This window comes from Dermacentor albipictus, chromosome 10 (genome assembly GCF_038994185.2).
Source record: "Dermacentor albipictus isolate Rhodes 1998 colony chromosome 10, USDA_Dalb.pri_finalv2, whole genome shotgun sequence".
NCBI classification, from domain to species: domain Eukaryota; kingdom Metazoa; phylum Arthropoda; class Arachnida; order Ixodida; family Ixodidae; genus Dermacentor; species Dermacentor albipictus.
The window spans coordinates 94,427,674-94,571,852 of record NC_091830.1 but is presented as its reverse complement, the minus strand read 5'-3'; the positions used below and the strand labels follow the sequence as shown (position 1 = coordinate 94,571,852).

The 144,179-nt window shown below is 46.6% G+C and overlaps 1 protein-coding gene and 2 long non-coding RNA genes across 9 annotated transcripts; all 3 read right to left on the bottom strand.

Moving 5' to 3' along the window:
• Positions 1-4,682: 4,682 nt before the first annotated feature.
• LOC139050707 (uncharacterized) lies at positions 4,683-26,028 on the bottom strand. Of its 3 annotated transcripts, none has more exons than XR_011509036.1 (6): positions 25,657-26,028; positions 23,462-23,693; positions 19,704-19,866; positions 16,353-16,704; positions 16,083-16,160; positions 4,683-6,165 (listed from the first exon to the last, which is right to left on the bottom strand). It is a non-coding gene; the product is annotated as an uncharacterized lncRNA (long non-coding RNA). The 3 variants fall into 3 exon arrangements; XR_011509038.1 differs by having other exon boundaries at positions 23,462-23,690; XR_011509037.1 differs by lacking the exon at positions 16,083-16,160 and having other exon boundaries at positions 25,657-26,027.
• A 27,297-nt stretch (positions 26,029-53,325) lies between these two features.
• Positions 53,326-112,698, bottom strand: LOC139050791 (uncharacterized). Of its 5 annotated transcripts, none has more exons than XM_070527545.1 (8): positions 112,472-112,698; positions 110,412-110,743; positions 80,123-80,306; positions 77,091-77,205; positions 73,831-74,092; positions 70,871-71,183; positions 63,047-63,398; positions 53,326-54,873 (listed from the first exon to the last, which is right to left on the bottom strand). In XM_070527545.1, exons 2-8 carry the CDS (start codon positions 110,439-110,441, stop codon positions 54,474-54,476), a joined length of 1,656 nt encoding a protein of 551 aa, XP_070383646.1. In that variant the 5' UTR covers positions 110,442-110,743; positions 112,472-112,698; the 3' UTR covers positions 53,326-54,473. The 5 variants fall into 5 exon arrangements, 4 of the variants coding, with proteins under 4 accessions (XP_070383646.1, XP_070383645.1, XP_070383643.1 ...); XM_070527544.1 differs by having other exon boundaries at positions 110,412-110,718; XR_011509080.1 differs by lacking the exons at positions 110,412-110,743; positions 112,472-112,698 and adding an exon at positions 84,281-84,479 and having other exon boundaries at positions 73,831-74,049.
• LOC139050792 (uncharacterized) lies at positions 95,918-101,950 on the bottom strand. The gene is made up of 2 exons (XR_011509081.1): positions 101,840-101,950; positions 95,918-97,400 (listed from the first exon to the last, which is right to left on the bottom strand). It is a non-coding gene; the product is annotated as an uncharacterized lncRNA (long non-coding RNA).
• Positions 112,699-144,179: the final 31,481 nt, after the last annotated feature.

Genomic DNA, 144,179 nt, shown 5'->3' with positions numbered 1-144,179 from the left:
GAACAAAAAGGGGAAGAAGGACCTAAAAGATGCCGCTCTTAAACGTACCAGGACACTTTTAACGAGTGAAAGCGTGGAAAAGATGGAATCCCATCATTCCCGTAATTCATATTGATTTTCCATATGGGGACGTCCTACAACAGTCAGTCAACTTTCCTGGAGCGCTGTTAGTATCACATTATTTGTTCGGCAGTGGCCAAAGTGAGAAATAAAATGGTCCGCTACAGCCACTATGATAGCAATTCTGAATTGCAGAATATCATCTGCTCCCGCAACGAAGAGGACAACGTTCTGACGCAGATACATAGGGCGTAGCGCTTGCCCCTGACAGCCAATTCTGCAACTGGAACATTAACAAGGGCGCTTCTCAACGTGAGCTGTTTTGTGCCCACAGAATCACGTGCACAGTCACTTTCTGTTGCCGCTCATTACTTAAGGTTTCGGACTGAAATTTTTATGTAACGCTCTGACTGGTCATAATTAACAATTACATCCTGAATCATTCAACACTTTGAATCACTACAGCTTTCTATTTCGGATTATCAGACACAAACACTCGGAGCATAAAAGTGGAAATAAAAGAAGTTTGCCTTCAGTGGCCCTTTCTGCTGACGCCCCTTTGCCCATGCGAAACTGACATTACTTAAAAACTAGCCGCAGGAACATATGTTAGTGCTTTATAGTAAAGCGATACAAAAACATTCAAGCGATGTTTATTAGGGAGTCGAGCATGTAAGAAACTAAGCTGGCCCGCAACTTTCGTTTTTGATACATGGAAAACAGAACTGAAAAAAAATTTCACAGAGAACACCGCCACACACTCAGAAGTGGAGCAGCCTCATACGCGTGCAGCAAGTAAATACAGTCCGAGTGAGTTCAGAAGTGCGTCAGCTATAACGCAACTGTCCTGCGCAAGCTGTGCTACGTTGTGCAAGCTGTGCTACGTCTTCCACAATACGCATTACAACATCATATGAAAATGAAGTTACGCCCATTATAAATTAATAGCAAAACTGCTCTATTCTTTCTGTACAACCACGCGTTTATAGTTACCAGCGGACTGTTATACCATTTGCTTTTTCATTTCTACATTTTTAAATATTAGACTTGACATAATTGCATCTTTCCCCCACACAAATTGGCCTATACCCGCTGGGTTTATGCCCGCTGGGTTTTCGCGCACCTCCATGTTGCAAGTGAACGCTGTTATGGGACGGAGAAGAATGCTACTAAAACTAAGCAAGAAATAAGATGCTAGAATTCAGTGGGGAAGAATGTTGTGCTCAGAGTGAATTAGTTCAGTTTCGAAGAAAGAAGTTGAAGTCTGCTTCGTTTTAGAGTTTTCTTAAAGTCGTCGAAAAAAATTAATCGTCTAGTTCCGAGCACTCCCTTCCTTGCTATATCTGTCTCTTTTATATTACTTCTTCACAATACTGGTTACCGGTGTTCCTCCGTGAGTCGCATGTATAATCAAATATGACTAGGCATGGAGACTTTCTTCTTCTCTGCCAACTAGCTTCTCTCTCACCCATGCCGGGGATAGGCGTTGGAAAGCTGAACGCAGATACAAACTTGTATCTCCAGCAAGTGTCGGTCATATCAGGCGCTGCCACTTAAGCCCTTGGTGAGGCTTTGGTAGGCCCGATTTCGATGTACGAAATGGACGAACGATTTGTCCGTCCGTCCGTCCGTCCGTCTATCTATCTATCTATCTATCTATCTATCTATCTATCTATCTATCTATCTATCTATCTATCTATCTATCTATCTATCTATCTATCTATCTATCTATCTATCTATCTATCTATCTATCTATCTATCTATCTATCTATCTATCTATCTATCTATCTATCTATCTATCTATCTATCTATCTATCTATCTATCTATCTATCTATCTATCTATCTATCTATCTGTCCGTCCGTTTGTCCGTCCGTCCGTCCGTCCGTCCGTCCGTTTGTCTCTGTGTGTCTGTCAGACGGTGTCTGTCCAAAGCAGTAGGGTTCGCTATACCTCGTCGAGCCTCAAGAAAAAAAGCAAAAATACTCCTTCTGCTGCATCGATGTTGAAGTCTGAATACTCAACACATAAGGCATTCAAGAGCTGTTCGCGACCACCAAAAATTACGCGGCCATATAATGTCGCTTGTCGTGCACTCCCGATTGCCGGCTAACGGCTGCCACTGTCTGCAAATATTCATATCGCTTTTGCTGTTTGACAAAGAGCTGAGGATCGTCGCTTTCAAACGCTCTCCATCTACATCATACGGCTATTACATCAAGGCTTTGGGGAAATGAGATACGTAAAGTAACCTTTCATTCATTAACACTTGCGTTGGGGCTAGTTGGAATATAACAAGTGTCTAAAAAAACAGGGCTGCCAAGTTCAACACAGAGACGATAGCACGCACAAAGCTTCTAACGTGCTGTCGTCATCACCGTGTTCAACTTCACAGGGCTGCTTTTAAAAAAATGATGGGGTTTTACGTGCCAAAACCACTTTCTGATTATGAGGCACGCCGTAGTGGAGGACTCCGGAAATTTCGACAACCTGGGGTTCTTTAACGCGCACCTAAATCTAAGTACACGGGTGTTTTCGCATTTCGCCCCCATCGAAATGCGGCCGCCGAGGCCGGGATTCGATCCCGCGACCTCGTGCTCAGCCGCCTAACACCATAGCCACTGAGCAACCACGGCAGGTAGCTGCTTTTAAAACATACTCTTTCACGCTCGCATTATTTTTTGGAGTACCTTGCCTGATCAATCCTGCTGAGGTTAAGTATGCCTTCAGAGCTAGCGAGCCGAACAGCTCCTTCGTAGTCCGTTTCCTAAACCACTTGCTCTGAACTGCCGCAATCATAAGCTCGAGCGTAGGCGGGTTGATGTGCTTCCATTTTTGATGATAGCCATCCTCTTTATTTATATAGGCGATGACTTGCTATTGTGAATCTTTAATATGACACATTAGTGCTGTTTACTTTCTACTAATGTAACCTTATCAGGTGTGTAACTTCCAAGGCAAGACGATCACCAAATTTATGTGCTCGGATTGCCAATGATGGCTTTTATTCTGAAACACTCGTTTTAGGCACAGAGCCAACAATTGTGACTTGATTGATACCGGAACCTCCTTGAGCAGCTCCAAACGTTGTCAACACTGCGAGCCAAGCAAACTTACAAAGAGTAATCAATTGAGAAAGACGGAGAAGGACTAGATCTGCGCTTTCTTTTCGTACTTTATTCGACAAAGTCAAAGCGAGATTTTACGGCGGGAACAGGAAAATGAAAATTTCAAGACCACTCAGAATGCATACAAGCATTGTACCATACATGACCAGGTTCCACCAGAATCTGACAACAGCACTTGTCGAGCGTTGCCATTTGGGAAAAGTGCAACCCAATACAATGCTGTCCGAAAGTTATAGTCAAGGTCGTATGAAGTTCAGGCCATTATCGGGGCAAACTTGTTCGGAGCGAAAGGCCCAGTGCGAGACCATATAATTGCCATTTTCAATGCCAGCTTCGGCCGATGCCTGCTGTATGACGAATACACTATATTCGCTGGCTGTAGAGCACGCAGTCATTATTTCCGCGAACCATTTCTCACTGGCATATTCATAGAATTTGACCTACCCTATCTCCACCGGTAAGTATCTAAGAAAACGTGCGATATTTACTAGTCTGAAAAGAAAACGTTGTAAAGAATGGCAAGTAATAACGGAGAAGAGCACAGAATTTATTTTGTAACAGTTTGTTTTCAAATGAATAAGTACAAAACAAGCATATTCAGTCGGAGAAATTGTCTGACTGGATGCCATGAAAAGCTTACTTAATCTTTCGTGAAGCTGGTGGAAGACGGTGAGTGTGGAAGGGTCGAGAGGAGAGAAATTGGGCAAAATACTGAGGACACTGCGCTGATCACGTCTATGGTGGCAAAGAGCTGCCTTGAGGCGGGGGGGGGGGGGAGGGGGGCTGGTGAGGCCTCTGAGGAGACCGATTGAGCAAAGGTTTTATGAGTGACTTCCTTCTTTATCATTTGCCCTTATTGGAGCGTGTGCTTGCGGTGGGCGCTAAGAACAAATATCAGCAGAGATCTGGGAGGGCAAACTTTATCTAGCAATTCTTGCGCGCTGAGAAATCTCCATGCTTCGAGAATAAAACCTTCATCCGAGAGCGTGAAGCTCCTAATCAATAAAAATTGGTGAAATAATTTCGTGAGGCAACGCTTTTATTTGCGAAAACATAAAGCACAAATTTTTGGAAGGTGTTCCAGAACACATTTACAACATCACGAGATGCACAGGATTCATTCGTCTTGTTTGCATTAAAGTTTTACATTCTACAATATAGCCAACATAAGCACTTCGCATTTAAATGTCATCTGCAATAAATTGTTGGCACAGCACAAGAATACTGGTTTCAATAGTTGAGGAGGAAAACGAGAACAGGGTAAAAGCAATAACCAACGTTTGTGCAAATTTACTTGTGTTTTTCAAGGCCCTTGGTGTTTTACGTGCCAAACCTACGATCTCATGATGAGGCACGCCTTAGTGGAGGACTGGCGAACTTTTGACCAGCTGGGGTTGTTTAGCGTACACCTAAATCTAAGTACACGGGAGTTTTCGCATTTCGCCCCTATCGAAATACGGCCAACGTGACCGCGATTCCAACCCGCGAGGTGCTGCTTAGCACCCAAGAGAGCAGCCACTAAGCAACCGCGGTGGTTAGACCTATTCTAACCTTATCAGTGTTGCATGCCCAAGCGAAAGAGCAGCAAACAAACCAATTATTACAATGTTCCCGTAATCGGTCATTTATCTAGAGCTCTTGGGTATCTTTAAAATGTCGGTCCCAGTTAGCTGGGACACCCTGTTTATGCGTATATGCAAACCGGCTGGAGCGCTCAATGACTTGATTCAAATGTCCGTGTAGCTGCTTTGGTTAAGCGTCAGTCAGAGGAGAAACATTGTGACGTCAAGCTCGCATAATGGATGTATTTTAGCCTAATACCATTACGAGTAAGGTTTTGGATAATGGCCATTGTCTTTCGTGTCAATCGCCCATTTTCTATGTCATAGGGCAACACCAGCGACCCTTCGTTACAGCGTAGTCTCTTCACTATACGGTCCAAATGCGGCCTCATTGAGGTGGCAATCGCAGCCATGCGAGTGTTGAAATACGACTACTTTCTCGTCGTCTATAAAGAAGCCTTCGGCACTCTTCACATGAAAGGAACTTAATTGCTACTCCAAAGACACTTCTGTGTTTAGATTTCATAATTTTACATCAGCTCTTACAGCATTTCAAAACATTCTGACTTTCGTGGACGCAGTTTCGCTTCAAACAAACCCGTCGCTGCATGAACGGACCTGCGGAAATACACTTACACATAACCCGACGGCATAAATTTGCAAGTGTTTTCGTTTCGTATCCAATGATTATTGTCTGTTGCCTTAGGCTCACCTTTGCTTCACATAAGCGGCGTCACTTATTTCGATAACATTGTTAGCTCTAGGACAAAGTAAAATGTATTTCAAGATGTGGATAGTGTCCCTACAATTTCTCATGCCTTTTCCGCAAGAGAAACGTACGTTTGTCAGTGTATAAAAAATGCCCACTAGCAACAAACATCAGGTTGCCGAGATTCTTAGATCAGGTGTCAGTGTCATACAACGGCGAGAATGGCGTGCTTTACGCTTGTCAGAAATTGCCGATAATCTTGCAATACTTTTTGCAGTCCGCCTAAACCCTCTTCTTATTCTCAAATATACTGACGCTAATCTTCGTCACGCATGCAAACTGTGGAACGCACATAAATAACATAAGTACCGTACATTGCAGGATGCGTAACACTAACTATGCACGGCACCAAGTCACCTGTGGAACATGTCAGCTCACGACGGGCGCAGAGTGTCGGTATTATGCCTGTCTCAAGACAGGCCGTTGTGCACGCGCCGCGATTGTGGGCGCACTGGTAGCGCAGGAAGTGGGCGTAGGTTGCGTCGACCTCGTACCTCAGTCTCCGACCGTCAGTGCCAAAGTGGTGCGTCAGGTTCAGCGAGATTTCTTGAGGCTCGCAAGGTCCAGTGCCAGTGTTGCTGAGGCACAACATGAGCTGGCGCAGAAAGGGCATGTCTCTGATAGCGTCCAACATTCGTGCGAGGTTTCTAAAATTGAGATAAGAGAAGCAATTTTCCTCTGCGCCTAATGTGATGACTAAAATGGAGCTAGAAGATGGTTTGCCACCAATTAAGCAGGAAACAATTGATACAGAACTTCTTTTGCAACAAGCATCACTATAAAAAAAATCACGGTTAGCTTTGTTTTCTTTCAAGTACGTAAGCCCTTCAAACAAACTTCCTGATACAACCGCAAAAACCAGACACGCGCTATCATTAGGCATTGAACATATTTCCTTGCACACATAATTTGTTACGAGATGGTAAAATAAACGGACAAAAAATTTGTATAGTCACTAAAAGCAATAATATTGTGCAGCACCTGAAGAGCGAACAAGTGCAACGGCGATTGCAAACAATAGCTCAAAACCATTCAATTGTTAGCCAAGTCCAACTCTTTTCTACATATAGCGACCCGATGTGTGGGTGTATGTTGCTTTGGCAGTCTTGCTAAGTGGGTCTGTTTGTTTTGCTCAAAAAACCCACAGAATACATGAAACGAATAACGTCGACAATGATGTCATTATTAGTGAATCAATGCAGCGATGCTCCGTATTGCCACCATGGAAATCCATGTACGGCATGCGCTGCCAGCAGGACACCACTCTTACGCTACCATAAAGAAATACGTCGCTACCAAGCAGCACCGCCCAAAGTCCTCACAAATGTGTTGGCGCGGCCTCCAAATCAATCCTTGACCTTAGGGAGGTTAAACGCACTCAGAACACGATTGAGCGAGTAGTTAATTCCAGGCCCGTCACCACAAATTACTATGGGAATTCCCGGATCAACGCAAGCGGCTTTCGCAAGTCTCGATCTGTGTACAAGATATCGGACGCCTCCTGCGTAGTGCAGTGTGACCAGTTTAGGACCCTTCCTATTCAACCGCGACGTCGCGAAATCGATGCTGCTGTAGGTTTTTGGGCAAGGCTACAAGGCACAGAATTCTGCTCTGCTACACTTTGTTCGCGACACGTACACATAAATATTCTCCAGTTTCTGTGAGATTTGGACGTTTCGCGAGCTGCGTACCAACGCTTGTCATGTCCAGAACTCGATGGAGTCACATATTTTACACTTGGTAAACTGCGCACAAATTCTCGCGGTAGCATTCTCAATTTTAAAGAAAACATGGCAAGGAGGGTCAGTCCGTCAAAATGAAAGTAAGGCCACCTCCTTCTATATTAAACGTCTGCTAGTTTCCATTGAGTTCCAGGTTGTGCCGAACAGCTGCACTTTCCAGCTACGTTGGGAAAGTTATGAAGAGGAGAGCAGTGAAGCGCCGTCAATGGTGCCCTCAACGAAGCTATGCCTGTCTTCCAGCGTGGTGGATAAAGAGGGATTGTGATGCATCTCGTGACGTAGTTGCAACGCCAGATACACCTTAACGACCTTCCGCGGTGGTATTTCTAGACCTCTGGAAGCATACGATAGTGTGACTCATGAGGACAGAATGGGTGCCTTCGAAACTTTTGTTATTGGTGGTCACATGTACAATTCAATATGCACATATACGTTTGCAAGTTTTTTTGTGGTGTCTCAAATGGAGGAACATTTTAACAGAGCAGCTGCTTAAGTTTTCGTTCTGCCGTGAAGCGTTACCAGAAAATTCAGCTCAGCATTGGGCTGCCTCGCTTTGCGTACCAACCACCAGCGAAGACACCTCACTACGTAACCTCTTCGCGCCCCATGCGTGTAGACGTAGAGTCGTGACGTCACAGGTGACTAAAGGATCGGAACAGCTGGCAGTGGCTCACCACTCGTGTCCTCTACTCCGTCGATACATGCTGCTGCTGTGGGAAGTCTGAACAAACTCCGGACGGCTGAAGAAGACGCGGCTTACATGGAAGAGCACCATATTGCCCAGCGAATAGCGAAGCGTCGCCGCCGACCAGAGCCGGAGCACCCCGCCGAAGCTGCGGCCGATAAGAGGCGACGCCGAGTCGAGGATTGCGGATTTCAATCCGGGGAACGCGAGTGTCGGCGCCAGAGTAGTCGATGTCGCCGAGAAAGCGATCCTGCACTCCGACTACTCGAAAACTTCCAGGGTGAAGCCAGTCTAAAAACTAGGGCTGCGAACGGCCAATGCGAATTCCAGCGCGAATTTCTGGGCCTAGAATCGCCGCGCTGAGGATCCCGAGTTTCGGGCCGGACTACGAACGCTGCCGACAGAAAGCTCGGCGCCGCCGGGAATCGTTTCAGGACCCGCTCCCTGAATTCTAGCCCGAATTCCTCAGTACAGAGTTTGGGCACAGCTTCCGCGTCTGTGACAGCCTCTGATTCGATGTGAATCTCTCCACTGTGAGCTCGGTGCGGAACGCTGAACAGAAGAGCTCTGCCTAGCAAGCGCTTCGATAGGCCTTCTGTGACGCCGCTTATCACCCCGACAACCATGACGATGGTCGCACGTTGAGGATGAGGACACTATCGAAGATAATCAAGAATGATACTGAAGCACTGCACATAATAAATTGTCGTGCACGTACTGTGGTTTGTATGCGTTTGACTTGGCTGGGGTTTCCATTGCTTACCGGCCTGGCCATGTACGACCCCGCAAAAGCTTGGCGAAATTTAGCAACGTTTAGTATGAACCTACCCGAACCATGTATATCTTCCCAAATCTTAGGAAAACTTCGCAATACTTAGCGGAAGCTGGCACTAGCTCAGCTGGGACCCAGATGTGCACCCGTAGTGAAAAATGCCCATGTTTTTTTCTACCGCGTTATTGTTGTTACGCCCGGTGGGGTGCTAAGCGTTACACATTCAAATGCTTTCCAACAGATGTTTGGCAGTCAATCTTAAGAAATATATGGCTACCTAGTATACTGAGGCATCTACAGACGATCTCCGGAGTAACACACCAATATCTTCGGGTGAGACTGCAAAAGGCCGTGTCGAAGGTACCCAAGTAACTACAAAATAATGCATACTGCTTTGACCAGAAAAGTGCTCTGTGGTTGCCCTTATGCACAAAACCGATGATACAGTAAGCCGTTCATATTGTCACGAAAGGAAAAGCCAGTCAGACAGTTCTAAGCGAACGGCCGTTTACAGTTTGTTTTCGCAGCAGCTACCACGCACACTTCTTCTTCCTCGACAGCTCGCGTAACTAGCGCGTGCCATTACCCCTCCCTCCAAAAAAAAACAAAAAAAACAAATAAATAAATAAATAAAGTTGGGGAGATGTTAAATGCCACAAGGAAAAAATAAAAGAAATGAGAAAGACAACGGACGAGACGACAGGGGCCGAATCACAAAGTTTGTGGATGAGAGTCAGCGCGAATGGTAGGGCTTCATCCTGGTAACGTGAACAATGTCAGAGGAACGTGGTCTACGGGAGTGGTGCGAACTGTCGGCTGGAATAACTTCGTAGTTGACAGGACTTAGACGACGCAAAACAATGTAGGGTCCAAAGTATCGGCGCAATAATTTTTCTGACCGACCTCTTTGACGTATAGGGGTCCAAACCCATACAAGATCTCCCGGGTTGTATGTGACGTCTCGATGACATAGGTTGTATCGACGAGCATCTTGACGTTGTCGGGATAGAATTCGTTGCCGCGCAAGGTGCCGCGCTGCTTCGGCACGCTGAACAAAGGCGTCTGTATCTGGTGCGGTATGGTGCGACGAAGTTGGTAGGAGCATCACGTCGAGCATAGTGGTGACGTCGCGTCCGTAGACCAGACGAAAAGGAGGAAACCCGGTGGTTTCTTGTAGGGCAGTGTTGTACGCGAATGTCACATACGGGAGCAGTTCGTCCCAATTTTTATGGTCCGTGGCAACATACATGGAAAGCATATCCGCGATCGTTTTGTTGAGACGCTCAGTTAAACCGTTAGTCTGCGGGTGATACGCAGTTGCCGTACGGTGCGTTGTCCCGCTCAGCTGCAGGATATTTCGGACCAACTGGGCAGTGAAGGCCGTACCACGGTCTGTGATGACGACAGCGGGAGCACCATGTCGAAGGACGATATTTTTGATGAAGAAGTTAGCAACATCAGAAGCAGTAGCTCGCTGAACGGCTTGTGTTTCGCAGTATCGAGTGAGGTAATCGGTGGCGACGATGATCCAGCGGTTATCAGCCGAAGACTTGGGAAATGGGCCGAGTAAATCCATCCCAACTTGTTCAAAAGGTGAGCAAGGAGGTCGGACAGGCTGAAGCAGACCGGCTGGTTTCAGAGGTGGAACTTTGCGACGCTGGCAATCTCGACAACTTCTGACGTACTGCTTCACGGTTTTTGTGAGTTTTTGCCAATAGTACTTCTGCTTGATCCTCGCGAGAGTACGCGTGAAACCAAGATGCCCAGACGTTGGTTCGTCGTGGCATGCACGTATAACGTCGTCGCGGAGAGTAGCGGGAACAACGAGCAGGAAAGCGGTTGCCGTAGGGTGAAAGTTCTGCTTGTATAGGATGTCGCCACGTAGGCAGAAAGATGACAAGTGACGCGCGAACTGCCGTGGGGGTTGTGGGCGGCTTCCTTCAAGGTATTCAATCAAGGGCTGGAGCTCGGAATCTTGGCGTTGCTGTTGAGCAAGGTTTAAAGACGGAAGAGTACAAAGAAAACCCGAATCGTCGTCAGTATCTAGTGGTGCGGGTTCGACGGGGGCGCGAGAGAGACAGTCGGCGTCAGTGTGTTTCTGGCCAGACTTATAGACGATGGTCACATCAAATTCCTGCAACCGAAGGCTCCATCTTGCGAGACGGCCTGAAGGATCTTTGAGATTCGCCAGCCAGCAGAGAGAGTGGTGGTCGCTGACGACACGGAAGGGGCGTCCGTACAGGTATGGGCGGAACTTCTGGAGAGACCATATGACTGCCAGACATTCTTTTTCAGTTGCTGAGTAGTTTTTTTCAGCAGCAGACAAGGTTCGGCTGGCATACGCAATAACGCGCTCAACACCAGCTTGAAACTGTACGAGTGTCGCTCCGAGACCAACGTTACTAGCATCAGTATGCACTTCTGTGTCAGCATCGGTGTCAAAGTGACCAAGGATCGGTGGTGTCTGTAGACGTTGCTGAAGGTCGTGGAAGGCGTCGGATTGTGCCGGGCCCCAAACAAATGTGACGTCGTTCTTGATGAGTCGTTGCAAAGGTTCGGCAATTTCACAAAAATTGGGTACAAAACGCCGGTAATACGCGCAAAGCCCTAAAAATCGGCGGACATCGTGTTTTGTCTTCGGTATCGGGAACAGAGCGACTGCCATGGCTTTGTCAGGGTCAGGGCGCACACCGGTGCTGCTGACAATATGACCTAGAAATTTGAGCTCCTCGTAGCCAAAGTGACATTTTTCGGGCTTCAGGGAGAGGCCGGCGGTGCGGATAGCTTGAAGAACCGCCTCAAGCCGCTGGATGTGTTGTTCAAACGTGGTGGAAAAAACAACTACATCGTCTAAGTAGACTAAACACGAGTTCCACTTGAGGTCATATAAAACTGTGTCCATCATGCGTTGAAATGTGGCCGGAGCGGAACACAATCCAAAAGGGAGGACCTTAAATTGATAGAGACCGTCGGGTGTTATAAACGCCGTTTTTTCCTGGTCCCGTTCGTCAACTTCAATTTGCCAGTACCCAATACGCAGATCCATTGAAGAAAAGTAACGGGCATGTCGCAGGCGATCCAAGGAGTCGCCAATTCGAGGAAGTGGGTAAACGTCTTTTTTCGTGACCTTGTTCAGTTTGCGGTAATCGACACAGAAGCGTAGTGAACCATCTTTCTTTTTAACTAATACAACAGGTGAAGACCAAGGACTTGTCGATGGTTGAATGACGTCATCGTCGAGCATTTGTTTAACTTGATGACGAATAGCATCCTGTTCTCTTTGCGACACGCGATAAGCGTGTTGGCGAACAGGTTGGACGGTCGGTTCAGTGATGATTCTGTGTTTGATTAAAGGAGTCTGTTTGACCTTCGACGTGGTGGCGAAACAGTCGCTAAATGACGATAGCAGAGTGAGGAGCCTCTTCTTCTCATTTTGGTCTAGCTGTGGGTTGACGTTGATGTGACTGGTCAAGTCCACATCGCTGGGTTCCGGAATCGAGATTGTCGTTACCGAAGCACAGGCGTTGGAATCGGCCACCGTTTCAAAGTAGGCCATGGTGGTATGCCTCGCAAAGTGCTTGTATTCGCCACTGAAGTTGGTAACTAGAATCGTGGTTTGCCTATGTTGGAGCTCTACGAGACCTCGTGCGACGCCGACTTCGCGATCCAGCAATATGGCGAGGTTACCTTCGGCAATGCCTATTCCTAGTTGTTCTTGGGGGCATTCAACGAGGACGAAGATGCTACTTCGAGGCGGTAACGTCACGCAGTCATCGACCACGCGTAAAGCCGCGCGGTGATGTTCATCCTCCACACTCGAATCCGAAGAAACGTAGTTAGAAAAAGTCACGAACAAGTCACGAAGGTTAATGATCGCCCCATACTCCTGGAAAAAATCCATGCCCAGTATAACTAGTCGAGAACACTTGGGCAGCACAAGGAAAGACGCTACGAAAGTCGAAGTAGAAATTGCAAGTCGGGCGGTGCATCGTCCAATGGGTGACACGAGGTGTCCTCCGGCCGTAATCAGATGTGGGCCGTCCCACGCTGTCAGCACCTTGCGTAGCCGAGTGGCCAGTGAGGCACTCATAACCGAGTAGTCAGCTCCCGTATCGACAAGTGCAGTTACCGGATAACCGTCGATTGAAGCAGTAATAACAGCAGAAGTTCTTTTTGCAGTTTCGAATGAAGGCGTCAGCGGTACGTCGCGAGGGGATGGCGTCGGCGGAGGATATTTGACGGTTCGCATGACAGTGGCCTCACCCCCGGAGGTCGCCGTTTTCAGTTTCCCCGGCGCGGGCTTCCACCGTTGACTCCAGCGGAATCAAAGGCGGGTCGAGCACGGTTTGGTGACGCGTACCGACGACGTGAAGGCGACCGTGACTGTCTTCGCTGTTGGGCAGGAGGAAGCCGGTTACTTTCTAGGTATTGCTCGATGTCGTGCGGGCGTTCGCCATAGCGCGGGCAACGGGTGTCCGGATGGTATCCCCGCAGACCAATCCGTCGGTACTGGCAGTCGCGATACATGTGACCAGCCTCCCCGCAGTGATAGCACAACGGACTGTTGTCGGGGGCGCGCCATACTGTAGATTTGCGCGGACCAGGATGAAAAGGTGCTTGCGGGTTCGTGCGGTGGATCGGACTTGGGGAGCGTCGAGAAATCCCAGCAGGCGGCTGCGAAAAACGGCCCGTCGACGGCGCGGAAGCCCGAAGAGCATCCGCGTACGAGAACGTGGGAGGTTCGGGTCGTGTTGGTGGCGAGGGATGAACCACTTTGCCGATTTCTTCCCGAATGACATCCGTAAGAACCGCGGCACTGGGAGGTGCCGGAGCTGATGAATAGGACTTCTGCAGTTCTTCTCGAACGATTTGTCGTATTAGCTCGGTAAGGGACTCCCTGTCATCATTTGCAGGTACGAGAGAGCATGCAGCAGTCATGGTGGTCTGGCGTTCATACTGCGAGAGCCGCTGCCGAAGCATACGTTCCATGACTGTTGCCTCACGAACGAACTGAGAGACTGTTGTAGGAGGATTGCGCACGAGGCCCGCGAAAAGCTGTTCCTTTACGCCTCGCATTAACAGACGCACCTTCTTGTCTTCTGGCATTAGTGAATCGGCCCGACGGAACAATCGCGTCATGTCTTCGACGAACATGGCGACGGTTTCGTTTGGCATTTGGAACCTCGAAGACAGTGCCTGTTCGGCTCTTTCTTTCCTTTCGGGAGTGCAGAAGGCTTCGCAAAGCAGTCGGTAAAACTCCTGCCAGCTGGTAAATGAGGCTTCGTGGTTCTCGTACCATACTCTCGCCGCGTCTAAAAGGGAAAAGTAGACGTTCTTCAACTTACGGCGATCGTCCCAGTCGTTAAAGGCGGCGACCCGGTTGAAATGGTCCAACCAGTCTTCAACGTCCTCAAAGGCGTCGCCATGGAACGGGTTAGGCGTGCGAGGCGCGTTGAGAATGCATGGTACGGCAGCATTTGGCATCCGCTCGGTTTGGCTTGCGGTAGTTGTTGACATCTTCCTCACGGAGCTTGCCAGGGGGCTGTATTGCGGTGGAAGACCTTGGAGGCGACGGCTGCTTCGATAGATTTCTGCCGTCCCCGAGGTACTGGCGTCGGTAGCTTCTGGTTGAGGACCCGTAGGCATACGATGGATGCGTACCCAGCACGTCCACCAGTTTGTCACGAGAGGAAAAGCCAGTCAGACAGTTCTAAGCGAACGGCCGTTTACAATATCAATAAGCAAACAGTCCAAAACAAAAGAACAATCAATTTCGGTGGACCATCATCAATAGGGAGCTATATTTGGCCACTACCAATCATATGTTAAAAAGACGTTCGCATGAATTGTCGCCTAACCGCACCTCATCGGGAGAAATCGTGGGATCCTCCATTGCAATCAATGCTGCTACTGTACTACAATGTTCCTGGGCTTCCTACAATATAGCACAGTTGAGCAGGAACGCTTCTGCGCAAGCCACATTTACAACACTTCAAAGCCTCCAAACTCAAGCATTCCATACCTATCTTGAACTTTCGATGCATATATCTATAGCGGCTACCCAAGCCATCATGCATGGTCACCTGATCATGACACATATATTATTTGGTGTGCTGAAGAAACATAAGATACGCACCTGATCTTCCGTGGCACCATCTGGCTTGCCGCCCTACAATGAGGACGTATACAACGCACGCAAACATCGTTACACTGCACCCCGGCTCTGCCATTAGCTTGTGCACATCCTAGAAACAACCGTCAAATTTTGATGTATACGCCATTCGAAGGTACACCTCACTATTGCTGAATTATAAAGCAAAGTTGTGGTGGCATCAAAAGTGTTAGGAGAAGTTACCCTACAATTTCCATACGAGGGGCACTACGCCCCACTCCGCGGTCATACTGACGGTTCTCTCTAGTCTGCGTGCTCGACACGAGCAGTTCACATGCGAGAAAAGCTTGTTTTAATCCAGATTAAGACACCTTGTCTGGCGAATTCTACGGCAGGACAGCGTCCAGCGCTTCCGTTGGCAGCCAAAATTATTACTGAACTAGCAATTATATGAACATTCTAAGCGGAATGCAACCTTCGTTGTCGCCATGGCGTACAGTATGAAGGACAAGTGGGATAACATCGTGGCTGCGGGGCGTACGCTTTAGTTTCAAGTGAAACAATGCGAGGATGGTTGCTTCCACCTGCGGGGCGTACGCTTTAGTTTCAAGTGAAACAACGCGAGGATGCCGAGGATGGTTGCTTCCACCTGAAGCGTGGAAGTGGTGGCAGGGAGTGCGTTCTGCTCTGGTGGCCTGTGCGTATCGTGCAGCAGAGTGCGGCCGTGCGGGCCCGATTTAGAAAACAATCTTGTGGGTACAGAGTCTTGCTGCGCGGAGGGCTGGTACCTTTGTGTGCGCTGTATTATTGCCGCTTACTTCGTACTGTAGTGAGACGTAGCAAGATGGTTGATTCGCTCGCTGAGGCTGCCACTGTTCCCCGCGCAACCCTTTCGATAGCAAGTGTCTGCGATCATCGAGTGACATCTGTTTATGCTTGCCTGTGCACGCGTCACACCTTGCTTGCCAGTTAGGGAGTAAGCAACTACTATCCTCACCTTGTACAGCTTACCTTACCATGTTAGGGATACTGAACAGACGGTCACTATCAGGGCAAAAATGCTTGGACAGTGGTTAGAACGAACGTGCGCGATGAGGACTAGTTCGCAGCCCGATGTCTGCAGTCCGGTGAAGTCTACTTTACTAGAAGCAGGTCCTACTTTAATTTTGCCGCCAACTATGGTTTCGGGACTCTCCTCGCGCTTTTACCATTAGGGAAATCATATTAAGTTCCTTTGTACTTAATATATTTACCCTTTTCTTCGTACAGCGCATCGAACCCAACTTTCTTGGTTGCCCTCTCAGCCTTCCTTTATGTGTGCGTGTCTCTCTCTGTCAATGAAAAAAGAAGCCACAAAAATTGCACAATAGGTAGTGTAGTGGCGGACTTGGTAAACGCGTAGGAAACATTCAACAATTCGCAGTTAACATTCCTTCGTTAAATTCAGCATGCAATCACTTGCCGAAAACGTGGTTATTTAGGGCCCTACTTTTCTGAAGAGAAAGGAAGAAAGAAAAACGTACCTGTTGGTAACGTTCAAATCGAGACGAGCATCCATCCGGAGCAATTCACGGAACACCTCCTCTTCTCGGAGGTCACAATTTAGCAGCGATATGTCTTGAAAGCATTAATCAGCTTGTTGAACCATTCTTAGTCGACATAGATTCCGAAAATACGGCAACACAAAGTCTGTGCACGGGTCGCGAAACGCAGAGACTTCAACGTCGATCACTGCGATCCCGTCTCGCAAACTGAAGCCCCGGTAGAAGTGTCTGGGTGACCCGGAGACTGCCGAGATGAACAGGCACAAACGGTAAATACAAATGTCACTGGCCAGGAGTGCCCTTGTGAATGTTTCCCATTCGGCAAGATGATCTGCGAATAACAACGGTGGCAATCTGTTTCGTATGTCAAAACTATCATTGTTTCGAATGTGCGCGTGTAATGAAAAACTCGTGTGAAAACATGGACAACATTTAAGAATGCCAGCGCGCAATCAAATGTCTTTTTTGGAATGCTCTGCACAAATCTTGACGTCATTTATTCAAAGACAACAGCAGCATACAGTGCGTATGGCGGTCTCATCATGGTCATCATTCTTGAAATATATTGCTTTGGTTTTAAACACTAAACCTATGCACAAGCGGTTTGCCATAACAAAAAATGCATGTTTGGTTGGCTGGATATCGGACTTTCTTTCCCAGCGTTTGTAATATGTATATTTCAACTCTAACTCACCCTTGATGCCTGTTTCGTCAGGTGTTCTCGAAGGCTCAGTACTGGGTCCTCTTTTATACCTGCTTTTTATTAATGATCTGCCCCTACACACCTCAGTTAAAATACGCCTTTTTACTGGTCATCGCATTTGATATCATACAAAATCTCCTACTGATCATCTTGCCTTTAGCAATTGTTTTGCCGACTTCTGTAACTGAGCCAAAGCATGGCAAATGAATATCAACTTTTCCAAAACTGTCTTCATGTCCTATACACCACGCTCATCCCCTTCCTTCTTAGCCTATGTCTTTAACAATATTACTTTAAATTGTAAAGCCTCTTGCAGACCCTCGCAAAATTGAGTGCCTAAAATTCCTTCACACGTTAATCAATTCCGCTCCTCTCTCCTCTCTAGGTATTTCTTAGACTCTCTCCAAACCCTTGAAGCCGACGACGAAGTGTTTCTTGATACAGCGCTGCTTTTTCTAGCTCCGGTTTATTTCTGTGAAAATCTAAGTTTATCCGCTTGTCCTCGCTCCCTGGTCGGTCGTGATGAAAGTGGACGACCCCGCACGTCTGCCGGCGACGGCGGCCTCAGCGGCGGCCGCCTCCATGGAGTGGATCGGTCAGCAGAGCGGCAGCGAGGACACCCATGTCTACTCTCTCAGCAGTGAGCACACTTCCGATGACGACTTTCAGCGGGTGCAGAGCCGCAGAGCGAAGAGAAGAAACACCAGGACGTCCTCATCGTCAAGCACGCAAACAGTAGGACACACGCAGAGGCCGGACGCCAATAGCATCATATTTATGCCCTTGCTTCCCACCGTCAACATGAAGCTACTCAACAGGCAATCTGCGTCGATGTCACTGGAAGCTCTGGTACCAAATGAAATATCAGACATTCGAGTCCACACCCTAAAAAATCTACTGGCGGTTGATGTCCTGCATGCGGCTGCTCCGAGCACTCTACGCAGCGTAGCGGACATCGATGGCATTCAGGTTCGCTCTGACATCCGTCTGAGATCGGACGTAGTCGCACGACGACGCTACGACGTAGACGTCGCCATCCTTAATAACGACTTCCCGATTCTTATCAAGCCAGCCAATGATGAGGTCATTGCTGATGTTAAGCGGCTGGGCAGTTCACGCTGCGGGAAGATTGCATTCAAGGGTAAAATATACCCTCGCATGTTAAGGTGGGACACTTCAAACATGCAGTGCGGCCTTTCATTGCGAAACCTCTTCAGTGCCCCAAATGCATGAAACTGGGACACGTGAGCAGCGTCTGCAAAATTCAGGGAGCATGCCTCCGTTGCGCCGAGCCCCACGCTGCAGATAAATGTGGCGCGACTGTAATGAAGTGTGCAAACTACGGAGGGTCACACGAACCTTCATCGATGAAATGCCCGCATATTAAGAAGGGAATGGCTATCTTGAAAGAGATGGCGAGAGATCATTCGTCTCATTGCCAAGCCGCTGATAAAAACAGGAAGCGACGTTCCCGTCGCCGGCGATCCTCAAGGAAGGGTGTTGTCTCTGCGACGCGCATGCCACTTCCTGCAACACCACCTCCTCTTCTGCCACCCAGGCCAGACACTGTGGAAAGCACCGCGAAGAACAAGGCGACTGAGAAGACCACACCTGTGGAATCTTGGCCGGCTCTGCCGAAACGACAGCATCCACCGACAGAATCACAGGAAAGTTTTTTTTGACAACCCCCAACGTGTACTCTCAGTGATTTCTGCGAGCAAGTCAGGCAGGTGACTTATATGCTGCAATCGCTAATTAAAACAATGCGCATCAAACTGAACAAGCTGCAAACCCCTGCAGCTTGAAGTGCTCTGCAAATACTGGATGCACTAAATCGAGTGCTTGCTAGCATCGTTTAGGCATCATGGCTCGACCAATGTTCCCCTTCCGCACTGAAGTTATAAGTGCATCGATCTTTCAGTGGAATGCTACGGCTCTAAGGACCCGTATAGCAGACTTTCGCCAATTTGTTTTTCCAAATCGCTTTCTCATACCGGTAATTTGCGAACCAAATACAGTACTTCCACTCAGACTATCCGGTTACGAATCTTTCGTCTCGTCCACATGCGGCGCGAGCACGAAAGTAATCATCTACATCTGCACGGACTTTACATTGGTCGCTAACGCGGTACAGCCTCATGACGACAACCAATATGTCCGCCTGCATATCCAAAAGAAGGATGTGTCATTTACACTAATGGGGCCTACAATGGCCCCATGATATACCCTGGATACCTTTAGTGCTGCTCAGCATGGCTAAATTATATTACCTGGGAAGGTTATGCAAACTTTCGCCTAAATACTTATCTCTTCTTAAAATCCGATAACATTTAAATGCACTTTCGTGAAATATCAGCAACAACGCTGTGGATCCGTAGCTTTTCCGCAAGCAGCCAACACGGGGCAGCCAATAGAAATATTTTGGTAGAGAGACCGATAATGACTGTGAGGGTCAAACCAGAAGAAACATTTTTGAAATGTTGAGTCTCACTGTTTAGCGCACACCATGATGATGGCGACCAGAATACACATTGGAAGCTTCGTGCGCATGAGTGGACCTAAATAAGTCCCCTACATTACCATTTAATTACAGAAGGCGAAAGCAAACTAACGACTCGACCCCTTACCAGGTGCTTGAAATTCCAATCTTGATGTTCGAGATCCTGTCATGGGCCCTGTTTGTTCGTCGCTTGTCGGCATCTTCTCGTCTTTTGTTGTCACAAGTTCGATTGTCATCACAATGTTGTAGTGAAGCAAGAATCTGGCAGAACAATCAGGCCATCCGAATCCCTACATGAAGTTGCAAGGTGGTGTATAAGGGCTCATTGGTCAAGACGTGTAAACCGGGCGTGTTGGTATTAAATACTCATGAAAATAGGCCAAAAGAACGCAATTATTAACGAAAACGAGCCGTTCGTCCCGTCCTGCCTTTTTCATTCGTTGTTGTATCAGTCTGTTTTCGCAAATATTATTTGTTCATCTGGCTATTCCAAAAATTTATGTACTACGTGACGCCCTTCGTCAGACTGATGTTCCACAGTCAGCGCCATGCTCATGACTGCTGCTGGCTAATGCTCCTCTGACTAGATCTCGTACCCATCAACAAATTCCCAGGAGTGTAAACGTGTGAGTAGCCGTCGCCCTAGCTCAATTATTAGAGCAACGCATGTGCTGTGCAGAGTGAGTTTCCCCACCATCCGCGGGCAAATTAATTGCATTATTGTCCTTTTTCGTTTAATTCGTTCTTATCGTTTGCATATTCTATATTATAAATAAGACATGCTACCAATATTCTTTCTTTGACTTGAGGAGCTGTTTGCTTCGTAAGGTCGCAATGTAGGGAAGCCCATGAGAAATAATTTTTGAAGATGAAGGAATGACTGCAGCATGGCGGGATTATTTAAATAGACTGCTGTGCAGAATGAGCTTATTTGCTCAATTAAATTATTGACCGATAGCAGAGCAAGTGACCTGATTACCAATACAAAATACTCTTGACTTAGATGCTCATATGAATTGATGGTTGTTTACGCCGGAGCAACAACTGTATGAAGGCATATAAAATTTGGATATAGATATGAGACACCTCCGATTGGCAAGGGGTATTTCATTGCAGTGTTTACCATATGAACATCCGTCAAATAGAAAACGAACAAGGAGTGCCAAGCAGTACATTATTTGGCAATCAACCTGTGTACTGCCTCCCTGCTTTGGCTTTGTCCGGTTTGTTTCAAAGTCATTTACTGCTAGCTACGAAGAGAACCGCAATAATGCCAAAAGGACGTAGTAGCTAAAATCTTCATTAGCAGGGTTCCGGACAGTGCCAAAATATGTTAACGTTATGCTCTTGGTTTCAATAATAGGAAATAACTAACAGCTATACTGCCTGGATAAAGGCCTGCCTATTAACTTCAAATGCTATTTATATATATGCTACAATACTGAGCTTTCAGTGATATCCTATGTGTGCTATATGCCATACAATACAGTCCGCGTCAGCTGTAATCACTTTTCAAGTGCCACGTGGCGATGCCACGGGTTTATACTAGAAATTCGTTTTAATTGGCAATCAAACATGTTGGTTTTGTAAACCTTGCACTCGCAAGCAATTTACTCGAGTGTAAACTTGGCAAGACTAACATTCTAAAGATCTGCTTTAGTTGGGATTTAAAAATCGTGCAAATATCTAGTCAACATAGATTTCAGGCAACATGCCATACGTCTGTTACGCAGCTTGTCCAAACCATATCACTGAATAGGTGGGGAAACGAGTGCTAAAGCAAATTCCCCGAAAATGAGACACGTTAGCGAGCCAAAATGCCGAGTAGAAAATCGGCAATTAATCCATACATTCATCAAGTTCATGAAAATATATTTGCAGAACGTAGTGATATTACTGTTGCGTTCTCAAGCCAAAATAAATTAACAAGCCTTGGCGGGAAGAGCGGATCAGGCTCACAATCTCGTTCTCTTTGATGCTTTCAGATTTACTCTGCTTGGGCGGCTCTAATGGCTGGACAGGCGCGCCCACGGCGAGCCATTTCACGTATGAGTTGTCGCCGTCGCTCGTCGAAGGCTGCCAGTTACTCGAGGGAACACACAGTGCGTTGCCGTCCCATCTGTTTTCTGAGTATGTACTGAACCCAAACGAAGTCGGCGTACCTCTCGCGCAAAACTTCCCTGTGCTTTTCCACCCCGACGGAAGCAAAATGGCTCTGATTGGTTGCGCGCGTTATGTGAGCGCGCGCCTATGCAATAGTAATCCTTGCTAGAAGAAGAAAAGGGGGGTTAACCAAGGGACCGATTTTACTAACCATAAAAAAGCCAACAAACACACCAAGTTCAACTCAAGGAGAATTATTTTTACATAGTTTCACTAAATAATTTCATAACTTTTATATTTAGTTCTACTTGTGTGTACAAGTATTCTCTCCTGTCTTCTTCTTGGTATATTAGCTTGTTAGCTACTCATGATATGGAATCCTTGATAATGAGTGACGCTCCAGCGCCGGCACAGCTGTCAACTAATCAAGCCACTGTTTACTGCAACTGCTCTCCGTGTTTTTTTCTTCGCGTGACGAGCAAGACAATGTCACCGAAACTTCTCAGCCAATACAAGCATACAAACGTCGCTTGAAAGAGGAGCATTTCAATGGTTTTCGTGCAATTTACTGCAAAACATGTGACTGTCGACCTATGTAACGATAGTGTGTTTCTGGATTTGCCAAACTAATCATTTACGCAAAACACAACCATCTGTGGAAAAACATTTATCAGGAAATCATCCATCTTATTTCGAAAGAATATTGTGGAAATGGTTGCACATGAGATAAACGTTATTCATGAGCAAGGTCCCCTAAACGTTGTGATATTGTTGTTGGTATGCTTCCCGGCACATCTTTTATTACGCATCCATTAGGCGAAGGTATATGTAGGTTTTGATCCCGCAAATCAAGGTTTCACTGATAGTTTGTATGATGTGCGCGTGTGTGCTTGGCGTCGCTCTTTTATCCAGTATCGGCTCGGCTATGCTTAAGACCTTTACTTAAAAGTCGCAATTACGTTTTCTTGGAACTGCCAGCACAAGTGCAGCTCTTTGAGAACGTGTTCTGTAACGCTATATTTGTGACTGAACGGCGGATTCGTCAGCGAGAATATTCACACTAGATGAATTGTTTGTGCTATAAAAGGAAGCACTTTAGAAACTACTAAATAAGGTAATTAGAATATGTTCTATTTCGTTTGAGCGGGTATTTCAACCACTCGCATTGCCTCTATTCCATATATCGTAAAATTTGCGCATTGCTGAAATACTGTGGGGTGTTTGAGGAACTTATGTGGCATACACTAGAATATTTATTAATTTATTTATTTATTCAGTTTACCCTACAGGCTCGCAGGAGCATTCGGTAGTCGGGGAGGGGGGGTTACCAAAGTATGACACTGTACTGTAGGTAGACGTATTTTATACAATTCTGCCTTACGTTTTGCATCGTTTGATGACAATACGCGCACAACGCAAATATATTGGTGTGTTATATACACTCATCATTTTTAAATGTGTGCCTGTTGTTTAATATGCTGAAATAGGCATTCATGCAGATAGCCAACGATGAGACGTAGGAAAAGGTCTCAAAATATGTTCTCATATATATCGATGGCTTGCCATTATTATAGAACTAGGAACGTAGAATTAGGCATGAATCATGCACAATGGCAGCTTAGTTCTCTTTATTTCCTCTCGGAGGTGCGTGTAGCACATGCGAATGAAACAAAGAAGTACGCAAACATCCCAATTAACGGCACTCTAACTTTGTAAAGTCGTTCAACATTGCTAGATTTCTGGCGCATTGTTAATGCAATTGGTTGGTTTTCCACTACTTACGTGTTCCTTCCGGCACTACGGCTTCATCATCGGCAAGCATTAGCTTAAGGCGGCAGGTCCTTTGATCCAAGACTTTGAGGTCTGGAAGAACGCGTACCCTTACGATTGCTTCGTTTTGCTGGCCGAGCATCATCCTTCGTGTATGTGCGCCAACCAAGCGTTCCAAACTCAGGCCTGCGATATGCATTCGTCCATTCGCAACAGCGTCTGAGGCGTCATCCTCTGTCGCCTGCTGCGGAGATAGCGTACCGTCATCCGGTGCATTTTATTTATTTTATTTATTTATTTATTTCAAGTACCTGCAGCGCCCGAAGGCATTATTGCAGGGGGGGGGAATATACAGTGTACATAAGCTCGACAAAATACAGAACTGGTCAAACAAAAATAACACAACAATAGAAAAAATTGGAGGCGCCGCTTATGTTTCTCTCCTGTGTACTGTCTGAGCCCTGGAGAGGAAACATATGCGCTGTTCTGGAGCAACAAAAGGAAATTGGTGAACAAAGTGCAGCAGGCATTACATGGCTTCAAGCATTTCCAGTGCCTCCATTACTAGTTTATTTTATTCTGCAGAAACGGCTGTGAAGCTGAAAGTTGGAAGCCACCTGTTGGTGAATTCTTCATCGCCCTGCAGTAACAGTTTGGTTGAGGGACGATGTAAAGACTGAAACAATGTTGACCACTGCAGGTTCTTTAAGAAGCCCGTAAATGGTAAAAGCAGGCATATTTTATTATTTTATTAGAATTTGTTTAACAGCACAAAAAATGTCACCGTGCATAGACGGCGGCAGTTCTCTGGAAGAAATAGTCGCTGCGCTAATTCCTATCCGGTGGCGTCGTTCTCACACTAAGTGGGAGCCGTATTGCCCAGCAACCGGTGCTACCAACACAGGAATATTTCCCTACATCTAGAGATGTGTAGTCCGCTTTAGCTAAAGGGGCAATTTCTCGTAAATAAAAGGTGTAGTAAGGAGAAACCAATGCTTCGATGCTGCGACGATAGATATGTTGAACTGCTACCACGAAGGCATGTTTGCGTTCCTATGGGCACAAGCTATCCCTACGTGAACATACTATGTATGACTAATGATCGCGGTGCAGCGTAGGGAGGAAATATCGCTAAGTAAACTATGAGGTAAAGGTGCCTTTTGATCGTTAATAAACTACTGCTGCGGCCAATTGTGGTGTTTATTTCTGCCTGTTGTGAACCAAATATTGACGTGTAAAAGGCGAAAAAGAAAACTTTTGCTGTAACATCAGAAAGCATAAGAGAACATCGCGCCGTCAGCACACAGACACCCAGCACCAGGTACGATAAGCCGGTGGCTGTGCTGAGAGTCTATACATGCCTATACTAAAATATAACACGAAGTGGCAAATGACACAGCAACCTCGACAGAAATAGCAGTTGTGACGTGTAGGGCCAGTTTTCGCATGCAGGAAAGTTAAAGAAAACGGCCATGTATATTCGTACTGTAAAACACATCCTCTAAGTGACCTTAAGCACGTAATTGCGGGTGTGCTTCACCGGTACACTGCAAATGAGAAAACCCATTGCACATGCTTGACAGCTTTACAAAGGTGTCGTAAAGTCGCACACTGCATGGCCACGCGTATTCCTTTATTGAAGGCCGGGCACCCTTTTTCTGTCCAATTTCAGGAAAGGTTCCACGTAATCAGTCTTTTGTGTTTAGAGCAAAGTATAGCCTAAGTGGCCCAAATTGCCGGGCTCCCCCGCCATGGCGTTCCCGGTAATCAGCTCCTGGTTTTGGCACGCAAAACCCCATAATTATTATAATTCTAATTTAATGAGAATTTCAATTGGCGGTTTACTAATACAGCGGCCATCGTGCTTAGGAACTTTTGCCTGGAGGACAGTATTCCACACTAGAAAAAAAGGAAGATTGCGAAGACATCGCCCTGCATTTTTAAGTACGTGGTGCAACTTTCATAGAAACGCTATGACATATTGCAGGCTTGAGATCTCAGGCGCTACAGTTACGGGGACGATGTATTGGTTATTAGTAGTCAAAATAAGCAATGTTCATGGGACGCACTCCCTGAACACAGGAAATTATGCATGTCAGGAAAGCCGGCACAACACTGCTAGCCTACCGACCCCAAAAAGTGGTCCTGACAAGAAAACTAGTCAACGTCGCCGAGAAAGCTACAGACAGCAAAGTACCGGCACTTGCCTGCGTCCTTGACAATGATTTCGCTTGTATGGGTGCATCATCTTCTAAGACTGCGTGTACTTGATCACCATCTCCTTGCATATTGATATGTCGTTCCCACCGTGGATTTGTGGTTCCGAGCGTTCGAGCAGATCGTTGGTGCCACCGTACCCTTCCTTGCTCGGTCTGTTCTAGACATGGCGCTAGAACAACTATTTCGAAGCGCATGTATGAAAAGTCACGTGTCTCAACAGAAGTTACGGCACATAAGCAGGCGATGCTTACGTTGCTCGTGAGACGGTGAGATAATATTATTTCGCTTTTCATGCACCTTCAATTCGGATAGCGTAAAGATGATATCAGTCGTTTCCCATATATTCGTTGAGACACGCAGTGGTATTCTAGCCGTCGGCTTTGTGTGGAATCATATTTGTTTGCTTGATATATCCCCTCGCCACTGCGTTTTGCAAAATGTACTTGCAAGATTGGTTAACTTTAAATAATATATAAAAGAATATGGTATAGCATAGTAAGCTGCTGGGCTTGTTGCTTTCCAATCATTTTTCCAAAGGGGAGCGAAGGAGCGTAGACGAAAAAGGGCACGTGGACTGGAAACCAGCTCACTAGCAACTAAATATATTTTCAGGACAAACCACCAGGAACGCTATAGCGCGTGCGCCGCCTACGAAAATAGTGAAAAGGATAACTTTTTTTTTGTATATAAAAGTCGCCGAACAACGGAGCATGCATCACTAGATCAATAATGATGGTTTTTGTGGGTGATAGCCGCAACGGCACGTGCAAGTGGCCTCACATCAAACATTCCAAAAAACATAAGAACATAAGAAGGCATAAGAAGAACAAGCCCTGTGAAAAGAAACACCTGAAATCCCTCGTCTCCTGTGCCGCTGAAGTCGTACGTGCAGGTTGTCTACCAAGCGCGAAAAGCGGCAATTCTCAGGGATTTTGAATAGTCTGGAAAAACTAAGCGAAAACTCAGGGAAATTGTGCTTCAATCTAGGCAAATTAGCTATCAGTTCATTGAAAGGGAATAAAATTCGCCCTACTGCTGGCTCGAGTAACAGACAGGAATCGTAACAAATTGTCTTACGCCGTCTCGTCAGCTGGAGCAGTTGCCGGTGTACAATCGCCCAATTTTTTAACCTGAACGCGCGGGCATCGACCGGCCAGTCGATAAGCGCCGTATAACGGAGTACAGCGGCGAAGTGTGCGAGAATACGCGCGTGCGCGCAATGCACAGTCCAATGCAGCTTCCCTCTGCCAGGCGTATTCTCGCACACTTCGCCGCTGTACTCCGTTATACGGCGCTTATCGACTGGCCGGTCGATGCTCGCGCGTTCAGGTTAAAAAATTGGGCGATTGTACAGTGAACGACCGATTTTCCGGACGCCCGATTTTTGTGAAATGTCCGATAAAGCTGGCGGCTTCGTGGCACCACCACGTGCCCCATAGAGTCAATGTATCACAACGTCTGTAATTTCAGACCCGAGAAACCTCCGCTGCCCAATTTTCCGGACCTTTGAAACGGCCGCAGGTCCGAAACGGCATTAATCAAATGCAAGACCGCTGTTCTGCTTATCTCGCCACCTTGAACCAGCGTTCACGCCCGCAGATCCGCTGGCAGCCGAAGCAACCAACGCGGCAATGTTAGGCTTAGCTGCTCCAACGTTCGCTATTATGGTTCTTGCCGTTCGATGCCGTGTTTTTCATTGAAAGAATTCGCCGCTGTCAGTTGTGGCACAGACTCAGCCTATGTAATCATCGCGATTGCCTTCGAAGCATCGAAAGCATGCGCATTGCGAGCATTAAAAACAGCACTAAACAACAGGACGAGTGAAGGGACACAGAGAACAAGTGTTTAAATTAAATTAAATTATGGGGTTTTACGTGCCAAAACCACTTTCTGATTATGAGGCACGCCGTAGTGGGGGACTCCGGAAATTTCGACCACCTGGGGTTGTTTAACGTGCACCTAAATCTAAGTACACGGGTGTTTTCGCATTTCGCCCCCATCGAAATGCGGCCGCCGTGGCCGGGATCAAGTGTTTGACGTAGTAGTTCTGGGGAAACCCGCAAAGTGAAGTAATGAATAAAGGGAAAATCAGACATCCACCCGTTCGTAACAATTGCTACAAAGGAAACCCACACGGGTTCCTCGAAAGAAAGGCCTCAGAGTTGAAGAAAAATTCGTCCAAGTCCGGGACTCAAATCCGGGACCACCGCCTTTCCGGGGCAGCCGCTCTACCATCCGAGCTAACCAGGCGGCTAGCAGATGGCAGGGCGCAGTCGAATTTGTCGACAACACGAAGCAAATGCAAGTGTTTGACGTAGTAGTTCTGCGGAAACCCGCGAGGTGGAGAGAAGTAATGAATAAAGGGAAAATCAGACATCCACCCGTTCGTAGCAATTGCTACGAGCGGATGGATGTCTGATTTTCCCTTTATTCGCACAGAGAACAGCGCTGACTAGCAACCAAAGTATCTTTATTTTTTTCGATCAGCATATATCTACTTCGTCGCTATCTCAACCCACAAAATCAACAGAATTGAGCATGCGCAGGGGGTATTGCAATTAATGCGATAGGAAGGCAATCTCCTTCGGAAGGAGATAAATATAGGGAAGGCTTAGATATGCTTCGCCACTAACATGAATGCGGAAAGCTTCGGAAATAAGGCGTGCGCGGTCATCGCGGTATTTTGACAGGTAGGTCACATCTTTTAAAGACGGCTTGCAGCCGCATTCATTGCAATGCAGTGATAACTGAGTATCTTTAGCTCGTTTTTGAAGTTTGAGTGCTCACGCATGCGGTCATTCATGCACCGCCCCGTTTGGCCGATATAGGAACGCTTGCATGACTGGGGAATCTTATACACCACACAGTCACAACAGTCAGTAACAAACCTGGGGCTGCGCTGTTTTTTTAAAACTTTTTTTGTTGTTCTTAGTTATCCGATTGACTGCACCCAAGCGTTTTTATATCAGCTGCATTTATAGGAAGCAGTGCTGAAAGGTTTTGGGCAAGGTAAAGGGGAATAACGGAATGCTGGTTCTGGAACAGCGAGAGAGAACGGCGTTTTCTCTCCTCGAGATCATATCTCAACGCCATGGTCTCGGTACCGTTCTAACTCCTTAAAGGCCAACTTTAACAAAATTATCAACCACGTAAAAAGCCCCATTTCAGATAATCTAGACATCCAGTAGCCTGGGGGCAAAATTTTACGCTTAAAATACAGGTCAATGCGCCACAATGAACTCTCAAAAACTAAAGTTTTTCATACCGAAACTGCAAACTAACGCCGCCATCACCGCCCGGCGGAAGTGAAGCACAGCGAAGAATGCAGAAAAACAGCACCCGTGCTGTCTGGTTTCCTTCCTTGTATGCAGTTCCGGTGTATCAGCGAACAGGTGTCGCACGTCGTCTTGCCACAGAGTTAGTATACTTTGATAGCTGCTTCGTCAGCGGGGATAGCCTAGTTGTGCGCCCGCGAATTTCTTTTCTTTCGAAGTATTCTCTGAGTGCAACCTTTTTTCTCCAGTAAAACTCTTGCTTGGCCTCGTTGGTTCATGCTTGAATGAGTGAAGAGCAAGGCGCAATAGACCAGGACAGAAGAACACAAGCGACAGGACCGGCGCCTCTTTCCTCTATCTGGTTGTCGACGTTCATTATCAAGGCCTCGGTGCGTTCTACCTCCGCTCGAAGAAGAGCGCATTGGAACCTGGCCAAGCTAGAGGTTCGGTATAGTAAGGCTTAACGCAGATGCGATCAACGCGTGGCGCAGTTATACTACATTGGCGAAAATTGGATGCTCTACGTTCTTTTGTGTATGGCGCAGGAATAGAACATGTCCTAATACAAACCACAGCAGCTGGAACAAGGTGCATCGCGTGTTAGCTTGGCCGACCAGCAGCAGGCTGTTCGAGTTCATTGAAGCGAGCTTGCTGTGTTTGCCCCTTCGGCATAAAATGGAGCGCTCGCTCGCCCCGCACTTGCCCGGTACAGATGAGGCAACAAACTGACCATGACGCTGCTGCGGATTACATTTGATGCTGAAGGTAAAGTTTTAGCGATCGTCGCGCCTCCGGCATGATGCATCCGACTTCACCGGCAGCCGCCTGACTCGCTGGTAGCGCCAGACTGGTCGACGGTTGAAACCGATCTGATAACTATAGTCTTCTGTAGTAAAACATTATAAGTAGCTGAGGCTTGGCACGGCCGGGCTAGAGGGGCCATGTGCTAAGCGTAGGGTAACCGCAAGGCTTACGAAAAGGGTTCTACTTAAATTGAGGACGAGGCAACAAGCTATGGAAAGAAGAATGATAGGTGATAAGAAAAGAGCAGATTGGGTGAGGGAACAAACGCGAGTTAATGATATCTTAGTTGAAATCAAGAAAAAGAAACGGACATGGGCAGGACACCTAATGAGCAGGGAAGATAACCGATGGTCATTAAGGGTTACGGAATGGATTCCAAGGGAAGGGAAGTGTAGCAGAGGGCGGCAGAAAGTTAGGTGGGCGGAAGAGATTAAGAAGTTTGCAGGGACAACATGGCCACAATTAGTATATGACCGGGGTAGTTGGAGAAGTATGGGAGAGACCTTCGCCCTGCAGTGGGCATAGCCAGGGTGATGATGATGATGAAACTCACGGCTAAAACCACTCACGGCCACACAGGCCGGACTACGGCCGTGATAAAGCTTCGCCCATTTTGCTCTGGTAGCATTGCATACATGCATTTACTGCCGCTGCATTTACACCATGGCCGCCGCATCGCATTCTCCTCCGTGACAAATGCAGCACGTGGTTATTCCAGCTTCTGGCGCTAATAGCGTCAGACAATTTTTGTTCGTCTACTTTGACACGTCCGTTGTAGAGACGCACGAACTATCTTGAAGATGGTGCACCACCGGATATGAGTGCTGGAGATTATCGCCCCTGAATACCATTTACCTTTCAATGGTGCCTTTGGTTTTCGTGCGCCATCATATGGTACTTATAGTCATCCCGAGATAGCGTTCGCTAAGGAAATCTTTATTGATATGTCACTGTGCTTGCTTGCTTGGTCCAAACGTTTGGCGCTTACCCTCCACGGGGGGGTTGGCCAAGCCGGCGGTTAAAGGTGAAAGAGAAGGAGAGAGAGGAAAACCTAAAGGGAAAAGTAAATTAGGGTTACATATAACGTTCATGTTAATTAAGGAATAGATTTACGTGGTAGATATAGAAATAGAACAAGCATTTCTAATTTATAAAGAGCAACTTTTGAGTGCTTTTTAGGGTGGTATTAGTATAATTTCGAAGACACAACCAACGACCTAATCATATATCCAATTATTGATTTGCAGGATTTGCAGATTTATTTGGAGAAGCATGTAATTAGCGAAAGTGTTGCAGTGGTTGAAGTCCAAATAATAAGACCCGGAGGTTTCGAAATGAAAATTCTACTTTCTTCCTGTGATTTCTAAATCGACGGCATACTATTGTAAAATGATACATGCTTTCGGGGTCGTGGCAGGTAGGACACCGAGGGAACAGTGCCAGACCAGACCTGTATGGGTAAAAACTTGCTGGTGGAATGCGGCATTGTAATATTCATATCGAGTTTTATCATTTACGTGCGGGACACCGATTATTCCTCCATGAAAAGGACAATCGAGAAATTCCAACGTTTGGATTTTCAGTTTTGTGCAATCTTGGAAAAATGAAAAACATCTAAACCTAGTCGCAGTGATATAAGCCGAACTAGCCATAATATACACCAATAATATGAGGACCGCAGCGTACGAGGGAATTTAAACTCTTGTTTTCAGTTCGCTTCGGCGCTCTCGAAGCAGCCGACGCGGCCGCTATGTCCACATGATCCCTAATAGCACGGCCTGCCGACGGAAGCGCCAGTTTTTCCAGTGGTGGAGCTCGAGGCCTATACACGCAGGTGCTGCACTGATAACTTGTGATAAGCGCATGTGCCCATCTTCTGTCAGACTGTAAGACTTGGCAACCAATACAAATGCGGCATCGTGGAAAAACGGCTCACGTCACAAGTAAACAATTTTTTTATAAAGTTTTAATTACCAATTTAAAGGCACCATTGCGCTTGCAAAATTGAAGGCCGACATTCATATCTTGCCCACCAACAACTTCACAAAAATCGTCGTAGGTTACTATGGCCCGCAGTATTTTGGCTGTGGACAGCCTTGAATGAAAACGAAAATAAAATTGTGTCTCAGTGACGCTGATCTCCCCACCATATTAGAAAAACGGAAAACGCCACCTGCCTCCCTGCTGCGCGGGCGCCAATGCTATGACAATTACGAGTTCTCTTCATTCTAATCAATAAAGCCTTGTTTTTATTTGCTGCTATACGGACAAACGGCATTATCCGAGCTGCGGTACCACGAAAAGATTGGGAACAGATTATGCACGCTTCGCGTTAATTCTAGACGTCACCACAAAAAAAAAAGAAGAAGACCGCGATGAAGCCCGTGCCAGCGAAACCTGTTGGTCTGCACTCGCCAAGGAGAGGGTTGACGGATCAACGTCACTGGACCACTATTTCATAATTATATCCCTGCTGCCATACTGGGCGTCGCTCGCAGTGCCATAGTACTGTAGGTTGTAGCACCCAAAATGATTTTGTTTAAGAAGTTTTGGTTGAGTTAATTATACGACTTTGAGTCCTCAATTCTTGCAATTGAAGTGCTTCCTGTATAAGTATTAATTAAGGATATGGTTATTACTTATCTGCAATATTTTTCACGCTACCGAGTTCCTAGTAATCACAGACACATAACTTCATAGAATATCGGGAAATATCCTTACAAAATTCACGTTTTTTTTTGTAAAATTCTGTGCAGCTGACACCGACACTGTACTTGTGACATGAAGTCGCACAACAACAACAGTTTTCTGAAACTTTCGAGGGTAGGAAGAAAAAATTACCGACGATTACGTTACTTCCTAATGCGAAATTTGAGCGCAGCAAAATTTAATAAGCTGTTTCACCTTTCGATAGATTGAGGCAAAGAAATCGAGCAACACATGTATGCGCTATCACTGATTTTTTTTTTTAATTTTTCACACGTATTCCTTTAACAAAGACTCCACTAACAGTTCTTGACAGTCATGAAGGAAGCTTTGTGGTCGGAGAAATAGACTGATATATGTTTGACTTGGTACACCAATGCTTGATTCTCAAAGACGAGATCTATACAAGTGCCTCGCGAGGTTGTCACAGCCGTGGGACGCGTTACGAGCGAGAGGAACGGGATGTTCTCCCGCATAAGTGTTAGGAAATTGCTGTTTGTCTTTATGTCAACATTAAAGTCCCCAACTACTAACCTCGGTGTGGATCGATGGACGGTTAATGCGAGTTGCAGGAAGTGCACGACGTCTTTCGTGAGTGCGGTAGCGGACTCACGAAAGCGGTACCAGTCGGTCGCTGCTAGCGCTGGGGGGATGAAAGGGGGGGGGAGCTGGTTACGAGGCCGACGATAACGCCGACGACGACGCGAAACCCAGGAACGGACGCCAAAGAGCCATTTGTGTAGCCGGCCCTCCTCCACAGTCTCTCCTCCTCCCTTCCATCATCCTCCCTCGCCCGGAGAGCCGACAGCGCGCATGCGCGGCGGCGGAGCAGCAGATTCGTCGGCGAGCTGGTTACGAGGCAGACGACAACAACGCCGACGACGACGACGACGCGAAACCCAGGAACGGACGCCAAAGAGCTGCGCTCTAAAACGTGAAACGTAACGGCAGGTTTCGCAGCGGCTTCATCGGAGCGAGCGGAAGAGGGGAAGTAAAAGCGAGCTGAACATCGTGGCGCCCGCGACTATTAGCCCCGAGAATTAGGAGTGGCGCCCTCTCGCGAGTGACGTCACGGCCAGGACGCCGCTAGCTCCGGCTCGCTCGGCTGCCGCGCGCGCTCGTTCCCTTCGTGTATGCTTGGGGTATGGGTGGCTCGAGCCGTACGTATTGAAGAAGACGTCGGCTTCTTTCAGCTGCCATACCTTAACCACAGTTTCTTCTTCAAAAGCGTGTGAGTCGAGAAACTTTGCGGCTTGGATATCGCAAGCTAAGTAGCGTTAAAGGGGTCTACTAGGTTTTGCAATGCATATATGCGCCGTGTCTATCGGTAAATTTTGACTAAAAAAATATCTGAAAATTCAACGCGCGAAGTTGTGTATGATGCTTCGCTAAACATTTAACATTCCTTTAGTATTTAGCTATGAGAGGCATTGCATTTTACGTGGAAGAAAAATTTGGTAATTGGCGTCAACATGTTATCTGATTTTAGAAAGACACTGCCCAGCGAAGCTCTCATCATGATTCCTATTACTCTGGTGTGTTGTTCTATTCAAATATGGACATTCATTAATGCGTAAAAAAATAGTTAGGCGCGCATTTCTTATGAAAAAGTTTGCTGCTACTTTCATCCCCCTCTGAAACAGGCCTCCTAAAAACGAATTGCTCATGGCTGCTAACACGACGGCGCGTCATGTAGAGTATTTACATAGTTAATTCACAAACACCATAGTAGCAATCACCTCAGAGAAAAGTTTCGCTGTTAAGATCGTGAGCCACTCAATTGAAAGTGATGAAATGTTTCATAGTGGCCCTCAGTAGCCTTTATCGACAATATGGCACACCCCTGATCACGTAACGGTAGCAATCGACTGTCCGTATGGCGAGGCACGCTATGTTCGCGAAACCCATCAGTTCACTACAACTCCGAATTAAAACCATAAAGCATGTTTTTTACAGCGCCAATTGGAATGGCTAAAGTATTCTCGAGCTACTACACCGCAGCTTAGATTTCCTGTATACAAAAGGAAAATTCAAGCACCTTCTGTCTCACCATGTCTCGATCCAGCGTTATTCAATTATACAAACGGATAACTATTCACTTCTTCGGTACATAAAAGAGAAACTTGCAGGCAAATTAAGTTTGCTCCAATTCAATCGCAAACATTCATAAAGAAAGCACCACAAGCCTTGCATATACGTTTACTTGATTTCTGACCCTCCACCGGGGGAATTTCGATATCTTCAATATGTCCCATACTACTAATCGTTGACGCTTCGACTTCTTTCTGGCTGCAGCGATGCGGTCCAGCAGGCATACTTCACTAAAAAAATTGGGCCGAGCAGCCTGTGTCAGTTCGCCAAACAGATTCGTCATGTATATTCCTCAAGCAGCAAGCACCAGTAAATTTCTCAAGTGAGTTTGATTTGATTTAATAATTTCCATTTACATACACACATGTACAGAGGAGTGGTAAGTGGAGGTGGATGAGGGAAAAAGTCGCACATACGGGGCTTGAGGTAACCTCACCCCCTTAGGTACAATATGGCTGCATGGAGTAACACATCAAGCGCCATATAAATTACATATATATAGTGGCCATAAAACATTGCAGTTATACAATATATGAAATAACAGTGAAATATTTCCACAATAACAATGCAAAACACACTGCGGCATTGAAATAAATAAATGATATACACTAGGTAACATAGACAAAAAAAGAGGAACATAACATACATTATTAATCATTAACAAACGCGCTCTAAAGAGGTGAGTTAAACGTGTAGCACGGAAAAGGGAATATATATTGGTACATTCGTATTTGTACTCTGTAAATAGCTGTAAGCCTTCATTAACTTTACTTCAAGTTTCCGCCGCTTGAAAAAAATGAACACGTGAAGAACCGCCTAATGTTGACAAGCAGTTAAAGAAGCAAGTGAGGCGTGTGGAATCTAAGCTCCAGTATTAGTTAAGTCCCCGTGCTACTGCCGAGCGTTTCTGTGAGGAAATGCAAAAATTCGATATTATACCATGAACTTCTCGTCGTGAGCAAACCTGTTTTAGCGGAATAAAACCAACGTAACTGCTGTAGAAGTCATATATAGCCAGCTTTGTGACATACTTGTTGCACCGTGGCAGGTATGGTATCATAACTGGATTCCTATAGGCTATGCTTTTGCGATTGTCTATCCGCGTATGAAAAACCCGCAATGGGCTGGTCTGCGTCGCTTCGGCTGGCACTGTAGCGTTGCCTTCGAGAGCTGCATTGTTGTCTAAGAAATTAGCTCTTTGAATAAATGTTCGCAAAGGAAGACGTCGTAGAAATATATTTGAAAAGACCACCATAAGTATACAAGCAGAGAGAACGAGGGCGAACAAACGAAAACACCGCAGAATGCGCCCGGACACCGCCCGAACTGTAGCAGACGACAGGCGCGAGTACTTGCCCTGACGTCACGCGAGCGGCGCTCGCAGCGCCGCTCGTGTTCGTTCTCGGGGCTAATATACAGCCTGTCGAGTCATACGCCGGCAAACTCTTCGGCCGCACCGATTCTGAAGACGATCCAGAGAATCCCATTCGCGACTTTTGATGGCCGCACTTATGCAACGTCGCTCTCAACGAACGCTTCACCGTAAACGCGAGCGCCCTGCGCGCTGGTTGAACGCCCTCTTGCTGCTGTCTTTGTTCGCTGCGCGTTCTGAACGGAAGAGAAACCCAAGAGCCTCAACGCCTTACAACGCCTGACTGTATGTGTAGCGACGCCTGCTCCCAGCATGAACACTCAGCATGAGCGCACCCCACATTAAACGTTCCGCTAAGGCGAGTGGTTTAGTGACCATTTTGCGAATTAAATTTTTTATCCCGCACATTCGTGCAATTATTTCATGGGGTGTTGATAGAGCTGCACCCGACAATTCTGTGGCGCAACGCATCGGGTGCATGAGATCGGGCTGCTGGATACCGGAGCATTCTTTGCAATTTGCGCCCAGTCAAGCCGGCGGATAAAGGGGTGTCTTCAGGCGTCTATGAAACCGCCCCCCCCCCCCCACTGGCCCCTTGCACCCGGGGCCCATGGCCCCCCGGCCCCCCCTGTTGCTACGCCACTGGCAGTACATATTCCATACCCACCGTCTCCTGTAATGTACGAGCATCGATATGCCTAATAAATGTACCCTCAGTTCCTTCGGAGCTTTTGCGGAAGTGCCTATGATAATTTCAGCTCTTAAAGGCAGTAAAAGACTTGCTTCCATTTTTCCGTCAGCCCGATTTGATTATTCGGACGTTTTCTTGGCCCCTAGAGAGAAATAAAAATTGCACGTTAACTGTACAACTGACCAAGAGGATCCTTCAAATGGTCCGTGCGCCGAACGCGCGGCGGAACGTGGACGAGAGCACAAATGATCGTGGCATTGACGAATGATCTGGAAAGGAACTGTGCCGCCTATTTGAAGGAGCTTGATCTCAAAATGCAGTGTTGGCTGACGCAAAGATGCCGCTAACCCTCATTCAAACCCAAATAAACTCTTGAAAGCAGTGAACCACAAAACAAAGGCATTGTGTGTGGGCTAAGAGTATGTGAGGATAGTTGAGGTTGACTTTCCAACTGTTGAGAAAATCTCACTTGTGACAAAGTTCGGGCCAAATACCAATGATCTTGCGATCACTTGATAGAAATAGGTGATTTTCGAAAGTATTTGCTTCTGTATGCATCTCTCTTTATTCCCGTTTGGAAATGTTCCACTAAATTTTCAATTGCCTTTATCAATTTTAATTTGCCAAGATATTTTATTTGCTGTGCATTTTACTGTTTCCCACATTCAGCTTTCTATTTAAAATTAAATATACACTACTCCTTACAAATCAAACTGGATTAAGTTGTTTGTATTTCTTTAAACGCTTTCTTGAATGTGACAGCATCGGGCGGCGTGTTGTCCCCAGCCTGTCTTGACATAAAATAAAGTTCTGTGTCGCTTAGGAAAATCCTGGAAAACTCGGGAAATTTGAAAATGCCAACTTGGTAGACACACTGTATATTCGAAGTGGTATCTGCGACCGTGGCAAAGTTTATATTGGGCAGACGGGGCGCTATGGAAATAGCAAGCTAGGAGAACATTCCTCATTTCTAAAAGCCTTGAGCGATTCCGCGCACCCTCCTGCGCACTGGATAGATTGTGGCTGTAAACACCTTTACGACAAAACCGATATTAAAAGCAGATCCAAAGGCAGTCACGCAAGCGAAATCGTTGAGGTTGGTTAGATTCACGCTCATGCTAACCTTTGTATTAGTGTGACGTCAGTGCACTGATGGATAAAGAATTTAGGTTCCTCGCCCTTGGCTGAAGTTTCAAAGCTCATTCCTTTGTCCTCTTCCCCTCGAAAGCTTCCTTTTTTAATGGTATTGCCAGGCCACACCCACGTGCCGTTGTGGCTATCATCTACACTAGCTGTCGTTATTCATGTAATGATGCATGCCCTGTTCTGACGTGATTTCTAAATATAAAAAAATGTAAAAATTTTTCGCAATTCTCGATAGAAGCGCATGCGCAATAACGTTCCTGGTGGTTTCTCTCTGAAAATATACTTATTGCAAGTGAGCGTCTTTCCTGTCCACGTCTCCTTTTTCCGCAACGCATCTGCGTTCACCTTTGCAAAAATAGTTGCAAGCCACACGGTGGTAATTCAATGATTTATTGCAATTGACTGCAGTGTGTACAAATAAATCACGGTCTAAGTTGAGTGCGGTGTGATTGGTGCGAGTGTGTGTTATACATTTAGCGCAGAATATTAAAACATATTTATTCACTGCGAATTTCTTTGATGTTAAAATAGCCATCTAGAGGCGATACGAAACTGCATCGCTCGGCGGGGAGAACACTTAGGGGCGGCTAAAGGAAAGGAGCTTCCGGTCACTTTGCAGATGGCCTAGTCTTCCGGCTGCCTGCTATACCGGCGCTGCATTTCAATTACTACTTTTTCTTTCATGCATGCTGAAAGGCACGCAGGGTAACTTTTAAATACCACTCTATTGCTAGCGCGTTTTTTCGGTTCTTCCATTGGCGTTTTCGCCTGTCGCACACAGGCTTCCACGACAGTGTGCTCTCCGAAGATCATCATCATCATCATCATTATCAGCCTGGTTAAGCGCACTACAGGGCAAAGGCTTCTCCCACACTTCTGCAAGTACTCCGATCATGTACTAGTTGTGGCCATGTTGTCCCTGTAACTTCTCAATCTCATCCCCCCACCTAACTTTCCGCCGTCCCCTGCTACGCTTCCTTTCCCCTGCAATCCAGTCCGTAACCCTTAATGACCATCGGTTAACTTCCCTCCTCATTACATATCCTGCCCATGCCCATTTCTTTTTCTTCATTTCAACTAAGATGTCATCATTTCGCGTTTTTTCTCTCACCCAATCGGCTCTTTTCTTATCCCTTAACGTTGCAACTATCATTCTTCTTTCGATAGCTCGTTTCGCCGTCCTCAATTTGAGTAGAACTCTTTTCGTAAGCCTCCATGTTTCGGTCCCGTACGTGAGTACGCTTAAGACACAGCTGTTATACACTTTTCTCTGATCTGATCCCATTTGCATAGTTCCCAAGACTTTGTTTACTTCTTTTGGCATTACATGTGGAATTTGAAATTCCTCTAGATTATTCTCTCTTCCATTATCGTCGTGGGTGCCACTGGTACAGCGCAAATCTCTATTGAACTCCTCAGCCACTTGAACTATCTCATCCATATTAGGAACGATAATGCCGGCTTTGTCTCTTGACGCATACATCTGATTTTTGCCTATTCCTAGCTTCTTCTTTACTGCTTTTAGGCTTCCTCGGTTGCTGGGAGCCTGTTCAATTATATCCATATTATACTTCCTTACGTCAGCTGTCTTACGCTTGTTGATTATTTGGAAAATTCTGCCGGTTCTATTGTAGCTGTGGGGCTAGAGGCTTGCATAGATTGGCGCTTCTTGATCAGATCTTTCGTCTCCTGCGACAGCTTACTGGCATCCTGTCTAAACGAGCTACCGCCGACTTGTATTGCACACTCCTTAATGATGCCCATAAGATTGTCGTTCATATCTTCAACACTAAGTTCGTCTTCCTGAGTTAAAGCCGAATACCTGTTCTGTAGCTTGATCCGGAATTCCGAACTCATTGATCGGCTTCTTATGTACCAATTTCTTCCGTCAGTGTCTTGCATTACTCACTTTCACATCTGTTCACTTTGTTCAATGCTTCGCGCTGTTGGTTGGGTGCTGATTCCTGCTGCGCTGCTCACAGTACATGTGAAGTGTGTTTGCAGCGTTAGTTGGGTGTCCTGCGGTGTGACGGCAATATTAAAGCCCACAAAACATTTCTGGGGACGCCATAGGTTTTTAACTAAAGTGGACACGGGAGGAACCCCAGAATAGAAATTGGTTGTTGTCACCATTTAGCACTCGTTTGGCCTTTCGCGTATCACAGTGTACCAGATGCGAGTGCAAAAACGAGGAAGACAATAATCCCTTTGTGATGATGGCGCCTTCTGTTTGAGCTCATGTTAGGATTTTGTATTTCCTTACTTTTTCATAACCCACAGTTACTTCAACGGAACCTAGGCGAAATCATCGTTCTGTCATCACAGTACAGCCCATTAAGGGAGAATGCCACTGGAAGAAGGTGTTCGTAGATGGCTGAATAATTTAAATGAATAAATATCTACACACAGTTGGCTTAAGACGGCACTCGAGGGTTCTTCAGCGAAGTGCTCGACCGTGACAATTTAACCAGTCTTATTCTTACGTGCTTATAATGCTAAGGTGTTTATTTTGCAACAACAGCGACGTTAGTGGTGTTCTTCAAAAACAGTGTTTACCGATGGATTGCATCCGTCCCCAAAGAAATTGAACTATCCCCGCTGGGTTCTTGCCTGGCTCCCCTTTGCGAGTGAACGCCGTTATGTGACAGTGACGAAGGCTACCAAAACGCAGAGGGAAAAAAAGATGCTAGAATTCACTGGGGAACAATGTTGTGCTCACAGCGAACGAGTTCAATTTCGGAGAAAAAACTGAAGTCTGCTTGGTTTTACAGTTTTTTTTAGAATCGTCAAAAAACATTGATCGTCTTGTTCCGAGCACTCCCTTCCCTTGTTATATCTGCCTCTGTTCTATTACTTCTCCTTCCCAACACTGGTGACCGGCGCTCCTGCGTGATTCGCATATCAATCAAATATGAAGAGCCATGTACGCTTTGTTTTTCACTGTCAAATATAACTTTGCCTTGGATACGCGTTGGAAAACACATGACATTGTTTAACTGGTAGAGAGCTAAACGGGGCCGTAAAATTGTATCTCCAGGATATAATATGTAATATATAATAGTCTTTATTTCAGACAACGAGGTCTCGGATACGAGGGCGAAAGGCAGATGTGTTCTGCCTGACGGGACCCAAGCACCCGAATGCACACACTCAGAACCTGTGGCAACAGAAAGAACATAAAACACTACCGTCACACAACACAGTTTTATACAAACTAAAAAAAAATCGAGCAAGGTAAAAGCTTTTACAATCCTAAAGGAAAATGCTTACAAATAAGGAACCGGAGGATCAAAAAAAGAATTCTGTATACACAACCTATTGATTGTTAGGACAGGAAAGGAGGTAAGCTTTAACATCCTTTTTGAAAGAGTTCAGGGACACGCATTTCTGAATAATTCTTACGGCCTGTGTATGTCCGTTGAGAAGACTGGGAATTAAGTATGAAAGCATTTGGGTTCCATAGTTCGTCCTCACAAGTGGAGTTCTCTAATGGTCGTGCCTTAATTCATAAGGCACATTACTACTAGAGTGCAATTGAAGATATTTATAAGGATCGAACTTGATTTCGTTATAGACGTAAGAAAGCAATTTAGACTCATATCATTGATTCGCTTTTAGAACAGAGTGTTCTAAAAAGTACAAACCTGTATGGTCGTTATACGAGTGATTTCCGACATATCTTATCGCTTTTTTCTGTAATGTTATCAACCTCATAAGATTAGTTTTGGTTGTAGACCCCCATATCAGTATACAATAGTAAAGATGAGAATTTATTATAGTGTAGTATAACTGCCATTTCAGCCATTTGGGAACAAGGTTTCTAATTTTGTAGAGCACAGCACACTGAGTGACCTAGATACCTTGGCCCGAATTTTATTAGTATGCTGGGACCAGCTCAAGTGTTTTCGAACAGGACAGCTGAAAACTTGTAGAAAGAAACACGTTCAATTGCATTGTTTTCGAATGTAAGTTGAAGTTCAGAATTTTCAGGTTTGTTGCGTGCTTTAAATAGAAAAAAATAAAACAGGAAAAGCGATATCAATATTTGCATACAACGGCTGCCGATGTCTGCAAATGTCCATATCGCGTTTGCTATTTGACAAAGAGCTGAGGATGGTCGCTTTCAAATGTTGTCCATATAAATCCTACGTTTTTTCACACATCATTCACACATGTTTCAGCGATAATCCTTTACAAGAGGCCTTGGCTTTGGTTGAAAAACAAGCTTATTCATACACACGTACAGCGATAAAGACGATGCACATTCTCGTTGACAGTAGAGCACAATGTAAAAATCACAGTTCACGTAGCAACAAAGATATGATCGGACAGCTTAGGCAAAAATGAATCGAGGGTCGTACAATCGACAACCTCTTGAGGTAAGAGATTCCATTCTCTGTTAGCTTGTGGGAAGTATGAATACTTGAAGGTGTCATTGTGAAATCTATACTACGATAATTGTTTATTGTGCTTCGTTCTTGAAATTCTAGCGTTAAAGTGTACTAAAACCTGCTTTTGTCTAATTTTAGAGCATTCCCCTGGAAAATTACCACGAGAATGAGCCTGAGATATCTAGCACGATCGCTAATTGTTTGGAGTCCGGCGGAGCGTACAAGTTCACCTGGGGAATAATGACGATGGTATTTATTATAAAGCAATCTGGCTGCTTTTCTTTGTATGCTCTCTATCGTCGCTATGGCACATTTAGTGTATGGGAACCAGCACATGGCGCCGTATACTGTAACGGAGAGAATGAGTAAGGTGTACGCCAGTAGTTTGGTAGAGGATGAAACGTATCGATTTGTTTTAGGGAAAAAAGCGCTGAGAGTAATTTTGTTGCTACGTATGACACGTTTTTGTTCCATTTTTGATCGGAAGAAATAATGATCCCCAAATGCTTGTATTCTTGAAAACTTTGTAGTTCTCTTTGCTGAATTTGGTATGGAAACGTTAGTGGTGCTTTCTTTCTCGTGACTGTCATGCGGACCGTTTTTCAAGCAATTAGCGTCTTCTGCCAGTCCTGACACAATTTCGCTATCTCTTTTAAGTCCGTCATTCAAAACTACCCGATCGTCCTTGGTCTGTATTGCTGTATAAACAATGCAGTCATCTGCGAACATGCTTACCGTTGCATCAATGCCATTTGCTATGTCGTTGATATAAAAGAGGAAGAGAATGGGAGCTAAACATGTGCCCTGAGGCACACAGGATAAAACTTCAACGCAGTTTAAGTATTGGCCTTGGAAATGAACGAATCGTTGACGTCGTGACAAATATGCTATAACCATTTTGTAAGAATCCCGTATCCCAAAAAACCTTGCAGTTTAGAGATTAGTTTTGGATGCGATACGGGATTAAAGGCTTTTCATAGGTCAAGAAAGATTATGTCTACCTGTCCGTGCTTATCGATTTTTAATGCTAGGTCATGAGTAGTCTCTATTATTAGATGTGTTGTAGACAAACCACTCCTAAATCCGTGTCCGTTAGGGTTAAAAAAAGAATCACTTTCAACAAAAGTTACTATGTGTTTTAGTATTAAATCATCAAAAATTTTCCCCGCTGTGCAAGTGAGTGAAATAGCACGGAAATTTGAAGGATTTGTTGCATCACTTTTATGAATAGGAATAATTTTAGCAATCTTCTATTCTTGAGGAACTTGAGATGTTTGCAACAATATTGTAAAAATTAGCAATTAGTATTTAGAAAACCATTCAGCGTACCTTCTGAGAAAAGCATTTGGAATCTTATCAGGGCCGCTTGACGTTATTATATCGTGATTAAGTAATAAAGAAACAATTCCCACTTCTGATATAGTTAGCTCATCCGATACGTCACTTATGTCACTTGTCTTTGTCACCTTCTCTGCCTTGGTGTTACTGTCAACTGTGAAAACTGATTGGAAAAATTGACTAAATTATGTAGCCTTGGTTAAGGCTTCTGTTGGCAATAAGTTGCTCTTCTTCGGAGCCCTAGATATGAGTTAGTGCCAAAATATATGAGCGTTTTTTTAACGAATTTATTTAAGGTTTCATCTAAGTACATTGCTTAGCCGTTCTCGCTGCTATATTAAATGGGTGAGAAAGTTAGCTACTTTTTCTTCTGTACTTGAAGAAAGAAGTTGTTTAGTTTCTGAGTTTCCTGAGCAATGCAATTCTGCGTTTGAAAGCTACAATCTGTCTTGATATCCATGGGATCGTTTTGTGGCTGGCCTTTATTTTCTTACAAATTAATTTTACACAACAGTGCTGAGCACTGGCCCTGAAAAGCACTCGTAAGCTTTTAGTCGGCATGCTTCCATCGTGGAAACACCGAAGGAATTCGGGGTAAGATCCTTCGAAGAAGTCTAGAACACTAACGTCATCGGCATTTCTCCCGTCGTATATTTGAGTCTTTTTCTTTGGGCTCACGGCCGGTTGTATAATGGTAATGAACACATTAAAGGAGAGCGATTGAGCCGAGCCATTATGACTGCCGTCCCCTTATTAGAGCTTCTGCTTGCTGCGTGCACTAAGCATAAATATCAGCAGAAATGTGGTAGTGAAAACAATATCTGGCGATTCTTGCGCATAGAAAAATGCCCATACTTCGAGAATGAAACTATGAGCCGAGAGTGTGAAGGTCCGAATGAATAAATATTGCTGAAAGATGATTGCGATGCAATGCTTTTATTTGTGAAAACAAAGTAGACATTTCTGGAAGGTTTTGCATAACATATTTAGAACACCATCACAAAATGCACAGAATGCTTCCGTCTTGTTCACATCACAATTTCACACCTCACACATAGCCAGCATAAGCACTTCAGATTTAAAGGCCATCTGGAACAAAATATTTAGACAGCACTAAAATTCTCGTTTCAAAGGTTCAGTAGGAAAACGAGAACGCAAAAGCGGGAACCAACGTTTACACAAGTGGACTTGTGATTTTCAAGGCCCTTGGGATTTTACGGGTCAAAACTTCGATGTGATTATGGGGCACACCGTAATGGGGGGCTGTGGAAAGTTTGACCACCTGGGGTTCTCTAACGTACACTTGAATCTAAGTACACGAGTGTTTTCGCACTTTGCCCCCATCGAATTGCGGCTACCGTGGCCGGCATTTCATTCCACGATGTGGTACTTGGCCCGCAACACCACAGACACTAAGCAACCACGGTGGGTAGACCTACGCTAACCTTATCAGTGTTGCGTACACAAACGAAAGCGCAGCAAACGAACGAATTACTGGGAACATCTTGATTTCTACTTGTAAAACGCCGTCCGCAGTAAAAAAAAAGTTTTGTTCAATTCAGTGTACACTAGAAATGATAACTTGACGCAACCTTCCATTTGAAGCCGCATCTTTACGTGTTCCTCCAGCAATGACACCCCCGTGCGATGTCTCGGCTTTGGATAGTTTTCAACATCATTATCACCAGCCTGTTTTATGTCCGCTGCAGGACAAATGCCTCTCCCTGCGATCTCCAATTACCCTGTCCTGCTCAACAGATTCCAACTAGCACTCGCGAATTCTAATTTCGTCGCTCCACGTAGTCTTCTGCCGTCCTCGACTGCGTTTCCCTTCTGGTGGTATCCATTCTGTAACCGTAATGACTCAATAGTTATCTAACCGGCGCATTCCATGACCGGTCCAACTTCATTTCTTGCTCTTGATGTCAATTAGAATATCGTCTATACCCTTTGCTCTCTGATCCAAACCGCTCTTTTTCTGTCACTTAACGTTATGCCTAGCCATCTTCGTTCCATTGCTCTTTGCGCGATCCTTAACTTGTTCTCAAGCTTTTTTGTCAGTCTCCAAGTTCCTGCGCCCTATGTTAGCACTGGTGAATTTCACTGATTGTACACCTTCCTGTTCAATGGTATTGGTAAGCATCCACTCAGGTGCTGACAATGTCTGCCATGTGCGATCCAACCCCTTTTTATTCTTCTGTGAATTTTCTTCTCATGATCAGATTTCCCTGTGAATAATTGGCCTAGGTAAACGTACCCCTTCACCGACTCTAGAGGCTGACTGGCTATCCTGAACTCTCGTTCCTCTGCCCGGAAATCCATCACTATGCTTTTCCTTCTGCACATTAATATTCAACCCCACTCTTACACGCTCTCTATTATAGTCCTCAATCATTTGTTGTAACTCGTCTTTGTTGTTGCTGAATAGAACAATATCACCGGCAAACCGAAGGTTGCTGAGATATTCGCCATCGATCCTTACTTCTAAGCCATTTCAGTTTAACAGCTGGAATACTTCTTCCAAGTATTGCAGTTATTATCACTGGAGAGTTTGTGCCTCCCTGTTTAACCCCTTTCTTGGTAGGTATCTTGCTACTCTTCTTATGCAGAATTAAGGCAGCTGCAAAATCTCTGTAGATATTTTCCAAGGCATTTACGTAAGCGTTCTGTACTCCTTGATAACGTTATGCCTCTATGACTGGTGAAATCTCTACTAAATGAAATGCCTTTTCGCAATCTATCAAAGCCATATAGAGAGGCTTATTGTACTGCGTAGATTTTTCGATAACCTGATTAATGACATGGATGTGATCCAATGTAGAGTACTCCTTCCTGAAGCTAGCCTGTTCGCTTGGTTTACTAAAGTCCATAGTTGCCCTTACACTATTGGAGAATATTCTGCAAAATATTTTATGTAACTTACTTAGCTTACGTTAGCTTACTCCCAAGCTAACGGGCCTATAATTTTTAAATTCTTTAACGTCTTCCTTTTTGTGGATTAGTATAATGTTTGCATTCTTCCAATTTTTTGGGGATTCTTGCAGTCGATAGGCACTTTGTATAAAGAGCCGCCAGTTTTCCAAGCAGTATGTCGCGTCCTTCCTTCATTATCTCGACTGTTATTTCATCTTCGCCTGCCGCTCTTCCTCGTTTCGCGTCCGTGAGGCCCTCCTGACCTCAATGATAGTTATAAGAGGCGTTTCTATGTCCTGTTCATTACTATTTCTAGTGGAGGTATCCCGACTCCACTGGGTATGATGCAGGTCAGTGTACAATTTTTCCGCTTCTTATACTATATCATAGAGATTGCTGATAATATTGTTACAAGCACGGGGAAAAGGGGTTTATTTAGGCGTGCGAGAGCAGGAACGGCAGGCTACGAACAACAGGAATGGCCGCTGCACAGTCTTCGTTCTCTTCTTCCCCCCTCTTCTTGATCCCCGCGTCCCTTTGACGCGCTTGGACGTAACATACCTCCCCTCGCAGACAAAGCCCCCTGGGCGAGTCAACTAGCTTGTCGTGGCGTGCATGATTTCAACCGTGCGACATGCGCGACTTGTGTCCTAGCAGAACGTCTACCAGTGTTCGTGAGGCGCGCGAGAGTATAGTCCACTTCGCTGACTTTGTCGATGACAACATATGGTCCATCGTAGTTGGCCAGCAGCTTTTGACACAAACCGCGCTTCCTTGCGGGAGTCCAAAGCCAAACGAGATCACCAGGGTTATATGTAACTGGCCGATGTCGTGCGTCGTAGCGGGCTTTGGAGTTTTCTTGTGATGCCAAAGTCTGAAGACGCGCAAGTCTCCGAGCCTCTTCAGCGAGGCACAGCGTATCGGCGACCGTTGGATTGTCGTGGTGGTAAAAAGGGAGGACAGTGTCGAGCGTATACCGGGGCGGCCGAGCATATAGAAGGAAGAAGGGGCTGTAGCCGGTTGTCTCGTGCTTGGCGGTGTTGTATGCGTAAGTAATAAACGGTAGAACTTCATCCCAATTCTTGTGATCGGACGCAACATACATAGAAAGCATATTTGTGATCGTTCGATTAGTGCGCTCAGTGAGGCCGTTCGTTTGCGGATGATATGGCGTCGAGTGCCTGAGGTGCGAGTTACACAAACGCACAAGCTCTTCCACTATATCCGCCGTGAATTGACGTCCTCGGTCGCTTATGATAACACCAGGTGGTCCATGTCGTAGTACAATAGCGTGAAGTAAGAAAAGCGACACTTCGGTGGCAGTTGCTGATGGTATAGCCGCCGTCTCGCAATATCGTGTGAAATAGTCGGCGCAGACAATTATCCAGCGGTTTCCCTTAGATGACTTTGGAAAAGGGCCTAACAGATCAATTCCAACTTGCCGAAAGGGTGAGCTGGAAGGCGGCACAGGTTGAAGGAGACCAGATGGGGCAGTGGTTGGGCGTTTCCGACGTTGGCACTGTACGCAGCTGGCGACATAAAACTTAACCGAATGTCGCATCCGGGGCCAGTAAAAGCGTTCTTGAATGCGATAAAGTGTGCGCACTGTGCCTAAGTGTCCGGAGGTAGGGTCATCGTGCATAGCCTGAAGGATTGCTGGCCGGAGACGCTCCGGCACCACTAGAAGGAAGCGTGCACCCGTGCTTGAGTAGTTCCTTTTGTACAGGAGCCCGTCACGTACACAGTAGCTGCTTGTTGCACTTGGGTGGGCAGAAGTAAAGAGTGGCTCCAATTTAGTGTCTGTCCGTTGTTCTGTTTTGAACGCATCGATATCTGGAAAAGCGGGTGTCACAGAAGCGACGAGATGATCAAAATCGTCTGCGTCGCAGTCCGTCGTGGCAAGCGGCATACGGGAAAGGCAGTCTGCGTCAGCGTGTTTTCGGCCACTCTTGTAGGAAACAGTGAAGTTATATTCCTGCAACCTCAAAGCCCAGCGCGCAAGGCGACCACAAGGGTCGCGAAGGTTCACGAGCCAGCACAGGGAATGGTGGTCTGTGACGACTTGGAATGGGCGTCCGTACAAGTACGAGCGAAATCGCTGAACCGCAAAGATTACAGCGAGGCATTCTTGCTCTGTCACCGTGTAATTCCGTTCAGGTTTGCTTAATGATCGGCTTGCATAAGCAATCACGTGCTGACGGTCATCATAGCGTTGGACCAATACGGCACCTAGACCAACGCCACTAGCATCTGTGTGGATTTCTGTGGGCGCAGTAGGATTGAAGTGGCGAAGGATAGGTCGAGAGGTTAACAGAAACTTCAGCTGACGAAATGCAGAATCGCACTCGGGTGTCCACTCAAACCGTGCGTCTTTATGTAGCAGATTTGTCAGAGGATAAGCGACGTCAGCAAAACCAGGAATAAATCGGCGAAAGTAAGAGCAAAGACCCAGAAAACTACGAAGTTGCTTCACTGACTGCGGTGCACTGAATGCTTCGACAGCTGCCGTCTTGAGAGGATCAGGCCGGATACCGTCTTTGTCAACAAGATGACCCAGCACAAGGGTTTGACGGTCACCAAATTTACATTTCTTGGAGTTCAGAACCAGGCCGGCGTTTTTGATGCAGTCGAGGACAATATCCAGGCGCGTATTGTGCTCATTGAATGTGCGCCCGAATATAACTACGTCGTCAAGATAGCACATACAGATGTTCCATTTTAACCCACGCAGAATGGTGTCCATGAACCTTTCAAAGGTTGCTGGAGCGTTGCACAACCCAAATGGCATCACATTGAATTCGAATAATCCATCCGGGGTTATGAAGGCTGTTTTCTCTCTGTCTGTCGGGTGTATCGGGGTTTGCCAATATCCTGAGCGCAGGTCCACTGAAGAAAAATAAGAGGCCGAATGAAGGCAATCAATTGCATCATCAATCCGGGGCAGCGGGTAGACATCCTTCTTAGTCACGGCGTTTAATCTTCGATAATCGACGCAAAATCTCCAGTTGCCGTCTTTCTTTCTGACGAGTATGACCGGAGCTGCCCAAGGACTCGAGGACTCTTGTATTATACCATTTTTCATCATGTCACTCACTTGTTCCCCGATTATCTTGCGCTCGTTAGGCGACACGCGATAAGGCTTTTGCCTGATCGGGCGCGCAGATCCCGTATCGATAGTATGGCGCGTTCGTGACTCGGGAATCGAGAACGCTTTGTCCGGCTGCGCAAAGTCAAACACTGACAGATGCTTAGAAAGCGTATCCACCAAGGTATGGCGCTCCCTTGTGCTGAGCGACTTGTTTATCATAGACAGAAGCTTTTTGTTTGAGACTTGGCGAAGGTCAGCAGGTTCACACGGCGAGTCTGTTAGTACGGCTACGGACGAAGACGTGTATTCTGTAAAGTAGGCGAGTTTCAAGCCGTCTGGAAGCAGGACGGGTTCTGCCGAGCAGTTGGCCGTCCACAAGCCAGCACGCCCGTTGCCTATGGATACCACACAATGAGGGACAAAAACGTTCTTCTTCACAAGATTTAGATGCATTGGCTCTACGGAGGCATCGAAACTCTCTGGAACTACACCGCGACATACAACCGGCACGCACACGGAGGTGGACGCAGGCACAACAGTATCTGCAGACACACAAAGTTCACCTTGACTACAAGTCTCCTCTAAGAGCCCGGACGAAACATGGCCATCGACGCAAACTTCCCTCGTGCGACAATCAACGGTCGCACCACACTGCCGCAAAAAGTCGATGCCCAAAATCACTTCGTGCGTCGATCGGGGAATAACTACAAACTCCGTCGCGAAAACTCCACCAGCCAAGGACACTTCAGCAGTGCACACACAAACAGGGCGCAACGACTCGCCGCTCACTCCGCAAAACGTTGCAGCCTGGTCCCACGGAAATACAACTTTGCGCCCCAACCGACCTTTAAAACTGAGACTCATTACGGATACAGTTGCCCCGGTATCCACTAAAGCCATTGTAGGAACACCATCAACAAGTACATGCACTTTGTTCTTAATCATAGCAACTGCAGGGGGCATTTCTGTCGATAGCACGTGTCGAGCGACCTCACCCCCATCGGCCGCGCTAGCTAGTTTTCCGGTTGTGAAGGCGAGGCGGAGCGGCGCACTGGCGATGGAGATTGACGTAAACGCGGTGCACGAGAAGCTGGCGGTGGCGTCAAACTCCTGTCAGATGCCGGCGAGCGGCTCCGGAAGCTTCTCTGCCAGTAATCGTTGCCAGGAGGGACGCCAGCTGACCAAGAGGTGGTGCATGGCTGTTGAGTTGTCCGCGTAGGAGGTGTGGTCCTTGTTGAAGACCCCGATCGACGATTCCACGTTGTTGGGCGACGATTGCAAAATCTCGCTATGTGGCCCGTGACACCGCATTGGAAACACACCGGCAGATGCCGCAAATTTCGATGTTCTTGCACGTAGTCACGCATGTTGCTGTCGACTGCATAGCCAGCAGGTGGGTCCCATTCATCATGGCTAGGCATCGGCCGCCCGGAGGCGTGCGTGCGGCGAGGGCGTTGGTCGTAGTCATGATCTTGATAGCTCAGGGTCCCTCTCGTTTGTGGAGTAGACCTATACTCGACGGTCGCTGAGTGAACCGTGGGTTGCCATGCGGTCGAAACGGCCGCGTTTCGCATCTCGTGTGGTAAGTACGCACCAGCGATGCCGGGTGTGCAACGGTACATCTCTTCCCGATGGAGCAACTCTTCGCGAACAATCTGCCGTATTGTTGATGGAAGGTGAACGCACGAACTCGGGTCTACACTTGCCACCGTTGTGACATTCGCCAGGCGACCAAACTTCGGTATTATCCGTCGCATCTTCAGCGTCTCAAAGGTCCTGCAATGGCGAATGACGTCAGACACGGAATCTAAGCTTTCTTTGCCGATCAAAAAATTGTAGACGTCTTCGGCTATCCCTTTCAACAAATGTCCAACTTTGTCCTCTTCAGACATTTGAGAGTTCACTATTTTGCACAGTTTCAGCACTTCTTCGATATAAGTCGTACAGGTCTCGCCGGGAATCTGAGCTCTTTGCGAAAGCGTCTGTTCGGCGCGTTTCTTTTTTGCGCTAGAGTCGCCAAAACACGCTCTGAGCTCCTCTACGAAAAGCTCCCATGAAGTGAGCGTGTCTTCGTGATTCTCATACCAGACGAGTGCTGTGTCGGTAAGAGAAAACACAACATTGGACAACTGCGCGGTCGAGTTCCAACCATTAGATCGGCTCACCCTTCGGTAGTTTGTGAGCCACTCGTCGACATCTTCTCCGGCTTTTCCTCCGAAAGTGAGTGGCACCCGGTAGTATTGCCACGGAACGCCAGGTGCTGGCCTTGAAGACGCGTCAGAACCTTCGGGAGTCTGGCAGGCGTATTCAGTCATGTCAGGTGATGGTGGCGGAAGTCCGGCAAGTCGACGGCTTCGGCGAAGTTGTAGCAGCGTAGGCTCCGTGGTTACGAGGTGTACCCCGCACCGTCCACCAATTTGTTACAAGCACGGGGAAAAGGGGTTTATTTAGGCGTGCGAGAGCAGGAACGGCAGGCTACGAACAACAGGAATGGCCGCTGCACAGTCTTCGTTCTCTTCTTCCCCCCTCTTCTTGATCCCCGCGTCCCTTTGACGCGCTTGGACGTAACAATATTATCCCGCTTATCTTTCAGCGCATATACCTCGGGTTTTCGTATTCCACGTTTCTTGCTCACTCATTTCAGGCTGTATTCATTTTTTACAGCTTCCTCAGTCTCTTTCACGTTAGAGTTTAGAATATCACCTATGTCCCCCTTGGTGGTCAGTTTTGACAGTTGAGCACTTGGACATCTTTTCGGTTGCTCACTTTCTGTGCTTGTCATTTCTTTATTAGGGTCTGTTCACTTTGGAGAGATCGCCTACTTGTTGGCTTTGTGCCTTGCCTCCTACTTCAATTGCTGCCTCTTAAGCCAGCCTAGTTATGGTTTTATTCATTAGCTTTACGTCATCATCTCTCTTCTAGGCTGCCTATTTGTTTGCAAGTACCATCCTGAATTTGTCTGCTTTTACCCTTCTGTATCTAGGTTGATCTGTTTCTTCTTGACCGATTCTGCTCTCTCTTTCTTCAAATTGAGGTGAATCCTAGCCCTCACTGTGCTATGATCACAGCACTTTACCCAAACTGTCACTTCAATATCCTGCACAATGCTTCTATCAGCAGAAAGTATGCAGTCAACTTCATTTCATGTTTCACCATTGGGGCTTTCTAGGTCCACTTTCTGCAGCTACGCTTCCCAAAAAAGGTGTTCATTATTCGCAGCTTATTCCTTTCTGCGAAGTCTACCAGCATCTCTCCTCCAGCGTTACTAGAATCGACGCCATATTTGCCAATTGCTTCTTCGCCAGTCTGCACCTTCAATACAATAAAATTATAATCCTCAGCTTCATTCTTCACAAAGACATATTTCATGTACACGACAAGATATAAAACCCGAATAGCTTGTTTTTCATACAATCGCCTAATATGAGCAATTTATTTCGCTGCTTCATTGATATGGTTTGGTCATATTCCACACAGTATGGCTATATTTTAAGTGAAATACATTGAAATGGATCACCCGTATACCAGAAGCACTTTTTTCGGCGCTTAACCCAAATTTTACGAGCAGTTCGCTTTTGACCTGCATGTACTGGCGTTCACTACTGTGGCTTCTCAAGCAGTTTCACTTGTCAGAGAGTTAGTATTTCAATCGTCTGATAGAATTTCGAACGAAAGCGGTAATACAGTGATGTTTGTACAGCCCACAGTCACTTTATATGAAGCATGACGGACTTCAGTAAAGAAAACATCCAATCAGCCCTAAAAACCTGCAGGTCACGTACATTTTATTCTTTTACGACATGAAAAAAAATAAAGAAGGAATCAAGCGCATCGGCATAAATAAGGTAAGTGAAATGGGACAAAATTTATTTTCAACAATCGTCAATGTAATAAAAGCACATAGCCGTTGTAAAGAATTACAAAATGAGGACTATACAAAAAGTAATGACATAGAATACGACTGAAGGTATCCGTGCAATTACAAGCAGCACCTGGAGTAAATGAAACCATTCGAACGCATCCAATGCGGTTAATGTGTTTGACCTCTGTAGCGCAATTGTGAGATTGGGGCTCTTAAAAAGGAAGATGGTATATATGCGAACTCGCTGGCGCGCTCCATGACTTCCTTCGAATGTCCGTTTAGCTGCTTTGGTTAAGCACCACTCACAGGAACCATCATTGCAACCTCAATTTAGCATAGTGGTGTGATTTGAGCATAGTACCATTACGAGCAAGGCTTTTGATAGCTTCCATTTTCCTGCGTGTAAGTCGCCCATTTTATCGGCCATACGGCAACACCAGTGAGCCTTCGCTACAGCGTAACCTCTTTACTATACGATCTAACTGCTGCGTCAATGAGGTGGTAACCGCAGCCTGAGGAATATGAAAATTCGCGCATGGTTTCATTGTCTAAAATGAGGCGTTCGGTGCTCTTCTCTTGAAGGGACCTGAATAACTACTCAAAAGACGCTTCTGTGTTCAGATTTGATATTTTACAGATCAGCTCTTAAAACATTTCAAAAAATTCTGACATCCATCAGACAGTTTCGCTTTAAACAAGCCATCACTGCATCAACGGACCTGGCAAACATTTACACATAGCCCGACGGCATACATTTGCAAGTGGTTTCATCTAGCATCCAATTGTTCTCTGTTGTGTTAGGCTTACTTTTGCTTGACGTAAGCGGCACGCCTTATCTTGATCTCATCGTTAGCAGTGTCGCAAACAAAAATGATTTTCAAAATCTGGATAGGCTGTCTAAATTTTCGCATGCCTCTAACGCAAGAGAAGCGGAAGTTTGTCAATCTATAAAAAATATGCACTTGCAAGAAACAACGTTGCTGACGTATCTGCTCTGAGGCACATTCTTAGATCAGGTGTCAGTGTCCTACAACGGTGAGAACGGCATGCTCTACGTTTGTCAGAAATTGCCGATAACCTTCCAATATCTTTTGCAGTTCGCCTAAACCCTCTCCTGATTCTCAAATCTACTGACGCTGATCTTCGTCACGCATGCGAACAATAGAAAGCACTTGAAAAACATAAGTACCATGCATTGCAGGATGCGTAACACTAACTATGTACGGCACCAAGTCACCTGTGGAACATGTCAGCTCGCGACGGGCGCAGAGTGTCGGTATTATGCTTGTCTCAACCCCTGTCGTAGTGCTTACGCCGCGATAGTAGGCGCACTGGCAGCACAGGAAGTGGGCGTAGGTTGCGTCGACCTCGTACCTCAGTCTCCGAACGTCAGTGGAAATGTGGCTCGTCAGGTTCAGGAAGATTTGTAGAGGTTCGCATGGTCCAGTGGCAGTGTTCTTGAGGTCTATTACGAGCTCGCGCAGAAAGGGCATCTCCGTGGTAGTGTCCAATATTCGTGCGAGGTTGCTAAAATTGAGATAACACAAGCAATTTCTCTCCGCACCTGATGTCATGACTGAAATGCAACTAGGAGAATGGTTGCCTGTAATTCCGCACGGAACAATATGAATGCATCATTGTTTGGAACAACAGCCACATCACTCTAAAACGTTCATATAGAGCTTTGTTTTCTTGCAAGTACTGAAGTACAACAAACAAACTTCCTTAATCAACAGCAGCAAATTATCCGTGCTATTATTAGGCAGCAAACATATTACCTTGTACACATAATTTGTTAAAAGATGGTAAAATAAAGGGAAAAAATTCATAGGGATTTAAAACCACTATATTGTGCACCCATTGAGCAGTGAAAAAGTGCAACGGCGATTGCAAACGAGAGCTCAAAACCATTCAATTGTGACGCCAAGTGCAATTCTTCTCCACATATAGCAACCCAATTCTTGTGTGTGGGTTGCTTTGGCAGTCTTCCTAAGTGGGTCTGTTTGCTTAATTCAAAAGCCCGCACAACACATGAAACAAATAATGGAGGCAATGGTGTAATTACTAGTGAATCAATGTTCCGATGCTCCATATTGCCGCCATGGAAACCCATGTTCGTCATTCGTTGCCAGCAGGACACTCTTGCGCTTGCAGAAGGAAATACCTTGCTACCAAGCAGCGCCGCCGCAAGGTCCTCACAATTTCGTCGCTGCCAAATTTATCGCCAAATAAAGTGATGTTGAGAATAAAAATTACAGTCCACCAGGACGCCACACAAACAACCAACAATATCCGTGATTGAAATGCTATGCGAGTAATCACATTTTTTGAAAAGTTTGGCACCCAACTGCCAAAAAAGCATAGTATACAAGACATTTACTCGGAGTCTTTTATACAAGATGGCGCTACAAAGGTCGTGCCACGATGCCGCAAAATTTGTTGTTTTCGGAGTTTTGTGCGATATAATATTTCGATATCATGATAGCCTTGTTACAAATAAAACTGAATTTTGAAATGTGGACAATATCCCGACATTTCGCTGTACGCATAGCGCTAAATGAAAGGCATTGTTCAGTACATAAAACAAGCCCATTTTCAATACAATAACGCTCCGAATGCGTATGTTTTGAGGCAATTTCTTAAGGAAACAGTGCACATAATATGTAAGCAATATTTGTTTTCTGAATACCGCTCGCTCTCTTCCCATCTGCAGTCAGTAAAAGAGCCAATCATTGCCAAATGTCAAGTGTAATCGTTCGAATATTCTCAAGAACATGCACGTTGAAATCTGAAGCAATTATGAAAATGTGGTACAGTAATAAAGACAACATAAATACTTTTCCATGAAGAAGCTGCAAAACATCAAACGCACCCACATTCCTGAAAACACATTACTGATACGGAAGTACCTGTCTACCCTACCACCCACTATAAGCATTCTTGACGCATGGTGATTACCATGACTACATCACTACTTATCTGAAGATCAAAGGTGTGACGAAGTTTACTTAAACCTCGTCGCCCAATCGACTGACCTGCATTTAAAACACGTATGGAGGAAGCCTGTAGAAATCATCTAGCTTGGCACTTGGATAATAAGATCAGACCAACTATTCAAGAATTGAGGAAATTTCAGCTATTCCCTTAACATGCAGAGTGCGATAAGCAATTACAGCGACTTCGAGCCTGCCGACGAAAAAGAGAATGCAAATACCGGCGTACCAAATCGATCCTAGATCTTAGGGAAGCTAAACGCACTCAGAAGACGATTCAGTGGCTTCTTGACATATTCCAGGCCAGTTACCGGAAATTATGATGGGAATTCCCGCACCTCCCTAAGCAGCTTTCACAAGTCTCGATCAGGGTACAAGATCTCGGAAGCCTCAGCAGTGGAGTGTTACCGTTTCAGCACATTTGCTTCACATCAGCGATGTCGCTAAATCAACGCTGATGAAGATTTCTGGGCAAGGTTACGAGGGCCAGAATTCTGCTCTGCTGCACATTTTTGAGTCGCTACACTTTGTTCGTGACATGTGCAAATAAATATTCTCCTATTTATGAGAGACTTGCAGGTTTCACTATTTGAGTACCAATGCTGGTCATGTCTAGGACTTGATGGAGTTACACATTTTACGATTGGTATTCTGGGCCCAAATTCTCGAGATAGCATTCTCAAATTTTAAAGGTAAACATGGAAGGAAGGGTCAGTCCCTTAAAATCGAAGTAAAATCACCTTGTTCTACATTTAACACGTGCCATGTCTTCATTGGGTTCCACATTGTACCGAACTGCTGTATTTGGTAGCTACGTTGGTAAAGTGATGAAGAGGAGGGCAGTGAAGCGCCTCCAACAGTGTCGCAAGAGCAACAAGGTATCTCCATGAGCTACGGCTGTCTTCAAACGTGGTCGATCAAGACAGATTGTGATGCATCTCGTGACGTAGGTGCAACGCCGGATACTCCTTAAACGACTAACTGCGCTGCTATTTCTAGACCTCTCTGAGCATGCGGTAACGCGAATCATGAGAGAATCATGATAACGTGAATCACGCATTCGAAACTGTAGGAATTGGTGGTCACATTTACAGTTCAATGTGAACATACATGTTTGAAAGTTTATTGCGGTGCCTCAAATTGAACATTTTAACAGCGCAGCTGCTTAAGCTTTTGTTCTTCCGTGGAGCGTTACCAGAAAAGTCAGCTGAGCAGTGCACTGCCTCGCGCTGCCTAGCAACCACGTGCGAGAGCGTCGAGCTACGTAACCTCCTCGTGCCCCATGCACGTAAGGTGGAGTCGTATGGTCACAGGCGACTGGAAGCTCGGAACAGCGGTCGCGGAGGTACACCTCTCGCCTCCTGTACTCCGTGCGTACGTGCTGCTGCTATGGGAAGAGTGAAGAAACACCGGACTCCCGAAGAAGCGGCTTACAACGAAGAGCAGCGTACTGTCCAAAGAATAGTGATGCGTCACCGCCAATCTGAGCCGGAACACCCCGCCGAAACCACGGCTGAGAAGAGGCGACGCCAAGTTGAGGATTGTGAGTTTCAGTCCGGGGAACGCGAGACGGCGCCTGAATTGTCGACGTCACTGAGAAAGCCATCCCAGCCCGCGACTACTCGAAAACTTCCAGGGTCACGACCACCGAAACCTGGGGGTGCGAAAGGCCAGCGCAAATTTCTGGGTTTAGAGTGGCCGAGCCGAGGGTCCTGTTTTTCGGGCCAGAAACTGCGAACCCTGCCGGCTAAATGCTCGGCGCCGCCGGGAATTGGTTGAGGGCCCGCGCATCGCCGAGAATTTCCAACGCCAAGCCCGCAAATACATGGAAGGTGCGAACGGCCGCTTCCAGCGCGTATTCCTCAGCGTATACTTTGGACACAGCTGCCGCATCTGTGACCGGTTCTTGTTCGATGTGAATCTCCCCAAGGTTAGCTCGGTGCGGAGCTTTCGACAGAAGGGCTCTGCCTTGCAAGTGCTTCCCGAAGCCTTCTGTGACGCCACCGTCCATGTCGGCAACCATGAATACTGTCGGACGTTGAGTACGAAGACAGGATCGAAGAATGTGACCGCTGGTACTGAATCACTGCAGGTAATAAATCGTCATGGACGTTGAGGGGTTTGTATATATGTGAGTTCCTGAGGCTTGTGTGGCTTACTGGCGTGGCCGTGCATGACCTCGCAAACACTGCGCGACACATAGCAACTCGAGGCGAAACTTAATATGAGCATAATTAAGCCATTCATCACACCGTAAGACTTAGCGAACCTAGTAACGCTTGGTATGAGCGCAGCCAAGCCATCCAGTACCTCGCAAAGCACAGGAAAACCTAGCAACACTTAGTATGAACCTACATGAGCTATGTATAAACTCCCAAAACTTAGGAAAACTTATCAATACTTAGCAAAAGCCGGAACTAGTTTTCGTTGTGACCCAGCCTTGCACCACTAGCGAAAATTCCCATATTGTTTTTTTCTGTCGCACTTTTGATGTTCCACCGGGTGGGGTGTTAAGCCCTACGCATTCAAATGCTTTCGAACAGATCTATGGGCGTCGGTCTTGAGAAACAGGGCTACGTAGAAACAGGCTACTAACGATGACCTTTCGGTGTAACACACCAATATATTTGGGTGAAAGTGCGAAAGGCCGGTACGAGGGTTTCCATTTAACTACTGGAACAATGCATACTGCTTTGACCAGAAAAGTGCTCTGTGGTTGCCTTCATGCAAAAACCCGATGGTATGGTAAGCTTTTCGTATCGTAAAGCTAACAATCCAAAATAAAAGAACAATCATTTTCGGGGGATCGTCGTCAACAGGGACCTATAATTGGCCCCTACGAATCATATGTTAAAAAGAGGCTTGCATGAATTGTCAGCGAACCGCACTTTTTTTTTTATTGCGATGAAGGCTTGCCTTTAAGGCATAATTCTTGGAGCATATATGTGTATTATATGTGTGCTGTGAGGCCTGTGTTGTGTATGAATTGAAGCAGTGTTTTGTGAAATCTGTTGTCATGTATCTAGCGGTCATAGCTGGTTGTCACACTGTAGCGGAGGCCGGCTTGCAGTAGGAGACGCGAGCGTTCCGGTTGTAAACCCGTACATGTCCATATTAGGTGGTATGCATCTGATTCCACCGCAGGAACGGAGCAGTATGGACACGTAGCACCCAGTGGTAAATGCGACCAGTTCCACCTTGAGACAACAGCCGGTGTAAGGGCCACCCCGGCCCGAAGCCTCCTAAGCACAACTTCCTCCGCCCTAGTAAGGTGAAGGGGGAGGGAGCAGACACACGGTGGAATAAGAGCGCGTGTGTCCTGCCGGAGAACATTTTTACGGGCTCGCAGCGAGTTAAGGGGTTGGGGTGGGAGGGGAATAGATGCAGGATCAGGATTAGGAGGGCAGTGTGCCTGCTGGTCAGCAGCAATGTTGTAAGGGTTCGCTGAATGGCCTTGAATCCAGTGTACCTTGACGCAAGTAGCTGTCTTACTATTCATAGTGTGTATTCTCTCGCAGATTTCCATCGCCTTATCAACCTTCTTGAGTTCCTGAATAGCCGCTAAAGAATCCGTGAATATATCTAGTTGCTTGATGGTAGGCAGCTTAGATGTCGCATCTTGCACAGCGTCGTGGATGGCTTGAAGTTCCATTACTAGAGCGCTGGTTTCCGTAGATAAATAGCGCTGGTGGCCGCTGATGAAATTATGCGTAGTACTCAGGAATGATGCCCTTCCGCCGTCTGGGAGAATGGCAGCATCCGTATAGACTTTGCAGGTGTTAACGCATGATGCATCGACGATATTGCGTTCGTCAATAGTACCTGTTGTATCGCTGCGTCGTAACTTCGTTGGCTTATTAGTTGTGATGCTGGTGAATTCCCAGGGAGGCATTGGATAGGGCTGATTGTCAATCCGAGAGCCGCGATGAAAATGAGCATGCAACGCAGCGACACCCGGAATAAGTTGCTTTTTTATTTCACGTGCTTTTTCACGTTGCAAGATTAGCTCTGCAATTGTGTTGAGCTGGGCATGTTCCTGTAAGGTTGGTATCGGAGTGATGCGGGGCAGTGCTGTGATTGTGCGCATAGCATCGCGATTAATCGTCTCCAACTGTGCCAGCTGTGCCAAAGTCAGCCGTTGAAACTGTGCTTGATATAAAATTCGTGGCTACAAGACTGCACGCACCAACCGCCGAGGTACGTCAGTACGAGCTCCAGCTGCTTTTGCTGCAATGCGACGAATAAGGTGAAGTGTTTTTGTCGAACTCTGTCTGGTTTTACGGAGCCAGTGTACACCACTGCCGGATTGGTGAATATCGAGACCCAGTATGCGGACCTCAGAAGCCTCAGGGATTGTCACTGCGCCGAGTCTAAATGTAAAGGGGTGCTGCGTGATTCTTGTGCGTCCTTTCTTGTTGGCCACCACAACATGGCTTGATTTTTGGGCGGAAATGTCCAATCCTGCTTTCCGAGCGTAGTTGTTCAGCACATCAAGGCCTTCTTGAAGCTGTTGAGTTGAACCGCACTTAATCGGGAGAAATCATGCGATTCTTTATTGCAATCCATGTGGCTACTGTACCACAATTTTCAGGAGCTTCCTGCGGTATAGCACACTTGATGACGGAAACTCCTGCGCAAGTAACATTCGCAACACTTCAAAGCCTCCAACCTCAAGCATTCCCGACCTATCTTGAACTTTATATGCATACATCTATAGCGGCTACCGAAGCCTTCATGCGTGTTCAACTGATCACGACAGATATTTCATTTCGTATGCTCAGGAAACACATAACATACTGAACTGATTTTCCCTGGCACCATCTGGCTTGCCTACCTACAATGAGGACGTCTACAACGCACGCAATCATCTTTACGCTGCACCCCGGCTCTGTTTAAATAGTTTTTGCGCATGTTAGAAAACCGCCGTCAAACTTTGATGTATACAACAACCCAAGGTACACCTCACTCTTCCTGAATTAAAAAGCTAAGCTGTGGTGGCGTCAAGAGTGTTAGGTGAAGTTACCCAACAATTTTTACACGTGCTGGGGGGGGGGGCACTACGCCCCCCTACTTGTTGATACAAACGGTTCTCTCAAATCTGTGTTCTCGACACTAGCTGTTCACATGCCAGAAAAGCTCATTTAAATACAAACTCAAACAGCTTGTCTGGCAAATTCTACGCGAGAACAGCGTTCGGCGCTTCGCTTGGCACTCGAGTTTCATTTTGAAATAGAAATTTTATGGACATCCTAAGCGCACTTCCATCTTCGTGGCCGCCGTGATGTACAGTGTGAAGGCCAAGTGGGATAACAAGGTTGCTCTGGGCTGTATGCTTTTGTTGCAAGTGAAACAATGCGAGGGTGAGCAGTGGATGGTGGCATCTTCGCTCGCTGCAGCTGCCGCTGTTTCTCACGCTACCTTTTCGACAGCGATTGTCCGCGCTCATTGAGTGAAATCTGTTTGTGGCTGCCTGTGCGAGCGTCACACCATGCTTTCCAGTTAGCAAGGAAGTGTTTATGAGTTTGCTCAGCCGATAAAAACTACTATGCTCACTTTGTATAGCTCTCTAGTAATTTGGTAAAGTAAGTTATCCTTGTCCTTCCGCACGAAAATGCGATTTAAAAAAAAAACCTCAATCCTGCACTATTTCTTGGGATTTGGAGGCATCCTTTCATTTAATATAAATCTCAATACACCGTGTTCTGAATCAAGCGCCAGATATGCTACATTTACACCATCAAGCAGCTGTTCAAGGACAGCGCATAATTTTATCAATGGCAACCGGTACACTATGGTGACTGAAAATCATTGCGCTAACTATTCTGCCATGTTTCCCTATGGCAGTGGAAGATCTGCTTCGATTCCACTTGCAAGAGGTGGCGCAGCAGCTACACTTCGTTGTTTGATGTATGTCAATGATTTGCACAAAGAGTCGCACATGCTTCCTGGCTCTTGACTTGAAAATGAGGTTGCAACCTGCACTAAAATTGTGCAAAGAAACTTGCACCGACCGTAGATTGATAAGGCATTTTCACCAAGTCAAACTCATTCATATTAGCATGGGCTCATAGTTCTACCTGTGGCGTACTTGGAACTGTTAAGGTAGTATAGCACATTGGTGTATTTGTTCACGTTATAGTACACTGAAACCAGTGATGTGTACCATGTTAGGGATACATCACAGACGGCTACTATCAGATGAAAATACAGTGGTAACAATGAACATGCGCAATGAAGACGAAAGCGCTAGTTCAGGTCCTGAGGTCTGCAGTCCCGTGAGATATGCTTTCATGGTAACATGTCCCGCTTCAATGTTTGGCGCCAACTATAGATTGTGCACTCGTTTTTTGTCGATCGCCGTATCATTCTTGTAATCCTCTTTTCTAGGGTTTTTACCATTGCATTAATTTTTCTTAGTTCCTATGTATATAAATGTTTTCCCTTTCCTTCGTGCAAAGTATCGAACCCAACTTTTTGGATTGCCTTCTCGGCCATCATGTGTGTGTCTCTCTATGCCAATTAAAAAAAAAAGCCATAAAGATTGCACAGTAGGTCGTGTACTGTCGGAGTTGGCAAATGCATGCGAAACTTACAACAATTCGCAGTAGGCGTTTCTCCGTTAAATATTCCGCACGTAATCTGTTGTCGAAAGCGTGGATATTTGGGGCCCTACTTTCCTGAACAGAAAGGAAGAGACAAAAACCTACCTGTTTTTAATGTCCAATCCGAGACGAGCATCCGTCTGGAGCAATTCACGGAGCATCTCCTGTCGTCGGGCGTCACGATTTACCAGAACGATGTTTTGAAAGCATGTACCAGCCTGTTCGGCCATTCTTAGTCGGCATAGCCTGCGCAAATACGGTAACACAAAGTCTATGGACGGGTCCGGAAATGCAGAGACTTCAACGTCTATCACTGCGGTTCCATATCGCAAATTGAAGCGCCGGTAGAAGTGTCCTGGTGACCGCGAGACTGCCGAGATTCTCACGACCAAGGTCTCAATACAAACGTGAACTGTCAGCAGTGCCCTTGTGAACGTTTCCCATTCGGCAAGATGATCTGCGAATAACAACGGTATCAATCTATTTCACACCTGGAAAGTGTTATTTCGAATATACGCGTGTAATGTCAAAGTCACGTAAAAACACAAAGAACGTTTATGAATGCTAGCGGGTAATCAAAAATGTTCTCTTAGAATGATCTGCCCAAATCATGACATTTAATCAAGGACAGCCGCAGCCTACAGTGCGTCTGCCAGTCTCATCATGTTCATCCTGCTGGAAAAAATATTGCTGCGATTTTAATCCCTAAAGTTATGCACAGGTTGTTCGCTATATTAAAAAAATGCATCTTTGGTTGGCTCAATATCGGAGTTTCTTTCCCAGCGTTCGCAATATGTATGTTTCAACTCTATTAACTCACCGTTGATGCCTGCTTCAACAGGTGTTCCCCAAGCTGCAGTACTGGGTCGTCTTTTATTGCTGATTTTTATTAATGGTCTGCCCCTACAAACCACAGGTAAAATATGCTTTTTTTACTGGTGATTGCGTTTGATGTAGATAATCTCATCTGGTTGTCCTTAACAGTTCTTTTGCTGACTTCTGCAACAGGTCCAGAGCATGGCAAATGAATATCAACCTTTCCAAAGCTCTCTCAACGTCCTTTACACGCCGCTTGTCTCCTTCCTTTCCTATTCCTTTAACAATATTACTTTAAGTAGGGTCTTTGAATTCAAATATTTAGGTACCTTACTAACACACGATATCTCATGGTCGAAACACGTTAACGTCCCCTGTAACAAGGCCTTTAAAAGACAAGGTTACATAAATCGTACACTGCCGTCTTGCTCCTCAAGGAGCTAAACTTCTTGCATATAAAGACCTCATTTGCCCCATCCTCGAATATGCTTGAGTTATACGGAACCAATACAAACACTGACGTAAAAAAACAAGAATCAGTGCAAAAAAAGGCAACGCATTTTGTTTGCAGGATATATGACAAGGAATTTTAGCCGTGTAGCTCTCTTCCCCACTTGCTCTCACTCCTCTTACTGAGCATCACAAACTTGAATTCCTAAATTCCTTCACGCGTTAATCAATCCTATCCGCCTGTCCTCTGTGGACAAAAGACTTCTTTTAAACCCTCATGCACAAGTCCCCATGCTCTAAAATTCAGAACATATTTTTGCCCGCACTGATTCCTTTAAACACACTTTTTTTCCGCCAACAATTGAAGTTTGGAATTAATTACCCGGTAACATCCGTTCACTATCACTGAAACAATTATTCACGCAAGCTTGTTTATAAATCTCGTATGTTTGTCTTTCATCCCATTCCTTCAATAATCTCGCTGAGGCTGAAGTATGCGCAAATAAAAGAAATAAAGAAGATATTGAAGAAATTGAAGAACACGGATGAGCACTGAAATCTGCAGATAGCATTTTCTGCTTGAAATATACGGGTATAGCTAAGCAAGACATCCAACCCCTAATAATGCTGCAGTAAAAATCACCCATACTGGTTCTTTGTTCCTAGTGTGTCGTGGACAGTATGCCGTTATCAAGCTGTAGATAAAACTCCTGTTAAACCGGACACACAGGGTGATAAGATTTACCTTTACTGATTTCCTGAAATTAACATTAGAATGAAAGTTCGACAATAAGCTATGCGGCGAAGTTAGAAGCGCGATCGTAGCCGTCTTGCATGAGTGATGCATACAGAAGAGAAAATTTGCTCTCGGATATCTCTGAACACGCGCATAGAAGAACGACTCCAATAAGAATGATTTTACGTAAATAAAACTGCCCCTTAGTTTGTAACACAAACATACCCTCTTGCTCCAATAATTAAAAAGGTGAATGTTTCACTTTAGTTCTTCAGGTGTTGGACGGCCTTCTCAATTTGAGCAATCATGGCCCCATAACCTATGTGCAGGCTTAAGTAGATTTCATGTACACCTCAGCTCCAAATTTTAAAAAAATCGGTGAGATTAAATTTTATCATATGACACAAATGTCGCAGGGGTGGCCTCACCTTGTTTTGTATAGTGTTAGAATGCGTTGCCTATTCTTGACGTGTGAAGTGCCAATGAAAGAGCACGATATCTCCTAACGCGTCATTTCATGCAGTTCATGTACAAAATTCAGCAGACCGGTGTGTGAGCGCCACCTTTGACATGATTCCAGAACCTAGATGACTTGCGCAAAAACGCAATACAGGTAAACAAAGAAACATCCAAGCCTCCCAAGTAAGGAGATACAAGATAGTGCCCCGTGTTGTCGTTTCATGTTTGCGCTCGTCTTTTTAGCAATATTCGATCGATTTTTCTATCCACGTTTGCTATTAAAGTCAAACTGTTTTCATGCTGGGCTTTAGTCTTACGTTATAAAATTTTGTTAATGGCAGGTTGTGCTTTCCCAATGTTCAATGCTTTCTTTGGTACATTCAGCTATCCTAACGAAACGCATTAATTACATCCTTATTTTTTAAGATACATTTAAGCTTTCTGTCAATATAATATATGCACTCAAGATCTTACTGCAGGTTTCTGTGTCAGTTTACGAGTCGACTGAGCCAACTGGCTTAAGTAAACCTTTTTTATGTGTTCAAAACGTGTTACTGCCACTTGCGAACACTTCTTGAATTGTGAGATTATGGATTGCGAGAATTTGTTGCGTAGTATTTTTTTACTTTTCGTTACAAAAAAAGAGCCTTATGGAGCTACTAGTAGTAGATACCTTTAGTGCTGTTCAGCATGGGTAAATTATGTTACTTGCAAAGTTTCTGCAAACATTTTCCTAAATACTTATCTCTTCTTAAGATCCGATCACATTTAAATGCTCTTTCGTGAAACATCAGCTACTACGCTATGGACGCATAGTTTTCCAGCATGCATCCAACACCAGGCAGCCACTAAAAATAATTTCTTCGAGATATCCATAATGACTGAGGGTCAAACCGCAAGCAAAATTTTTGAAATGCTTAATCTCGCGTCTAGCGCACACCATGATGGTGGTGACCAGAATACCGAATGGAAGCTTCGTGCACATGAGTGAACCCTAATAACTCACCAGCATTACCACCTAATGACAGAAGGAAAAAACAAATTAATGACTTCACGTCTGGCTAGGGGCTTGAAATTCCGACATTGATGTTCGAGACATTTTCATCGGCGCTGTTTGTCGCTTGTAGGCACCTTCTCGTCTGTGTTGTCACAAGCTCGACCATCATTAATATGTTGTAGTCTAGCAAGAATCAGGCACACAAATCAGGCCAGCCAAATCCCTACATGAGGTATCAAGATGGCGTACGAAGGCTTATTGGTCAAAATATGTGTAAACCGGGTACGTTGGTATTCGGTAATCATGAAAATAGGCCATAAGAACACATTTATCAACGAAAACGAGGCCTTCGTCCAGTCCTGCCTTTTCATTCTTTGTTGCATCAGACTGTTTTCACGAACATTAATCTGCCTGTTCCTAAAATAATGCAGTATGTGACGCCGTTTGTCAAACTGATGTTGCACAGTCAGCGCCACGCTCATGACTGCTACTGGCTAACGCTCCTCTTACTAGAACTCGTGGCCATAAACAAATACCCAGATGTGGAAACGTGTGAACAGCTGTCGCCCTAGCTCAATTATTAGAGGAACGCATGCGTTGTGCAGAGTGAGTTTCAGCGCCATCAGCGGGTGAATTGTATTAATGTCCTTTTTCATTTACGTTGGTCTTATCGTTTGTATATCTTAATTATAAAAAACATGATACCAAAATGCTTTCTTTTACTTCAGTAGCTGTTGGCTTCGTACGGTCGCAATTAGAGGAAGCTCCAGGTGAATTTACGGTGTTCCCGTGATGTTACTTGTGACGTCTACGTGTTAAAGGGGTCTATCGAACCCCGCATCCCGTATACAGCGGGTGCGAGGGAAAGTCTGAAGGGCTGAGCTAGGAAGGCTGACGGCTTGATGGACGTCATCTTCCCGCGCGCGTAATATCTTGGAGATCATGTGATCAAGCGTGTACCGGGTGAGAGGGTGTAATGAGGAAGTGAGCACGTGGTATAAATTTCAAGCCCGCAATTGGTTCTTGAGGCTGAGAGCATGCATTTTTGAGGCGCCATACTTTGTTCTCCGCGAGGCACAAATAATGGTTGAGCCGATATGGCTCTTGGCGTCATCTGCACGGTCGAACTGCAGGCATAGAGCTAGAGACTGCGTATTTTGAAGTTCAGGAGACACGTTGAAGCGAGAAACAGAAAGAAATGTTCAATCTTGTGTTCTTGTGCGCTTCATCATTCCAGCAGTGCGAGAGCGAGTGCCCTTGTTAGTCGTGTGAGATATATTCATGTTTCACTGTGCGCGTAAGACATCGCACTTGTATATTTACTAAGCGAACGTTTACTCTAATATACACTGCCAATAAAAGATGAACCTTTCTCACACATTGCATCTATGTCATGAGGATTCATGAAAAAAAAATTGAAGATGAAGCAATGACTGGAGCATGGCGGGATTATTTAATCAGACTATGGGACAGAATGAGGTGATTCGCCCGATTAAATTGTTTTCCGATAGCAGAGGAAGCTACCTGGTTACGCTGGTTACCAAGACAGAAGACACTTGACTTATATTCTCTACAATTTGATGGCGGTTTACGCCGACGCAAAAAGGTAATGAAGGCATGCAAAATTTTGATATAAATAGTACGTACCTCTGATTCGCAAGTGAATTATTTTGCTATGTCGACCATAGGAACATTAGTCAAATATAAAAAAAGAAGTGCCAAGGAGTACATTATTTGGCAATCAATGCGTACCGCCTCCCTAATTTGGATTTGTCCATTTTTTTGTAGTCATTTACGTCTACCTACGAAAAGAACAGCAATAATGCGAGAAGGAGGTAGATGCTGAAATCTTGGTACTCAGAGTTTCGGACAGTGCCAAAATATGTTAGCGTTATGATCTTGGTTTCAATAATGGGAAAGAACTAACAGTAATACTTCCCGAATAAAGGCCTATCAATCGACATCAAATGCTTTGGCAATCCACGCTACAATATTGAGCTTTGGACGATATCCTATGTGTGTGTTATATCTTATACAATAAAGCAGGGGTCGGCGGTAAATCACTCTTCAAGTGCCAAGTGGTGGGGACATGCGAGTTTATACATGAGGCTTTTCGACTGGCCATCAAACTTGTTGGTTGTATTAGCCTTGCGCTCTTGAGCAGCTGATTTCTTTTATTTGAGCATAAACTTGGCAAGACTGACACTCTAAAGATGTGCTTCAGTTAGGCTTTAAAAATCGTGCAAGCATCTAGTGAACATTGTTTCCGTAAACATACCACACGTCTGTTACACTGGTTGTCCGAACCATATCACTGAATAGGTAGCGGAACGAGTGCTAAAGAGAATGCACCACAAATGATACACGTCCGGGTGCCCGAATACAGAGTTCATTCAACCCATACATTCATCAAGTTCATCGAAATATAATTGCAGAACGTAGTAATATTACTGTTGCGTTTTCAAGCCAAAATAAATTAACAAGTCTTGGAGTGAAGAGCAGACCAGGCTGACAGTCAATTTCTCTTTGATGCTGTCAGTTTTACTGCGCTCGGGCGACTCCAACGGGTGGTTCTAAGTACTCGCTACCACTCGTCGAAGGCTGCCAGTTACTCGAGGGAACACAAAGCACGTGACCGACCCATCTCCTTTCCAAACTAAGCCGGCGTAGCCCTCGCGCAATGCTTTCCTGCCCTTTCACTCCCCGACGGAAGCGAAATGGCTCCGATTGGTTGCGCGCGTAGCTTGAGCACGCGTACGCGACCAGAATCCTTGCTACGAGAAGGGGGTTAACCGAGTGCCCGATTTTTATTCAACATATAAGGAGCCCCCAAACAAAGACACCAAGAACTCAAAAGAAATTACTTGTACCTGATTTCACTATTAGTATGATTAGTTTTGTACCTAATTTCAATTAGTAAGTACAAATATTTTCCCCTGCATTTTCCACGGTATCTTTGTTTGCTTCTTATGATATGGAGTCCTTGGTAATGACTCGCGCTCCAGCGCCGGTGCAGCTGTGAACTCATCAAACCGCCCTTTCCCGTAGCTGTTCTCCTCTGGGTTATATTTTTTTTGCGAGAGCAAGACAACGTCACCGAAATGTTTCCGTCAGTACAAGCATACATGCTTCACTTGAAAAAGGAGCACTTGCATGGTATTCGTTCACTTCACTGCAAAACATGTGACTGCCGACCCCTCTCCAAAGATAGTGTGCTTCTGGGTAAAAGCGTGAGCGAATTGGCCAAGCGAATCATTTAGGCAGAGCACAACCATCTATGGAAACACATGTATCAGAAAATCGTCCATCTCATGTTGAGAAATATTGTAGGAATGTTCGCGCATGACAATGGATGTTATTCACGAGCAAGGCCCCCTATACATTTCGATATTGTTGTTTGTTGGCTTGCGGGACCTATTCTATTACGCATCCATTTAGTGAAGGTATGTGTAGCTTTAGATCCAGCAAATCAAGACTTCATTGATATCAGCAGAACTGATAGTTATGAGAGATGGCACGAATTGCTGGTGAAATATTTAGCGCGCATAGTTGACATGGACACAGGACAAGGTGTGTCCCCCTTTCACTGTGTCCTTGTCAATTGTGCGCGCTAAATATTTCACTATGACTTCATTGATAGTTTGTATCATGAGCCCGTGTGTACTTGGTGTCGCAATTTATCCAGTATCGGTTGCGCTACGTTTAAGAACATTAGTGAGAAGTCACACCTACGTTTTCTTGGTACTGCCACACGAGCGCAGCTCTATGAGCAAGTGTTCTGTAACGCGATATTTGTGTCTGAACGGCACGTGTGTCAAGTCGAATAATCACACTAGACGAATTGTTCGTGCTGAAAAAGAAAGTACCTCAAAAAGTACTAAGGAAAAAATTAGAATATACGTTTTATTTATTTTAGCTAGTATTTCAAGCAGCGGCATTGCCCTTATTCATTTACGTAAGATTTGTACATTGCTGCAATGTTATTGGGTATTTGCGGAACTTATGCGGTACGGAGAAGTAAAATATTGGTCTTAATACTGTAGCTAAACGTATTTTATAGAATTTTGTCATACGTTTTACATCGTGGCATGAAAATACGCGCACACTGCAAATATATTCGTGCGTAACATACACTGATCATTAATAAATGCCTGCCTGTTGTTTAATGTGGTGAAATGGGCATTATGCAGATACCAAACGATGAGGCATAGAAATATTGCCCAAAATATGTTCGCATACAATCCATGGCCTGCCATTATTATAAAACTAGAAACGCAGATTTAGGCAGGAATCCTGCGCAATGGCAGCTTAGTTTTCTTGATTGCATCCCAGAGGTGCGTGTAGCATATGCGAATGAAAGAAAGAAGCGCGCACATAACTTCATTCACGGCAGTCGAACATTATAAAGTTCTTCAATTGCTAGATTTCTGGTGCATTGTTAATGCGATTGGTCGCTTTTTGAACTGCTTACGTGTTCCTTCCGCCGCTCCGGCTTCCTCATTGGCAAGCATTAGCGTAATATGGCAGGGCCCTTGTTCCAAGACTTTGAGGTCTGGAAGAACGCGCACCCTTATGCTTGCTTCGTTTTGCTGGCCGAGCGTCATCCTTCGTGTATGTGCGCCAACCAAGCGCTCCAAACTGGGGCCTGCGATACGTGTTCGTATGTTCGCAGTGGTGTCCCGAGCGTCGTCGTCGTCGTGTGTCGCCTGCTGCGAAGAAAGCGCACCGTCATCCGGTGCTTCGGAGGCGCCGCTTACGTTTCTCTCCCGTGAACGGTCTGCGCTCTGAAGAGGGAAACATATACGCTGTTCTGGAGCCAAAAAGGAAATTGGTGAACAAACTGTGGCAGGCATGAAGCTGCTTCAAGCATCTTCAGCAGCAAAAAGCACAGCCTTCGGTATTAGTTTATTTTATTCTGCAGAAACGGCTCGAAGCTGAAAGTTGGAAGCCACCTATTGGTGAATTCTACAATGCTCCGCAATCAGCTTTCCTTAGAGACGATGTATTGACTGAAACAATGCCGACCCCTGCAGGTTCTTTAAGCAACACGTAAATGGTAATAAAAGCACGCTTGCATACTCTCCACGCCGGAAGCCAGCCGCTAAAAGATGATTCACAATAGGCCAACGCGACACCGATTTCAGAATGCCGATGGTCGGCAACAACTCTGGAAAAGAAAGAACAGCGTTCCTTCCTTTGTGGCGGACCATCTTTCACAATGTACCGACGGTGATCTCTCAGCCGGCTGTCGGGAGATTGTCGGTGTCGGTCGGTACAATGTGACAGAGACACCGACACGAAGTAAAAATGCTGCTCCCGACAGTTAGACTGAAATTGGTGTCGGGTTGGCCTAGTTTAGTTTTGCATGGTATCACCACTTCTTTTCTGGCATATAGCCATGTTCACTGCCCGACTATCATCAGTGGCTTCATTTGAGCACCTGGAAAGTATATTGAGAAATTTACTCGGTCTCTATTTGTACACCGCAACCCCTTTATTTCACGAAGAGGCCTACGCATCGCAGCATCTGTCCGCCACAGTATCTAGCGCACACTGGATGTACAAAAGAAGCAAAGACAAGAAATGACTTCACAATAAAAATCTCAGTGGCATTTCACTGTGTGGAATGATGACCAGTGGTGCTGTGTATGTAGGCCTCTCAAAGGCGAAGTGCACCTCCGCCGTGGGTCAGCCCAGCATTGTACGATCTTAGGCATCGGTGCACGCATAGGGAGCGGTCAACGCCTGCTTCACAGCCGCGGGTATTGCACTATTTTTGGGATAGGTGCGCGTATGGGATGTGATTCACGCCTGGTTCACATCTGCCAAGGGGCGACACGTATTGCACTACCTTCGGGTTTGGCCCAGGTATTGGGAGAGCTTAACGCCTGCTTCATCTGCGACACGGGCCGCCTCGCCATTTCAGTATCTTCGCGATCGGCCCACATATTGGGAGTTTCATGTCTCCACACGGATACAATCCTGGTTGACTAGCCCTTAACAGCACAAGGTACGGATGCCCTTTGATCGTTATGAACAATTACTGTTGCAGTTTTGCTGCTCATTTCTGGGCACTGTGAAGCAAATATTGACGTACAACCAGCACCAAGTACGATAAGCCGATCGCTAAGCTGAGAATCTATACATGCGTATACTCAAATTTAGCAGGAACTTGCAAAAGACAGCGTAACCTGGGCAGAAATAGCAGTTTCTACGTGCTAGGTCACGTTTTCGCAGTAAAGACAGAACGGCCACGTATTTTGGTTCTTTAAACGCCATTTACTGTAAACGACCTTCAGCAGGTAATTGTGGGTGTGCTCCACCGGTACACAGCAAACGAGAAATCACATTGCACATGTTTCACAATTTGACAATAGTGTCGGAAAGTCGAACATTTTGTTGTCACGCGTTTTCCTTTTTGGAATTCGGGGCACCATTTTATGTCCAATTTTAATAATGGTTCCACGCAATTATTTTGTATGCAGAGCATAGTATAAGCATGCGGACGTATTCTACTGTATGGGAACTTCAAGCGAAAGTATGTTGTCAGCCTTACAATCCTGCAGTGCAACATGATTCCATTTAAGTGATGTAAATTGTTATTTCAATTATCGAATATAGAAATAAATTATACCAAGGTATTTGCCATGTGCTTGCATGACACAAAACGCATCTTTACATAAAGCATGTTGACAAACTGAACTACCACATCTCGAAAGAATGTAGGCAAATCAGGTGATCTTTCAAGAGAGTTAGGAGGAAACAAGCTTCGCAGTTTGGCAGTACTGCCATCAACAAACAGTAATTGGCCGTGCAATGCTCTTAGCCCTCTTGTCATCGACATCGGTCGTTGCACTTATTGTGATTTAAGTGAGCTAAGTCAGGCGAACAGCACCCCAAGATTCAAGCAGCTACAACCTTTGGGCGATGCAAATTATGTCCACCTGCATAATGCTGCTTCTACGTGCTACGTCTCCTTTAAATCTCCTGCGCGATGGAGATTTAAATCTTTTACTTCACTTTCTTTCATTCTGCATACGTCTTGCGGAAAGTTTAACGAGATAAGGGAAACATTAGACAGGGTAATAAAATCAGCAACTTGATTTACAATTCGTGATTTGAGGTTAAAGTACGAACATCTGGTCGACTGAGCTTAACACGTAATGTTGACGGTGTCACTCGTTTTTCGACATGATGTATGCTTAAGCGAGCGATAATCTGAAGAAGGCCACTCATTCAGTCTACATTTAAAGTGCTTGAATAAGCTAATCGATTTCTTTAGTCGTCATTACGGTGCCTTTCATCAAATCGTGCGCGAGAAAATCCTGTCAAAATTTTGTACGCTGTAACCGAAACCGACCCTTTACATCAACAGGACGCGGCCGGTTTATCTATTGTTTGCTACTTGAAATTTCCGTCGGGCGTACTCACATGGGTTCCATTCTGAAATGTGTTGGCAGGCGGATCTGACGAAGGCTGATGAAATGCGGAACGCTGACAGTACACACCATGAATGATGCGAGCACTCAACGTAGCATATGTCATTTCACTACTTTCATTGAACATGGCGACAGGTGAGAGCGGCTGTGATGACCCTGCAGTGGAAAGACCTTCTCCTTCTGCTTGCCCGGGTGTTCCCGACGGAGGGGCCTGCGGCGGTTCATGTGTGTTGATGAGGATGTTGAGTAACGGCCTGAAAGTGCAAGTTGAATAGTTTCAGCTCCTCTGTCACTCAATACTTCCCGTTTAGTCAGTTCTGCATGACTGGGTACTTTGTTTACTTGGTGTATGCCTTGCACAGGTGGCCTGAATCTGTGAATTGGATAATTTTCGTTCTAGACGTCCTGGTATACTATGGAAATAAACTGAAAATTGAATTGAATTGAACTTAGCAAGCAAACCAAACACGCTGGTTTTAAATTATGCAAAAATTAAACTTTCCTATGGCTAGACTTTTGCTGGAAAGACAGCTGTTCTGATGACCTAATAAGAGCGTCAACGTAACCTTTCGATCATTCAATAGACGTGTTTAGTGGGCCAGTTGAGTATTTAACATGTGTTTTTGTACATTATAATTTTTTTGTTTTTGGTTTCTCTACGATTGATGAATTTCCACTGACAGTGCTATTCCGGTACAACGGAATAATAAACACTACTTCGGGTCTCTTTGTGTCTCGGTGCTATTATTGAGTAACGTTATCAATACGACCTTCAATGACTAAACGTTTTGCATATTCCGCATGTAAAACAAAAATGATAAAGAAGAGCTATCCGGGGTCAAAGAGCAAGCACTCTTTCCGGCATGACACCGTGAAGAATGCCGGATCAAAGTGTGCAATCATTCCCCCACAAAATAAAACAATTAGGATCACTGTCGATGTATTGTTGGTCATTCAGAGCTTTCTACAATTACAGCACCAAGGTAATCTTTAGGATCTTAGAAATGTTTCTGAATGATGCAATAAGAATATTTCAACAGTTAAAGCTTTCGTAAGACGTGGTTGGAATTTATGCTTCTTTTAACCTCAGCTATTCCTATTCCCTGCAAATTTGCCTAAATTTTGTACTATGATCTGGCATTTACTACAAATGATAAAATAATTGTTTGTAGTTTTATTAAAATACGAAAGTAAGACGTAGGAACACGTTGCAAATATACATGGCAGATACCCAGTGCCAAGCGTGTAACCAGGATTTTTTTTCTGTGGGGGGAACCCATGGTAACTTTGCTATGCAAAATAGGGCGAGGGGGGTGGATCATTGCTAGTTGAAATGAGAATAATGCCCACAATTCGCCACGAAAATGCGTAAGCCCGCTGAATAAAAATGAAATAGGATTTATCTCACAAGTACGCCTGTGAGATACATGAAGAACACTGCCAAGAACAAGTAAACAAACAAAATTGGAAAATAAAGACTTCTAGTATCGTTTTTTGACTTAGCTCTGGAAGAATTATAGAGAACTATATATTTGCCCAACAATCAGTATTCATTCGGGGCCCTTGCTTACTGCTTTATCAAGATATTTATTAAAACTGACTCGTAGTGTTATTTGGGAAGTTCCGTAAAGAAACGCAGCCCTCAGTCCTGAACACCCATGTAAAGCGCCGGACGCTACGGTTCTAGACGTACTGCGCCCACTTCCGAAGGTTAGAAAAACAGCCATATTAGCACAGCAGAGAAGTCTTGGGCGACGCGACTGATAACTGTTAGAAGCGTCATCGAAAACACAGAATCATTCTCCACTTCCGGTGGTGTTTTCTCTACTTCCCTTTTAAATAAAAAATTTGGTCCATAACTATTGTTAAAGAATGGTTAAATTCGTTCATTTTGCCTTTACTTCCTGTATGGATGTTGCCTTGGCTCTCTCCCTTAGTGGATCGCCTAGTTTCTCAACTCCTTACGAGTCTTGCTTCCAGTTGCCAATTTTGCACGAGAACTGCTTTACAATTAGGGAAAAAACCAGACGAGGTAATGTATGACAGTCTTATTGTTTATGGATTTACAGGTTATTACAGGGTTTGATGATGGACGCTGTTTCGCATGATTTTAGTTTCCACATTGTCTAAGCATATCGCGGTTAGATGCTAGCACGAATATGTCAGCCTCACTGTGAGCCGTCGCTCGAGAAAACAATGGAGCACAAGGAAAAGTTTTCTCTGACCGCAACTCGTTCCACGCGAGTATAGACCAGCTGGCTACGACCGGATTTCTTTGCATGGTCCCTGGATCAGTGTAAACAAAGATGGTTGAACTAACAAAGCAACAGATATGCGCGTGACCATTGAATTGACGGGCACAGAAAATGTTGATTGCGAAATAAAATACAAAAAATTAAAGAAAGGTTTAAGCCCTGCCTGCTAATACATGGGGACAACTGAACGCATCTCGACTTAATCGTGCGGGCACCGAATCGATGAGAAAGCTGCTCTTTACACCCCAGGAGATGCCGATAACTACTGCCATCGAAAAGGAGTGAAAAAGGCAGCAAAATGTTCTCCGGCCGAATAGCTTACAAGTCTCATGATTGATTGGACGGCGCTTTAGCAATGTGTGTGAGTAGTGGTGGCATGGAAGGGGAGGGGGGGGTATGCCGCCCCCGCTCCCTCCCTAGGTACGTGCCTTCTGATTGCGGCGTTTGTGCATTGTCTGGAGCTTTTTATTGACCTGTTTACAGACGTGTCGCCCCAAGCAGTCCAAATAAAAAGTCATGTTTGTTTTCGCTGTCCTCAAGATGCTGGTACATTTTTTTAATGTATAGCACAAGGAAACAAGCGCCCTAATTCTTAAATCCTTTGTAGCATGCGTAGAAGAGAAACAGCATGTGCTGCACTCTTTCTTCATTGGTTACAAGACTACAGAAAGCAGCGAACAAGGGCAGAGATGACATACGTTAAAATTATTCCCTTTATATGATACGTACAAATCATACGTTGAATAGAAATGAAAGCGGACAAAAGGTAATTGCTCCAGGTGAAGACGGAATGCCCAACTTTAGTATTGTGCGAGCATTGCTTTGCCAATAAAATATGCCGCAGTGGTTCTGATTTCATTGTATTTTGAGACAGGTTTTCTCAACCTTACCATTTTTGTAGGTACCAGAGATACCTTGTAAGCGAGTAAATCTATCCTGTCTTGCTACTTGTGCCCCTTTTTCTCAATGCGCTGCTTGAAAAAAAAAACCGACATACCACGCTCGTCGTAGGGTCTCCAATATGACTGACGGGAGGACAGCCGCCATTGCAGCCGCGTTTGCTGCTGGAAGATCGGTGCTGTCCTCATACGACGGCTGCGTTACTTGAGAAGCTGAGATGGAAAGAGACTCGAAGGCGTCGGACAAAGTTTGCAGCGGTTCTGGTGCAGCAGCATGTGCATCAGAAATCACATACTTGGTGCCTTTCTTGAGAAACAAATTTGTTTAAAAATCATTGGCAGTCATATTTATTAAACGAATTGCCGAACACTTTCTATTTCTTCTCTATATTATAGGAAAGATGGCCCTTAAGGGAAAATACTCATTGCTAGTGCTGATATCTTGGTAGTCTGTTGGTCTATTGCCTAATCTAGAAGGCAGCAAAAGATGTTAACGATCACATGCACAGCTGTAATATAAGTAGAAGCAATTGTGTTTTAGAGCGCAGCTCTTTGGCGTCCGTTCCTGGGTTTCGCGTCGTCGTCGGCGTTGTCGGCCTCGTAACCAGCTCCGCCCCCCTTCGCTGGAGTGGGAGACGAAGGACGCGAGCTGCGAATGGCGGAGACCAATGAGAGCGGCCCCTTCAGTGACGTGCGCGCGCGATGCTGGTGTCATGCGGACCCTCCTTACGGCTCGATGCGCACTCGTGTCTGGTCTCAGCCGATCCGCTCGTTTTGTACTATCGTCTGCTCGCGCCAAAGCTCTCGCCCGCGCCTGTTTGGTTCTGTTGGGTCGGTCTCGTTCGCGCTTGCTTTGGTTGTTATTGTGTGAGATTGTTTCTTAATCTGATTGTATGCGCTATGCGAATTGTATAGTACTTTCTGGAAGCCATGCGGCACCAGCGATCACACTGGAACCTTTGACGAGTCATGTATAAACGCCGGCTCGCTTGATCCGCAGATCAGATTTTCGACCATTACCGACTCTGCTACATGTCTCTCTCAAATTCTTTGCTTCAAAATATCGCGAAATGGAAACACGTATAGAGCTGCGCTGAAATTTCGCATTAGGGAGTATCGTAATCGTCGGATAATTTTTTTTTGTTAGGTGTTTGCTCACTGTAGCGGCACGAGCACCTTTGGGGAAGGTGCCAGTATCCTCATCAGCCGCCAGAGCAAGTAGAGGAGACGCGGCATTGAAGAGAAAAGCTGTCCATCAAACCGTTGAGATGTCCGCAAGATCTCGCACGACCGCAAGTGCATCCTAAAAAACTTACGATAGTCGACAGTCGGCGACGAACACGCCATGAAACTCGGTTGCGCTATCACATACGGCATTTCAAACAGCGCATATCTTTCAGTCGCGAGAGTACGACAAGCACAAAAGCGAACAAAAGGACTAAAAACTGTTTGAAAAGATAACCCTATTTGAGATCTAAAATCAAGCATCTTCATAATTATGAATTATGAAATCCAGTTAAGCTTTTTGTAATGTTCAGCATGCTCCGTTCATCTCTGGATGTCTAGATTAGATTGTCTGAACAAACACGTCACACGCTTAATATAAATGAGGGAACTCTCCCCATCATGCACGCGCTGCTTACGTAACGTTCTGAAGTTTGCATATGCTTCGATGAACTTTCCTTCATCCCATTGTGAACAAGGCTTCGGTAAGGAAGCAGAAACACCTTTTAGATTTCGTCCTTTTTTAGTACTTCTTTTGTTCAGTGTCTGTTGTTTTATTGCTTCATGCTTCATCCCGACCAGACGGGCTTCTGTGAGACCTTTGACTTCAAGAGTGAATAATGTTCTCACCTGTCCTAATCAACGCGGTGTTTTTTTAAGTTGTGAAATAACCCTTACTAAAAAATTACCGACGATTACGTTACTTCCTAATGCGAAATTTGAGCGCAGCAAATAAGCTGCTTCACCTTTTCGATAGATTGAGGCAAAGAAATCGAGCAACACATGTATGCGCTATCACAGAATTTTTTTTTATTTTTCACACGTATTCCTTTAACAAAGACTGCACTAACAGTTCTTGACAGTCATGAAGGAAGCTTTGTGGTCGGAGAAATAGACTGATATATGTTCGACTTGGTACACCAATGCTTGATTCTCAAAGACGAGATCTATACAAGTGCCTCGCGAGGTTGTCACAGCCGTGGGACGCGTTACGAGCGAGAGGAACGGGATGTTCTCCCGCATAAGTGTTAGGAAATTGCTGTTTGTCTTTATGTCAACATTAAAGTCCCCCACTACTAACATCGGTGTGGATCGATGGACGGTTAATGCGAGTTGCAGGAAGTGCACGACGTCTTTCGTGAGTGCGGTAGCGGACTCACGAAAGCGGTATCAGTCGGTCGCTGCTAGCGCTGGGGGGATGAAAGGGGGGCGGAGCTGGTTACGAGGCCGACGATAACGCCGACGACGACGCGAAACCCAGAAACGGACGCCAAAGAGCCATTTGTGTAGCCAGCCCTCCTCCACAGTCTCTCCTCCTCCCTTCCATCATCCTCCCTCGCCCGGAGAGCCGAAAGCGCGCATGCGCGGCGGCGGCGGAGCAGATTCGTCGGCGAGCTGGTTACGAGGCCGACGACGACGCGAAACCCAGGAACGGACGCCAAAGAGCTGCGCTCTAAAATATGGAAGGTTTCTAGTAGCTTCTCTGTACACAGAAATACACATATTGCTAGTTGTTCTTTTTTGTCCGAATATCAACAAACCCATCATTATGGGTGAATTTTCCAACTACGCCTGGTCTTCAAGCCATCAGGCACCTTCAGTTTCACAGCTCTCAACCCAGGAAGGCAAACATTTGGTGTCTTGATAATTTATTTATGGGCTTTACGCGTGACACCGACAATATAAATTGGAGGCAAGCCATAGTTGGGGAGGGGGCGATAATTCTGGCTACCTGGGGCTCTTTATCCTTCATGTTTTATGGATATGCTTCCGTCGTCGCTGGGATGAAATCCGCGGCCTCGAGCTGGGCAGTGCAATGCCATAGTCACTTGCTTCAGTATTGGGTGTTTTTTTTTTTCACTGTAGTTTCATCACTGAGAGGAGTGACAGTGTAAATACTACTTACTTTGTTCATGCACGTTCTGATTGCCTGCCCCAGCAACATTGTTAGTGTGTGCTTGATTTCCCGATGAGGAAGTAATAACCGGACTCCTCAGAGGACCTCCTTCATAGGGATTCCGTAGCAACCGCTCGCTGTCGGGTTGCGTAGGCGAATCATGTTCCTGGGAAATTTCGCTTGTTTCGCCAACCTGCGAGAAGCCGAATGAATGAATGAATGAATGAATGAATGAAATAATGAATGATTCATTGATTGATGAATGATTGATTGATTGATTGATTGATTGATTGATTGATGAATGAATGAATGAATGAATGAATGAATGAATGATGCTTAATGGCGCAAAAGACAGGATGGCCATAGAGAGCCATGCCCGTAGTAATGAGTTCGCTGTATAGTTATGTATTAATGATAAGTGGCTAAAAAGGGGCCTTAAATATAGTTGCTCGAAAGTGCGTAGAATCTGTGTGTAGTAAGATTATAGCGATGGAGAAATGACGTGTACTATGAGTGTTAAGATGCTTTGTGGAAGAATGATACGATATACAAAATATGTCAGATGCAAAAATTCACTGCACGCTTCTTTAGAGCCTTTCAAACACAAGGGCGTGCAGGCATGTGCTATACAAAATTGCCACAGCGGACGTCCGGAACGATGATGCACTACTAATTTAACGGACATATAACATGGGGGATAGCATCATTAAAAAAACGAGGAGTTAAAGAGTTTTTTCGAGTTAAAGAGCTGTTCTTGACCAAGAAACGTAGCCGGGTGAACAGGATGCAATAGCAGTATGCAAGAGCAAAATGTTTCTTTCTTTCAACTTTGGCCTACCGGAACCAGGAAGAGGCCGGAGTTTCATTTCCAGTAAGTAGAAAATAATTTGTGCCAAATGTGTGTACTATTCTGAGACGACAGAAGAAGACATAAGTTCGTGATTTTGTTGCGGAGGACCAACAACGTAACAGTGGCTCTATCACGCGCCGCGTATTTATTTCTGCTTCCCACATGCATTGACACTGGTTTCGCAGTTTCTTTCATAAGAAAGCCTTCCGATCTCTCACAGGGGCAGCAGCGTATTATTAACAGCGTGGGATGCAATTGATGTGGCCATCTCGTCTGCAGAACGTTACCCCCGATGCCCCCATAGCCAGGTACCCAACATATTGTTACGAAGAGTTTCGAAGAAATGGTTTTATTTACAGGAGATGGACGATCATAGCGTGATAGTAGCGCAGGTCGGCCTCTCAAACTCCTTGCTCTTTTCGTCTTCTTTCTTCTTGTCAGTGCCTTTCGTATCTGTTACATTTCCCCGCAAGCAGACGAAGCCCGTGGGGTGAGTCAGGATGGACATGCAGGGTAGAAAAGCTTCAGGCGAGCTATACGAGTCAGCTGAGTTCTGCTTGGTCACCGACCATTGCACAGAAGGCGAGCTATGACGCAAGTGAGTCCGCTCAGGCGGTCCACAACTACAAATGGACCTGAATATTGTAACAAGAACTTTTGGCACATTCTACGCTTGCGTTGCCGCGTCCAAAGAAGGACCAAGTGACCTTTTTCCAACGATACTTGTACTACGTAGCGGTCGCCGTATCACTCTTTCGAACGACTTTGCGAGGCCAGAGTACGAGGACGAGCTATTCTACGGGCTTCTTCGGCGAGATACAAAGTTTTCGATATAGAATCATCACTGTACAGGATAATAATAATAATAATAATATATGGAGTTTTACGTGCCAAAACCACTTTCTGATTATGAGGCACGCCGTAGTTGGGGACTCCGGAAATTTTGACCACCTGGGGTTTTTATACGTGCACCTAAATCTAAGTACGCGGGTGTTTTCGCATTTCGCCCCCATCGAAATGCGGCCGCCGTGGCTGGGACTCGATCCCGCGACCTCGTGCTCAGCAGCCCAACATCACTGTGCAGAATAAAGGGTAAGGAAGTGTCCAGAGGGCTTCGCGGTAACCTTGCATACAGGAGATAAAATGGGCTATAGTTCGTGATTTCGTGTGGCCTTTGCCCTCTGGCGGCGATATTGTCACGTGGAAGTGACGATTGAGGACTCGGCAAGATAAGTGGATGATGAAAGTAACATTATTGGGCGAACCTGTGCCCAGAAAAACAGGCTACACTCAACGGTCAACGAAAACAGCGAACACAGTCGACAACCGTCGAAAATCTGATCAGCAGGTCAGGCGCGTCGGTTTTTAATTATCAGTCGTCGAATGTTCCAGAGTAATCGCTGGGACCCGCGTGTCTTCCACAAAGCTCTACATTTTTCGCGTCGTTCACACATGCGATCAGATTACACAAGGTTCAGTCACAGACAGTGGATGGAAGCATCGATAACATTCCAGGAACTTCCAACACATGCAGGCGCATCCTGCGCTGTGCGATAACATTTATTAGGTGATGAAACGTGTCGTTCAATAAAGACAAACAAGTACACGTGTCACTATATCACCGCCCACCATGGGGTCCAGTTATGGTGTTTCATGCGCCAATCAATGGAAATCGTTCCGGACAGGTGGCCGATTCTTCAACGGTACAACACTAACGCGCTAGGGTCGACTGCAGGGCTGGCCGGGCGGCGCCTTCCAACGGCGCAAAGTAACGAGATCGACAAGTTGTTACTGATCTCCTCAATTCGCGTCATTGGAAGCCAATGATAGGCCGGTCAGTCGACTCTGTACTGCTGTACCCTGTACTGCGGTACTGCTGAAAAATCGGTCAACTGTACGTCATTTTACAGCAAAGATCTACATGGCTAGGTTCTGGAAAAAGTTGGAGCAGTGTAGATCAAGAATTCGTCCCCATACATTGGCCAATACCCAAGATAGGGTAGTACTGGGCCGGCGCGCGGCGGAGGTGAAGCTCATAAGAACAGATAATACACTTTGACTCGCGTTGGCCATGTCTACGTTCGTACCGCTTTCCCTTTTCTGGTGTTCCCAGTGCTTCCGTATCTCTTTTCCTTTCTTTCCGGTCTCCTGCGGTAGCAGACCCGCGAGCGTGCTGCCTACCAACACAGCGAAGCGGAAAGAAATGCGAACCGTCCATGCGGCCCCGATCACGCAAACTTGGAACGTTACACCGGATCAGCGGCAGTGCTTGAGATGGCTGTTTGTGAGGAACCAGTTTTGTGTGGTCTCTGTTGTGCGTGACCGTGGGGTGCACGGAAGTGCGCGTCTGTTGTTCACGGCAGGTTTCGTTAGTCAAAGGTGTCGTTTCAGGTTTTGCAACAATACATGGGTATGCTTACCCCGACGGTGCTCCAGAGTCTTGCGAGGCTGAACATAGTGGAGGAGAAACTAGTCGTGCTTCTCCTTTTATTTATGTACATACGGCGTTTGACACACGGCAATGGACAAGTCACCATTAAGGGACCCACATACACAGCTTCGCTGCTCGTTAACCTTCACTCAGAGGAATGACACCGAATTTTTCAAAGCGCATCGGGAAAGGTGCGAAGAAGCGAGTAATTGAGGGCAATTCCAGCAAGGCCAAGTCCGCTCTTAGCACACACCAGCACTGTCCTTCTGCAGGCGCCTCTGAAAAAGCGCACTGTTTATAGCTGAGCCAAAGAGACCTTCGCAGCCGCATTCCGATGGGGCGTGAAATGAAAAAAATGCCATTGCGCTTAGATATAGGTGCAACTTAAAGAGGCGCAGGTGGTTCAAATTGCTGTACTACCCCACTATGGCGTGCGCGAATATCTGATTGTGGTTTCGGCACGCAAAAGCCCATTATTGATATAATTCAACACGATTGAGGATTTCAATCGCTGCTTACTAATAGACCGGCCCTAGTGCTTAGGCACGTTTGCCTGAAGAGCAAAAGTGCCTTTTTGACATTCGAAAAAGATCCAAGATTGCGAAAACATCGTCCAGAATTTTTACAAACGAGCTGCAACTCTCATGGAAACGCTACAATATTTTGCATGCTTCAGATCTCAGACGCTACAGTTACAGGAGAGCTTTGGTCCTTACTAGTAGTCTAAACAATAAGCAATGTTCAAGGGTCCTTGCACATTTGAAATTATGCGTGTCAGGTAAGGCGACGCAACATTGCTATGCTACCGACCCCACAAAGTTGTCCTTACAAGAAAACTAATCAAGGTCGCCTAGAAAGCTACATATAACCAAGTACCAACACTTGCCTGCGTCCCTGGCAATGAATTCGCTTGTATGGGTGCATCATCTTCGACGACTGCGCCTACTTGATCACCATCGCCTTGCATATTGCTCCGTCGTTCCCACGGTAGATTTGTGGTTGCGTACGTTCGAGTGGATCCTTGTTGCAGCCTGACTCTTCGTTGCGCGGTCGATTCTAGATATGGCTCTAGAACGACTAGTTCGAAGCGCATCAAAGAAAAGTCACGTGTCTCAACAGTTGTTACGACACATAAGCAGGCCATGCATACGTTACTCGTAAGACGATGCGATAATAATATTGTGCTTTTCATTCACCTTCAGCTCGGATGGCGGAAAGATGGTATCAGTCGTTTCCCATATATTCGTGAAGACACGCCGTGGTATTGAAGCCGTCGACTTCGTATGGCATCATATTTGTTTGATTCATATGTCCCCTAGCAACTAGGTTTTACTAAATGTGCCTGAAAGATTCGTTAATTCTTGATAATATATACAAGAATAAGCTTTAGAATAGTAAACTGCTGGGCTTGCTGCTTTCACATCACTTTTGCAAAGTGGAGCGCTGAAGCATAGCGGAAAAATGAGACGTGGACAGGAAGGACACTCAATTGCAACTAAGTATGCTTTTAGGAAAAAACACCAGGAACGCTATTGCGCATGCGCCACCATGGAGAATTGCGAAAAAGGCTAACAATTTTTTTCTATAAAAAATCGCCAAGCAAGAGAGCATGTATCACTACAGCAATAGCGACAACTAGTGTAGGTGATAGCCACAACGGCACGTGCAAGTGGCCTGCCAGAAATAATTCCAAAAAAACATGAGAAGAACATAAGAAGGCATAACAAGAAGAACACCTGTGGAAAAGAAACACATGAAACCACGCATCTCCTGTGCCGCCGATGTGCGATATGCAGGCTGTCTACCAAGTAGAAGAAAAGCGAATTCTCAGGGATTCTGAATAGTATGGAAAAACTAAGGGAGAACGCAGGGACTTTGTGCAATAATCTGGGAAAATTAGCTATCAGTTTCTTGGAAGGGAACGAAAGTCGCCCTAATCTGGCTCGAGTTAAAGAGAGGAATCGCAAAGAATTGTCTTTGACGCCGTGCCGTCGTATGGAGGAGTCACCGGTGTACAGTCAACGACCGATTGTCCGGACGCCCAATTTTTGCGAAATGTCCGATAATGCAGGCGGCTTCGTGGTACCACCACGTGTCCCATAGAGTAAATGCATAAGAGTGTCTGTCATTTCAGACGCAAGAACCCTTCGTAGTCCAATTTTTCGGACGTTTGGAGTGATTGCATCTTCGAAACGGCATTAATCAAAGCCAACACCACCGTTTACATTATCTCGCCGCCTCGAACCAGCGCTCTCGCATGCATATGCGCTGGCAGCCGCAGCCATCAGCGCAGCAACGCTAGGCTTAGCTGCTTTAAGGATCGCTATTAAGGTTCTAGCCGTTCGGTGCCATGTTTTTCCTTAAAATGAATCGCCGCTGTGCGAAATGGCACTGTCTCAGCCTCTGTAGTCCTCGCGATTGTCTACGAACCTTAGAAAGCATAGGCGTTGCATAATATCGGTTTCCGAAAGCCACCTTTGCCTTAACACAGTGGTGTCACGAGGTCAAGCGTATGTAAAATATTGCGTGTGGACGGGCAATTGTCACGGGACACAGTGCATTGGGAGGACAAAAGAAGCATATAGAGTGCTAAAAAGTGGGCACGTCCTGTGCTGCTGGGGCTTAGCAAAGAGACGAGAACTAGGAGTCGGATTCCTGTTTAATAAGGACATAGCTGGTAACATACAGGAATTCTATAGCATTAATGAGAGGGTACAGGTCTTGTCATGAAACTTGATAAGAGGTACAAATTCAAGGTCATACAGGTCTACGCACATACATCCAGTCATGATGACCAGGAAGTCGAAAGCTTTTATGAAGATGTAGAATCGGCGATAGGTAAACTAGAAACAAGATATACTATACTGATGGGCGACTTCAATGCCAGGGTAGGCAAGAAGGAGGTTGGAGAGAAGTCAGTGGGAGAAAATGGCATACGTTCTAGGAATAGCAGGGGAGAGTTATAAGAAGTGTTTGTACAAAAGAATAATATGCGGATAATAAATACCTTCTTCTGCAAGCGGGATAGCCGAAAGTGGACGTGGAGGAGCCCGAACGGCGAGACTAGAAATGAAATAGACTTCATACTCTGCGCTAACCCAGCTGTCATACAAGATGTGGACGGGATCGGCAAGGTGCATTGCAGTGACCATAGGATGGTAAGAACTCAAATTAGTCTAGACTTGAGGAGGGAACGGAAGAAACTAGTACATAACAAACCGATCAATGAGTCATTGGTAAGAGCGAAAATCGAGGAATTCCAGATCAAGCTACAGAACAGGTAGACTGCTTAAACTCAGGAAGAGGACTTTAGTGTTGAAGCAATGAACGACAATCTTATGGGCATCATTAAGGAGTGTGCAATAGAAGTCGGTGGTAACATTGCTAGACAGGATACGAGTAAGCTATCGCAGTAGAACAAAGATCTGATTAAGAAACGCCAATGTATGAAAGCCTTTAACCCTATAGGTTGAATAGAACTGGCACAACTTTCCAAGTTAACTAGCGTAAGACAGCTGGCATAAGGAAGTGTGATATGAATAGAATTGAACATGCTCTGCGAAACGGAGGAAGCCTAAAAGCAGTGAAGAAGGAACATGGAATTGGCAAGAATAAGATGTATGCGTTAAGAGAAAAAAGCCGTCAATATCATTAATATTATGGATCAAATAGTTCAAGTGGCCGAGGAGTTCTATGGAGATTTGTACAGTACCAGTGGCACCCAGACAATAATGGAAAAGAAAATATTCTAGAGGAATTTAACATGCCAAAAGTAAAGCCAGAAGAAGTAAAGAAAGGTGTGGGAGCTATGCAAAGGGGCAGGGCAGCTGGGGGAGATCTGGTAACAGCAGATTCGTTGAAGGGCCTTGGGCGGATTGTTCTTGAAAAACTGGCCCCCCTGTATACGCAATGCCTCATGATCTCGAGCGTACCGGAATCTTGGAAGAACGCCAACATAATCTTAATCCATAAGAAAGGGGCCGCCAGAGACTTGATAAATTATAGACCGATCAGCTTACTGTGCGTTGCCTGCAAAGTATTTACTAAGGTAATCGTAAATGGAATCAAGAGCAACTTAGACTTCGGCCAACCAAAGAACGAGGCAGGATTTCCTAAATGCTACTCATCATTAGACCATATTAACACTATCAATCAGGTGAGAGAGAAATGTGCCGAATATAACCAACCCTTACATATAGCTTTCATTGATTACGAGAAAGGGTTTGGTTCAGTCGAAAACTCAGCAGTCATGCAGGAATCACGGAATCAGGGTGTAGACGACCAGGATGCAAAAATACTGAAAGATATCTGTAGCGTCTCCCCAGGCACCGTAGTCCTCCATAAAGAAAGCAACAAAATCCCGATATAGAAACGCGTCAGGCAGGGAGATACGATCTCTCCAATTCTATTCACAGCGTGTTCACAGGAGGTATTCAGAGACCTGAATTGGGAGGAATTGGGGATAAAAGTTAATAGAGAATACCTCAGTAACTCGGGATTCACTGGTGCTATTGCTTTGCTTAGTAACTCAGGGGACCAATTGCAATGCATGCTTGCTGACCTGGAGAAGCAAAGCAGAAGGGTGGGTCTAAAAATTAATCTGCAGAAAACTAAAGTAATGTTGAACAGTCTCGGAAGAGAACAGGAGTTAACGACAGGTAGCGAGGCACAGGAAGTGGTAAGGGAATATATCTACTTATGGCAAGGAAGCGACCACGTATCCGGATCATGTGACTGAAATAATCAGATGAATAAGAATGGGTAGCGTGCGTTTGGCAGGCATTTTCAGATCATGAACACCAGGTTGCCATTATCCCTCAAGAGAAATGTGTATAACAGCTGTGTCTTACCTGTACTCACGTACGGGGCAGAAGCCTGGAGGCTTACGAAAAGGGTTCTCTTAATTTGAGGATGACGCAACGAGCTATGGAAAGAAGAATGATGAGTGTAACGTTAAGTGTATGAAAAGAGCAGATTGGGTGAGGGAACAAGCGCGAGGTAATGACATTTTAGTTGAAATCCAGAAAAAGAATTGGGAACAACATGGCCACAATTAGCACAATACCGGACTAGTTGGAGAAGTATGGGAGACGTCTTGGCCCTGCAGTGGGCGTAGTCAGGCTGATGATGATGATGGCAGTACGTATTCGATAATTATACACGCGTGTACCCGCCGTCTCTTGTTACAGTACGAGCACCGGTATGCCTAGTAATAGGCCTTAAGATATTATTCGGAAATGATTTCGAGAATTTGATCTTTTAAGGTCAGTAAAAGACATGCATTATTTTTTCGAACTGCCCGATTTGATTTTTCAGACAAATTCATGGCTCCTAGGGAGCACGAAAAATCAGACATTGACTGTACAACTGACCAAGAGGATGCTTGAAATGGTCCGTGGGACGAACGCGAGGCGGAACGTGGACAAGAACAGAATTGATTGTCCCATTGAGGAACGATCTGGGAAAGAACTGTGCCGCTGCTTCTTTGGAAGAGCTTGAGCTCATAATGCAGAGTTGGCTGACGCAAAGATGGAGCTGACCCTCATTCAAACCAAAACAAACTCTTGAAAGTAATGAAACACAAAACGGAGGCATTGTGCGTGGGCTGAGAGTATGTGAGGAAAGTTGAGGTAGACATTCCAACTGTTGAGAACATGTCACTTGTGACGCAGTTCGGGAATAATACCAATGATCTTGCGATCCACAGATAGAAATAGCTCATTTTCCAAAATATTTGCTTTTGTATGCATCTCTTTTTATTCGTATTTGAAAATGTACGGCCCGATTTACAATCGGCTTTACCATTTAGCTTTTCCGAGTATACTTTTTTTGCTGTGCATTTTACTCTCACCTACCTTCAGTTTTCTACATTGAATAAAATAAACACTACTCCTTACTATACAAACTCGATTAAGGCGTTCTTTGTTATTTTTTCGTTGTTCTTCGTTAACCTCCCTACCATTCTGTTTAACAGAAATGGTAGCGAGGTTAATTAAGGACGGGCCCGTTTGGCTAGCCTAAACTTGGGGAGGGGAAAAGGGGAATAATAGATAAAAAGCGAAAACATAAACTTAGTCATTCACAGAGTCAGTCATAGAGGAATATCCCCTGTCACGAGCGTTCGTACCAAACGACTACGCCAACATGACGGGCAAAGGGACGCAAAGGACAATGCAAGGTTGCAGTGGGGCACATTTAAAGGCATGGATGATGGCATTGGCGAGCGAGGCAAGATTGCGCATATTAGTGGATGCACCTGTGCAAACATTGTCGCCGGGAGTGCGTATGATTTAAGCATGCCTGCGTGCGGGCATTGCGGATCATGACGAAAAGCCTGCGCAAATACCCAAGCGTAGACGCCAGGGATCAAAGTAACGACTCGTGGCCGTTCAAAATGCCGTTGGAACAATTTACTAGGAGGCCAACGTGAACTGCGAAGTAGTGTGCATGGAGACGCAATTGCAGGGAAGTGCAAGATAATGACCACCGGACTGCGCCACGGTCGATGCCACTGGCACCCATTGTTATTTCAATGAAACGTTTTGGGTAAAAATACCGATCGATTGTGTGGACTTCAGAAGTTAACGCACCGTCGTGAACGCGGCTACCGAACCTGGCGACCAGGTCAATACGTTGTGGCTGTTCGTAGCAAGAATTTCCGTCAATGAGGTTATTGTGGCATAGATGTTGCGGATGAACCAACGAAGTTGCGACAAAATTCTGATGAATCTTCGCACCCATAGGGCTTTCATTTGATGATATCAGGGCAAGTGAGATGACATTCCTTTGGAATACTGTTCTGCCTCATTGGGCCTGTAGCTTCGTAGCCCTGTGCTTTTAGATGCCTTACTAGTTGCATGCTAGTGAAAAGATTGTAAAAATAACGTACAATTGGAGGGGACAACCTTCTGTTAGGAGTTCATCCCCGATTTAAAAGAGCGGAGCTGCTAATTTACTGCAGTCTTCTTTTGTACTGTGTTCAAACTGTGTGCATACTGTGTGTATCTATCTATATGCTCTACATGTATGCATGCATGCGTTTTGAAAAAAGTCTGGTAAATTGAAGAACTTTTTTCTTCTTCCCTCTTTTGCTTTTGGAGGCGGTCGGTCGTCGCTAACGCTCGGTGGTGAGACTTCCAATGGAAAGGTGCCGACAGGAAAAACGTGTGCTCTCGCGCTGCTGGTTTCCTATGAAATGTCTGTGGAGTCACAGACAGACAGACAGACAGACAGACAGACAGACAGACAGACAGACAGACAGACAGACGGACGGACACGGACGGACGGACACGGACGGACGGACGGACGGACGGACACGGACGGACGGACGGACACGGACGGACGGACAGACAGACAGACAGACAGACAGACAGACAGACAGACAGACAGACAGACAGACAGACATAAACAATGTAGTTTGTAGCTCCTCCGTCACTTTCTGTATTCATTGAAAAAAGTTCCATATCATCCGCATACGAAAGCACTTGTATGGTCTACATTATTGAATAGATCCGCAATAAGATTGTGTCTTGATTATGCATGAACAAAGCGGCTCTAAATACAGGCAAAAACAAATGTGACAAACAGCATCCTAGTTCTGGTACTATTAGAAAGCAACTCCAAAAGTCCTCTCGACATTCGTCTCTTTTAAAGCGCCGACACAACAGAGGTGCCCACGGATACATGATAAGGTGATTGCGTGTGAAGCGCGTGTGAAAAATTGGCGTCCGCATTGGCATGCGCTCGATGATGCACGGTCTGTGAGGCAAGATATCATTGAAAGTAATAGGTAGACGTGTGGCGACCAAACAACGTGAGTGGACAACCAGTGACTTTGCAGGATTACGAAAGGATAGAACGTTGGGCTAGTTGCAGGAACTTGACAGCTTGGCCTTACTCAGGCTTTAAAATCAGCAAAACCTAACCAACTGGCGAGTGCTTTAATTAGCAACAAGGAATCGTCCTTCAATGTGTAGCGTTTCGAGGAAGAAAACAAAGAAAAGAAGCATTCCTATAGCCTAGCGGTAAGAGCATCGGACCGCTCTGCGCACCGTGAAATGTTTTATGCCTGCATTGCGAATGTAGAATCCTTTTTTACGAAACAATGTGAGAGAGCAACCTAGAAACATTCCCTGATGTGCACGAACTGTCAGATTTAGAGAAGTTGTACATGGAGAAGATCCTACAAAGCAACCATCCTATTTGCCTTACGCTATTTCAAGTGATATCATTTCTAGAACGAATGTGGCATGTCGGTTCTTTAAATTTCACAGCTCTAAACACTCGAAATAGATCATCTACATATAGTAGAGTGCTTCACACTGCGTATTGCACACTTTTCATGTTATTTTCGTCCTATGGATTTCGTATATCGCGGTGATATTGCAGGTGCAGGTAGGCTACGTTTTTTTTTTCGTTTTTATTCTGGCTCACAGATTATTGTTTAAAACCGTTCATTTTTTTCCCTCTCTCCCTTCTTTTTAATTCACTGATAATTAATGCAACTGAATCTGGTTTCTATATCATGTTTCGATTTGAACTTAGGTTCTGAACATTTGTTTTCGTAATTTTGGCTTTACCTGTTGTTTAGAGGTTGCATGATTTCGCTGCAGTGTACAATTTTCGTGTTTTCTTCAGTTGCGCTGGTGCCAAGATAATTGGTTCTGAACTGCTGAAGACCGTCTTCGCGCGTTTTCTTCCAGCCTTCTCCATGTATTTTGTACAAATAGAAAACAAATACTGTATGTTTCATTTCATTTAATCTCCCCGCTTGCCACTGGCGTCTTTGCCAATCCATATATTGATTGTGCACCAAGTTATAAGCGCGAAACAAAGAAGCAGCACAACCTAGTACACAACTGCGAGAAAGATGAATAGACAAGAAGAGCGCTGATCAATAACTCTAGGTCCCTTTGAGATAAGCAAGCTATAAGGGCAATGGAACACCTGTGCGCATATGAACAAAGCCGGAGGCAGCCATGCGCACTACCTTTCTCTAATAATAGGCTGCAAGAATATATGGAACACGACACCTTAGACCCTGTGTTATTAACATGGAGATTAAGGAGAAAATATTTGCTTTTTAAGAAGGCCCTAGGACCGTAGGCTTCACCTGAGGTAATGTGCTCGTTCCATGGGATCGTAGGTGTACACATTTGTAGTGAGAAAAGTTTTAGGCCGCACTGATTCTACACTGACGCACAAACTCTGGGAGACAAAACCATTTCTACCACTTCTTTCGTATCGTGCATTTCGCTTCTCTCCTCTGGCATCAATTATATACTCTTACCTTGGCGTTGGTTTACTGACAAGCTCCAAAACGTGGCCTCAGCCAAATTTTTCACACAGTGCTCGAGATGAGGGCATACTGTTGCCCGCACGTAGCAGTGTAACATGCTGCAGCGGAGGAATGAATGCGATGTTGAATCTTCGATTGGTAATACTTGATTTCAAGTAGGAATCCTCGCGAAGCTCTGTATTTTTTCTTCAGATTGCTCAAAATACTCAAATTATAGCTGCGCACATTGTAGCGTACCTCAACAAAAAGGGGAAAAAGGACCTAAAAGATGCCGCTCTTAAACGTACCAGGACACTTTTAACGAGTGAAAGCGTGGAAAAGATGGAATCCCATCATTCCCGTAATTCATATTGATTTTCCATATGGGGACGTCCTACAACAGTCAGTCAACTTTCCTGGAGCGCTGTTAGTATCACATTATTTGTTCGGCAGTGGCCAAAGTGAGAAATAAAATGGTCCGCTACAGCCACTATGATAGCAATTCGGAATTGCACAATATCATCTGCTCCCGCAACGAAGACGACAACGTTCTGACGCAGATACATAGGGCGTAGCGCTTGCCCCTGACAGCCAATTCTGCAACTGGAACATTAACAAGGGCGCTTCTCAACGTGAGCTGTTTTGTGCCCACAGAATCACGTGCACAGTCACTTTCTGTTGCCGCTCATTACTTAAGGTTTCGGACTGAAATTTTTATGTAACGCTCTGACTGGTCATAATCAACAATTACATCCTGAATCATTCAACACTTTGAATCACTACAGCTTTCTATTTCGGATTATCAGACACAAACACTCGGAGCATAAAAGTGGAAATAAAAGAAGTTTGCATTCAGTGGCCGTTTCTGCTGACGCCCCTTTGCCCATGCAAAACTGACATTACTTAAAAACAAGCCGCAGGAACATGTGTTAGTGCTTTATAGTAAAGCGATACAAAAACATTCAAACGATGTTTATTAGGGAGTCGAGCATGTAAGAAACTAAGCTGGCCCGCAATTTCGTTTTTGATACATGGAAAACAGAACTGAAAAAAATTTCACAGAGAACACCGCCACACACTCAGAAGTGGAGCAACCTCATACGCGTGCAGCAAGTAAATACAGTCCGAGTGAGTTCAGAAGTGCGTCAGCTATAACGCAACAGTCCTGCGCAAGCTGTGCTACATTGTGCAAGCTGTGCTACGTCTTCCACAATACGCATTACAACATCATATGAAAATGAAGTTATGCCCATTATAAATTAATAGCAAAACTGCTCTATTCTTTCTGTGCAACCACGCGTTTATAGTTACCAGCGGACTGTTATACCATTTGCTTTTTCATTTCTACATTTTAAAATATTAGACTTGACATAATTGCATCCTTCCCCCACACAAATTGGCCTATACCCGCTGGGTTTATGCCCGCTGGGTTTTTGCGCACCTCCATGTTGCAAGTGAACGCTGTTATGGGACGGATAAGAATGCTACTAAAACTAAGCAAGAAATAAGATGCTAGAATTCAGTGGGGAAGAATGTTGTGCTCAGAGTGAATTAGTTCAGTTTCGAAGAAAGAAGTTGAAGTCTGCTTCGTTTTAGAGTTTTCTTAAACTCGTCGAAAAAAATTGATCGTCTAGTTCCGAGCACTCCCTTCCTTGCTATATCTGTCTCTTTTATATTACTTCTTCCCAACACTGGTGACCGGTGTTCCTCCGTGAGTCGCATGTATAATCAAATATGACTAGGCATGGAGGCTTTCTTCTTCTCTGCCAACTAGCTTCTCTCTCACCCATGCCGGGGATAGGCGTTGGAAAGCTGAACGCAGATACAAACTTGTATCTCCAGCAAGTGTCGGTCATATCAGGCGCTGCCACTCAAGCCCTTGGTGAGGCTTTGGTAGGCCTGATTTCGATGTACGAAACGGACGAACGATTTGGCCGTCCGTCCGTCCGTCCGTCCGTCCGTCCGTCCGTCCGTCCGTCTGTCAGACTGTCTGTCTGTCCAAAGCAGCAGGGTTCGCTATACCTCGTCGAGCCTCAAGAAAAAAAGCAAAAATACTCCTTCTGCTGCATCGATGTTGAAGTCTGAATACTCAACACATAAGGCATTCAAGAGCTGTTCGCGACCCACAAAAATTACGCGGCCATATAATGTCGCTTGTCGTGCACTCCCGATTTCCGGCTAACGGCTGCCACTGTCTGCAAATATTCATATCGCTTTTGCTGTTTGACAAAGAGCTGAGGATGGTCGCTTTCAAACGCTCTCCATCTACATCATACGGCTATTACATCAAGGCTTTGGGGAAATGAGATACGTAAAGTAACCGTTCATTCATTAACGCTTGCGTTGGGGCTAGTTGGAATATAACAAGTGTCTAAAAAAACAGGGCTGCAAAGTTCAACACAGAGACGATAGCACGCACAAAGCTTCTAACGTGCTGTCGTCATCACCGTGTTCAACTTCACAGGGCTGCTTTTGCGCACCTCCATGTTGCAAGTGAACGCTGTTATGGGACGGATAAGAATGGATAAGGATCAGAGGTGAGGCCTCTGAGGAGACCGATTGAGCAAAGGTTTTATGAGTGACTTCCTTCTTTATCATTTGCCCTTATTGGAGCGTGTGCTTGCGGTGGGCACTAAGAACAAATATCAGCAGAGATCTGGGAGGGCAAACTTTATCTAGCGATTCTTGCGCGCTGAGAAATCTCCATACTTCGAGAATAAAACCTTCATCCGAGAGTGTGAAGCTCCTAATCAATAAAAATTGGTGAAATAATTTCGTGAGGCAACGCTTTTATTTGCGAAAACATAAAGCACAAATTTTTGGAAGGTGTTCCAGAACACATTTACAACATCACGAGATGCACAGGATTCATTCGTCTTGTTTGCATTAAAGTTTTACATTCTACAATATAGCCAACATAAGCACTTCGCATTTAAATGCCATCTGCAATAAAGTGTTGGGACAGCACAAGAATACTGGTTTCAATAGTTGAGGAAGAAAACGAGGACAGGGTAAAAGCAATAACCAACGTTTGTGCAAATTTACTTGTGTTTTTCAAGGCCCTTGGTGTTTTACGTGCCAAACCTACGATCTCATGATGAGGCACGCCTTAGTGGAGGAGTGGCGAACTTTTGACCAGCTGGGGTTGTTTAACGTACACCTAAATCTAAGTACACGGGAGTTTTCGCATTTCGCCCCTATCGAAATACGGCCAACGTGGCCGCGATTCCAACCCGCGACGTGCTGCTTAGCACCCAAGAGAGCAGCCACTAAGCAACCGCGGTGGTTAGACCTATTCTAACCTTATGAGTGTTGCATGCCCAAGCGAAAGAGCAGCAAACAAACCAATTATTACAATGTTCCCGTAATCGGTCATTTATCTAGAGCTCTTGGGTATCTTTAAAATGTCGGTCCCAGTTAGCTGGGACACCCTGTTTATGCGTATATGCAAACCGGCTGGAGCGCTCAATGACTTGATTCAAATGTCCGTGTAGCTGCTTTGGTTAAGCGTCAGTCACAGGAGAAACATTGTGACGTCAAGCTCGCATATTGGATGTATTTTAGCCTAATACCATTACGAGTTAGGTTTTGGATAATGGCCATTGTCTTTCGTGTCAATCGCCCATTTTCTATGTCATAGGGCAACACCAGCGACCCTTCGTTACAGCGTAGTCTCTTCACTATACGGTCAAAATGCGGCCTCAATGAGGTGGCAATCGCAGCCATGCGAGTGTTAAAATACGACTACTTTCTCGTTGTCTATAAAGAAGCCTTCGGCACTCTTCACATGAAAGGAACTTAATTGCTACTCCAAAGACACTTCTGTGTTTAGATTTCATAATTTTACATCAGCTCTTACAGCATTTCAAAACATTCTGACTTTCGTGGACGCAGTTTCGCTTCAAACAAACCCGTCGCTGCATCAACGGACCTGCGGAAATACACTTACACATAACCCGACGGCATACATTTGCAAGTGTTTTCGTTTCGTATCCAATGATTATTGTCTGTTGCCTTAGGCTCACCTTTGCTTCACGTAAGCGGCGTCAGTTATTTCGATAACATTGTTAGCTCTAGGACAAAGTAAAATGTATTTCAAAATGTGGATAGTGTCCCTACAATTTCGCATGCCTTTTCCGCAAGAGAAACGTACGTTTGTCAGTGTATAAAAAATGCCCACTAGCAACAAACATCAGGTTGCTGAGATTCTTAGATCAGGTGTCAGTGTCATACAACGGCGAGAATGGCGTGCTTTACGCTTGTCAGAAATTGCCGATAATCTTGCAATATTTTTTGCAGTCCGTCTAAACCCTCTTCTGATTCTCAAATATACTGACGCTAATCTTCGTCACGCATGCAAACTGTGGAACGCACATAAATAACATAAGTACCGTACATTGCAGGATGCGTAACACTAACTATGCACGGCACCAAGTCACCTGTGGAACATGTCAGCTCGCGACGGGCGCAGAGTGTCGGTATTATGCCTGTCCCAAGACAGGCCGTTGTGCACGCGCCGCGATTGTGGGCGCACTGGCAGTGCAGGAAGTGGGCGTAGGTTGCGTCGACCTCGTACCTCAGACTCCGACCGTCAGTGCCAAAGTGGTGCGTCAGGTTCAGCGAGATTTCTTGAGGCTCGCAAGGTCCAGTGCCAGTGTTGCTGAGGTACAACATGAGCTGGCGCAGAAAGGGCATGTCTCTGATAGCGTCCAACATTCGTGCGAGGTTTCTAAAATTGAGATAAGAGAAGCAATTTTCCTCTGCGCCTAATGTGATGACTAAAATGGAGCTAGAAGATGGTTTGCCACCAATTAAGCAGGAAACAATTGATACAGAACTTCTTTTGCAACAAGCATCACTATAAAAAAAATCACGGTTAGCTTTGTTTTCTTTCAAGTACGTAAGCCCTTCAAACAAACTTCCTGATACAACCGCAACAACCAGACACGCGCTATCATTAGGCATTGAACATATTTCCTTGCACACATAATTTGTTACGAGTTGGTAAAATAAACGGACAAAAAATTTGTATGGTCACTAAAAGCAATAATATTGTGCAGCACCTGAAGAGCGAACAAGTGCAACGGCGATTGCAAACGATAGCTCAAAACCATTCAATTGTTAGCCAAGTCCAACTCTTTTCTACATATAGCGACCCGATGTGTGTGTGTATGTTGCTTTGGCAGTCTTGCTAAGTGGGTCTGTTTGTTTTGCTCAAAAAACCCACAGAATACATGAAACGAATAATGTCGACAACGATGTGATTATTAGTGAATCAATGCAGCGATGCTCCGTATTTCCACCATGGAAACCCATGTACGGCATGCGCTACCAGCAGGACACCACTCTTACACTACCATAAAGAAATACGTTTCTACCAAGCAGCACCGCCCAAAGTCCTCACAAATGTGTTGGCGCGGCCTCCAAATCAATCCTTGACCTTAGGGAGGTTAAACGCACTCAGAACACGATTGAGAGCGAGTAGTCAATTCCAGGCCCGTCACCATAAATTACTATGGGAATTCCCGGATCAACGTAAGCGGCTTTCACAAGTCTCGATCTGTGTGCAAGATATCGGACGCCTCCTGAGTAGTGCAGTGTGACCAGTTTAGGACCCTTCTTATTCATCCGCGATGTCGCGAAATCGATGCTGCTGTAGGTTTTTGGGCAAGGCTACAAGGCACAGAATTCTGCTCTGCTACACTTTTTCCAGTCGCTACACTTTGTTCGCGACACGTACACATAAATATTCTCCTGTTTCTGTGAGATTTGGACGTTTCGCGAGCTGCGTACCAACGCTTGTCATGTCTAGAACTCGATGGAGTCACATATTTTACACTTGGTAAACTGCGCACAAATTCTCGCGGTAGCATTCTCAATTTTAAAGAAAACATGGCAAGGAGGGTCAGTCCGTCAAAATGGAAGTAAGGCCACCTCCTCCCATATTAAACGTCTGCTAGTTTCCATTGAGTTCCAGGTTGTGCCGAACAGCTGCACTTTCCAGCTACGTTGGGAAAGTTATGAAGAGGAGAGCAGTGAAGCGCCCTCAATGGTGCCCTCAACGAAGCTATGCCTGTCTTCCAGCGTGGTGGATAAAGAGAGATTGTGATGCATCTCGTGACGTAGTTGCAACGCCAGATACACCTTAACGACCTACCGCGGTGGTATTTCTAGACCTCTGGAAGCATACGATAGTGTGACTCATGAGGACACACTGGGTGCCTTCGAAACTTTCGTTATTGGTGGTCACATGTACAATTCAATATGCACATATACGTTTGCAAGTTTTTTGTGGTGTCTCAAATGGAGGAACATTTTAACAGAGCAGCTGCTTAAGTTTTCGTTCTGCCGTGAAGCGTTACCAGAAAATTCAGCTCAGCATTGGGCTGCCTCGCTTTGCGTACCAACCACCAGCGAGGGCACCTCACTACGTAACCTCTTCGCGTCCCATGCGTGTAGGCGTAGAGTCGTGACGTCACAGGTGACTAAAGGATCGGAACAGCTGGCAGTGGCTCACCACTCGTCTCCCCTACTCCGTGGATACATGCTGCTGCTGTGGGAAGTCTGAACAAACTCCGGACGGCCGAAGAAGACGCGGCTTACATGGAAGAGCACCATATTGCCCAGCGAATAGCGAAGCGTCGCCGCCGACCAGAGCCGGAGCACCCCGCCGAAGCTGCGGCCGATAAGAGGCGACGCCGAGTCGAGGATTGCGGATTTCAATTCGGGGAACGCGAGTGTCGGCGCCAGAGTAGTCGATGTCGCCGAGAAAGCGATCCTGCACTCCGACTACTCGAAAACTTCCAGGGTGAAGCCAGTCTAAAAACTAGGGCTGCGAACGGCCAATGCGAATTCCAGCGCGAATTTCTGGGCCTAGAATCGCCGCGCTGAGGATCCCGAGTTTCGGGCCAGACTACGAACGCTGCCGGCAGAAAGCTCGGCGCCGCCGGGAATCGTTTCAGGACCCGCTCCCTGAATTCTAGCCCGAATTCCTCAGTACAGAGTTTGGGCACAGCTTCCGCGTCTGTGACAGGCTCTGATTCGATGTGAATCTCTCCACTGTGAGCTCGGTGCGGAACGCTGAACAGAAGAGCTCTGCCTAGCAAGCGCTTCGATAGGCCTTCTGTGACGCCGCTTATCACCCCGACAACCATGACGATGGTCGCACGTTGAGGATGAGGACACTATCGAAGATAATCAAGAATGATACTGAAGCACTGCACATAATAAATTGTCGTGCACGTACTGTGGTTTGTATGCGTTTGACTTGGCTGGGGTTTCCACTGCTTACCGGCCTGGCCATGTACGACCTCGCAAAAACTTGGCGAAATTTAGCAACGTTTAGTATGAACCTACCCGAACCATGTATATCTTCCCAAACCTTAGGAAAACTTCGCAATACTTAGCGGAAGCTGGCACTAGCTCAGCTGGGACCCAGATGTGCACCCGTAGTGAAAAATGCCCATGTTTTTTTCTACCGCGTTATTGTTGTTACGCCCGGTGGGGTGCTAAGCGTTATGCTATGTTCACACTACGGTCGTAACGCGCGTAACAGCTCTTTTGGCGTATCGAACGTAACGGCTGTAAAAAACGTTACGGCAGTTAAGCCGGCACCTTTGTTCACATTTACTGCTGCTTAAATTACGGCTTTTACAACAGGCCAATCAAATTTGGAGCTGCAGAATCGACGTCACCAGCGGTCCAATATCGCTCCTGCCAACATGCGTGCGCTGGCCGTGATCGAAGAAATTCAGGCTCAAAACAAACTTATAGTCATGTATTCAATCGCCCAAAGACGACGAAGGCGACGCAGAAGGCTTTGGGTGCGGCAAGTATTTCTCGACAGGGCCGTGGACGGCGATTTTTACAACCTTTTCGCCAAGCTCCGAGTTGGTGACGCTGCGATGTTTCATAACATCATGCGCATGTCGCCCCAGCAGTTCCGCTTCCTTGAAAACCTAATGAGACCACTCATCGAAGTTCGGAGCACGCATCTGCGGCCATCGATTTCCTCGGCGGATAAACCAGATGAACTGAAAACAGTCTCGCAAGGCGCACTGCAAAAATTTTCACGAACACAGCCAATCGTGCGCACGGAATGGTGGAATGGCACTTCCTGCGCCCGGAGCTGTCTGCATACGGGAGGACGGAAATGTCGTCACCGGTTGTTGAAAGCCGAAAGCTTATCGGTCATTGGCTGTGTCGCAACGGTCGTAACATAACAGTCGTAAATGTTGCCGACCCTTTAACACTCTCACCCACGATTTTTGCGAGAATTGGGCACGTTGGTACCTTTACGTTCACAGTCTGAACTAGACGCATACGCTTGTTGCGCTTCCGCTTACGCATGTTACGAAAAATCGGCGCTTTACGAACGTAGTCTGAACATAGCATTACACATTCAAATGCTTTCCAACAGATGTTTGGCAGTCAATCTTAAGAAATATATGGCTACCTAGTATACTGAGGCAACTACAGATGATCTCCGGAGTAACACACCAATATCTTCGGGTGAGACTGCAAAAGGCCGTGTCGAAGGTACCCAGAGAGAGAAAGAAGTTTAATGACACGAAATGCCGAGAGGTCGGCCTGAGGTATATTCCTCTAGCCAGCTACTCGGCATTGGGGGAAGGGGAAGAGGGAAAGAAAGAGGGAAGAAAGAGGGTACCCAAGTAACTACAAAATAATGCATACTGCTTTGACCAGAAAAGTGCTCTGTGGTTGCCCTTATGCACAAAACCGATGATACAGTAAGCCGTTCATATCAATAAGCAAACAGTCCAAAACAAAAGAACAATCAATTTCGGTGGACCATCATCAATAGGGAGCTATATTTGGCCACTACCAATCATATGTTAAAAAGGCGTTCGCATGAATTGTCGTCTAACCGCACCTCATCGGGAGAAATCGTGGGATCCTCCATTGCAATCGATGCTGCTACTGTACTACAATGTTCCTGGGCTTCCTACAATATAGCACAGTTGAGCAGGAATGCTCCTGCGCAAGCCACATTTACCACACTTCAAAGCCTCCAAACTCAAGCATTCCATACCTATCTTGAACTTTCGATGCATATATCTATAGCGGCTACCCAAGCCATCATGCATGGTCACCTGATCATGACACATATATTATTTGGTGTGCTGAAGAAACACATAACATACGCACCTGATCTTCCGTGGCACCATCTGGCTTGCCGCCCTACAATGAGGACGTATACAACGCACGCAAACATCTTTACACTGCACCCCGGCTCTGCCATTAGCTTGTGCACATCCTAGAAACAACCGTCAAATTTTGATGTATACGCCATTCGAAGGTACACCTCACTATTGCTGAATTATAAAGCAAAGTTGTGGTGGCATCAAAAGTGTTAGAAGTTACCCTACAATTTCCATACGAGGGGCACTACGCCCCACTCCGCGGTCATACTGACGGTTCTCTCTAGTCTGCGTGCTCGACACGAGCAGTTCACATGCGAGAAAAGCTTGTTTTAATCCAGATTAAGACACCTTGTCTGGCGAATCCTACGGCAGGACAGCGTCCAGCGCTTCCGTTGGCAGCCAAAATTATTACTGAACTAGCAATTATATGAACATTCTAAGCGGAATGCCACCTTCGTTGTCGCCATGGCGTACAGTATGTAGGCCAAGCGGGATAACATCGTGGCTGCGGGGCGTACGCTTTAGTTTCAAGTGAAACAATGCGAGGATGGTTGCTTCCACCTGCGGGGCGTACGCTTTAGTTTCAAGTGAAACAACGCGAGGATGCCGAGGATGGTTGCTTCCACCTGAAGCGTGGAAGTGGTGGCAGGGAGTGCGGCCGTGTTGGCCCGATTTAGAAAACAATCTTGTGGGTACAGAGTCTTGCTGCGCGGAGGGCTGGTACCTTTGTGTGCGCTGTATTATTGCCGCTGACTTCGTACTGTAGTGAGACGTAGCAAGATGGTTGATTCGCTCGCTGCGGCTGCCACTGTTCCCCGCGCAACCCTTTCGATAGCAAGTGTCTGCGATCATCGAGTAACATCTGTTTATGCTTGCCTGTGCACGCGTCACACCTTGCTTGCCAGTTAGGGAGTAAGCAACTACTATCCTCACCTTGTACAGCTTACCTTACCATGTTAGGGATACTGAACAGACGGTCACTATCAGGGCAAAAATGCTTGGACAGTGGTTAGAACGAACGTGCGCGATGAGGACGAGAGCACTAGTTCGCAGCCCGATGTCTGCAGTCCGGTGAAGTCTACTTTACTAGAAGCAGGTCCTACTTTAATTTTGCCGCCAACTATGGTTTCGGGACTCTCCTCGTGCTTTTACCATTAGGGAAATCATATTAAGTTCCTTTGTACTTAATATATTTACCTTTTTCTTCGTACAGCGCATCGAACCCAAATTTCTTGGTTGCCCTCTCAGCCTTCCTTTATGTGTGCGTGTCTCTCTCTGTCAATGAAAAAAGAAGCCACAAAAATTGCACAATAGGTAGCGTAGTGGCGGACTTGGTAAACGCGTAGGAAACATTCAACAATTCGCAGTTAACATTCCTTCGTTAAATTCAGCATGCAATCACGTGCCGAAACCGTGGTTATTTAGGGCCCTACTTTTCTGAAGAGAAAGGAAGAAAGAAAAACGTACCTGTTGGTAACGTTCAAATCGAGACGAGCATCCATCCGGAGCAATTCACGGAACACCTCCTCTTCTCGGAGGTCACAATTTAGCAGCGATATGTCTTGAAAGCATTAATCAGCTTGTTGAACCATTCTTAGTCGACATAGATTCCGCAAATACGGCAACACAAAGTCTGTGTACGGGTCGCGAAACGCAGAGACTTCAACGTCGATCACTGCGATCCCGTCTCGCAAACTGAAGCCCCGGTAGAAGTGTCTGGGTGACCCGGAGACTGCCGAGATGAACAGGCACAAACGGTAAATACAAACGTGACTGGCCAGGAGTGCCCTTGTGAACGTTTCCCATTCGGCAAGATGATCTGCGAATAACAACGGTGGCAATCTGTTTCGTATGTCAAAACTATCATTGTTTCGAGTGTGCGCGTGTTATGAAAAACTCGTGTGAAAACATGGATAACATTTATGAATGCCAGCGCGCAATCAAATGTCTTTTTTGGAATGCTCTGCACAAATCTTGACGTCATTTATTCAAAGACAACAGCAGCATACAGTGCGTATGGCGGTCTCATCATGGTCATCATTCTTGAAATATATTGCTTAGGTTTTAAACACTAAACCTATGCACAAGCGGTTTGCCATACCAAAAAATGCATGTTTGGTTGGCTGGATATCGGACTTTCTTTCCCAGCGTTTCTAATATGTATATTTCAACTCTAACTCACCCTTGATGCCTGTTTCGTCAGGTGTTCTCGAAGGCTCAGTACTGGGTCCTCTTTTATACCTGCTTTTTATTAATGATCTCCCCCTACACACCTCAGTTAAAATACGCCTTTTTACTGGTCATCGCATTTGATATCATCCAAAATCTCCTACTGATCATCTTGCCTTTAGCAATTGTTTTGCCGACTTCTGTAACTGAACCAAAGCATGGCAAATGAATATCAACTTTTCCAAAACTGTCTTCATGTCCTATACACCACGCTCATCGCCTTCCTTCTTAGCCTATGTCTTTAACAATATTACTTTAAATTGTAAAGCCTCTTGCAGACCCTCGCAAAATTGAGTGCCTAAAATTCCTTCACACGTTAATCAATTCTGCTCCTCTCTCCTCTCTAGGTATTTATTAGACTCTCTCCAAACCCTTGAAGACGACGACGAAGTGTTTCTTGATACAGCGCTGCCTTTTCTAGCTCCGGTTTATTTCTGTGAAAATCTAAGTTTATCCGCTTGTCCTCGCTCCCTGGTCGGTCGTGATGAAAGTGGACCACCCCGCACGTCTGCCGGCGACGGCGGCCTCAGCGGCGGCCGCCTCCATGGAGTGGATCGGTCAGCAGAGCGACAGCGAGGACACCCATGTCTACTCTCTCAGCAGTGAGCACACTTCCGATGACGACTTTCAGCGGGTGCAGAGCCGCAGAGCGAAGAGAAGAAACACCAGGACGTCCTCATCGTCAAGCACGCAAACAGTAGGACACACGCAGAGGCCGGACGCCAATAGCATCATATTTATGCCCTTGCTTCCCACCGTCAACATGAAGCTACTCAACAGGCAATCTGCGTCGATGTCACTGGAAGCTCTGGTACCAAATAAAATATCAGACATTCGAGTCCACACCCTAAAAAATCTACTGGCGGTTGATATCCTGCATGCGGCTGCTCCGAGCACTCTACGCAGCGTAGCGGACATCGATGGCATTCAGGTTCGCTCTGACATCCGTCTGAGATCTGACGTAGTCGCACGACGACGCTATGACGTAGACGTCGCCATCCTTAATAACGACTTCCCGATTCTTATCAAGCCAGCCAATGATGAGGTCATTGCTGATGTTAAGCGGCTGGGCAGTTCACGCTGCGGGAAGATTGCATTCAAGGGTAAAATATACCCTCGCATGTTAAGGTGGGACACTTCAAACATGCAGTGCGGCCTTTCATTGCGAAACCTCTTCAGTGCCCCAAATGCATGAAACTGGGACACGTGAGCAGCGTCTGCAAAATTCAGGGAGCATGCCCCCGTTACGCCGAGCCCCACGCTGCAGATAAATGTGGCGCGACTGTAATGAAGTGTGCAAACTACGGAGGGTCACACGAACCTTCATCGAAGAAATGCCCGCATATTAAGAAGGGAATGGCTATCTTGAAAGAGATGGCGAGAGATCATTCATCTCATTGCCAAGCCGCTGATAAAAACAGGAAGCGACGTTCCCGTCACCGGCGATCCTCAAGGAAGGGCGTTGTCTCTGCGACGCGCATGCCACTTCCTGCAACACCACCTCCTCTTCTGCCACCCAGGCCAGACACTGTGGAAAGCACCGCGAAGAACAAGGCCACTGAGAAGACCACATCTGTGGAATCTTGGCCGGCTCTACCGAAACGACAGCATCCACCGACAGAATCACAGGGAAGTTTTTTTGACAACCCCCAACGTCTACTCTCAGTGATTTCTGCGAGCAAGTCAGGCAGGTGACTTATATGCTGCAATCGCTAATTAAAACAATGCGCATCAAACTGAACAAGCTGCAAACCCCTGCAGCTTGAAGTGCTCTGCAAATACTGGATGCACTAAATCCAGTGCTTGCTAGCATCGTTTAAGCATCATGGCTCGACCAATGTTCCCCTTCCGCACTGAAGTTACAAGTGCATCGATCTTTCAGTGGAATGCTACGGCTCTAAGGACCCGTATAGCAGACTTTCGCCAATTTGTTTTTCCAAATCGCTTTCTCATACCGGTAATTTGCGAACCAAATACAGTATCTCCACTCAGACTATCCGGTTACGAATCTTTCGTCTCGTCCACATGCGGCGCGAGCACGAAAGTAATCATCTACATCTGCACGGACTTTACATTGGTCGCTAACGCGGTACAGCCTCATGACGACAACCAATATGTCCGCCTGCATATCCAAAAGAAGGATGTGTCATTTACACTAATGGGGCCTACAATGGCCCCATGATATACCCTGGATACCTTTAGTGCTGCTCAGCATGGCTAAATTATATTACCTGGGAAGGTTATGCAAACTTTTGCCTAAATACTTATCTCTTCTTAAAATACGATAACATTTAAATGCACTTTCGTGAAATATCAGCAACAACGCTGTGGATCCGTAGCTTTTCCGCAAGCAGCCAACACGGGGCAGCCAATAGAAATATTTTGGTAGAGAGACCGATAATGACTGTGAGGGTCAAACCAGAACAAACATTTTTGAAATGCTGAGTCTCACTGTTTAGCGCACACCATGATGATGGCGACCAGAATACACATTGGAAGCTTCGTGCGCATGAGTGGACCTAAATAAGTCCCCTACATTACCATTTAATTACAGAAGGCGAAAGCAAACTAACGACTCGACCCCTTGCCAGGTGCTTGAAATTCCAATCTTGATGTTCGAGATCCTGTCATGGGCCCTGTTTGTTCGTCGCTTGTCGGCATCTTCTCGACTTTTGTTGTCACAAGTTCGATTGTCATCACGATGTTGTAGTGAAGCAAGAATCTGGCAGAACAATCAGGCCATCCCAATCCCTACATGAAGTTGCAAGGTGGCGTATAAGGGCTCATTGGTCAAGACGTGTAAACCGGGCGTGTTGGTATTAAATACTCATGAAAATAGGCCAAAAGAACGCAATTATTAACGAAAACGAGGCGTTCGTCTCGTCCGCCTTTTTCATTCGTTGTTGTATCAGTCTGTTTTCGCAAATATTATTTGTTCATCTGCCTATTCCAAAAATTTATGTACTACGTGACGCTCTTCGTCAGACTGATGTTCCACAGTCAGCGCCATGCTCATGACTGCTGCTGGCTAATGCTCCTCTGACTAGTTCTCGTACCCATCAACAAATTCCCAGGAGTGTAAACGTGTGAGCAGCCGTCGCCCTAGCTCAATTATTAGAGCAACGCATGTGCTGTGCAGAGTGAGTTTCCCCACCATCCGCGGGCAAATTAATTGCATTATTGTCCTTTTTCGTTTATTTTGTTCTTATCGTTTGCATATTCTATATTATAAATAAGACATGCTACCAATATTCTTTCTTTCACTTGAGGAGCTGTTTGCTTCGTAAGGTCGCAATGTAGGGAAGCCCATGAGAAATAATTTTTGAAGCTGAAGGAATGACTGCAGCATGGCGGGATTATTTAAATAGACTGCTGTGCAGAATGAGCTTATTTGCTCAATTAAATTATTGACCGATAGCAGAGCAAGTGACTTGATTACCAATACAAAACACTCTTGACTTAGATGCTCATATGAATTGATGGCTGTTTACGCCGGAGCAACAACTGAATGAAGGCATATAAAATTTGGATATAGATATGAGACGCCTCCGACTGGCAAGGGGTATTTCATTGCAGTGTCCACCATATGAACATCCGTCAAATAGAAAACGAACAAGGAGTGCCAAGCAGTACATTATTTGGCAATCAACCTGTGTACTGCCTCCCTGCTTTGGCTTTGTCCAGTTTGTTTCAATGTCATTTACTGCTAGCTACGAAGAGAACCGCAATAATGCCAAAAGGACGTAGTAGCTAAAATCTTCATTAGCAGGGTTCCGGACAGTGCCAAAATATGTTAACGTTATGCTCTTGGTTTCAATAATAGGAAATAACTAACAGCTATACTGCCTGGATAAAGGCCTGCCTATTAACTTCAAATGCTATTTATATATATGCTACAATACTGAGCTTTCAGTGATATCCTATGTGCGTTATATGCCACACAATACAGTCCGCGTCAGCTGTAATCACTTTTCAAGTGCCACGTGGCGATGCCACGGGTTTATACTAGAAATTCGTTTTAATTGGCAATCAAACATGTTGGTTTTATAAACCTTGCACTCGCAAGCAATTTACTCGAGTGTAAACTTGGCAAGACTAACATTCTAAAGATGTGCTTTAGTTGGGATTTAAAAATCGTGCAAATATCTAGTCAACATAGATTTCAGGCAACATGCCATACGTCTGTTACGCAGCTTGTCCAAACCATATCACTGAATAGGTGGGGAAACGAGTGCTAAAGCAAATTCACCGAAAATGAGACACGTTAGCGAGCCAAAATGCCGAGTAGAAAATCGGCAATTAATCCATACATTCATCAAGTTTATGAAAATATATTTGCAGAACGTAGTGATATCACTGTTGCGTTCTCAAGCCAAAATAAATTAACAAGCCTTGGCGGGAAGAGCGGATCAGGCTCACAATCTCTTTCTCTTTGATGCTTTCAGATTTACTCTGCTTGGGCGGCTCTAATGGCTGGACAGGCGCGCCCACGGCGAGCCATTTCACGTATGAGTTGTCGCCGTCGCTCGTCGAAGGCTGCCAGTTACTCGAGGGAACACACACTGCGTTGCCGTTCCATCTGTTTTCTGAGTATGTACTGAACCCAAACGAAGTCGGCGTACCTCTCGCGCAATACTTCCCTGTGCTTTTCCACCCCGACGGAAGCAAAATGGCTCTGATTGGTTGCGCGCGTTATGTGAGCGCGCGCCTATGCAATAGTAATCCTTGCTAGAAGAAGAAAAGGGGGGTTAACCAAGGGACCGATTTTACTAACCATAAAAAAGCCAACAAACACACCAAGTTCAACTCAAGGAGAATTATTTTTACATAATTTCACTAAATAATTTCATAACTTTTATATTTAGTTCTACTTGTGTGTACAAGTATTCTCTCCTGTCTTCTTGGTATATTAGCTTGTTAGCTACTCATGATATGGAATCCTTGATAATGAGTGACGCCCCAGCGCCGGCACAGCTGTCAACTAATCAAGCCACTGTTTACTGCAACTGCTCTCCTTCGTGTTTTTTTCTTCGCGTGACGAGCAAGACAATGTCACCGAAACTTCTCAGCCAATACAAGCATACAAACGTCGCTTGAAAGAGGAGCATTTCAATGGTTTTCGTGCAATTTACTGCAAAACATGTGACTGTCGACCTATGTAACGATAGTGTGTTTCTGGATTTGCCAAACTAATCATTTACGCAAAACACAACCATCTGTGGAAAAACATTTATCAGGAAATCATCCATCTTATTTCGAAAGAATATTGTGGAAATGGTTGCACATGAGATAAATGTTATTCATGAGCAAGGTCCCCTAAACGTTGTGATATTGTTGTTGGTATGCTTCCCGGCACATCTTTTATTACGCATCCATTAGGCGAAGGTATATGTAGGTTTTGATCCTGCAAATCAAGGTTTCACTGATAGTTTGTATGATGTGCGCGTGTGTGCTTGGCGTCGCTCTTTTATCCAGTATCGGCTCGGCTATGCTTAAGACCTTTACTTAAAAGTCGCAATTACGTTTTCTTGGTACTGCCAGCACAAGTGCAGCTCTTTGAGAACGTGTTCTGTAACGCGATATTTGTGACTGAACGGCGGATTCGTCAGCGAGAATATTCACACTAGATGAATTGTTTGTGCTATAAAAGGAAGCACTTTAGAAACTACTAAATAAGGTAATTAGAATATGTCCTATTTCGTTTGAGCGGGTATTTCAACCACTCTCATTGCCTCTATTCCATATATCGTAAAATTTGTGCATTGCTGAAATACTATTGGGTGTTTGAGAAACTTATGTGGCATACACTAGAATATTTATCAATTTATTTATTTATTCAGTTTACCCTACAGGCTCGCAGGAGCATTCGGTAGTCGAGGAGGGGGGGGGGTTACCAAAGTATGACACTGTACTGTAGGTAGACGTATTTTATGCAATTCTGCCTTACGTTTTGCATCGTTTGATGACAATACGCGCACAACGCAAATATATTGGTGTGTTATATACACTCATCATTTTTAAATGTGTGCCTGTTGTTTAATATGCTGAAATAGGCATTATGCAGATAGCCAACGATAAGACGTAGGAAAAGGTCTCAAAATATGTTCTCATATATATCGATGGCTTGCCATTATTATAGAACTAGGAACGTAGAATTAGGCATGAATCATGCACAATGGCAGCTTAGTTCTCATTATTTCCTCTCGGAGGTGCGTGTAGCACATGCGAATGAAACAAAGAAGTACGCAAACATCCCAATTAACGGCACTCTAACTTTGTAAAGTCGTTCAACATTGCTAGATTTCTGGCGCATTGTTAATGCAATTGGTTGGTTTTCCACTACTTACGTGTTCCTTCCGGCACTCCGGCTTCATCATCGGCAAGCATTAGCTTAAGGCGGCAGGTCCTTTGATCCAAGACTTTGAGGTCTGGAAGAACGCGTACCCTTATGATTGCTTCGTTTTGCTGGCCGAGCATCATCCTTCGTGTATGTGCGCCAACCAAGCGTTCCAAACTCAGGCCTGCGATGTGCATTCGTCCATTCGCAACAGCGTCTGAGGCGTCATCCTCTGTCGCCTGCTGCGGAGATAGTGCACCGTCATCCGGTGCATTGGAGGCGCCGCTTACGTTTCTCTCCTGTGTACTGTCTGAGCCCTGGAGAGGAAACATATGCGCTGTTCTGGAGAAACAAAAGGAAATTGGTGAACAAAGTGCGGCAGGCAATGCATTGCTTCAAGCATTTGCAGTGCCTCCATTACTAGTTTATTTTATTCTGCAGAAACGGCTGTGAAGCTGAAAGTTGGAAGCCACCTGTTGGTGAATTCTTCATCGCCCTGCAGTAACAGTTTGGTTGAGGGACGATGTAAAGACTGAAACAATGTTGACCACTGCAGGTTCTTTAAGAAGCCCGTAAATGGTAAAAGCACGCATATTTTATTATTTTATTAGAATTTGTTTAACAGCACATAAAAATGTCACCGTGCATAGACGGCGGCAGTTCTCTGGAAGAAATAGTCGCTGCGCTAATTCCTATCCGGTGGCGTCGTTCTCACAGTAAGTGGGAGCCGTATTGCCCAGCAACCGGTGCTACCAACACAGGAATATTTCCCTACATCTAGAGATGTGTAGTCCGCTTTAGCTAAAGGGGCAATTTCTCGTAAATAAAAGGAAATTTTGTAGTAAGGAGAAACCAATGCTTCGATGCTGCGACGATAGATATGTTGAACTGCTACCACGAAGGCATGTTTGCATTCCTATGGGCACAAGCTATCCCTACGTGAACATACTACGTATGACTAATGATCGCGGTGCAGCGCAGGGAGGAAATATTGCTAAGTAAACTATGAGGTAAAGGTGCCTTTTGATCGTTAATAAACTACTGCTGCGGCCAATTGTGGTGTTTATTTCTGCCTGTTGTGAACCAAATATTGACGTGTAAAAGGCGAAAAAGAAAACTTTTGCTGTAACATCAAAAAGCATAAGAGAACATCGCGCCGTCAGCGCACAGACACCCAGCACCAAGTACGATAAGCCGGTGGCTGTGCTGAGAGTCTATACATGCCTACACTAAAATATAACACGAAGTGGCAAATGACACAGCAACCTCGACAGAAATAGCAGTTGTGACGTGTAGGGCCAGTTTTCGCATGCAGGAAAGTTAAAGAAAACGGCCATGTATATTCGTACTGTAAAAGACATACTCTAAGTGACCTTAAGCACGTAATTGCGGGTGTGCTTCACCGGTACACTGCAAATGAGAAAACCCATTGCACATGCTTGACAGCTTTACAAAGGTGTCGTAAAGTCGCACACTGCATGGCCACGCGTATTCCTTTATTGAAGGCCGGGCACCCATTTTCTGTCCAATTTCAGAAAAGGTTCCACGTAATCAGTCTTTTGTATTTAGAGCAAAGTATAGCCTAAGTGGCCCAAATTGCCGGGCTCCCCCGCCATGGCGTTCCCGGTAATGAGCTCCTGGTTTTGGCACGCAAAACCCCATAATTATTATAATTCTAATTTAATGAGAATTTCAATTGGCGGTTTACTAATACAGCGGCCATCGTGCTTAGGTACTTTTGCCTGGAGGACAGTATTCCACACTAGAAAAAAAGGAAGCTTGCGAAGACATCGCCCTGCATTTTTAAGTACGTGGTGCAACTTTCATAGAAACGCTATGACATATTGCAGGCTTGAGATCTCAGGCGCTACAGTTACGGGGACGATGTATTGGTTATTAGTAGTCAAAATAAGCAATGTTCATGGGACGCATTCCCTGAACACAGGAAATTATGCATGTCAGGAAAGCCGGCACAACATTGCTAGCCTACCGACCCCAAAAAGTGGTCCTGACAAGAAAACTAGTCAACGTCGCCGAGAAAGCTACAGACAGCAAAGTACCGGCACTTGCCTGCGTCCTTGACAATGATTTCGCTTGTCTGGGTGCATCATCTTCGAAGACTGCGTGTACTTGATCACCATCTCCTTGCATGTTGATATGTCGTTCCCACCGTGGATTTGTGGTTCCGAGCGTTCGAGCAGATCGTTGGTGCCACCGTACCCTTCCTTGCTCGGTCTGTTCTAGACATGGCGCTAGAACAACTATTTCGAAGCGCATGTATGAAAAGTCACGTGTCTCAACAGAAGTTACGGCACATAAGCAGGCGATGCTTACATTGCTCGTGAGACGGTGAGATAATATTATTTCGCTTTTCATGCATCTTTAATTCGGATAGCGTAAAGATGATATCAGTCGTTTCCCATATATTCGTTGAGACACGCAGTGGTATTCTAGCCGTCGGCTTTGTGTGGAATCATATTTGTTTGCTTGATATATCCCCTCGCCACTGCGTTTTGCAAAATGTACTTGCAAGATTGGTTAACTTTAAATAATATATAAAAGAATATGGTATAGAATAGTAAGCTGCTGGGCTTTTTGCTTTCCAATCATTATTCCAAAGGGGAGCGAAGGAGCGTAGACGAAAAAGGGCACGTGGACTGGAAACCAGCTCACTAGCAACTAAATATATTTTCAGGACAAACCACCAGGAACGCTCTAGCGCATGCGCCGCCTACGAAAATAGTGAAAAGGATAACTTTTTTTTTGTATATAAAAGTCGCCGAACAACGGAGCATGCATCACTAGATCAATAATGATGGTTTTTGTGGGTGATAGCCGCAACGGCACGTGCAAGTGGCCTCACATCAAACATTCCAAAAAACATAAGAACATAAGAAGGCATAAGAAGAACAAGCCCTGTGAAAAGAAACACCTGAAATCCCTCGTCTCCTGTGCCGCTGAAGTCGTACGTGCAGGTTGTCTACCAAGCGCGAAAAGCGGCGATTCTCAGGGATTTTGAATAGTCTGGAAAAACTAAGCGAAAACTCAGGGAAATTGTGCTTCAATCTAGGCAAATTAGCTATCAGTTCATTGAAAGGGAATGAAATTCGCCCTACTGCTGGCTCGAGTAACAGACAGGAATCGTAACAAATTGTCTTACGCCGTCTCGTCAGCTGGAGCAGTTGCCGGTGTGCAGTGAACGACCGATTTTCCGGACGCGCGATTTTTGTGAAATGTCCGATAAAGCTGGCGGCTTCGTGGCACCACCACGTGCCCCACAGAGTCAATGTATCAGAACGTCTGTAATTTCAGACCCGAGAAACCTCCGCTGCCCAATTTTCCGGACCTTTGAAACGAGCGCAGGCCCGAAACGGCATTAATCAAATGCAAGACCGCTGTTCTGCTCATCTCGCCACCTTGAACCAGCGTTCACGCCCGCAGATCCGCTGGCAGCCGAAGCAACCAACGCGGCAATGTTAGGCTTAGCCGCTCCAACGTTCGCTATTATGGTTCTTGCCGTTCGATGCCGTGTTTTTCATTGAAAGAATTCGCCGCTGTCAGTTGTGGCACAGACTCAGCCTATGTAATCATCGCGATTGCCTTCGAAGCATCGAAAGCATGCGCATTGCGAGCATTAAAAACAGCACTAAACAACAGGACGAGTGAAGGGACACAGAGAACAAGTGTTTAAATTAAATGAAATTATGGGGTTTCACGTGCCAAAACCACTTTCTGATTATGAGGCACGCCGTAGTGGGGGACTCCGGAAATTTCGACCACCTGGGGTTGTTTAACGTGCACCGAAATCTAAGTACACGGGTGTTTTCGCATTTCGCCCCCATCGAAATGCGGCCGCCGTGGCCGGGATCAAGTGTTTGACGTAGTAGTTCTGGGGAAACCCGCAAAGTGAAGTAATGAATAAAGGGAAAATCAGACATCCACCCGTTCGTAACAATTGCTACAAAGGAAACCCACACGGGTTCCTCGAAAGAAAGGCCTCAGAGTTGAAGAAAAATTCGTCCAGGTCCGGGACTCAAATCCGGGACCACCGCCTTTCCGGGGCAGCCGCTCTACCATCCGAGCTAACCAGGCGGCTAGCAGATGGCAGGGCGCAGTCGAATTTGTCGACAACACGAAGCAAATGCAAGTGTTTGACGTAGTAGTTCTGCGGAAACCCGCGAGGTGGAGAGAAGTAATGAATAAAGGGAAAATCAGACATCCACCCGTTCGTAGCAATTGCTACGGGCGGATGGATGTCTGATTTTCCCTTTATTCGCACAGAGAACAGCGCTGACTAGCAACCAAAGTATCTTTATTTTTTCGATCAGCATATATCTACTTCGTCGCTATCTCAACCCACAAAATCAACAGAATTGAGCATGCGCAGGGGGTATTGCAATTAATGCGATAGGAAGGCAATCTCCTTCGGAAGGAGATAAATATAGGGAAGGCTTACACATGCTTCGCCACTAACATGAATGCCGAAAGCTTCGGAAATAAGGCGTGCGCGGTCATCGCGGTATTTTGACAGGTAGGTCACATCTTTTAAAGACGGCTTGCAGCCGCATTCATTGCAATGCAGTGATAACTGAGTATCTTTAGCTCGTTTTTGAAGTTTGAGTGCTCGCGCATGCGGTCATTCATGCACCGCCCCGTTTGGCCGATATAGGAACGCTTGCATGACTGGGGAATCTTATACACCACACAGTCACAACAGTCAGTAACAAACCTGGGGCTGCGCTGTTTTTTAGAGCGCAGCTCTTTGGCGTCCGTTCCTGGGTTTCGCGTCGTCGTCGGCGTCGGCCTCGTAACCAGCACCGCCCCCCTTCGCTGGAGTGGGAGACGAAGGACGCGAGCCGCGAATGGCGGAGACCAATGAGAGCGGCCCCTTCAGTGACGTGCGCGCGCGATGCTGGTGTCATGCGGACCCTCCTTACGGCTCGATGCGCACTCGTGTCTGGTCTCAGCCGATCCGCTCGTTTCGTACTATCGTCTGCTCGCGCCACAGCTCTCGCCCGCGCCTGTTTGGTTCTGTTGGGTCGGTCTCGTTCGCGCTTGTTTTGGTTGTTATTTCGACAACAAACGGTTACAAATATCCCTCGAGGCCAGCGCACCTTCCACAACTTAATGCGGTGAGTGTAAGACTCGTATCTCCGCGAATCCCATTCATGCAAGTGCGACGACTGATGCACGGCGGAGGCCAATATGGCATTAAGGGCCCAGTTGTGAACGTCTTTGAGAATCAAGCATTGGTGTACCAAGTCGAACATATATCAGTCTATTTCTCCGACCACAAAGCTTCCTTCATGACTGTCAAGAACTGTTAGTGGAGTCTTTGTTAAAGGAATACGTGTGAAAAATTAAAAAAAAATTCTGTGATAGCGCATACATGTGTTGCTCGATTTCTTTGCCTCAATCTATCGAAAAGGTGAAACAGCTTATTTGCTGCGCTCAACTTTCGCATTAGGAAGTAACGTAATCGTCGGACATTTTTTTACAACTTTTTTTGTTGTTCTTAGTTATCCGATTGACTGCACCCAAGCGTTTTTATATCAGCTGCATTTATAGGAAGCAGTGCTGAAAGGTTTTGGGCAAGGGAAAGGGGAATAACGGAATGCTGGTTCTGGAACAGCGAGAGAGAACGGCGTTTTCTCTCCTCGAGATCATATCTCAACGCCATGGTCTCGGAACCGTTCTAACTTCTTAAAGGCCAACTTTAACAAAATTATCAACCACGTAAAAAGCCCCATTTCAGATAATCTAGACATCCAGTAGCCTGGGGGCAAAATTTTACGCTTAAAATACAGGTCAATGCGTCACAATGAACTCTCAAAAACTAAAGTTTTTCATACCGAAACTGCAAAACTAACGCCGCCATCACCGCCCGGCGGAAGTGAAGCACAGTGAAGAATGCAGAAAGACAGCACCCGTGCTGTCTGGTTTCCTTCCTTGTATGCAGTTCCGGTGTATCAGCGAACAGGTGTCGCACGTCGTCTTGCCACAGAGTTAGTATACTTTGATAGCTGCTTCGTCAGCGGCGATAGCCTAGTTGTGCACCCGCGAATTTCTTTTCTTTCGAAGTATTCTCTGAGTCCAACCTTTTTTCTCCAGTAAAACTGTTGCTTGGCCTCGTTGGTTCATGCTTGAATGAGTGAAGAGCAAGGCGCAATAGACCAGGACAGAAGAAGAACACAAGCGACAGGACCGGCGCCTCTTTCCTCTATCTGGTTGTCGACGTTCATTATCAAGGCCTCGGTGCGTTCTACCTCCGCTCGAAGAAGAGCGCATTGGAACCTGGCCAAGCTAGAGGTTCGGTATAGTAAGGCTTAACGCAGATGCGATCAACGCGTGGCGCATTTATACTACATTGGCGAAAATTGGATGCTCTACGTTCTTTTGTGTATGGCGCAGAAATAGAACATGTCCTAATACAAACCACAGCAGCTGGAACAAGGCCTTGGCTTGGCCGACCAGCAGCAGGCTGTTCGAGTTCATTGAAGCGAGCTTGTTGTGTTTGCCCCTTCGGCATAAAATGGAGCGCTCGCTCGCCCCGCACTTGCCCGGTACAGATGAGGCAACAAACTGACCATGACGCTGCTGCGGATTACGTTTGATGCTGAAGGTAAAGTTTTAGCGATCGTCGCGCCTCCGGCATGATGCATCCGACTTCACCGGCAGCCGCCTGACTCGCTGGTAGCGCCAGACTGGTCGACGGTTGAAACCGATCTGATAACTATAGTCTTCTGTAGTAAAAACATTATAAGTAGCTCAGGCTTGGCACGGCCGGGCTAGAGGGGCCATGTGCTAAGTGTAGAGTAACCGCAAGGCTTACGAAAAGGGTTCTACTTAAATTGAGGACGAGGCAACAAGCTATGGAAAGAAGAATGATAGGTGTAACGTTAAGGGATAAGAAAAGGGCAGATTGGGTGAGGGAACAAACGCGAGTTAATGATATCTTAGTTGAAAACAAGAAAAAGAAACGGGCATGGGCAGGACACCTAATGAGCAGGGAAGATAACAGATGGTCATTAAGGGTTACGGAATGGATTCCAAGGGAAGGGAAGTGTAGCAGAGGGCGGCAGAAAGTTAGGTGGGCGGAAGAGATTAAGAAGTTTGCAGGGACAACATGGCCACAATTAGTATATGACCGGGGTAGTTGGAGAAGTATGGGAGAGACCTTCGCCCTGCAGTGGGCATAGCCAGGGTGATGATGATGATGACGGTGATGATGAAACTCACTGCTAAAACCACTCACGGCCACACAGGCCGGACTACGGCCGTGATAAAGCTTCGCCCATTTTGCTCTGGTAGCATTGCATACATGCATTTACTGCCGCTGCATTCACACCATGGCCGCCGCATCGCATTCTCCTCCGTGACAAATGCAGCACGCGGTTATTCCAGCTTCTGGCGCTAATAGCGTCAGACAATTTTTGTTCGTCTACTTTGACACGTCCGTTGTAGAGACGCACGAACTATCTTGAAGATGGTGCACCACCGGATATGAGTGCTGGAGATTATCGCCCCTGAATACCATTTACCTTTCAATGGTACCTTTGGTTTTCGTGCGCCATCATATGGTACTTATAGTCATCCCGAGATAGCGTTCGCTAAGGAAATCTTTATTGATATGTCACTGTGCTTGCTTGCTTGGTCCAAACTTTTGGCGCTTACCCTCCACGGGGGGTTGGCCAAGCCGGCGGTTAAAGGTGAAAGAGAAGGAGAGAGAGGAAAACCTAAAGGGAAAAGTAAATTAGGGTTACATGTAACGTTCATGTTAATTAAGGAATAGATTTACGTGGTAGATATAGAAATAGAACAAGCATTTCTAATTTATAAAGAGCAACTTCTGAGTGCTTTTTTGGGTGGTATTAGTATAATTTCGAAGACACAACCAACGACCTAATCATATATCCAATTATTGATTTGCAGGATTTGCAGATTTATTTGGAGAAGCATTTAATTAGCGAAAGTGTTGCAGTGGTTGAAGTCCAAATAATAAGACCCGGAGGTTTCGAAATGAAAATTCTACTTTCTTCCTGTGATTTCTAAATCGACGGCATACTATTGTAAAGTGATACATGCTTTCGGGGTTGTGGCAGGTAGGACACCGAGGGAACAGTGCCAGACCAGACCTGTATGGGTAGAAACTTGCTGGTGGAATGCGGCATTGTAATATTCATATCGAGTTTTATCATTTACGTGCGGGACACCCATTATTCCTCCATGAAAAGGACAATCGAGAAATTCCAACGTTTCGATTTTCAGTTTTGTGCAATCTTGGAAAAATGAAAAACTTCTAAACCTAGTCGCAGTGACATAAGCCGAACTAGCTATAACGGACATAACAGGTCTATCAAGGGACGTCCGCGCAAGTGTCTCCCATTTCGTTTAAAGATATACCGCGATGGCCTGGAAGTCATGCGAACTTCATGAGGCTTATGTTTGAGGGGATTAGGGATTTTAATGCATTGGTTACAACAGCGTTTGAAAATGAAGTGAGTGCTGTGCGTACTGACAGTGAATCAGTCACTATAACTGATGTAGGATAGTTTGAAGGATATTTCCGATGAGCAGAGATAACGGCTGATAGTTCAGCAAAAAATATGGACCTGATATCTGGAAGGCGCAATGCATATGACTAGGAGAGAGACTCGGAGAAAAAGTGCCCACACCGTCTATCGCATGATTCATTGATGCAGCAGTAACGATCACATAATCTATTGCCAATTGCGTTAGATGGCCTTTTAGCATGACGTATAAATATGTATGGGGCAGGAGTTCAGCAATTGATGGAAATGTGATCATCAAGTTTAATCTTTCTATAAGGCAAGGGTCATCATCATCATCATCATCAGCCTGGTTACGCCCACTGCAGGGTAAGGGCCTTTCCTCTACTTCCACAACTGCCCCAGTCATCGCTTATTGTGGCCATGTTGTCCCTGAAAAAATCACATCCGCCCAGCTCACTTTCTGCCGCCCCCTGCTACGCTTCCTTTCCTTTGAAATCCAGTCTGTAACGCTTAATGATCATCGGTGATCTTCCCTTCTAATCACATGTCCGGCCCATGCTAATTTTTTTCTTGATTTCTACTAAGATCGCATTATCTCACGTTTTTTCCCTCACCCAGTCTGCCCTTTTCTTATCCCTTAACGTTACACGCATCGTTCTTCTTTTTATAGCTCGTTGCGTCGTTCTCAATTTAAGCAGAACCATCTTCGTAAGCCTTCAGGTTTCTTCCCCGTACGTGAGTACTGGTAAGACACAGCTGTTATACATTTTTCTCTTGAGGGATAATGACAACCTGCTGTTCATGATCTGGGAATGCCTGCCGATCGCACCACAGCCCATTCTTATTCTTCTGATTATTTCTGTCTCATGATCCGGATCCGCAGTCACTACCTGCCCTAAGTAGATGTATTCCCTTACGACTTCCAGTGCCTCGCTGCCTATTGTAAATTGCTGTTCTCCCGAGACTGTTAAGCATTACTTTAGTTTTCTGCAGAATAATTTTTAGACCCACCCTTCTGCTTTGCCTCTCCAGGTCAGTGAGCATGCATTGCAATTGGTCCCCTGAGTTACTAAGCAAGGCAATATCATCAGCGAATCGCAAGTTACTAAGGTATTCTCCATTAACTTTTATCCCCAATTCTTCCCAATCCAGGTCTCTGAATACCTCCTGTAAACACGCTGTCAATAGCATTGGAAATATCGTATCTCCTTGCCTGACGCCTTTCTTTATTGGGATTTCGTTGCTTGCTTTATGGAGGACTAAGGTAGCTGTGGAGCCGTTATAGATATGTTTCAGTATCTTTACATATGGCTCGTCTACACCCTGATTTCGTAATGCCTCCATGACTCTTGAGGTTTTTAATGAATCAAATGCCTTCTCGTCATCAACGAAAGCTATATATAAGGGTTGGCTATATTTCGCACATTACTTTATCACCTGATTGATAGTGTGAATATTGTCTACTTTTGAGTAGCCTTTACGAAGATCCTGCCTGGTCCTTTAGTTGAAAGATGTCTAAGGTGTTCCTGATTATATTTGTGATTACCTTAGTAAATATCTTGTACCAACGGACAGTAAACTGATCCGTCTACAATTTTTCAAGTCTTTGGCGTCCCCTTTCGTATAGGTTAGGATTATGTTAGCGTTCTTCCAAGATTCCAGTACGCTCGAGGTCATGAGGCATTGCGTATACAGGTTGGCCAGTTTTCCTAGAACAATCTGCCCACCATCCTTCAACAAATCTGCTCTTACCTAATCCTACCCAGCTGCCTTCCCCCTTTGCATAGCTCCCAAGGCTTTCTTTACTTATTCCGGCGTTACTTGTGAGATTTCAAATTCCTCTAGAATATTCTCTTTTCCATTATCGTCGTGGGTACTGTATACTGGTACTGTATAAATCTCTATAGAACTCCTCAGTCAATTGAAGTATCTCATACATATTAGTGATGATATTGCTGGCTTTGTCTCTTAACGCATGCCTAGTTCTGATTGTTGCCTATTACTAGTTTTTTGTTGACTGCTTTTAGGATTCCTCCGTTCCTGAGAGAATGTTCAATTCTATCCACAATATACTTCCTTATGTCAGCTGTCTTACGCTTGTTGATTAATTTGGAAGGTTCTACCAGTTCTATTCTAACCGTAGGATTAGAGGCTTTCATACATTGGTGTTTCTTAATGAGATATTTTGCCTCCTGCGATAGTTTACCGGTATTCTGTTTAACGTAGTTACCACCGACTTCTGTTGCACACTTCTTAATGGTTCCCATAAAATTGACGTTCATTGCTTCAACACTAAGGTTCTCTTCCTGAGTTAAAGCCGAATACCTGTTGCATAGCTTGATCCGGAATTCCTCTATTTTCCCTCTTACCGCTAACTCATTGATCGGCTTCTTTTGTACCACTTTCTTCCGTTCCCTCCTCAAGTCTAGGCTAATTAAAGTTCTTACCACCCTATGGTCACATCAGCGCACGTTGCCGATCACGTCCCCATCTTGTATGATGCCAGAGTTAGCTCAGAGTATAGGGTGTATTTCATTTTTAGTCTCGCTATTCGGGCTCCTCCGCATCCACTTTCGGCTATCCCGCTTGTGGAAGAAGCTATTTATTATGCGCACATCATTATGTTCTGCCAACTCTAGTAATAACTCTCCCCCGCCATTTCAAGAGCCTATCCCATATTCCCGCACTGACTTGTCTCCAGCCTGCTTCTTGCCTACGCTGGCATTGAAATCGCCCATCAGTATAGTTTATTTTGTTTTGACTTTACCAAGTCTTCAGAGAAATTTTCGATTTCCCGGTCACCATGACCGGATGTAGCAGCGTATACCTGTACGACCTTAAATTTGTACGTCTTATTAAGTTTCACAAGGCCTGCCACCATCCCTTTAATGCTATAGAATTCTTGTATGTTATCTGCTATATATCTTTATTAATAAGTAATCCGACTCCTAGTTCTCGTCTCTTCGCTAAGCCCCGGTAGCGCAGGACGTGCCCGCTTTTTAGCACTGTTTATGCTTCTTTTGTCCTAACTTCACTGAGCCCTGTTATATCCAATTTACTGCCCTATAATTCCCCCAATAGCACTGCTAGACCCACCTCACTATACAACGTTCTAGCGTTTAGCGTTGCCTGGTTCAGGTTCCAATGGCGGCCTGTTCGGTCCCAGGGATTCTTGGCACTCTCAGCTGCGTCACAGGTCTGACCACTGCCGTGGTCAGTTGCTTCGCAGCTACTGGGGACTGAGGGCCTGGGTTCGGTTGTTCTATTCATACAACAAGCGTATTGCAAGGGCATGGCTACCAAATTATCTCGCCTTTATGAACGTTTAGTGGATGTAGCTCAGCTCTTAGAGACAAAACCTGGCGTATATTTAAGCGGGACGAATGCTTATAGAAAAATGCGCTCATTTCACGAATTGAAAGTAATTGTGGTCGTCTCAAATGAGAATCATTACTGTTTAAATACGTACTTACAGTTCGAATGCGAAATTGGCAGGGAAGAGTAAGCAGTCGCGCTTCCTAATAGAAAACATTGTTCGCTGCAAATTTTGGTAAACCAAGACAATTTTGAAGAGCCTCCCTCTCTAGGAGAACCAGAGGGTTAGTTTCAAGCGCCGCACGCCTGAGCCGACACCGACGACACCGGCTTTTCTGCGACACGAGCTCCTTAACGCTGTCGCGTTAAAATAAAGGCTAGTATGCTTCGCATCCTGGGCTTAACCTTAGCTAAGCCACAGCCATTTTTTTTAATGGTTTCTGCCAGGCCACAACCACGTGCCGTTGTTGCTATCACCTATACACCAGCTGTCGTTATTTATGTATTGACCCATGCCCTGTTCTGACGTGATTTCTAAATATAAAAAAATGTCAACATTTTTAGCGATTCTCGATAGCAGCGCATGCGCAAGAACGTTCCTGGTCGTTTCTCTCTGAAAATATACTTAGTTGCAAGTGAGCGTCTTTCCTGCCCACGTGTCCTTTTTCCGCAACGCTTCTGCGTTCCCCTTTGCAAAAATAGCTAAAAGCCACACGGCGGTAATTCAATGGTGTGTTGCAATTGACTTCAGTGTGTACAAATAAATCATGGTCTAATTACGAGCGGTGTGATTGGTGAAAGTGTCTGTTTCACTTTTACCGCAGATAATTGAATTATATATTGTTACTGCGAATTTGTGTGATGTTAAAATAACCATCTAGAGGCGATACGAAACTGCTTCACTGGGCGGGGAGAACACTTACGGGCAGCCACAGGAAAGGAGCTTCCAGTCACTTTGCGCATGGCCTAATCTGCCGGCTGCCTGCTACACCGGTGCTGCATTTGAATTACTACTTTTTCTTTCATGCGTGCTGAAAAGCACGCAGGGTGACTTTTAAATAACACTCTATTGCTAGTGCGTTTTTAGGTCCTTGAGTTGGCGTTTTCGCCTGTCGCACAAAGGCTTCCAGGACAGTGTACTCTCCGAAGCAAGTCAATATGAACGCCTGACGGACTGCATCATTACACCAAGCCCCGCGATACATGGGCTTGCCCGCCCTCAAAATCATAGAGAGTGTGTGGCTGTCTTGCACTCATCATCATCAGCAGCAGCCTGGTTAAGCCCACTGCAGGGCAAAGGCTTCTCCCATACTTCTCCAACTACCCCGGTCATGTACTAATTGTGGCCATGTTGTCCCTGCAAACTTCTCAATCTCATCCTCCCACCTAACTTTATGACGTCCCCTGCTACGCTTCCCTTCCCTTGCAATCCAGTTCGTAACCCTTAATGACCATCGGTTATCTTCCCTCCTCATTACATGGCCTGCCCGTGCCCATTTTTTTTTCTTCATTTCAACTAAGATGTCATTAACTCGCGTTTGTTCCCTCACCCAATCGGCTCTTTTCTTATCCCCTAACGTTACACCTATCATTCTTCTTTCCATAGCTCGTTGCGTCGTCCTCAATTTAAGTAGAGCCCCTTTCGTAAGCCTCCAGGATTCTGCCCCGCACGTGAGTACGGTTAAGACATTGCTGTTATACACTTTTCTATGAACTGATCCTCCCCAGCTGCCTTCCCCCTTTGCATAGTTCCCAAGACTTTCTTTACTTCTTCCGGCGTTACTTGTGGGATTTGAAATTGCTCTAGACTATTCTCTCTTCCATTATCGTCGTGGGTGCCACTGGTACAGCACAAATCTCTATAGAACTCCTCAGCCACTTGAACTATCTCATCCATATTATTAATGAAATTGCCTGCTTTGTCTGTTGACGCATACATCTGATCCTTGCCTATTCCTAGTTTCTTCTTCACTGCTTTTAGGCTTCCTCTGTTAGTGAGAGCCTGTTCAATTCTATCCATATTATACGTCCTTATGTTAGCTGTCTCACGCTTGTTGATTAATTTGGAAAGTTCTGCCTGTTCTATTCTAGCTGTAGGGTTAGAGGCTTTCCTACATTGGCGCTTCTTGAAAAGGTCTTTCGTCTCCTGCGATAGCTTACTGGCATCCTGTCTAAACGAGCTACCACCGACTTCTACTGCACACTCCTTAATGATGCCCATAGGATTGTCGTTAATATCTTGAACACTAAGGTCCTCTCCCTGAGTTAAAGCCGAGTACCTGTTCTGTAGCTTGATCCGGAATTCCTCTATTTTCCCTCTTACCGCTAACTCGTTGATCGGCTTCTTATGTACCAATTTCTTCCGTCAGTGTCTTGCATTACTCACTTGCATATCTGTTCACTTTGTTCAATGCTTCGCGCTGTCGCTTGGGTGCTGAATGTTGCTGCCCTGCTCACAGAGCATGTGAAGTGTGTTTGCAGCGTTAGTTGGGTGCCCTGCGGTTTGACGTCAATATTAAAGCAAAGGTTCCGGCACGCAAAACCCTTCTGGTGACGCCATAAGTTTTTAACTAAAGTGGACACGGGAGGAACCCCGGAATAGAAATTGGTTGTTGTCACCGCTTAGCGCTTGTTTGGCCTTTCGGGTATCTAGCACCCCAAACCCATTCCTCCCACAACTAACCTTAGCGCATCTGCAGATCGAACAAGCTTCTGACCGGTGGGACGGATATTGAAATATGTCAATGAAAGGTCAGAAGAATCAAATCGTAGGTCAGGTTAGCGGATCAGAGGTAAATCACCGCAATGAAGTGCAGTTGCACGAGCGGCTCGTGCAACTGCTAGGTTGGGCCCACGGATCGCTCTCCTGCATTTTTGCCGAGAAATCAGGTATTTTGATACGGTTTCTCGAAATTTTACCTGGGGGTTATTTTTAAACGTGTAGGGAACCGATTCGACGCGAAAAACCGAGAAAAAAGGCCTTATTTCTTATTTTTTCGAGAGCTCTCTTTGCCACCGGCCGCCGGGCCCAATATGGCCATGGCTCGTACCTTTTGAGCCTGGCCCTGCCGACCACGCGCAAGGCGCATAATGTTTCGCCGTCCCCATCCCCCACGCGGCCTCCGGCCGTCGAGGATTCGCCCCGCTCGCCGGGATCGGACTTCGCGGAGGACGGGGACGCGGCGATCGCGCATTTCTGCGACCTAGTTGATCAGTTGCCGGCGACGACGGACGACCAGCCCCGCGCCGGCGGCGAGGAGGAGGAGGTGCTCTCTTCCGTCTCGGAGGGCACGGCCGTGGCTGTCGCGCTTCCGTCGGACCTCGTGAGCCGGACCCGGAGGCGCGTGAGGGAGCTCGACGAGGAGGTCCTCACTTTCTGCACGCTGCCGGCGAACAAGGTCTCGGTGGAGGCGCGCAATTTCGTGATGGCCAAGGTGTTCGAGCTGGTGGCCCTCTGCTCCGACCTGAGGGCGGAGGCGGCCACGGAGCGTGGCGCGGCCCTTGCCTTACAGGGCCCGCTGGTCGAGGCGCGCCCCGGGAGGCCGCGGAGATGCAGAGGCGAGTCGTGATTGCGGAGGGCATTGCGGAGGGCGTGACTGCCGCAATGCCCTCATTGAGTTGTCACGACTCAATGAGTCAAGTCGTCAATGAGTCGTCATTCCGGAGGGCGTGATTGCGAAGTTGCGCCTGCGGATGAGGTTGCCGCGCCCTCGGGTTATGGCGGCACGGATGGCTCGGGGCGTGCGCCCGCCGGGCGAATGGATCACGCGGCCGCGTTGAAATTGGGCATCGCGCCCGCTGCCGGCGCGGTTCGAGGCGGCCATTGTGGTGTGGCGGCGAGCGCCGAGGCGGAGAGGCCTGGTGCGACGCACGCGCACGTCGCCTTCCTGACGCCGGTGGCGGCGACCGCGAGGCCGGCGCGGGATGGCCTCCGGCTGCTGAAGAGCAACATCGAACCAAGCACCAAGGACATCAAGGACGTGTCGCTGCGCCATACTCGGTACGCGCTGACCGTGTTCACTGATAGTAAACAGTCGCTAGAAAACCTAGAACAGGCGATAGGCGCGAACTCGGTCACGCGCGCGTCCATCATCATGCGCGTCGCACAGAAAGGAAAGCCGCACGTGAAGTTTTCGGGAGTCGATCCGGACATCGGACCCGACGAATTTGTCAGAACGCTTAACGATCGCAACCAGGGGCTTGAGCTAGATCTGGAGAAATCCAGGGTTCGTGTCACGTTCAGGGAGAGGGCGGGTACGCGCGCGTACGTGGCCGAGGTTGACCCAGAAGGATACCGAAAGATCATGTCGAGACCGCCTTTCTCGGTGGGTTAGACGTCGGTGCGCGCGCGAGAAGAGCTGCACGTGCCGACGTGCACATTCTGTGCGACGTGCGGTCACGGGCGTACGACGTGCCTGCACAAGGCGGACTCGCCCAAAGCGCAGTGCATGAAGTGCGGAGGCAACCACCTGGCCGTAACGTGCAACGTGCGAATGGGGGACGCGGCCGTGTACTGCACGGAGTGCAGCAGGGCGGGCCGGAACGACACGAGTCACCCGACAGGATTCCCCGAATGCCCCGTTCAGGTGGAAAAAGGTAGCCCGCCTCAAGGCGCGCACCCACTATGGGGAAACAAACTAGAGCGAGCGCTGCAGGGAGTGGGGGGGGGGGATGAAGGAGGAGGGACGCTCGAGGACGGGTGAGCGTTATGGGAACGTCCATTCAAGAAGTCAAATGCAACAGTCAGCCGAGATGGGAATAATGCTGATAAACATGGACCACGCCAGGCGCGCACTAGGGGCCGTGACACGTCGAATGGACGAACAGAGGCGCGATCGGAGATATTTTGTTCGCTGCGCGTTCTGTTCAGTTGCTGCAACGTCACGAATTGGCAGTATGCAAAATTTGTGACAAGGGGACGGAGAGAGCAGCCAATCAGCAAGCGGTGAACTCCCCGGACGTTGCGTTACAGTGCTCTAGAATATGGGTAGTGGGTTCAGGGAGCGGCCGCCGGTGAGGCGGCTTGTGTCGACGATACCAGATGGCGCCACCAGAGCATGGGCTGTATGAAATGCGGCGCGCCGCGCCGTGGCGGCGCGCTGCGCATAGAATCGCCGGAGAAATAAACAAGGCTCTGTCTTTTAAAAGAGGTCCTACAAACAAGTGAAGCTGTACACAGATATTGTCGGCGAATCAAGAGAATTAAGATGCGGTGGTGCGGACGAGCGGCCCCGTTAATGCTTCGCAACGCTGATCATGCTCTTTTGCAGGTACGGCTCCCATATTTCAACGTTAGTGCATAGTAGTACTATCGCCACCCACAGGAAAGGCTGAGTAAAGGGAGATGAATAAACATTCTACCGATCATCGGGGTTATCGAACGGCCAACTCGAAGCTGTCGGCAAACGTGGCCGAGCGTACTCCAGCTTGAGCCATCGGAAGTGCTTTAGTAGAGGGGCGGGGCAACAACAAATTGGAATAAAAAAAAAACGCTTCACGTAGAGACCGTTCTGTGTACCGCGAACTATATGCGAATGCGATAATTTTAGGTGTGGTATGCATGCCCATGTTTTAATAGTTCTGATGCATGCATTTTTTTCTTCAAAACGAAGGGTCAATTGCCGCCGATGTATAAACGCTGATGAATGCAAGACAAGACAAAATAACTTTTATAAAATAAAGCACTCCTTTATTGCAGCGCTCCAACTATGCACAGTGTGAAACACATTCTTGAATTGCTCAAAGGAATGCCGTGTTTTCTTGTTTACACAGTACATTTAGCCGCGCGACTATGAGCCCTTGCCCATCTAAGCATGAAGCTTCTTTTTCCTGCGAGCTTCTCGCGACTCATTGATTGCTTTCACATAAAAATGCAGCCTTGTCAAAACATAAATCTTGACAATGCTGGCTGTGAGCGCTGGTTGCACCCTACACCACATGAAATCGGAGATTTGCCCAGCACCATAACATCTACTATGCTGTTACTGCCCAGCTTTTCCTAACTAAAAAAAGTTGTGAAAAAGTTTTCCAGCTTTCTCACCGTCAAAAAAAAAAAGCACACGGGACGGGTAGAGCAACCCTCCTTTGTTACAAATTGCAGCAAACTCACTGTCCTGGCTTTCCTCATTTGGCGCCTGTAGAAGCAAGTTTTTGCATTCGATACAGTCACTGCGTGCAATGAACTTGCGCGCTACATAACCTGCCATGTAGTGTATTGTCGTGTAGTGTGATGTAGTGTATTGTGTAGTGTATTGTAGAGCGATGCGTCCCGTTTCTACTAAGTGGCCGCAAATGTGTGCACTATATGCGGCGCCGGGCCCATGATCGCGTGAAAGCATCACCACCCTCTCTGACTTCACGCATTGACTTTCGCCCATTTTTAGCTTGCAGTACACAGTCCCACTGTAATCAAGCATGCGATGGCAGCTCCAGTATTCTGAAGGAACATCCAGCCGAGAAAAATCGTCCGGCACAGATGCTTCGTCAGCTTCACAAGGGTCTTGGTCGTTCGCCAACACGCTACTCTCAGTGTCAATGTCCGGACACCTCGATTCCTTGTTAACGTCGGAATCATTACTTTGTGGTCTTTTCGCTTCATTAGGATATGTACTTGTGCTTTTCCTCTTTCTAGGTGGTCTCTGTAGCGGTGTTTTCTTCGACAGATAGCTCGGCGCTTTCGGCAGCAAAGTTGGCACTGCATCGGGTAAAAGTTCCGGCTTTTCACGCTGGATGCGGACTTCTTCGCCGTCAGTGATGTGTACAAAGTCCCTCACAATGCATGATGGCTCGAAATGTAGCTCACACACAGAGCAGGTTTCGTCCAAAACATTATCTTTCCGATGAAGGTTGCGTTCCCACTGCTTGCGTCGGTTCTCATCCTTTGGCACAGCGAAGAGCGGCGGCTGATCGCCTTTCGTCCACTGGTATCCCGTTTTGCAACCGGGAGCAAAACAATGCCGTGAGGAAAAATGCACCGCACAAAAAGCAACAAAGAGCTACAGGCAGCTTGGCGGGACTGCTAGCCGCGCGCGCGCCGAGCCTACAGCCCACGCTACGACAGCGCCACCGCTTACACCCGGGACCTGTCGACACTCGCCGCCTCACCGCATCGCATGGAGCGCGCCGGCTCCTGAACCCACTACCCATATTCTAGAGCACTGTAGTTGCGTTGCCTCGTCTGTCGTCTGCTTGGGGACCATATACTATAAACCGAAATGGTTTTCGCTTTCTAATAAATCAAATGTCTGTACGACAAATATTTATTTTTATTCTCAAGCTGACACACGTTCTCAAATAGTAATGTGTACGACTATTACAATTTATTAGAATCAGTTTTTCTGCAAGGTCGCTAGGTGGTGTTGCGCACGGCGCGAGAAAAAGAAAAAAAAAGAGCGGTCTACTCGGCGCACTTTTCAAAATTTCGTCTCACCGAAACGTGCCGCTCGGTCCCCGGGTTTCGGCGCGTCAGAGGGAGCTCCTCCTGTCTTTTATGGAGGAGCACCCCGCCCTCGTGACGCCGTCGTACCCATTGGGGCCAACGTTCACAAAGGCCGATAAGGACGCGCTGTGGCTCCAGCTGAAGGCGCTGCTGGATGCCGAAGGCCCTGCACGCAAGACCGTGCAGCAGTGGCAGGCCTTCTGGCGGAAGCAGCGGTTCTACGCGTACCAGGCGCTGGCCCTTGTCAGGCAGCAGCAAAGGTGAGCGTGCGCGGATTAATTTCAGCCGGTCGTCTCATACGCTCGGTTTGTTATTTACAGGGGCACCGGAGGCGGTCAGCTTGCTGGATTCCACGGCCGCATCCTGCAGCTAACCGGAACCGCGCGGGTGGATGGTGGGCGAGCCGCTGTGTACGGGCGGTCGGAAGCGGTAAGCACTGGCTTAGAATACTATTATCGCCTAAGCGTTTTGAACTAGCACTTTGTGACCGTCAGAAATTCGGCAAGCGAGGTTCAATGCGACGCGGCCTACGGTGACAAAAAGCGTATTACGGTGTGTTGTTTGTCGCGACACGGTGTGTAGCTCACGTTAGGCGTCGAAAATATCCGCTTGCGTGTCGCGTCGAGACGGTAAAAAGTGGGTTCATTTGCCTACAAACGTTTAGGAAAAGTTCACGCTAGGGCGGTGTTGCTTAGAACTTTGTCGGAAACGGTCGAATCTGCAGGGGTGAAAGGACGCCCGTGAAGTTAATTTTGAGGCATATTAGAGGAACCTACGTGCTCGAAACTGTTTGAGACCATCGACTGAGGGCCATAGCCAGTGGCTGGCGCACCAAACACGCCTCCCCCCCCCCTTCTCGAAGGTCTTTGTGTGGATAGCATGCTATGTTTTCAAACACCCCTCGAAAAGAAAAAAATCTAGCTGCGCACTGCCCCCATTACGTGCAGACTCGCTACATTGAACCGTATCAGTTATGAATAGTAGCTGCTGGCACAAACATCGCTATGCGTGCAGAGAAGTTTTGTGACACATTCTCAACACATGCTTACAGTTGGTCCCCCCAGTAGAGAGCCTGCAGGCGCGAGCTCTCGCTGGGGACTTCCGGCGCCCTCAGCCCTTCCAGCCATTGCCCGCCCAGCCTACAGTTTCGGTTGGCGAGACGCCCGGCACCAGTGGCTTGCAGGTGAATTTGCACACATCACATTTCTTTTTTTTTTCGTTTATTGCACTCGGTGTGCATAAAACAGTGTCTTACTTGAACGGGCTTTTCAGAGCGTTGCACGCGGTGCCGGTGGTGTGGCCGAGCAGGATGCGGCCCAGGAGTGCCTGAGTGCTCCAGCTCGTAAGTTGGAGTTGCCTTGTCCTGTTAGCTGTACCAATGTTAAGTTTAATGGAATCACCCATCGGCATGTGATGCTTCTTACCATGTCATTCGTTTTAAACATGAGTTACATAGGCTTCTGCTGTGAAAAAAATAGCATAACTTGTATGCTTTCAGCACCACAACGCCAAAGGCGCCGCCGAGTGCCGCCGGCGGGTGCCCGAGAAGCCCTCCCACGCCTAGCGGAACTGCACACCCGGAGCAGCGAGCAGCAGCTGCAAACCAACACGGTTCGTGGATACTAATTCTGTGCAGTGCGGATATATCTCAAAAAGAGATAGGATGCAAATGGATGTAGCCGATAATTTTTCTTCAATAACTTTGAAGTGCAATAAACAGCCATTCTGCCTTGAAATTAAACAAAAACATTATGGTGAATCTGGGCAAATGGAACATAAGAACATCTATGGACGAATATTTGCTATTTTACAATATTCGATGGAGTGTCTTTCTGTTAGGTATTTTCTTCAAAATTAATTCGTACCAAACATTTACTATTTGCACACTCCTACAGAAAACCAAACCTAAGTATGTAAGGAACTAAATCCTCAGCATAGTCACCAAGTACAAATGTACATTTTTGCAATTATAACGTTGCATATGCACGCCTTCTTCGATCATTGGTTGGGGTATGTTTTGCATGCTGGAGGGGTATCAGGACAGAGAATCGCCGATACTGCACAATCGCCCGCCAGGCAAACTGGTGCGTAGCCCTGAAAAGGGCTGTTTGGTTTCTTCTTACGAAGAGGTGCTTGGAGGTGTGAGATGCGTTTGAGGAGGTGAGAGAAAATGAATTCTGACACCACTATGGTCTACCCGCCGTGGTTGCTCAGTGGCTATGGTGTTAGGCTTCTGAGCACGAGGTCGCGGGATCGAATCCCGGCCACGGCGGCCGCGTTTCGATGGGGGCGAAATGCGAAAACACCCGTGTACTTAGATTTAGGTGCACGTTAAAGAACTCCGGGTGGTCGAAATTTCCGGAGTCCTCCGCTACGGCGTGCCTCATAATCAGAAAGTGGTTTTGGCACGTAAAACCTTATAATTTAATTTTTTTTAACCACTATGGTCTGTCCAAACAACGGGAATTGGTTGTGCGCTGAACTCGGCACCATTGACGGATGCCGCTGGGTCAGTGGATTTTCAGCGGAGAGGATGTGTTGTGCACGCTGAGACTCCATAAACAGAAGCTCCCAGCGAAGTGTCGGTAGCGAAGAATTCCGAGGTGACTTTGGCGACATATTTCTTTGTTTCCCGCTGATTGCGGAGCTCCGGGATGCGGCCACCCGCCAGGCTGTGGCCCTCGAACAGCTGGCAGCAGAGGCCAGGCTCCACAGGGAGGCTGCAGAGAGGCAGGCTACAGCCCTGCAGGCCATCCTGCAGCAACAGGGCCAGGCTTTGCAGGAGCTGCGCAGCGTGGGGGCGCTCTCACGGGCCATTGCAGCGGCACTGCGGCGGCCTGCACAATAATTTAAAATTTTGCTATATTTTTTGACCTGCAGCAAAGGCAGCTGCAGTTTATTTTTTTATCTGCAGCAAAGGCTCCTGCAGTTTTTTATCTGTAGCAAAGACTGCTGCAGTTTTTTTTATCTGCAGCAAAGACTGCTGCAGTTTTTTTTTTATCTGCAGCAAAGACTGCTGCAGTTTTTTTTTTATCTGCAGCAAAGACTGCTGCAGTTTTTTTTTATCTGCAGCAAAGACTGCTGCAGTTTTTTTTTTATCTGCAGCAAAGACTGCTGCAGTTTTTTTTTATCTGCAGCAAAGGCTGCTGCAGTTTTTTTTTTATCTGCAGCAAAGACTGCTACAGTTTTCTTTTTATCTGCAGCAAAGGCTGCTGCAGTTTTTTTATTTGCAGCAAAGACTGCTGCAGTTTTCTTTTTTATCTGTAGCAAAGGCTGTTGCAGTTGTTTTTTAAGTCTGCAGTGCAGATTTTTTAAAATCTGCAGTGAAAGGTGTTGTGTATAGTTTTAAACCTGCAGCGAAGGTTGTTGTGTATAGTTTTAAACCTGCAGCAAAGGTTGTTGTGTATAGTTCTAAACCTGCACCAAAAGGTGTGTATAGTTTTAAACCTGCAGCGAAGGTTGTTGTGTATAGTTTTAAACCTGCAGCGAAGGTTGTTGTGTATAGTTTTAAACCTGCAGTGAAGGTTGTTGTGTATATGTTTAAACAAGCACCAAAGGTTGCCTTTTTTGTATACTTTCAAAAATATCGCATTCCACATGAGGGCACTTAAGAACTTGGACTGTGCACTAGGTTTTGTGTCGTGACTTCTGAAATACTTGCGGGAGTTCGTTTTTGTGTATTGCTTCGACTTTGTTGTGCTATGTGCATGTGTCTGTGCAGAGGAGAGGCAGGCGCCTCTTAACGTCTGTACGTATATTAGAAAATGACTCTTTTTTTTCTTTTTACCTTACAGTAAGGGCAACTTTCTTTTACTCAACTATATTATATCGCGCAGTTCTGATACAATTTCAGTTCTAAGATGGCGCTCATGTCGTGCATTTAATTTCTTAAAGCATGATTCAGTATTCCGACTTGCCGGCGTTGCAGTCCCGATTCAAACAGGCTTTTTCGGACTACCCGCCAGTTTGTGGGGTGGTCACTTTGGTTCGGTGACAAACTCCGACACCGTGTCCCATTCACAGTTAGGCCGCTGCTTGTGCATAAGTGTTAGGCAACATACTTCACAGGAAGGATAGCAAGTTATTGTGTGCTAAAGAGGACAACAAAGAAGCACATGCCATATATGCTTATGTTATGCTTCTTATCTTATGCATAAAAATATGCACAGTTCATCAGGATGGCATTGTGTACAAGCTTGTGCAGCCATAGGGTCATTAATGAAAAGAACATGGTTTTATTGAGATGGGTAGCTAATGTACAAGATGTTAACATGCCAAAAATATTGCGCCAGACTGGAGAACATAGTAAACTGAGTCGCAGCGTGATGCTCTGGGGAGGAAACAGTGCATTGTATTGCTTGACGTTGACTTGATAATAAGTGACTAATAAATTCACCGTGGCTAATGAGCCCACGCCATTAGTGTGTGTGTAAACTTTCGCATACCGACAGCATTCGTTTCACTTTCTTTTCCCAATTGTGGAAAAAAAAAATAACGTACCAAGCAGTTGCAACATTACATTGGCTGCTGCGACGAGGTCGCAGCAGGCGGCGGCGTACCCTCCGGAGGTGGCCAGTATGCACTCCGCGTGGTCCTTGGAAAAGGTTCACCACACTGTTGCGCTGCTGCAGGCCCCTCAGGTACAGCTCCCGCGGTTGTGGGACCCGCATGGGTGGTGCTGGCGGGTCGACCAGATCTGCAGTCTGCTGGACAGCTGGAGCAACGTCACTGTCGTCGTCCTCCTCTTCCGGGGCAGGCTCACGTGCCGCCAAGGCAATGTTGTGAAGAGCTGCACAAGCGGCAATGATGGTCGCCGCTCGATCGGGGTTTTAGAGCAGGGTCCGGTAACGCTGCCAAGCAGCGGAACCTGCTCTTTAGGAACCCGATGCACCTCTCGACAACATTGCGCATGGCGGTGTGCTCCTTGTTGTAGAGGCCCTCAGGGGTGCTGCCAGCTGGATGCCCCGGCACTGGTGTCAGGAGCCACGGCTCCAAGGGACAGCCGGAGTCTCCTGCGCAAGGGCAGGGTGACAGTTTAAGCGATATCTACTTCTTTGTGGCGCACATTTGCAGCACTTACCAAGCAAACATTCGCCAGGGCGTAGTTCTGCTTCAAGGTATGCACGAAGAGGGTTCCTACGCCACACCCATGAATCATGACAGGACGCCGGGAAGCAGGGGTTGATGTCTTCAATCCAGAGGTCTGCATCGCATGTCTGCAGATTAAAAATTAGTGCAAACAGTTGTCGTACAAGTCCTTTAAAGCACTTTCTTATATGAACCTAATTGAATATCCGCACACTGTGACAGACTGTTCGAATACTGCTATGAGAAAATCTCGGTCGGACATGGTTCCTTTCGTAGTTAAAGTTTCAACACGCGGACTTGTTTTCGTCAGGACACTGTCAGACAAGCCCGCCGGTTAACTGCTCGTAACGTCACAAATTGCTGGCACCCCCGCGTTTACCCACATTACTGTTACGTGTTTCAGCTAATGTCCCGCAACACCTCCAACATGAAAAATTGCAGGCACAAAACCGGTATAAAAGAACTCCTTTAGTGCTATTAAATGTCACATGTATTGCGAGATGTAGCGCCCATCATTAAACGTGTGCAGGACGGCAGCACAGGACAGCGAGTACTACGGCATAATCCAGCAGGAGCGGCGTTTTGAATCCATCGCAATCGTGAATCAAGCTTCGGGGATACTCCGCGATCGAGCAACGTCAATTTCATGCGCTGTGGAGACCGCTGAGCCGCAGTGTGTCCCGCGCCGCAAGATTGCGTCACTGTTCCATCGCGATGTACCCTCAAAAGGAATCAATTCCCGCTGTGGATAGATCGAGAATACCGCTCCTACTACATTCTGTTGCAAAAGTCTGAGTGAAATGGAAAATTACTGCGACACAAACGAACAAAAATATATCACTAAGGATACAATGCAAGAATAATACTTACGATCATGGTGTTCATGGCGTAGAATCCCTTCCTCGACATGTAGCTCTGTGTATGCCCGGGGCTCAGGCCTTGGGGCTGCTGTATGGCGATAAGAGTGCCATCGACGCAGCCGAGCACACCGGGGATCCGTCCGAGCCGCGCAAACGCCGCCTTTGCTCTGGCCTTCGCGGCTGTCGTCTGGGGGAAGTCCACCCACCGCTCTTGCCCGCCAACGACAGTTATGGCGTTCGCCACTTCGTGGATGGTGTCGCTGACGGACGACTGCGACAGGCCGATGAATTCTTCACTGCCGACGCCCCGCTGGAAGCTTCCCGTTGCAAAAAACCTCAGCGCGCACAACACCTTCCGCTCGGTAGAAATTCCGCTGGCTCGCTGGCACCCGATGATGGGGTCGAGTTCGCCGCACAACCAGCGCACCGTTTCTTTCGAGAAACGATAACGACGCCGAAATTCGCCTTCTGTCATCTCTTCGAACGCATTTCGCACCTCCACCCGCTCTCCTTCCTCCTCAAGCAACGCCAACGCAACAACCGAAGTTTCCAACGCAAGCGCCATTTTTCTCGAAATAAACTATGGATTGGATCCGAACGTGCTAGTCAGCTGCCGAAGCCGCCTTTGGGTCTAATCCAATCTGTCAGACGCGCCATGCCAAGCCGGTCTCGTAACGAGCAATGATCGCTCCAAACTTCTCAACTCCCGTCGCGTTCGGACGAAATGCTCGGTGGGCGGATGATTGACAGGAGCGTATCGTCATTTTGACGTCATCAAAAACGGGGCGGCGCCCCGCGGCTGCCGACGTCGGCGCGGAGTAGGCCAATCGCGCGCGCCGGTAACCGAACGAACGCGCCGAACAACCATCTCCGATCGCACCCGAGAATATATGTATAGAGAAATAAATGACCCGACTTGTACAAAGAAAGTGCGGCCGCAGCTGCCGCCGCATTTCACATACTTCGGCGAGCAGGAAGAACCTTCGAGTGCCGTCCTAGTCCGCCGGCCGAACTTCGACGTACTTCCGGTGTACAGTCGAGCGCGATTTGAAGGTTATCGCGCGAGCGTCGACCGGGAACGCGAACAGCGCCATGGCCCAGAATTCTCTGCCGAGGCGAGGGAGGCATCAGGACTGCTTCCCTCACTCTTTTTGCTGTTCCTTCAGCAGCCGTCACTCCCTGCTGGGCTATCAATTTCTTTCTCTTTTCATGCCAAGCATATTACGAGAGCTCAACCCAGCTCCTCAGGCGCGGCGGTGTCGCCTTCAATGACCTTTGACCCCATGCCATACCACGTGACACCGTGACGTCACGACAGAGGAGAAACGGGGCTCCAACTCGCGCCGTCGCTCGCGGCGTCGCTCAACTCTCGCAAGATGGGCTGGGTGGGAATCGAACCAGGGTCTCCAGAGTGTGAGACGGAGACGCTACCACTGAGCCACGAGTACGATGCTTCAAAGCGGTACAAAAGCGCCTCTAGTGAATGCGGTGTTGCCTTAGAAACGAGCTGTTTCTAGCACATTTCGTTGCCGCGCCGAACGCTGCGTTGCTCGACGCTCACCGCGTCCAATGCGGGGCGCGTAGTCGCTGGCGGGTCGACGGGAACGCTGTCGCGTTCCACTCTTGAAGGCGAAGCAGAGTAACGCATGAGTTGTTTCTTCGTCTAACCGAACCAAATATAGCCAAGCAACAGCTGTTCACTAGGCTAAACAGTGGTTCAACAACTAAAATAAAGGCTAGCATGCTTCGCATCCTGGGCTTAACCTTAGCTAAGCCACAGCCATTTTTTTTTTTGGTTCTGCGAACAGGCAGTGATCGCAGTGCGCACGACGTATGCTTCGGTATTATCTGAAATTGGACGTTACGAAGCTGTATCTAGCCTATGTAACGTCATTGCTGCTGAGCCAGGAAGAATTGGTGACCAAGAACATTAGCTTAAGCCCGCGAAGATACGAGGTAACAAAGTCCACACTTTATCGCAAGAAATGGAAAGCGTAGAATAGAGAGAAAGGGCGGTGAGTTTGTCGCGGGGTGATGGTTGTTGTATGTAACAGCGAACGAGGGAGAGAAGAGTGCGAAATCATGATTTTAACGCGATAGCGTTAAGGAGCTCGTGCCGCAGAAAAGCCGGTGTCGTCGGCGTCGGGTGTCGGCGTCGGCGGCGTTGACCGTGAGCGATAAATCACGGCAGGCGCTTCATAAATAAAAAGCAACTTCCAAGATTGGCCCGGTGGGAATCGAACCCAGGTCTCCGGAGTGTGAGACGGAGACGCTACCACTCAGCCACGAGTTCGATGCTTCCAAGCGGTGCAAACGCGCCTCTAGTGAATGCGGTGTTGCCTTCGAAACGAGCCGTGGAAAGTTATACTGCGGTGTATATCGGTAATTATGAACATGTAACGTACAGAAGTCACAATTACACGAGTTGCGAAGTGCGTTTCCGCTGCATTTCTTCTGCGCTTTCCGCACACGCAGAGCCATCTTGCGGCAAACACAGAAGACCCCCTCCTCTCAATGTACGGCGCTGCCCCGACAGGAGGCGCGCCGCGCGCGCATTGGGACCGCTGCCAGGCGCGTCGCGGGACTCCCTCTCCCCTGACGACGCTTCGCCGTGCTTCCGGTTTAGATTACTATCTATCTCTCTGCCCGTGCCGATCACGACGTTTGGCTGGCGGCGTAGATCGTTTCCCCTCCGAGACACCGAGTTCTTTGGTTCGTTTCGTTCGCTCAGGCGCACGTTTCGTTGCCGCGCCCAACGCTGCGTTGCTCGACGCTCACCGCGTGATATGTGGGCGCTAAGTCCGATGCGGGGCGCATCGTAAGTGATTGCTGTGCCGTAGCGCATTGTCTTATACCCCTTGGCGGGTCGACGGGAACGCTGTCGCGTCCCACTCTTGAAGGCGAAGCTTAAGCGTCCTCCAATTTTTTTTCCTGTCCCGAAACCGGCCGCCAGGTGCCTGGAGTGCTGGGCTGGTTGACGCTCGCGCGATAACCTTCATATCGCGCTCGACTACATCTCCCGGCGAGTGGACGCGGTGCGGTGCGCGAGAGGGGAACGCACACGGCTGTTGATCGTGGCGTACGCGCCGCCCCACAGCTCGATGGACCCAACACTGGACGCGATTTCAGCGTGTTTGGACGGCGAACGGACGCAAGAAATACTTATCATGGGCGACATGAACGCCAAACACGCCATGTGCGGTCCTAGAGTAAACGACAACCCTAGCTCTCGCTTAATCGAGTTTGCGGCGGCGCACGCGTTGGTGGTGCTCAACGACGCGGCATCCCCCACCCTCCCCACTTACTCAGCAGTAGTAGCGCTTGTCCTTGTCTGTCTTCCTTGTGTTTGTGGTTTTATTTGCGCTAAGCTACTACTTCAAATACTCCAACATGTACGCCGAAAGTTGGATCTACGTGACACTGGCGACGCCTGCACTCGTCCGGCGAGGATATATAAGTGGCGGGTGTCGTCGGACGAAACGTTTTGCGAACACAGGGCAATAGACCTGGGGGGCTATTCTGTAAGGGTCCACTTAGTGGACTGTCCATTTCGGCCGCTGATGATTGGCCAGGGCTGCTCGTCTCCTCCTCTCTCGTACAGCTGCATCCAATCAGCAGCGGCTGAAATGGACAGTCCACAAGGTGGACTCTTACAGAATAGCCCCCCTGGTTTTGTATACCGTGAAAACAACGTGCGAGAAAAGCGTCTCACCAAGTGTGAGCTTCGATGGTTCGAGCAGGCGAGCGGAGCGGACGTCAGATCGGCACAGGCGCCCGACACGCTACTCGCCAAAATGTATGAAGTTGTAGAAAGCGCGCAACAAACACCTAAGGCCGCTTTTCCCGCACAAAGCGGGAAAAAGTTGGTGGACCCCGGAATTGCAGTTGGAAAAGAAGAGAACACGGGCCTTACGGCGTAGATTTCAAAGGTGCCGAGATGACGCGCTCCGACCGGTCTACCGGCACATGTACAGCGAAGCGCTCGCAAAATTCCGCCGAAGAATTGAGCGTGAAAAAGAGAATGACGCACGCGAACGGTGCGCCGATTGTAGCCGCAAATCCGTATTCACAGAACCGTTCCGGGCGGCGTTCGGCAAAACAAAGGGTCGAACGGTTTTGCCGCTGCTAAAACCACCGGCAGCTATAGACGGCAGACGGCAGCTATACCAAAAGTGTCCTGCAGTCCGCCGAGCTGCTTTTGAACACGCTAATAGCCAAGGACGACACCCAAACACACCATCCCATGCACAGGGAAATTCGAGAGCAGAACGCTCAACCCTACGAATCGCACGGACAGGACCGCCAGTTCACCGCCGGCGAAGTTGAAGCGACGCTGGGCAAACTGGTGGCCGGATCGGCGCCGGGACCGGACGGCCTAACTGCGGACGCAATGGCTGCGCTCTGCACGACCCACCAGCGGTTCATGCTAAATGTCTTCAAGACAGCGCTCACCATGGGCTATTTCGCTTAGACATGGAGAAAGGGAAGATGCATTTTCGTCGGTAAACCCGGCAAACCACCTGACGCGCCTCAAGCATACCGATCCATATGCATGACATCCATACTCGACAAAGTATTAGAAAGATTACTGTGTGGGCGGGACGCCAGGCGCACGCCGGCACCTCCGTTCGCGCGGCGGAGCCAATCAAGGGCAGGAGAAAGCGCCGAGAGACATCCCCAACGGCCGGACCAGCACACACCTCTACCACTGGGTTCCAAGTGTCCACACTATACCCGATTGGTTTCCGCCAAATAAACTTCTCGGCCACTTATTAACGCGGCACGGACATTTTGTATCATACCTACACAGGTTCAACCTCTACGCTTCTAACCTGTGCACGTGAGGCGCTGTGTGAGATGACGTGCGCACTATCTTACCATCTGCCCCCACACTGCGCACGTCGTTCGATAACTATGTGACGAAGCCCACGTGCAGTCTTTGTCTCCTGACAGATACGCTGGTCTTCTAAATTCTAGACGCTCGCGGGCCTTACTTCTGCGACTAGAGCGTCTCGCTGTCGTTTCTGTATCCCCTTCCTCTCGTCCTTCCCGACGCCTCATAACTAGACTATATCATTCCTATATTCTCTTTATTTTTTAATTCATGTTACTTTTGAATGTTTGCTTGTGCCAAATGCACTGCTTCAGCCTACCATTGGCGGGGCTTCCCCGTGTCAGCTGGCCCTAGCTCCATGCGTCATCATTCATTTTTCTCACTTCCTTACTTCTACCTTTCGCGGCTACGCCCTATCCTCTTCCCTGCCTGCGTGGCCATCCCTTGCTCCTTGTCTGCTCTCTGACCGTCTCTCATTATATCCTTCAGCCACATGTGCAGCCAATGGCATCGGCTCCACCTGCCCGGCCATCTCTTTTGGACGCCTGGGGTGATCTTCTCGAGCTCTGCTGACACGAACTGCCTACCTATGGCCTACCCAAGCCCAAGACATTGATTCCACCGGCCTGGCCACTTCTCGACGCCTGGTGTGGCAGTCTTGCTAACGTCAATTGTCCGGCATCAACTGCCTACCACTCGGCGTCATCGACCACTGCACCACTGCACGAACATCAAGTTCACATCAAGAGAACTCTACGTCTCTTACTTGACAAGGGTGCAGCCCAAGCCATTGGCTCTACCTGCTAGGCCGCCTGATCCCAACGCCTGGTGTGGCCGGCCGAAGGCAGTTTGAGGGAGAAGGATTCCTTGATTTCGTGACCGCACTGAAGGAAAAGGCAGTCCAGTGCAATTTCGGTACGACCAACGTACGACCTACAATGAACGCGTCCGAGATCAGATAATACATGGAGTGGCGAAACCAGCGTTCGCGAAAATTTATTAGCCTATGGCAAAAACCTTTCCCTGGACAAGGCCGAAGAAACTGTATGCTCTTTAGAAGCTCTGCATCGAGCGAACCGCTCGTTCGGCTCCGAAAATGTACGAAGGATCGAGGCATCCCAACATGGCGTTCCATCGACGGGCCAAGATGACAGACTTCTTCCAGGAAGCTGCCAAGATGGCCGACTTCGTCCGGGAGGCTGCCAAGATGGCCGACTTCTTCCGAGAAGCCGCCAAGATGCCTGACTTCATGCCGGAGGCCGCCAAGAAGGCCGACTTCTTTCCGGAGGCTGCTATGATGGCCGACTTCTTTTGAGAAGCCGCCAAGATGGCCGACTTCTTCCGAGAAGCCGCCAAGATGGCCGACATCGTCCGTGAGGCCGTCAGATGGCCGACTTCTTCCGAGAAACCGCCGAGATGGTCGACATTTCGCACATGGCTCCTCCGGGAACCATGGTGCATGCGATCGGTGTGGCAGCAGGAACCATATCGCGTCTTACAGGAATTGTCCAGCAAGAAATCGGCGATGCAACGCCTGCCACACGTTGGGCCATTTCGCTTCGGTATGCCGAAAGATCCGAACAGCGGTGCAACACGTCTCTTCCGCAGAGACGCTGTCTTCGTCATCTTCCGCAGGGCAGCCGTCCGCGTCAGTCTTGACGGTAAGCGCTTTTGAAACTAAAAAAAGATTTGGAAGTTCGGGTCGTAGTTAGTGGCCTCTCCATGCGACTGATTGTGGATACGGGAGCGTCTGTGTCATTGATGACGGCCGAAGATTTTAGAAATCACTTTGGTCGACAGCACAGGCTGTCACAAACAGTGAACTTGAGAAATTTCTCCAAGCAACGCATCGGCATTCAAGGCCTGTTTCAAGCCACTGGCCAGTTTTTCCAAAGGTCATGCTCCGTCACGTTCCACGTAAAGACTACAGGGACATCACTGCTGGGTTTAGACGCCATCCAAAGCTTGGGTGTACAGATCGACGGTACGTCGCTGACATGTCGTCTAGCATCGCTTCCTTCAGTACAGAGCCCCACAGGTGTACCTCCGGGTTTTGATCACCTCTTCAGTGGCGAGTTAGGTCTAGTCAAAAACTTTGAAGATACCGGTTTCACGTCTAGCTGCCGGTGAATTCGGTGCACAAAGTCGCGCCGACTACCCCTCGCTCTCCGTGACCAGGTCGCAAATGAACTGCGACGTCTCGAGGACTGCGACGTCATCGAGCGCGTCGAGGCTTTTGAGTCAGTGTCTCCACTCGTGGTGGTGCGCAAGAAGGATGGAACCATGCGGCTCTGTGTAGACCTACGGGAACAGGACAGTTTTGTGACTCAAGTTCAAGAAAGAGTCTTGCAGAAACAGTGGCAAACTATCCAGTACGTAGATAAACGTAGAGGTGTTCAGGCAACTCGTATCAAGGTGGGAGACTCCGTCAAAATAAGATTTAACAGGAACGGATTTTTTAAGTACAGTAAACGTCGTACAGTTAAGGCCCAGATAGGACCATCTACTCTTGTACTCAGCGATGGGAAGACGTGGAATGTGTAAGTTAACCCTAGTGATAAAGGATTCAGCAGATAGTACATTGTGTACAAGTGATAAAGACTTCTTCTACTCATATTCAAACCTGAATAGTATTTCCGATGACTCGTCTGTCGTTACATCATCTTTTCATACTAATAAGCATCAGCTAAGTAATTCGTTTACTGTATCACTTCCGAGTCCACACAGTCAGCAGTCGTCTCTGATTCCGTGGGGGAATTGGTAGCCTCTCAGGACTTGTGGGGACGTCGAGAGGAACTTCCTGGGCAACCCTCTTAAGCTTTGAGCGACACCCACATTCAGTTGTCAAACCAGGGGGAGGGAAATACTAATGGGAAGACTGGGTCTTCGAAGTCGACCGATACGCGTCGCAAACCCCAAAGTTCTTCTGAGGTACGCACACGTCCTCATCGTAACAGGAAACGGCCTCCGTGGCCACGGCTAGGGGCCTCGCTGTGACATTACAGAGACAGGTCACATGTTGCTTCGCTTAACACAGGTGTAAAATGTGTTTTCTTTGGTTCAGTTCAATGAGACTTCTGCCCCGTGTTTCTTGTCGGATGTTGTATTGAGTTGTTGCAGTGCAGCGTCATACCTGTATATTTTTTTTGTCAAGTGCTAAACGCACCGGAAGTACCATAATGACTGCCTGTGTTATGGTGCCCCAAGACTGGCGCGCGTGTGTGTGAACTTGGGGGGTACGGACTGAAACTGTTCTTACTGTATGGTTACTTTGTTTTCCAGGGGGGAATGATGTGGTATAGTGTCTCCCTCTGAGAGGTCTCCGGGTTACCATTCATTTATGTTCCGGTGTAGTTTAGCTAGATGGCGCACCCCCCTTCGGCCATGTGTCGAGTATGGATCAATCAGGAGATGCCATCTGGTGAGTGAAGTGTACGTGTAATAAACGGCCGCTAGCCGGCCTAGTCCTTTGTTCGGTTCCACCAGCAGCAGTTGTCTCCGCGTCTCCCTCTCTCGCGTCGGGCGCTCACCGGGCCCCAGCCGCCTGCCGCTGCGACACAACATAGGGCACCCATTCGGCGCTAAAGCCGGGCGAAAAAGGGTTTCATTTGTGATATTCGAACAATCTCTTTGCCGGCGGCCGTTGGGCCCAATATGGCTAGGGCTCATACCCCTTGAGCCCAGCCATGCCTACTACGCGCAAGGCGCACAACATCTCGCCGTCCCCGTC

Bases quoted from the DNA above. Each gene is read 5' to 3' on its own strand.
- LOC139050791 (XM_070527543.1), bottom strand. From the start codon at position 84,361: ATGCAAGGCGATGGTGATCAAGTAGGCGCAGTCGTCGAAGATGATGCA. The intron at 80,307-84,280 runs GCAAGTGTTGGT...GGCTTCTCGCAG, and splicing joins ATTCATTGCCAGGGACGCAG to GTTGGCGAAACAAGCGAAAT. The intron at 74,093-77,090 runs GTATGTCGGTTT...TTGCACTTTCAG, and splicing joins GAGACCCTACGACGAGCGTG to GCCGTTACTCAACATCCTCA.